This window comes from Eschrichtius robustus, chromosome X (assembly GCF_028021215.1).
Source record: "Eschrichtius robustus isolate mEscRob2 chromosome X, mEscRob2.pri, whole genome shotgun sequence".
Taxonomy (NCBI): domain Eukaryota; kingdom Metazoa; phylum Chordata; class Mammalia; order Artiodactyla; family Eschrichtiidae; genus Eschrichtius; species Eschrichtius robustus.
In genome coordinates, this window is record NC_090845.1 from 120895856 (window position 1) to 121040034 (window position 144179).

At 39.7% G+C, this 144179-nt stretch overlaps 1 protein-coding gene across 1 annotated transcript; it reads right to left on the bottom strand.

Annotated features, from left to right (window-relative positions):
- Positions 1 to 41996: 41996 nt before the first annotated feature.
- FGF13 (fibroblast growth factor 13) lies at positions 41997 to 109292 on the bottom strand. Its single transcript, XM_068533351.1, has 5 exons — positions 109106 to 109292; positions 107081 to 107191; positions 101612 to 101715; positions 44027 to 44225; positions 41997 to 42777 (listed from the first exon to the last, which is right to left on the bottom strand). The coding sequence occupies exons 1-5, from the start codon at positions 109290 to 109292 to the stop codon at positions 42641 to 42643; spliced, it is 738 nt and encodes a 245-aa protein (XP_068389452.1). The 3' UTR covers positions 41997 to 42640.
- Between the last annotated feature and the right edge of the window lie 34887 nt (positions 109293 to 144179).

A 144179-nucleotide genomic window follows, 5' to 3' on the forward strand; every position in this document is an offset into this window, starting at 1 on the left:
GACTTCTCCTGGGGTCTGTAATGGCAGGACTCCCACTTGATTTCTCTGTAATTATTTTGGCTTCCCCCTCATGGTTGCAAGATAGCTGCCACAGCTCAATATATCACATTGCCAGAGGACTCATCAAAAAGTGAGAAGAGGACACTTTCTCCTACTGCATCCTCTGCTCTTCTTCAGGAGGGAAACCTTTCACAGAAGTACAAAATTCTCACCCTGAAAGAGTTCCCCTTACATTTTTTTAGACAAAACTGGATCACATGCTCAACACTAAACCAATCACTGGCAAGAGAGCAATGGGCCTACCATGCTTGGTTTAGATTGGAGAGGTACTCGCTTTCTCTGGGCACTTTGCTACCTATCCTGAACAAAATCAGAGTCTGTTAGCAAGGTGGCAGGGGAGCATGGCTGTTGGATAGGTAATAACCAGCAGTGTCTGCCATGGGGATGCAGAGACTGGTATCTGGCAATAGATTTCTGTCTGATGTAACCTTACACAAAGATCAACCTTCCCTGTGACATAATACTGAAAAGGAAAGCCCATGAGATTTACTAAAAAATGATGCTAATTATGGACCACTGCTTTGTGTTTTTTCTTTCTTTTTTGATATAGAAGTGAAATTTGATATACAAAACCACATAGGCTAAAGCTGAAGTTGGGAAGGAGGGTAATATGGAATATTAACAATTCATAGAACTTTTCAAGATTGGAAGGAACATTAGAAAATGTCTATATTTATATCTCAGAATCCTCTGTCCGGTGTTTGTTTTCAATAGAGCATCCATGTCAAATAATTGTTCCCCTCTTTTAACACTTTCAATGATGGGCATCTCACTACCTCATGATGCAGTCCGGTGTTCCTTTAAACAAGTCTATTAAATATTTCAAGTCTATGCTGACCCCCAAATCTATCATCTTCAACCATTCATCCCAGCACTTGAATCCAGGGCCATACGGAACTAATCTAATCTCTCTTCTAAGTTCTAGACATCCAGAAATTGCTTGGTCCTTCTTCCATGTAACAACGCTGCAAATATTTGAAGAAAGTTATTGTGTACTTTTATGTCTCCTCTTCATGAAGTTATTTGTCCCCAGATCCTGCATGGTTTCATAGCCCTTCACCATCCTGGTCCCTTGCTTGTAGCCTTTGCTCATCTTAAAGGAGGCAGCCAGAGAAGGATAACAAGTGCAGAGGGGGACTTATCTCCTTCATTCGAGATACTAAATATCTATTAAGGCAGTCCAGGTGGGCACTACATTTATATTTAAACTGTGGACTTATACTAAAATAGATACTTAGTATACCTAAGGCTTTTTTTTTTTTATGTGCAAATTTTCAGCCTATCACCTGTATCCTGTAAAGGTACTATATTTATTATTTGTGGGATTTTTAAGGGAGGGGTGTAATTTGAGTAAAGGATGTTAAATTGATTTGCGTAAATTCACCTCATCAGATTAAGATTTCTCTTCTTAAAAATCTTATGACTGTTTTTTCTTTTTTTTTTTTAACATCTTTATTGGAGTATAATTGCCTTACAATGTTGTGTTAGTTTCTGCTGTATAACAAAGTGAATCAGCTATATGCATATGTATATCCCCATATCCCCTCCCTCTTGTGTCTCCCTCCCACCCTCCCTATCCCACCCCTCTAGGTGGTCACAAAGCCCCGAGATGATCGCCCTGTGCTATGCTGCTGCTTCCCACCAGCTATCTATTTTACATTTCGTAGTGTATATATGTCAATGTTACTCTCTCACTTCGTCCCAGCTTACCCTTCCCCCTCCCCGTGTCCTCAAGTCCATTCTCTACGTCTGTGTCTTTATTCCTGTCCTGGCCCTAGGTTCATCAGAACCTTTTTTTTTTTTTTTTAGATTCCATATATATGTGTTAGCATATGGCATTTGTTTTTCTCTTTCTGTCTTACTTCACTCTGTATGACAGACTCTAGGTCCATCCACCTCACTACAAATAACACAATTTCGGTTTTTTTATGGCTGAGTAATATTCCATTGTATATATGTGCCACATCTTCTTTATCCATTCATCTGTTGATGGACACTTAGGTTGCTTCCATGTCCTGGTTATTGTAAATAGAGCTGCAATGAATATTGTGGTACATGACTCTTTTGGAATTATGGTTTTCTCAGGGTATATGCCCAGTAGTGGAATTGCTGGGTCATATGGTAGTTCTATTTTTAGTTTCTTAAAGAACCTCCGTACTGTTCTCCATAGTGGCTGTATCAATGTACATTCCCACCAACAGTGCAAGAGGGTTCCCTTTTCTCCACACACTCTTCAGCATTTATTGTTTATAGATTTTTTGATGATAGTCATTCTGACCCATGTGAGGCGATACCTCATTGTAGTTTTGATTTGCATTTCTCTAATGATTAGTGATGTTGAGCATATTTTCATGTGTTTGTTGGTAATCTGTATATATTCTTTGGAGAAATGTCTATTTAGGTCGTCTGCCCATTTTTGGATTCGGTTGTTTGTTTTTTCAATATTGAGCTGCATGAGCTGCTTGTATACTTTGGAGATTAATCCTTTGTCAGTTACTTCATTTGCAAATATTTTCTCCCATTCTGAGGGTTGTCTTTTCATCTTGTTTATGGTTTCCTTTGCTGTGCAAAAGCTTTGAAGTTTCATTAGGTCCCATTTGTTTATTTTTGTTTTTATTTCCATTTTTCTAGGAGGTGGGTCAAAAAGGATCTTGCTGTGATTTATGTCATAGAGTGTTCTGCGTGTGTTTTCCTCTAAGAGTTTTATGGTGTCTGGCCTTACATTTAGGTCTTTAATCCATTTTTAGTTTATTTTTGTGTATGGTGTTAGGAAGTGTTCTAATTTCATTCTTTTACATGTAGCTGTCCAGTTTTCCCAGCACCACATATTGAAGGGACTGTCTTTTCTCCATTGTACGTCCTTGCCTCCTTTGTCATAGATTAGTTGACCATAGGTGTGTGGGTTTATCTCTGGACTTTCTATCCTGTTCCACTGATCTATATTTCTGTTTTTGTGCCAGTACCACAACTGTCTTGATTACTGCAGCTTTGTAGTATAGTCTGAAATCTGGGAGCCTGATTCCTCCAGCTCCGTTTTTCTTTCTCAGGATTGCTTTGGCTATTCGGGGTCTTTTGGGTTTCCATACAAATTGTGAAAGTTTTTGTTCTAGTTCTGTGAAAAATGCCTTTGGTAGTTTGATAGGGATTGCATTGAATCTGTAGATTGCTTTGGGTAGTAGAGTCATTTTCACAATGTTGATTCTTCCAATCCAAGAACATGGTATATCTCTCCATCTGTTTGTGTCATCTTTTTGATTTCTTTCATCAGTGTCTTACAGTTTTCAGAGTACAGGTCTTTTACCTCCTTAGGTAGGTTTATTCCTAGGTATTTTATTCTTTTTGTTACAATGGTAAATGGGAGTGTTTCCTTAATTTCTCTTTCAGATTTTTCATCATTAGTGTATAGGAATGTAAGAGATTTCTGTGCATTAATTTTGTATCCTGCTACTCTACCAAATTCATTGATTAACTCTAGCAGTTTTCTGGTAGCATCTTTAGGATTCTCTATGTACAGTATCATGTCATCTGCAAACAGTGACAGTTTTACTTCTTTTCCGATTTGGATTCCTTTTATTTCTTTTTCTTCTCTGATTACTGTAGCTAAACCTTCCAAAACTATGTTGAATAATAGTGGTGAGAGTGGGCAACCTTGTCTTGTTCCTGATCTTAGAGGAAATGGTTTCAGTTTTTCACCATTGAGAATGATGTTTGCTGTGGGTTTGTCATATATGGCCTTTATTATGTTGAGGTAGGTTCCCTCTATGCCCACTTTCTGGAGAGTTTTTATCAAAAATGAGTGTTGAATTTTGTCAAAAGCTTTTTCTGCATCTATTGAGATTATCATATAGTTTTTATCCTTCAATTTGTTAATATGGTGTATCACATTGATTGATTTGCATATAATGAAGAATCCTTGCATTCCTGGGATAAACCCCACTTGATCATGGTGTATGATCCTTTTAATGTGCTGTTGGATTCTGTTTGCTAGTATTTTGTTGAGGATTTCTGCATCTATGTTCAGCAGTGATATTGGCCTGTAGTTTTCTTTTTTGTGTGTCACCTTTGTCTGGTTTTGGTGTCAGGGTGATGGTGGCCTCGCAGAATGAGTTTGGGAGTTTTCCTCCCTCTGCTATATTTTGGAAGAGTTTGAGAAGGATAGATGTTAGCTCTTCTCTAAATGTTTGATAGAATTCGCCTGTGAAGCCAGCTGGTCCTGGGCTTTTGTTTGTTGGAAGATTTTTAATCACAGTTTCAATTTCAGTGCTTGTGATTGATCTGTTTATATTTTCTATTTCTTCCTGGTTCAGTCTCGGAAGGTTGTGCTTTTCTAAGGATTTGTCCATTTCTTCCAGATTGTCCATTTTATTGGCATATAGTTGCATGTAGAAATCTCTCATGATCCTTTGTATTTCTGCAGTGTCAGTTGTTACTTCTTTTTCATTTCTAATTTTGTTGATTTGAGTCTTCTCCCCTTTTTTCTTGATGAGTCTGGTTAATGGTTTATCAATTTTTTTGTCTTCTCAAAGACTGCTCTTAGTTTTATTGATCTTTGCTATTGTTTCCTTCATTTCTTTCTGAACTGATCTTTATGGTTTCTTTCCTTCTGCTAACTTTGGGGTTTTTTGGTTCTTCTTTCTCTAGTTGCTTTAGTTGTAAGGTTAGGTTCTTTATTTGAGATTTTTCTTATTTCTTGAGGTAGGATTGTATTGCTATAAACTTCCCTCTTAGAACTGTTTTTGCTGCATCCCATAGGTTTTGGGTCATCGTGTTTTCATTGTCATTTGTTTCTAGGTATTTTTTGATTTCCCCTTTGATTTCTTCAGTGATCTCTTGGTTATTTAGTAGCATATTGGTTAGCCGCCATGTGTCTGTATTTTTTTTACAGTTTTCTTCCTGTAATTGATATCTAGTCTCATAGCGTTGTGGTCAGAAAAGATACTTGATACGATTTCAATTTTCTTAAATTTACCAGGGGTTGATTTGTGACCCAAGATATGGTCTATCCTGGAGAATGTTCCTTGAGCACTTGAGAAGAAAGTGTATTGTGTTGTTTTTGGATGGAATGTCCTATAAATATCAATTAAGTCCATCTTATTTAATGTGTCATTTAAAGCTTGTGTTTCCTTATGTATTTTCATTTTGGATGATCTGTCCATTGGTGAAAGTGGGGTGTTAAAGTCCCCTACTATGATTGTGTTGCTGTCGATTTCCCCTTTTATGGCTGTTAGCATTTGCCTTATATACTGAGGTGCTCCAATGTTGGGTGCATAAATATTTACAATTGCTGTTTCTCCTTCTTGGATTGATCCCTTGATCATTATGTAGTGTCCTTCTTTGTCTCTTGTAATAGTCTTTATTTTGAAGTCTATTTTTTCTGATATGAGAATTGCTACCCCAGCTTTCTTTTGATTTCCATTTGCATGGGATATCTTTTTCCATACCCTCACTTTCAGTCTGTATGTTTCCCTAGGTCTGAAGTGTGTCTCTTGTAGACAGCATATTGCGGGTCTTGTTTTTGTATCCATTCAGTGAGTCTATGTCTTTTGGTTGGAGCATTTAATCCATTTACATTTAAGATAATTAATGATATGTATGTTCCTATTACCATTTTCTTAATTGTTTTGGGTTTGTGTTTTTAGGTCTTTACCTTCTCTCATGTTTCCTGCCTAGAGAAGTTCCTTTAGCATTTGTTGTAAAGCTGGTTTGGCGGTGCTGAATTCTCTTAACTTTTGCTTATCTGTAAAGGTTTTAATTTCTCCATTGAATCTGAATGAGATCCTTGCTGGGTAGAGTAATCTTGATTGCAGGTTTTTCCCTTTCATCACTTTAAATATGTCCTGCCACTCCCTTCTGGCTTGCAGAGTTTCTGCTGAGAAATCAGCTGTTAACATTATGGGGATTCCCTTGTATGATTTGTTGCTTTTCCCTTTCTGCTTTTAATATTTTTTCTTTGTATATAATTTTTGATAGTTTGATTAATATGTGTCTTGGTATGTTTCTCTTTGGGTTTATCCTGTATGGTACTCTCTGTGCTTCCTGGACTTGATTGACTATTTCCCTTCCCATGTTAGGTAAGTTTTTGACTATAATCTCTTCAAATATTTTCTCAGACCCTTTCTTTTTCTCTTCTTCTTCTGGGACCCCTATAATTCAAATGTTGGTGTGTTTAATGTTGTCCCAGAGGTTTCTGACACTGTCCTCAATTCTTTTCATTCTTTTTCCTTTATTCTGCTCCCTGGCAGTTATTTCCACCATTTTATCTTCCAGGTCACTTATTCGTTCTACTGCCTCAAGTTATTCTGCTATTGATTCCTTCTAGAGTATTTTTAATTTCATTTATTATGTTGTTCATCACTGGTTGTTTGCTCTTTAGTTCTTCTAGACCTCGTTAAATGTTTCTTGTTTTTTCTCCATCTGTTGCCGAGATTTTGCATCATCTTTACTATCATTATTCTGAATTCTTTTTCAGGTAGGTTGCCTATTTTGTCTTGATTTATTTGGTCTTGTAGGTTTTTACCTTGCTCCTTCGTCTGTAACAACATATGTTTTTGGTGGTGGTGCTGTATTCTTGTCTTACTGGTTGTTTGGCCTGAGACGTCCAGCACTGGAGTTTGCAGGCAGTTGGATAGAGCTGGGTCTTGGTGCTGAGATGAGGACCTCTGGGAAGCCTCAATCTGATTAATGTTCCCTGGGGTCTGAGGTTCTCTGTTAGTCCAGCGGTTTGGACTTGGAGCTCCCACCACAGGAGCTCAGGCCCGACCTCCGGCCTGGGACCCAAGATCCTGCAAGCTTCGTGGTGCAGTGAGAAAAGAAAGAAAGAAAGAAAAAAGGAGCAGTACAATATCGAAGAATAAAAAACAAATTAAAATTTGAAAGATAAAAAATATATTAGGAAAAATAAAACTGTAATTGAAACAACTGGTTGCTGGGGGCTCCTCCCATCTCCTTAGGTGTCCGTGGTCCCCCAGCAGTGCCTGGTAGGTGCCCTGGTTGTGCGGAGATGCAAATTCCGCATCCTCCTAGTATGCCATCTTGACTTTGCCCCCCCCTCGTGTGTTTCTCAGTTCTTTCGTGTATTCACTTTTTTATCCCTTTATTTATTTTTATTTAGGAGGCTCAATTTTCTTTTCCTATGGTGAAGAAATCATTTCTTATGTTCATTGTGGATGTCAAGGCCAATGAGTGCCAGATCAAACAGGCTGTGAAGATGCCCTACAACCTTGATGTGGCCAAGGTCAGCACCGGATCAGGCTGTGTCCTAATGCTGGGCAGCAAGCCACAGCTCCCAGTTGAGACAGGAAGTAAGGGGCATGGCACAACCATTAAGAGAATAGCACAGCCCAGCCACTGAAGATACAACAAAACTCCTTATGCCTTTTTAAATGCAGCTGAGTTGTGGTAACTGTTGAAGTTCTGTAAGAAAAGGGGCTTTCAGAATTTGTTTAGGTTGGGGCTCTCAGTCCTGGCTACATAATATCATCTGGAAAATGGAAAACAAAACAAATCAAAACAAATATCACAAACAAAACCCTTGATGTTCAGGCCCAACTCTACACCAATTTAATCAGAACCTCTGGAGATGGGCCTGGGCATCACCATTTTTTGGAAAACTTTCCAGATAATTCTTATGAATAGCCAGGATTGAAAATAATTGCTTTATATTGACACAAGGCCAGAAGTTCTGGATACATTAGGAAATGGCTCTCTAATTTTAAAATTATAGCCTAGTGTCTTAGAAACAAGATAGTCTTCTCAGGTTCAGATGTTTTTCCAAATTTTTTATATATTTTGGACAAAAGTTAGAAACCCCTTACCTTTATTCATGTACAGTAGTTCCCCCTTGTCCATGAGGGATATGTTCCAAGACCCCCAGTGGATGCCTGAAACCACGCATAGTACTGAACGCTATATAGACTATGCTTTTTCCTATACTAACAACAGGCGGGTAGCATATACTGGGTGGATAAGCCACGCAAAGGGATGAATTACTGGCCCAGAGTGAGCAGGACCACGGGAGATTTTATCACTCTGTTCAGATGGCACTCAATTTAAAACTTATGAATTGCTTATTTCTGGAATTTTCCATTTAATATTTTTGGACCATAGTTGACCTGGGTAACTGAAACCATGAAAAAGGAAGCCACAGATAAGGAGGGGGGACTCCTTTGTAAATATATAATCCCTTTTCCTTTCTAATATAACTACTCGCATTTTTGTATGTTTTCTTACAGTTTCCCATGAATCTCTTTTTTATAGTTTGAATAATATTGATATTAAGCCAAAATATTTTCAAGTATTATTCTTTATACTTATCTTTTTAATGAATGTATAATATCCTAATGAAAGGATGTATCATACTTTCTTTACCCATTTCCCTGTTGTCAGACATTTAAGATGGCTGTTTAGTACTTTCATCCACATAACGTTTACTATATTTTGAAAATTTTCCCAAGCATAAGTCCCAGAAGTGGAATTAATTAGTCAAAAGGCATAAATATTTTACTGCATATTTTATAATTGCTTTCCAAGAGATCTCTAAAATTTGCAATAAAATTTTCTACGTATGATAATACTGGTTCTGCCACACTGTAGCCAACATTAGGACTAACTTAGTTTTTTACAACTTAATAGGCAAAAATGACTTTATATTGTTTTTTTTCAAATTGCCTTTCCTTGGTCATCCACGTAATTAAATGTGTGCCTACCTGTAAATATTTTCCCACTCTACTATTTTCTTTGTTATATTGGAGTAAAGGAGTAAGATTGAGGGGGAAATAATAATAATAATATTTTTAAAGTGACCATGAATAGCTCAATAATAATGTGATATGATCTGAAGATGTTTACCACTACAGTTTTGTGCCCCTAAAGATTTATATTTGTATACACAAACCAAAATAAATAAATGCTTACCCAGGCCAAGGGAAACCAGACTTGCAGGAAAAAAGCCCTGGCTACCCTGGGGTAGGGGTAAGAAAAAGGAGGGAAGGGGAGCAGAGAATTGCCTTTCATTCTCTTATTTTGAAAATGTCGGCAAAATAAAAAAATATGACATGACAAATTTTGCAATCCGATCATATATACTATACCACACAGAAAAAAAATACCTGGAAATAATATAAATTATAAGAACACACTATTATCTATTTTATGTGGATCTTTTCAATCTGCCTTCCAGACCTTTATGTACATATTATAAATATCCACAGTATTTTCTTTTCACTCAACATCATGTTGTTGAGATTGACCCCAATTTCACTGGTTTTTATTACTGTAGAATATTCCATCCTTTGCATATACCTCACTTTATTTTTGCATTCCTCTACTTGCAAACATTGAATTTGCTTCCATTGCTTAGTTATTTCTTATTACATCACTGCTGCTTTGAGCACACCCCTACATATGTTTGTGGACCTGTGCAGTAATTTCTCTGGGCTCTATACTTAGGGGTGAAATTGCTGGGCCCTGGGAAATTCACATTTCTCTTTTCAGTAACAACTTCCAAATGACTTTTCATAATAGCTGCATCAGTTTACACCTCTATCAAGCATACCTGACGATTCCTGATTATGCATATCCTTTCTAGCACTGGATATTATCCGTGTTTTAAAGTTTGGGCTATCTGTAAGTATAAAGTAATATTATGCAGCTGCTTCATCTTGCATATTTCTAATTACTAATGAAGTTGATCGTCTCCTCATACATTCATTCATGTTGCCCTTCTGTGAACTATCTTTTCATAATTTTTACCCATTTTTCTATTCTGCAGAGTCTATTGTCTGTTTATCTTGCAGATGTGCATGAGTTTCTTCCAATTGTTCTCCATGGAGATAGCATTCCTGCCAAGAGAACATTTTAGAAATTTGTGTGGACATGTTTAGTTGTCCTTATGCCCTGAGGGTATTATTGAGCCTCAGTCAGTGAGGGCCAGGAATGTTAGATATCCTACACACACACACACACACACACACACACACACACACACACACACACACACACACACACATGTTCCCTTATTCCTCCTAACTTTCAGATGTCTTGTCATATATTCATGCAGATGACAAATCTGTTTGTATATAAAACACATTAGGTTCTGAGTTCAGATAATTTTAAGCACAAAGTAGTCCTACATTTTGTTCAGGAATGCAATTCCCTTTTATTCAGAGTATTACCTAAGTTTGTTTCTTATTTTGGAAAAGCAGATCACCAATAACAACAAGGCTCAAGAATCTGTGACTCCAATAAAACATACCTACGTCAGTTTACGTTTGTAGCTGTCCCATTCCTAGTGATTCTATGTATAGGAACAATCGTCTGTCTACTTCCTTATGCCTTGTGGTGTATTGGGCCCTAACATTTACATTTTGAAACACATATATTATTATTATAAACTATTTCCCTTTTATTTCTTTTGATATAACAATTAGGACATTACTAAAATTATTTATAATTATTTGTATAGTAGATAATATAATCTATAAATTTTTATTTGAGAGTAATATAAGGTGGTTACAAAAAATTAAAAGAAGGGAACATTAGATATGATGGGATTGAGATGTGCTGTTCCAGGTGTTAATCTGTGTTTTTGACATTGCAAATGATCTTCCCCTAATATGCCCCTCATTGTTCTCTGTCTCTGGTATCTTCCAGTGAACTGAGCCTTGATGTTTGATGTGGTCAAATGTAACTTTTCCCATCATATTTTGTGGTTGTTGCATCTTTCTTAAGAAATCCTCCTGAAATCCAACAATAAATGGATCTTCTGTTATACTATTTTCTTCTAATAACAACTTTGCTTTTCATCAGGGGCTAATTTTTTGTACGTGGTGACAGGTACAGATTTCATTTTTTCAATATGGTAAATCAGGTTATCAAATACCATTTATTAAATAATCTGTCCTTGATTTGTGATACAACTTTGTAATATGTTTTAAAATTTGGTAGGGTAAGACCACTTCTTTTGTCTTCTTTTTTAGAATTAGCTATTTGTGGACATTTACTTTTTTGTATAAATTTTAGAGTCAGTATTCCCAATTAGTCACAAAATACTGCTGAGTTTTTGTTATCATTGCATTAAACCTATAGGTAGATTATTTGGGGGTAGAAATGCATACAAAAGTGCGTCGTATATTTCTATTTATTCAAGTATTCTTTAAAGTCCTTTGTAAACAAACATCTAAATTTTCTTCATTAAGTTTTGAGCTTTGTGATCAGATTACGTTTTAGATACTTTATAGTGCTGCCTACAATTGTACATTGTATTTTATTTTCCATTATATTTTCTAATTGGTTATTATTGATCTAGAGAAGTGCTACTGATTTTTTTTAATGTTGATTTGTCTTAAGCAACCTAACTCTTCAGTTAGTTTGGGATTCTCTTCTGCTTTCTAAGTAAATTTTCATACCATCTGCAAATAACAATAGTCTTATCCCTTCTCTCATAGTATTGACACCTCCTTTTTTTTCTTTAACGTCTTCATTGGAGTATAATTGCTTTACAATGGTGTGTTAGTTTCTGCTGTATAACAAAGTGAATCAGCTATACATATACATATATCCCCATATCTCCTCCCTCTTGCGTCTCCCTCCCACCCTCCCTATCCCACCCCTCTAGGTGGTCACAAAGCACCGAGCTGATCTCCCTGTGCTATGCGGCTGCTTCCCACTAGCTATCGGTTTTACATTTGGTAGTGTATATATGTCCATGCCACACCTCTTATTTCCTTTACTTTTCTTATTGCACTGAGCAGGATCTCTAGTAGTCTGTTCTGTTATAACAGGATATATGTATTCCTTAAAAGTACCATGCTACAGGGACTTCCCTGGCTGTCCAGTGGTTAGGACTCTGCGCTTCCACTGCAGCGGGCACAGGTTTGATCCCTGGTGGGGGAACTAAGATCCTGTATGCCATGTGGCGCAGCCAAAAAAAAATAAAAGTACCATGCTATGCAAAATCACACAATAAAAACCACAGGGCTTATGAGAAAATGAGGTTAGGGACAAAACACTCAAAATCTTTATCACACACAAAAAATAGGAACCTAATGAAAACGCTATTACAGTTTTGCACACGTTAAATGGTTAAGAAATACATGAACATTTCAAGAAATATGGCACTTTATTGTGAAAAAGATCTGAAGTTTTTTGGTGGACATGGGCAGTGGAAGTGTTGCAGCTTGCGAGTCCTTGTGAAGTGGTAGGAAAGTTGTAATGCCAGATGTGGACAAGTGTGGCTCATAACACACATGTGAACAGAGCGAGCTGCTGGATGTTTGGTGTGTGTGGGGGGGAGAGGGTGTGTGTGTGTGTGTGTGTGTGTGTGTGTGTGTGTGCGCACGCACATGCACACATATTTTGGGGACTCCTGTGTGACTCAGTTCACCTGGATGAGGTTACTTGTGTTCAACTAGTGTTTCTCATGGAAGAAATCGCGCATAAGAAAACGTGAAATTCATGTTATGCTCAAACTGTTCTCATATATCAATCGTGTTGGAATAAAATGGTGTTTTCAAACTTAGCATTGTATCAGAATCAAGGTACTATATGGCAGAACATAATGGTGACAGCATCCTTTTCTAGTTTCCAACTTTACAGGAAGTATGTATGGTTTCTCCATTAAAATATGCTTGCTATAGATTTTTGGAAGATAACTTTTATGAAGTTAAAGAAGTTTCATTCTATTCTTAATTTTGTAAGCACTTTTACCATAATGAGATCTTCCTTTTGATCTACTAAAGTGGAGAATTACATTGAAGATTTTTCTGGCACAAACTATCCTTTTATAGAGTAGACCTATAGTAGACCATATTTGGTCATGATGTATTATTTTCTCTTCACACCTGAGTTCAGCTAGCTAATATTTATTGAGTTTTTATATCAATAGTTTTAAATTTTTTCTTAAGTTTTTTCTTGTAATAGACTCAACTGTTTTGGGTGTCACAGTTATGAGAGCCCTATAACTGAGTTTCTCTGCAAAATTTTTATACGATAGGGGTTACCTAGTCTTTGAAAGTTGGTATGTATAACACACCTATGAAACCATTTGGGGCTGGTGTTCATTTGAAGGGAAGCTTTTTGATTACCATTTTGCTTCTATTTTTTAATTGTGGAAAATCTTAATTTTTAATCAAAGTTGGAGAAAGACACATATATGTTGTTTTCCCATTCTACCTTAATACAGTGATTTCTATGATTTTTGCTCATACACCTCTATCAGTTAGAGAATGATCGTTCACCATTTAAAATATATATGTGACAAATCAAGTAACTATACTACACCCTTTTGTATTCTACAAAAATACACACAAAATGAGACAAAGATGAAGTTAATTAAAATAACTTGACTTGGTTTAATTTGATTTATTAGTAGTGTTATTAAAAGTACTATATGGGACTTCTGGTCCAGAAAAGATGGCACAGACCTGTTTTTCCCTGCCCTTCTGCACTAAGATCAGCCATAAATAAGCCTGGAAATAATGCAAAAGGCAATAATGCAAAGGAGAACTCTGAACAGTGGCTCAGTTCATTGCTTTAATGTGATCAGCTTAATCAAGTTTTCTAATTTTTGTGCCAATTTTGGCATGTTATATTTTTCCAGAAATTAAGTCAACTTGTGTAAGTTTTAAAATGCTATTTATTAGTGAATGTTTCTCCTAGTGCGTATCCAATGGATAGATCCAATTTTCCTCATGCATTGTTTTCACTGGTGGTTTCAAGATTTTACATTTTATTTTTATTGCTGTCAGATGTCTCTAGAGTCACATCATAGATATAAGCCTAGACTGTTTGATAAGAAGTGTTTAAGAGCTGGGTTTCCCAGTGCTGAAGGGATGCAAGATTCCTGGACTCTGTGAACGTTGAGACTATGTAGCATTCTTGCATACAAAGTTAGGAGTTGTCAGGCTTTTTCACAGGGGTACTTGTGTAGTAGGCGCAAGGGACTGATCTCTAGGCATCACAGCTTTCCAAGGGACAGTGGATATCCTGGTGGCCGAATTTCTCTGAGAAGAATTGTAGGCTGTGAGCAGGAGAAATGACAGTATCTGAATGTATCATATAGTTTCATAGGTTTCACTTGATTTTTTTTAAAAATAAAGAAATGCACTGTTACTTTCACGCAAGTGCCATGGAACAAATTCATATGATGTTACTGACGTGTGTGTATATGTGTATGTATGTGTGTGTGTATATATACACACACACACACACACACATATATATATATACATATATATTTATATATATATATACACATATACATATATATATATATATATATATATATACACATATATATTTATATATTTATATTTATATATGTACTAGATAGTTGATAGATAGACCTATTTCTTCCATCTATAGGCTCCCATTGTATTAATAGCCTGTAACAGTTTATTCATTACTTACATTTTTATATTCTCCTCTTACCTGCCCAGCTGGCTTGTAAGTACCCCAGTCACTAACATTTACTCCTTTTTCTGCCACTGATTACAGCCTTAAGCCTTTCCTTCTCTGATTGTGAGTCACCTGTATATTGGGCATTCTCATGGTCATCTGTATAATGAAGAAGGAGTGTAGAAGCTCCATGTAGTGTCTTCCAAATCTAATGTCCTAGAATTACAAAGCTATCTTTGATGAAGAGCAGGTGTTCGAAAAATCACGTTGATTTCATTATCGCTTCGTGGCAGGGAAAGCTGATGTGAAAGATCGTTAGCGCCCCCTTCATGCAAATGTCATGTTTCTCACTGTAAGCTGGGAATCATAGGAATATATAGGCTTCCACACTGATAGCAATCTATGCCACTGAGCTGAGGGACTCAGAGAATGAAACTAATCCTCAGATCTGAAAGTCCATTAGTCACTGAACATTCTGTACAAAGCAGTGTGTTCAGTGCTATGGGTTGTACAATATATTAGTCAGAATAGGCTTGTTATGCTGCAGAAACAAACAACCCCAAAATATGAGAGGGTCAAAAATGACAAAAATATAGTTTTTCATTCATGCTACGTGTCCATCACATGTTGGCTGGGGAAAATCTTCTGCATCTCATCCTCACTCACAGGCTAAGGGAAGCTCTACTTCTGTGCTTCCATAATTTCTGAGCCAAAAAATGAGAATGTGGTGGATCATACCTTAGTTCTAAAGCTTTCACTTGGAAGTGACAAGTGCACTTTCCACTCACATTTAATTGACCAACAAATGATGAGGCTGGACTTAACTTCAAGGGGACAGGGAAGTGTCACCTACCTCCTACCATTTCTGGAAGGAGAATCAGAAATATTTGGTGAATAGCTATAATGACTACCATATTTGATGATTAGTATGAGATAATATATACCTTTGAGGAACTCTAAGTTTATGACTCATACCCACAAAAAACTACAAAACAAGGCAGATTGTAATAAATGCCAAAAGAGAAATGAAATCAAGTATTGTGGGGCTTTAGTGGAGAAAAAGATCTATTTGGCCATGGTGGTCTAAGAGCACACCATTCCTTTCTGTAAAGGTACCTCTTTTACTTCCAGTCTGTGGGACCAAACTCATCTTTATGGGAATCATGTCCACTATCTACATGTGGACTTCAGATACCTCACACTATATATAAGCACAAGATTTCCAGAAGTACTGCAGAGGAAAGGTAAAAATAAATGTGAGATGGAGTCAGAAGATCCATCAGTCATTGGGCTTGATCTATGATTTAGCTTAGGAGAGAGAATAAATTTTTGGTTCATGTATGCAAGTCAGTTCAACTGCTGTTACTGTGATTATCTATTTCAAACTTTCTTCCAAATGTGCAGACTCATATCTGAAATGTTTCCCACCAACACCGGCAAAGTGAAAGTAAATCTCATAGTAAACTTTTCAGGAATGGTAGTTAGACCTTGGGCATTGAAACTGATTACACTTGGAAGCTTTCTATTTGCAGTACAAGTTCACTGAATTACTGCTCAGTTCCTTTTAATCATGCTCTGAGCACTTCTCAGTGGATTTGAATTGAGGCATGTTTCATTTGTTCATTTATCATTGATGGGGCTATTAGAATGCCAGTTCCAAGCCTCATTATATATGTAGCTTCTTAGATGGTTTTGCTTTTGTATCTGTGGATTTCTAATTCTTTCATTATTTTGTAGCCCTTGATGATTCTTAGCTGACCACCCAGCCAATTCCTGTTCTCCGGTTCTGACTGAGGCCAGGTTACTTAGTTCAAATTACCCAGTGTTTGTCTCAACAGTGTGAGCTCTAAATGCCAAAGTTCCTCTATGACACCCTCAAATGCATATTCTTCTCCGTACTATTTGTCTGTGTATATGGTCCTCACAGATAGATCCTGCAAAGGAAACTTCCTGGGAATTTCTGTGGCAATTCTATTTAGCTGTGGTAAAGTTTATATTTATTAGATCTTTATGCAATTTAGGGAGAAGGATGCACAATCTAAAAGCTTAAAGGAGCAGTTTGACAACAGCTGAAAGAAATCAGAGTTACTTTGTACTGGCAACGGTCTTATTGTTCGCAAATGCTATGAACTGTCTTGCTACCATAGGTTAATTGTTGTAAAAGATTGCATATCACTAATTTAGTTTCATTGTCTCTCTTCATTCTTAGGTGGTGACCTTCCTTCTTTTACCGAGAAAAGAGAAGCAATCAGAAGAGAATTTACACATCCTCCCACTGCCAAATCCACTAACCCCACTACATTGTACACAAACACAGGGCCTCATCCTTTTTTCCCCATGTAACAGCAACCCTTCCGCCTTAGTCCAGGATCCCTACACAAGGATTATAATTAGCGTCCCTCTCCGCTGCATCATTGTACGCTGATGAGAATGATCTATGACAAACAGAAAAAAAAAAAGAAACATGTTGTAAAAATCTCTCCATGAAAAAGGAAACCCTTCTGAGACATCCTCCCCACTCCTCCACCCCCGACTTTGTTATCTTTTGCCACGTAACAAAGTGTCCCAAACTTGGTAGCTGAAAACAATATGGATTATCTCACAGTTCATGTGGATCAGGAAGTTGGGAGCAAATGAGTTGGTGGTTTTAGCTCAGGTTCTCTCCTGAGGCTGTCATCAAGCTGTTGGCCAGGGCTGCAGTCCCAACTCTACTGGAGCTGAAGGGTTCACGCCCATGCTCAATTCCCAGGTTGCTGGTGGGCCTCGATTTCTCGTGGGCTATTGGACTGAGGTCCCTAGCTCCTGGCCACACCACCTGGTCTTCTCCATAGAGTAAGAATGGCAGCTTGCTTCCCCCGTGCCAGTGTTCAGAGAGATAGAGAAAGAGAGAAGCTACAGTCTTTATGTAAATTTATCTCCCAGAAGTGACACCCTATAACTTCTGACGCATTCTATTCTTAGGAGTGAGTCACTAAATTCAGCCAGAACTCCAGGGGAGAGGATTACACAGGGGCGTGAATACCAGGAGCCGGGGAATCACGGGAGAGCAGTTTAGAGACCGACTACCATACTCCCCTAGGTATTGCCATAGTCCTCTGCTTCCCTTTCTAGCTCAACTCAAAGGAGTATCCAATACTTACTGTCTTCATTTTCTCACCTCCCACACCTGTATGGTTTTTACCCCCTCCACCCCATTGAAACAACTTTCACCTTGTCAAATCTAATGATCCATTTTCATTCCTTATATTAAGGGTTTATCAACAACATTTGGCCCAATTAATGTGTCTCCTTCTTGAAACAGTCTCTTCACTTCGCTTTTAGAATTCCTTAGTCCCTTGGTTCTCTTGCCACCCCACTGGTTTTTCCATGTCAACCTCCTTTGTTAGTTTTCCCTCCTCTTTTATCTAATCTCTAAATCCTATCTCATCTTATCATCTAGATTATTTCATCCAGATTTACATCTCATAAGCATCTAAATCTTAAAATGTCCCAAACAAGACCCTTGATTTCAACCCACAAAATGAATTTCCCCGGTGTTCCCCATCTCGCTGAAGAGCGCCTCCACAAGCCAGATTGCATAAGTAGAGATTTAAGTGCCTTCATGGCTTATCTCCTCTTCAGACACAGATTCAGTGTTTCAGCAAATTCAGTGTACTCCACCTTCAAATACATCCCAAACTAAACCCCTGCTCTCACCACTAGCATTTTGGTGTGACATACCAAAACCTAAGAGATGGACTTAAACAGTGCTTAAAGGGAAATTTATAGCTGTAAATGCCAAGTGCTTATCTCTTTATTGATATTCTCTATTTGGTGATACATGGGTCTCCTGTGTCCTTCTGTTCTTCGTCCACACTTTGCTTTAGCTCTTGAGCATATTGAAGATAGTTGATTTAAACTATGCTAAAGTGCAACATCTGTGCTTCTTCAGGGCCAGTTTCTCTTGACTACTTCTCTTGCTGTTTGTGGGCCATACTTCTGGTTTCTTTGCATGTCTCACATTTCTTTTGCTGAAAATTGGGCATTTTACATAATATAGTGTGTCAATGCTGGAAATCAAATTCCTCCTCTTCCTTAGGATTTGCTATTTCTGCGTTGTTGTTTGCTGGTTTAGTCACCTTCCTGAACTAATTCTCTAAAGTCTGTGGGGTTTTTTGTTTGTTTGTTTTTGGCCATGCACTTTGTGGCATGCAGGATCATGCAGGATCTTAGTTCCCCGACCAGGGATTGAACCTGTGCCCCCCTGCAGTGGAAGCACGGAGTCCTAACCACTGGACTTCCTAGGGAAGGGAATTCCCAGTCTGTGTTTATTATAAGGAAATCACTTGTTGTGTGTGACCACTGAAGTCTCTGCTCAGTGAGATAGTCTAATGGTTGGACTAATGATTAGACAGAGATTTCTTAAACGCTTGCATTGTGAGCCCAGGGGCTCTGTTCTCATGCTCGGGCACGCTGTCCACACTTAAGCAGATAGTTTCCAATTCTAGTCTTTACGTCCTGCTTGTGAAGAGCCTTAAGTTCAGCTCAAGGTGAGAGCTTAGGACCTTCTCAGGTCTTCCCTGAGCATTCGCACAGCCCTGGGGATGCACACGGCCCTACCCATGTGCTTAGCCTTCTAGATTTCCAGGAATATATTGGAGCTTTCCAAAGCCCTCTATGGACATCTTGTTCCCAAGCTTTCCTTTTAAGCTTTTTGGTTAGCCTCTTGTTTGCCCCAGCTGTTATCCACATCTTCAAATAGCTATGATTTTAAACAACTGCAGTAATTGTTTTCAACAAAGACCTTCAAGAAAAGGTAGTTAGCATTGGGTGAGTTCTGAGTCGGCTCAGATAAAGACAAGCTTTGGGGGATTGTATCTACCAGGGAGCCGCCAGGTAAAATAACGAGAATGGGGCTTTCACAGAGCTCCAGTGCCACTCTGTCCCCTCCAGTGGCTGCCAGAATTTTTTGGCTACTGTGGAGCAGAAGAGGGGCTTAGGAATAGGGCAAACTGAAATGCCACAAAGCTCCCTGTCCTTACCACGATTCAACTATTTTTCTTGAACGGATGCTCCCAGATTGTTCTCAGCCTTTGGTTAATTTTCAGAGTTCTGAAAAAGTTGATTCTGACAATGACAATCTTTTCATCGCGTTTATGGAGGAGAGCGTTTTCAAAGTTTTCTTACTCCATCATTCCCACTGATGTCACCTAATTGCTGTTATTTTGACTAGAACGTTCCTTCTCTCAATTTTTGCATAGTTGGCTACCTCACTTCGGTCAGGTCCTTGATAATATTGTAACTCCTCAGAGAGATCTTTCTCATCCACTCTTCCAGAATTACCCACCATCACCTTACCCTGATATATTGTCCTGATAGTATCTGGTATTGTGCTATATATTTATCGTTCGCCCTGTAGAATGTCACTCTATAAAGATGAGAACTTTGTAAATTTTGGTTACACTTTTAACTCCCTCATGTAGCACCATCTTTGGTACATAGTATAAGCTCCACAATTATTTGTTGAATCAATAAATAAATTGCACTATTTAATTTATTCTTCCCCAAAATAAAATATCGGGCTTAATGAAATCTGTTTTTAATAAAGTAATATTCATGGCTTTGTATGAATATTAATGTAGTATATACTAATTAAAGTATGGAAAATATAGAAACAGAACCATAGATGCTCTTGTGACCATTTTGGTATATATCATATCAATTTGTTTTGTAGAACCGGATTGTTTTTACCTGAACACATTTCTATACGTGGATGAGCCATAATTTATTTAACCTTGTTGGACATTTAAGTTGTCTCTAATTTTTTTTTGTTAAACTGTGGTGAACATCTTTGTAAATTTTTTTTTCATTTTTATGGCTATTTCCTAAGATTAAAAGCCCACAGTTAAATTTTCTGCTCATGGAATATAGAGAATGTTAAGTCATTTTTATACGTATTACTAAATTTCCCTCAAGAAATGATTTTATTAACTTTTACTAACTTATACCCTCATTAACAGCGTCGTAGTTTTCCTATTCCCTCAAAGCATTAACTTTAAATACTTTCCTATTTTCTTTAGCAATTCTTAGGCCAATAAAAAATGATGTCTTAATGTTCATTTCTTTAAGTACTAATGAGGCTGTGCAGTTTTATATGTTTATTGAAAATGTTCGATCTTACAATTATTCACACTTTGACTTTTTTTTTTTTTTTTTAGATTTTTTTTTTTTTTTAATTTCTTTCTTTCTTTATTTTTTTTTTGGGTGTGTTGGGTCTTCGTTTCTGTGCGAGGGCTTTCTCCAGTTGCGGCAAGCGGGGGCCACTGTTCATCGCGGTGCGCGGGCCTCTCACTATCGCGGCCTCTCTCGTTGCGGAGCACAGGCTCCAGACGCGCAGGCTCAGCAATTGTGGCTCACGGGCCCAGTTGCTCCGCGGCATGTGGGATCTTCCCAGACCAGGGCTCGAACCCGTGTCCCCTGCCTTGGCAGGCGGACTCTCAACCACTGCGCCACCAGGGAAGCCCCACACTTTGACTTTTAAAATTTTTTTATTACTCAACTTTTCCTTATTGATAAGGGAGCACGCTATTAAGCAAATAATTCTTTATTGAACATATAAGCTCTTTGTTAGTTTCTCCTTTCTATTCTTATGTAAATTTTAATGCTTTTATTTCTAATGCAGCCGAATGTCACAATTTTATTTATGTAAACACTAAACATTATTTGTTGTGTTTAAAAATTATTTTCTATTTCCTTGCTACTGTGAATAGGACTTTTGTCCTTTATATTTTTAAGTGATTATATTGGTATGTAAAAAAGTTATTGATATTTATTTAATTTTAATAAATCCTCTTTTTTTTTCTAGATAGTGTTATTTGTGACGTCTTTAAGGAAAGCTAAGAAAATATAAAAGTACTTACTCATATGGAAAATAAGCAGCAAAACCTACCCCATTATTTATGGCTCGATTTCCTAGGCAGATTCTCAAGCTATAATACTCAAGGTGAAACCGAGCATGTGGTTAAAACGTAATACAGAGGGTATTTACCCAACTGTCCATGTGTTTTTCTGAAGATTGCAAGTTCCTCTTGCTCCAAAATTTATAGAACCAACTGCAGTAGCTCTGGATTAAAAATACCCCCCCCCCCAAATCTGCAGCTACTCCATCCCTGGCCAAAAAAATAAAGCTCACATTCTTATCTTGCAAAAATACAATCACTATATCCTCTCACTAATGATTTGTCCATTGCAGTTCCTTTCCTTTCTAATATTTTATCCCTATCCCTGTTCTATTTTTTTCTGCCTCATTTCTCTCTATTTTTCATTAACTTTCACTTCTTTCAAGCTCTTCCTCATTTTTCCTCTGTCGCTCTTAAAACAGATCTTCTTTTATTTTTCTTAACAATTTATCAGTTTTTTTCCTCTTTTTTATTTCCATGTTAATTATGGTGTCACTTGAAAATAATGATTTACTCATCCCTTCTTTCAACACATATTTATTCAGTACCTACTCTAGGCCAGACATTGTTCCTCACACTGGGGATATGTCCCCAGCTACAAAACAAGACAGACAACAACTCTACCCTCACAGCAGAAACAAGATAATGATCAAACCAAACCTTCTACAGTATATCAGTTGGTGATAAGTGTTATGAAGAAAAATCAGCAGAGAAAGAGGATATTGAGTGATGATGGCAAAGAGAGGTTGCAATTTTAGGTAAGGTGGTTCAGGAGGGACGCTCTGATAAAGTGACATTTGAGAAGAGACTTGAAAGAAGGTAGAGAGGGGCTTCCCTGGTGGTGCAGTGGTTAAGAATCCACCTGCCATTACAGGGGACACGGGTTCGAGCCGTGGTCTGGGAAGATCCCACATGCCGCAGAGCAACTAAGCCCGCGAGCCACAACTACTGAAGCCTGTGCACCTAGAGCCTGTGCTCCGCAACAAGAGAAGCCACCGCAATGAGAAGCCCGCACACCGCAACGAAGAGTAGCCCCCGCTCGCCGCAATTAGAGAAAGCTTGCGTGCAGCAACAAAGAGCCAACGCAGCCAAAAAAAATGGTTTTAATAAATAAATAAATTTATTTAAAAAAAAAGAAAGAAGGTAGGGAGTCAGCCATGCAAATATCTTGATCTGGGTAAGCAATGTTCCAGATAGAACAGCATGTGAAAAGTGCCGCTCTAAATCAGAAATGAGTCTGAAAAGTAAGGAGGCCAGTGTACCTTGTGCAGAGTGAACAAGGGGGAGAGAATTAAGAGATGAGGTCAGAGAAGTAGTAAGGATGGGAATGTGTATAACCTTGTAGACTTTTACCAAAGTATTTAACAGGTTTCAGAAGTCACATGTTCCATTTTGGGGGCTATTCATTTTGATGTATATCACTTTGGCTGATGAACAGAAAGGATATTTTGGTCATTTTTTTCAGTTATGCCAAGGCCAGTTATGGCAATTATTATATTACATCTATAATAATAACTTACTTGAGTTGATAATATTTGACTTAAAACATTTCTCTCAAAACTACGTCTGACATTTCCCCAAATCCATTCTATGAATGTGGAATACCAATCACTATTACACGAAAAAAGGGAATTCTATGGTCAAATGAATTTGGGGAACTATGGATTTAAAAATTAAATTTGTGTGGTTTCTTTGCCACACAAATTCTCAGAATTTTAAAATATACTGAATGTGCTTTACTGAACCACCAAAACAGACACATACCTGCAACATTTCATAAACTTCTTTGATCAAACAAACAAAAACGCAAAACATTTTTCTGATGGAGAATGTCATGGAACTTGCTGAAGCAGAAGATATTTTGGACAGTGTTCTTCCAAACAAGCTCCATTATCTTCCATAAGCCTCGGTAATCTGAGGTCAATCTGATTTTTCTTCCTCTGCAAATTCACTTTATTTTCCTGCATGCTTGCTTTCTTGACGATAAAAATTAAAAGTTTTGCCTGATTTTTTCCCCATATCTTCAAAGAAAAGTCTTTCAGTTTGCAGATCCAGATCTTTACTTCTTCAGAAATATTTTCCTTCTTGAATCTTGCTCCTTTTGTTTTTTCATCTTGTTCTGGTTCCTTGTACAAGAGCATGAATTGTCTGCATTTGCCTGATCCCTCATACCCACCCTTCCTTCCCTTTTCATAATCATCTTTTTAACTGGCAGAACCTCGATACCGTTGTAGTGGTGTTCTGATTGTTGTCACTTCTTCTAAAGATTCTAATTCTCTTGGTGAATTATGATTTCCCTTATATGTTTTCATTATTTCATCCAATTCCTTTTGATGTTTTCATTCTCTTAGCCAAAGGCTTTCCATAAGTTTCTTTTCTTATACTCTCATATTTAATTTCTTATTTTATACTGTCCATTTTTATTAATACCCATCAAAAATGTTACCTTAAATTTACTTTTCTTTTCTTCCATAAATTTTTTTTTTTTTTCTATTTAAAAAAATTTTTCTTTGGCCACGTCATGCAGCATGTGGGATCTTAGTTCTCTGACCAGGGATCGAACCCATGCCCCAGACCACCAGGGAAGTCCCCGTAAATTATTTTTAAAAGTATGCCCTGGGGCTTCCCTGGTGGCGCAGTCGTTGAGAATCTGCCTGCCAATGCAGGGGACACGGGTTCGAGCCCTGGTCTGGGAAGATCCCACATGCCACGGAGCAACTAGGCCCGTGAGCCACAACTACTGAGCCTGCGCGTCTGGAGCCTGCGCTCCGCAACAAGAGAGGCCGCGATGGTGAGAGGCCCGCGCACCGCGATGAAGAGTGGCCCCCGCTTGCCACAACTAGAGAAAGCCCTCGCACAGAAACGAAGACCCAACACAACCATAAATAAAAATAAATAAATAAATAAATAATTAAAAAAAAAAAAAAAAGTATGCCCTTTCTCTTGAAAGAGGAGAGGTCGCCCATGATCACTATTTCCCCATTTGCAATGTGTGACTGACACAGGGGATGTGACATCCCAAAGATATTCATAATACCCTTTACCTTGTCTTCCTTCCTAGACTTCCTTGCAGCTGAGTGTGGCCACGTGACACAGTTTCCAGACAATGAAATTCAAGCAAACGTGTGTCTAGGGGAGTAGGGCTTGCTGAAAACGTTTTATATGGAGCATATTAAGTTGGCATGTCCCGTTGACACTCTGTGGCTTCCTGCCTGAAATTCAGATGTGAGGCTTGGAGATCAAATAGCCACCTTGCAACCAGAAGGCGAAAAGCCACACACTAAGTCCCACACTAAGAAGATAGAAAAAGCTTAGATTTTTTTATGACATCCCTGAGTATATCACTGAAATAAATAGATTCATCTTTTTAGATACTGCTAGTCTGTTTCCTCATACACACAGACAAATGTGAGTGGATTTTCCTTTTATACATTTACTTTTTACCAGTTTGCTATGCAAGAGGACAGGCTGTTATATATTCAAAAAAACTGTGTGATGGGGGAGAGTATGGAGAAGGAGTTGGTGCTTTGGGAAGTCCCAGAAAGAGATTTCCATCTCACTGTGATATCTTCCTTCTGTTTGGTAAAGACATTGAGCAATGGGACAGCTTTATATATTCAGATGTCTTTTAGCTTAGCCTCCATTCCAGTTCTTTGATGGCTCTGTCTGGCCTTCTTCCCAGGGCTGTTGTCAGAAATGCAGCCATCTGTACAGATGACTCTCTGCTCCTGGTAGCTCTGTGCCTCCTGGAGCTTTCCAGGGTAGTTGTTGATATTATGGCTCTTTATTGGCAAAGGGGTCTCAAGGAGGCTTGTTTCACATCTGCCCTAAGTCTCTTCCTTGCCTGCAGCCCTTGCCCTTCCAAATGAGGTGGTCCCTGTGATACCAAGCAGGACCCTGTGGGGCTCCTGGGCACAAAAGCCTTTCTGTGTCCCACGTTTCTTGATTACAGGAAATAGGCTTCATTCCGCCTCCATGACCTTCCCTGAGTTCCAAAGGGCAGGTTCAAACAGTTGCTAATTAGGGAAGGGAGGGGATGTGGAGACAAGAGAGGAGCAGTTCAGAAACAATAGTGCATTTCTGCAGTGTCAGTTGTCACTTCTCCTTTTTCATTTCTAATTCTGTTGATTTGAGTCTCCTCCCTTTTTTTTGATGAGTCTGGCTAGTGGTTTATCAATTTTGTTTATCTGCTCAAAGAACCAGCTTTTAATTTTATTGATCTTTGCTATTGTTTCCTTCATTTCTTTTTCATTTATTTCTGATCTGATCTTTATGATTTCTTTCCTTCTGCTAACTTTGGGGTTTTCTTGTTCTTCTTTCTCTAATTGCTTTAGGTGTGAGGTTAGGTTGTTTATTTGAGATATTTCTCTTGTTTCTCGAGGTAGGATTGTATTGCTATAAACTTCCCTCTTAGAACTGCTTTTGCTGCATCCCATAGGTTTTGGGTCATCATGTTTTCATTGTCATTTGTTTCTAGGTATTTTTGGACAGCTACATGTAAAAGAATGAAATTAGAACACTTCCTAACACCATAGACAAAGATAAACTCAAAATGGATTAAAGACCTAAATGTAAGGCCAGACACAGTAAAACTCTTAGAGGAAAACATAGGAAGGACACTCTTTGACATAAATCACAGCAAGATCCTTTTTGACCCACCTCCTAGAGAAATGGAAATAAAACCAAAAATAAACAAATGGGACCTAATGAAACTTAAAAGCTTTTGCACAGCAAAGGAAACCATAAACAAGACAAAAAGACACCCCTCAAAATGGGAGAAAATATTTGCAAACGAAGCAACTGACAAAGGATTAATCTCCAAAATATACAAGCAGCTCATGCAGCTCAATATCAAAACAACAAACAACCCAATCCAAAATGGGCAGAAGATGTAAATAGACATTTCTCCAAAGAAGATATACAGATGGCCAACAAACACATGAAAGGATGCTCAACATCACTAATCATTAGAGAAATGCAAATCAAAACTACAATGAGGTATCACCTCACACCGGTCAGAATGGCCATCATCAAAAAATCTACAAACACTAAATGCTGGAGAGGGTGTGGAGAAAAGGGAACCCTCTTGCCCTGTTGGTGGGAATGTATATTGATACAGCCACTATGGAAGACAGTATGGAGGTTCCTTAAAAAACTAAAATAGAACTACCATATGACCCAGCAATCCCACTACTGGGCATATCCCCTGAGAAAACCGTAGTTCAAAAAGAGTCATGTACCACAGTGTTCATTGCAGCACTACTTACAATTGCCAGGACATGGAAGCAACCTAAGTGTCCACTGACAGATGAATGGATAAAGAAGATGTGGCACATATATACAATGGAATATTCCTCAGCCATAAAAAGAAACGAAATGGAGTTATTTGTAGTGAGGTGGATGGACCTAGAGTCTGTCATACAGAGTGAAGTAAGTCAGAAAGAGAAAAACAAATACCGTATGCTAACACATATATATGGAGTCTTAAAAAAAAATGGTTCTGAAGAACCTAGGGGCAGGACAGGAATAAAGACACAGACATAGGAATACACTTGAGGACACGGGGAGGGGGTGGGGTAAGATGTGACAGGGTGAGAGAGTGGGATGGACATATATACACTACCAAATGTAAAATAGATAGCTAGTGGGAAGCAGCCGCATAGCACAGGGAGATCAGCTCGGTGCTCTGTGACCACCTAGAGGGGTGGGATAGGGAGGGTGGGAGGGAGACGCAAGAGGGAGAGGATATGGGGATATATGTATATGTGTAACTGATTCACTTTGTTATAAAGCAGAAACTAACAAACACAACATTGTAAAGAAGCAATTATACTCCAATAAAGATGTTAAAAAAAACACAACAATAGTGCAGCCTTGGGGCAGGGTACTGGATCCCCTCAAGTGATTTACATAACAATATCTTTGAACTGTTTTGCAGATACTGAAATCCCCACCAGGTGGGAGAAATTAACGTTGTGCTGCCCACCAGCACGCAGACCCCAGACCGGTTGGAACCAGAAGGTTGATGATGCTGGTGCCCACTTACCTCCCCACCAGCCAATCAGAAGAATGTCCGTAAGCTGATGACGCCCTCTTTGAACCATTATGTAAATCTCCTCACTACCCCCTCCAGGTCAGGACACACGGTTTTGAGGGCATTAGCCCACTGTGGCCCCCTTTGCCTGACAAAGCAATAAAACTATTCTTTTCTACTTTACCCAAAACTCTGTCTCCAAGATTTAATTCAGTGTCGGGGTACAGAGGCTGGATTCAGCTTCCACTGTTGCCTTTTTCCATGATGGCCTCTCCATATGACCATAATTCTCTGATGCCTTTTCAGAAGAGAGGTAAGACCAGGATTAGCACTTTTCTTCAATATGCTGACATGTTCATAATATTTAAAAGAAATTTCTTAAAATTTCAAGTAGGTGAATAGCACCCTTACCTGGTTTCCAGAGATGAAATAGATCCCCTGCCACCCTTTTAACTCCTTTGCTTATTCCATAGGTGGATATTTGGGAAGAAGTAGACACTTTTATTCAAGTCACATCTTAGGCAGAGTTCCCAAAGTTTACTTTAAACTTACGAACACACATAAACATTCAGAAAGGAAATTAAATTTCTCAGTTCCAAATATAAATGTCCCGCTACATATTTGCCACTTAATCTAATGCACCTCAGTCCAATCAGTGAGGTACAGTCTGAAGTGCACTGGCCTGGGACCGGGAGGGTCACTTAACGAAGTTTGTGACCAAGGTAAAGGGATTTAATTTTCAATTTCTCCTTTTCCTCAACTGTAAAAAAAAAAAAAAAAAATGTTTGGATTAGAGTGAAGTTCTCAACCAAACTATACAGAAGAATAGTAAACTATCCAATATCTGTACTGTGAACCTCAGGAATAAACAAATAGGATACAGGGCAGAAGAGCGGAAGAGGGCATGTTTTCAAGGCATGAAATAGAAGGTACTAAATTAAGGTTCCTTCTAGCTCTGATATTCTGCTACATCATGTGTTTTAGTGTGTGACAAGACATTTCTTGAAATTACCACACTCTCCTCAAAAATGGGTTCCACATTCCCAAGTGGGAAAAGTATATATATATATATATATATTTACACACGCATACCGTAGTGGTTATTTATTTTTATATTTTTAGAAAGTTTATGCCTTTGTACAGTTCTCAAATTTTCTACCGAGCCATATATTACATATTTTATAATTAAAAAAAGAAAATGATCATTCTTTCCCCATAATGACATACTCATTTGGTAGGGGGTTGTCCAACAAAAACCAATAGACTACATAATATGCCCCTGTCAGTTTCCAAAAGGGATCATACAGCAGCAGCAGCAATAATAATGATAGAAAACATTAAACTCTTATTTGAGCCCCACTTTTTGTTTTATACCTCTATTTTTGTGTTATATAATATAGTGAAACTTTCTTATTTACCATGTGCTAGGCCCTGTTCTAAGCTCTTTAATTTAATCTTCATAAGAAACCTATAAGAAAGGCACTATTATGATCCCTATTTAATAGATAAAGAAACCTAGGGATATGGAGTTCTACATTATCAGAATGACACACCAGCACATGAAATAGCAATGGGGGATCACATCAACACAAAGAACTCTGCAAAGGTGAAGTCCCTTTCTCTGTCAGCAGAGCATTTAGGAAGTGCTTTCCCTCTTGGTCCCCTAGAGCTGTGGGTCTCAATTGTGTTGACTTGACACATAAGTTTTGAAAGATGTGAGACATATTTTGTTACTAATACTAGTTCAAAGACCAAAGTTTGCTAATTATGTACTCTTTATTTTATTTTATTTTTACTTTTGCTGTGCCGTTCGGCTTGCGGGATCTTAGTTCCCCAATCAGGGATTGAACCTGGGCCCGGGCAGTGAAAGCGCAGAGCCCTAACCACTGGACCTCCAGGAAATTCCCAATTATGTACTTTTTAAAGTTAAAAAAATTAAGTGTACAATTTAGTGGTTTTTATTATATTCACAAAGTTGTACAGACAACACCACTAATTCCAGAATATTTCATCACCTCAGAAGGAAACCCCATACCCATTAAAGGTCACTCCTCAATCTTCCTTTCCCCCAGCTCATGGTAACTACTAATCTACTTTCTGTCTCTATCAATTTGCCTACTCTGGATATTTCATATAAATGGACTCATACAAATATGTGTCCTTTTTTGTCTGCCTTCTTTCTCTTAGCATAACTTTTCAAGGTTCATTCATGTTGTAGATATGTCTGTACTTTGTTCCTTGCATGGCTAATAATATTCCATTGTATAGATACGCCACATTTTGTTTATCCAGTCATCAGTTGGTGGACATTTGTGTTGTTTCCACTTTTTAGTTATTGTGAATAATGTTGCTGTGAATATTCATGTACAAGTTTTTGTAAGCTACTATATGCAAAATAGATAACCAACAAGGACCTACTGTATAGCACAGGGAACTATATTCAATGTAGTTGAATATAGTTGTAATAACCTATAATGGAAAAGAATCTGAAAAAGTTTTATATATATATAACTGAAAAAGTTATATATATATATATATATAACTGAAAAAGTTTTTTATATATATATATATATATATATAAAGCTAAATCACTCTACTGTACACCTGAAACATTATAAATCAACTATACTTCAAAAAAAAAGTTTTTGTGTATATACCTGGGAATGGAATTGCTGTGTCATATGGTAACTTTATGTTTAGGTTTCTGAGGAATTGCCAGACTTTTTCCCAAAGTGGCTGCACCATTTTACATTCCCACCATTGGCGTATGAAGATTCCAGTTTCATCACATCGTCACTAATATGTGTTCTTGTCTTTTAAAAAAAAATGTAGCCATTTTACTGGGTGTGTTTACTGCAATTTCATTGTAGTTGTGATTTGAATTATCTAAATGACTAGCAATGTTGAGCTTCATTTCCCGTACTTATTGGCCATTTTTATGTAGTCTTCAGAGAAATAACTATTCAAATCACTTAACCATTTTTAAGTGGGTTATTGTCTTTTTACTGTCAAGTTGTAAGAGTTATTTATGTGTTCTGGTTAATTTCCAGAGTTCTCAAAAAGTTGATTTAGAATTTTTGCCAGTGTTCTCATGGCTTTTATGAAGGAAAATATTTTCATAGGCCCTAACTCCACCATTCCCAAAGGCCTTCCCTAATTAGATCCTTTTTAAAAATAAATTTATGTATTTATTATTTTTGGCTGTGTTGGGTCTTTGTTGCTGCATGTGGGTTTTCTCTAGTTGCAGCGAGCAGGGGCTACTCTTCATTGCAGTGCGCGGGCTTCTCATTGCAGTGGCTTCTCTTGTTGCGGAGCACGGGCTCTAGGCGTGCAGGCTTCAGTAGTTGTGGCACACGGGCTTAGTAGTTGTGGCTCATGGGCTTAGTTGCTCCATGGCGTGTGGGATCTTCCCGGACCAGGGCTTGAACCCGTGTCCCCTGCATTGGCAGGCAGATTCTTAACCACTGTGCCACTAGGGAAGTCCCACTAATTATATACTTTTAATAACCAATCGCTGGAAGATAATTTGCAAGCTATATAACTGCCAAAGGATTCATACCTAGAATACATAACAAACTGATAAAAGTGTATGGTAAATTTTTAAAAATCCAATAGAAGATAGATAAAAGTCATGAACAGACATTTCACAAAATAGGATATAATAATGGAAAATAAAAAAAATGTTCAATATCATTAGCCACTAAGGAAAATGCAATTAAAATCATAATGATATATGATATGCACTTATCAGAGTGGCTAAAATAAAATAGAACATTGACAACGGCAAATGCTGGTGAAGATGCAGAGAGTTTGGATCACTATATGTTTATGGTGGAACCTATAATAATACAGCCATGTGGAAAGCAGTGTGTCAGTTTCTTTTAAAACTAGTTATCACATGACCCAGCAATTACACTCGTGCATTTATCCCAAAGAAACAAAAACTAATGTCCACACAAAATCCTGTACGTGAATGTTCATAGTAACTTTATTTGTGATAGCTGAAAACTGGAAGCAACACAAATGTAGTTCAGCAGGTTGAAAATTAAAGCAACTGTGGCACATCCATAGCCAGAAATACTATGCAACAATAACAAGGAATGCACTATTGATACATGTAACAACGTGGATGAATCTCAAGGGAATCTGGCTCAGTGGGAAAAACCAATCTCAAAGTGTTACATTGTGTATGATGGCATTTATGTAACATTCTTGAAATAACAAAAGTATAGAAGTGGGGAACAGATTAGTGGTTGCCAGCTTTCATGGATGGGGAGGATGAGAGGGAAATGGATGCGACTATAAAAGAACAATACGTGGGATCTTAGTGGTGATGAAACAGCTCCATGTTGTGGTCGTGGTGGTAGTTACACGAATCCATACATGTGATAGAATTACATGGACCTTCACACACACGAGTGCATTGTAAAACTGATGAAATCTGAATAAGCTCTGTAGATTGTACCGATGTCAATTTCCTTGTTTTGATACTGTAGGGTAGTTCCCCTTGGGGGAAGTAGGTAAAGAGCACACAAAGTTCTCTGTACTCGCTGCATCTTCCATGAATCTATAATTATTTCAAGACAAAAATGTAAAGAAATCAACCAGAGAAGACTTGTGCTTCGTCCTACAGTTGTAATGTTGCCCTCCCTCTACATTCTGATCGCTTCCCTGAAGTGGCGAGAAGAGGTGAGAAGGAGTCAGAGCTAGTAATCAGGAAATTGAAAGGAACCACAATAGATCCATTTGAGTGAGTATCACGGCAGAGAGAAAGGTTCAGAAACTCCACCTTCTGTGATCAGAAAGTACAAGGATAATGTAATAATGGGGGAGAGTTGTGAGAGTATAAGTTTGCTTATTTATGTGGCTGTTGTTAAAAGCTTACCCTGTAAATGTTTTAATAGTGGATTTCAAAATGACAGTCTCTCAACCTCACTAAGGGTAGTTTTAGATCTAGGGCATTTTCCCACTATATTTCTATTTTATACTGTGGGAACAATTCTGGTTCTGAGAAAATGTAAAATCTTTGATGTGTTCTCACACTAGCAATGCCAGGGAAGAAGAGGCAGATGAGTTTTCCTTAAAAAACCCGAGGGACTGAACTGACTCTAGTTCCATAATTGGTGGCAGAAACTCTATTATTTGCTATGATATTGCTAACATCAGAACGTGGTCCTCGAACACTTTCTAAAGATTATACCTAGCATTCTAGTCAATAGGGTAAATTGTAGACATCCTATCTTCCTCATTAGATTATATTCTCTTCCAGGACAAGGATCATATTTATTTCATCCCCATATTCTGAGTGCCTACGTAAGGCCTGGACCTTAGTAAGAGCCCAATACATTTTTTTGGTAAACATCTTTATTGGAGTATAATTGCTTTACAATGGTGTGTTAGTTTCTGCCTTATAACAAAGTGAATCAGTTATACATATACATATGGTCCCATATCTCTTCCCTCTTGCGTCTCCCTCCCTCCCACCCTCCCTATCCCACCCCTCTAGGTGGTCACAGAGCACCGAGCTGATCTCCCTGTGCTATGCGGTTGCTTCCCACTAGCTATCCAGTTTACGTTTGGTAGTGTATATATATCCATGCCACTCTCTCACTTTGTCACAGCTTACCCTTCCCCCTCCCCACATCCTCAAGTCCGTTCTCTAGTAGGTCTGTGTCTTTATTCCCGTCTTGCCCCTAGGTTCTTCATGACCTTTTTTTTTTTTCTTAGATTCCATATATATGTGTTAGCATATGGTATTTGTTTTTCTCTTTCTGACTTACTTCACTCCATGTACCAGAATGTTCATTGCAGCTCTATTTACAATAGCCAGGACATGGAAGCAACCTAAGTGTCCATCGACGGATGAATGGATAAAGGAGATGTGGCACATGTATACAATGGAATATTACTCAGCCATAAAAAGAAACGAAACGGAGTTATTTGTAGTGAGGTGGATGGACCCAATACATTTTTGATAAATAAATGACTGAGTGTGGCAGATGACGTCATCATTCTTGGAAAATGTTTATTCTGGGGTCCCAAGTCTTGCTAGTAAGGGTAGCATATTTCATTCTCTTTACCATTTCTGTGAGTTTTACTTTCAGTGTTTGAGGTCCAAATATGGTCCAGTGATAGACTAGTTCTAGATCCAGGGCCAAGGTAATGCATGAATAGACTGGAAATTGACTACGTACTATGTTTTGAGGGAAGGACTTCACACCCAGTTACCCAGAAAGCCTTTATCTTAGTCCATTCTGGCTGCTATAACAAAATACCCCAGACTGGTATTTTCCTGGCAAAAAACAGGAATTTATTTCTCACAGTTCTGGAGGCTGCAAGTCTGAGATCAGGGTGCCAGCGCTGTCGGGTGAGGGCCCCTCTTCTAGGGTGCAGATTTCTCGTTGTGTCCTCCTATGGAGGAAGGGGTGATGGATCTCTGTGTGGTGGCTTCTAAAAACCACTAATCTCATTCAATAGGCGTCCACCCTCATGACCTAAGCCCCTCCCAAAGGCCCCACCTCCTAATACCATTACACTGAGAATTAAGAGTTCAACATATGAAATTTAGGAGGGACGTGTTCAGACCATAGCAGCCCTCAATAGAATCCTAGACTGGGTTAACTGGAGTATCCTTAAACATTGACTCCAAAACCCTCGTTTTTCCAAATAAAAAACCTGAGAAAGGAGAAGTGACTCATTGTAGGTCATCAAGCAGGTGAGTGAGATGGCTAGAACTGGAGTGCCTATCTCCAAAATTCTAATAAAATGAAAACCACACTCAGCTTCTTTCCCCAATGTTAGGCATTTCTTTAAGAAACAATGAGCTGGAATGGTCTGGAGCCTGGACTGAGGGATGCAGTGTGGGATTAGTCATGTATAAAACACAAACAGGAAACTTGTCAGTATTTCCTAATGCACATTTTGAAAATAACTTCCTTGTTGTCATTGGAGCAAGAGAACAAAAGAACGAATGCCTAAAGTGTGCTCCCTACAGAAGCGTCTAGGAACACAACCAAGAGAAAATTCCTGTTCAGCATGGTTGGTCAGGTCGCAGAGGACTTGAAGTTCTGATGGACTACACGGTCAATGCTGAGTAGAAAGTGACAGCACAATGAAGGGATCTAAGGTGGCTCTGGGAGCTTTAACCATCAACAGATGCAAGAATACTTTGAAAAGGTGGGACTTCTTGGTTAAATAATCGAAGTTTATGCTGAAATGGTTATTGAAAAGTGAGAACATTTAATGTAGTGTGGTTACTAAAAAATAGGAATGGTTTTTTTCCTTCTGACCTGAGAAAATTTTTTGTAGCTACACCTTGTAATATCTGGAAAGGCTGAATTTTATGGAGTTAGAAAAACATTGTTGAAAGGCTCAAATAACTACCAGATAGCACCTTTATTTACAAAGACTACTAGGAGAGGAGGTGAGAGATTTGGAGGAAGACCACACGTGGAAGAGCCTCCAAGGGCCAAATCCAGAGGTTTAGAATTGATCAGACATTGTCTAATAAGGAAATAATATGGCCTAAAGGATTTTTAGGACGTTTATCTAGCTGGGATATGAAGGGGAGATAGTGGGAGACAATAGCATTAATTCAGGTGGAATGTTCCAGAGAAGGTGGCTGTAGCTAACAAATATTTGGCAACCCTCAATGATTAGCCATGGGAGATGAAGAGGCAATTCAAAGAACTTGTTTTTCTGAGCTTGAAGCTGGTAAGAATGGTCTTACTCCTGATTTGGGCCAGCTTGTGGGAAAGCCTAGTGAGTTCAATTCGTTATTGATGTGGAGAAATAGCTAAGCTTTAGGGGAATGTCTACATGGGCTTTGGGGCATGAATTAGACTTAGCCAGAGATTACGATTTGGAGATTCATTAGTCAGCAATGATCTGTGAAAACATGAGATCAGGTGAGCACTTGGAGGGGATGGAAAAGTAGAAGGGCAGAAGATTGAAGTGCAAGCCTTGTGGGACATCTTCAGCTACCCAGATAAGGACCTAGAATGTTTAAAAGCTACCTGGGAAAGAAGAACAAAGTGGAAGGAATTATTACCAGACTTCAAGACCTACTACAGAGTTACAGTAATTTAGACAGTGTAGTACTGGCATAAGAATCAATAAATATACCAGTAGGACTGACTAGAGAGTCTGGAAATAGACTCACACATATGTGGTTATTTGATTTCTGTCAAAGACGCCACAGCAATCTAATGTGGAAAGAAAAGTCTTTTCAACCAGTGGGGCTGGATATGCATATTTAAAAATTAACCTCAACTAGGACCTTACACCATACACAAAAATTAATTTGAGCTGGATCATAGTTGTAAACTTAGAAGCTAAGGATAAGACACAAAAATCAATAATAATAAAAGAAAATGTATAAATTAGATTTTATCAAAATTAAAATTTCTGCTCACTAAAAGACACCATTAAGACAATCAATACAAAGGCCATAAACTGGAAGAGAATATTCACAAATCATATATCTGACAGAGAACTGGTATCTGGGTTATATAAAGAATTCCTACAGATCAATAATAAAAAGACAATGCGATATACATGGGCAAATCAGGGGAGCACACACGTCACGAAGGAGGATACATGAATGGCCAATAAGCACATGAAAATGTGCTTGACATCACTAATCATCAGGGAAATGCAGATTAAAGCCAAATGTGATATCTCGACACACATACCAGAATGGCTAAAATTAACAAGACTGGATACACCAAATGTTGACAAGGATTTGGAGCAACTGGAACTTTTATACACTGCTGGTAGGAGTGTAAAAAAAAGTACTACTTTGGAAATAGTTCTGACAGGCTCATAAAATGAACCATACACCTACTCTAGGACACAGAAAATCCACTCCTTGGTATTTACCTAAGAGAAATGAGAGTCTATTTCCACAAAAACCTGCATAAAACTGTTTATAGCAGCTCTCTTCCAAGCAGCCCAAATTTGGAAACAGCCCAGGTGTTGTCAACCGGAAATGGGTAAGCAAACTGTGGATATAGTCATATTTTGTAACACTACTTAACAGCAAAAAGGGATGAAAGTCTGATAACACACGACAACATGGATGGATCTCAAAAACATTTTCCTGAGCAAAAGAAGTCTTACACAAAGAGCACATATGTATGATAATATTTGTAATACGTTCTAGAACAAAAACAAGTCATCTAAGGTGAAAAAAAAATCAGACCACTGGTTGCCTGTGGGTGGTGGGTGCATATTGACTGGGAAGGGGCACAAGAAAACTTGCTGTGGTGCTGGAAACACTCTATATTACAGGGGTGTTCCATGGTGTATGCGTTTGTCAAACCAAACTAATTGGTACACTTACGAAGTTTGTACATTACATTATATGAAAATTTTAGCTCTCCTTCCCAAAGAAGCATACAAATAGTGTGTGTGTGTGTGTGTGTGTGTGTGTGTGTGTATGCGGGCATGTGTAGGTGCATGTATGTGGTGGTGTATGGAGAGGGAGGGAGAGAGGTTATTTTAAATAACTTTGGAAATCTGAAAATTCCAAATAAACTTTATTCAAAGGAAAAATCATTAAAATGTACATTTTAGATGGAAGGAATTTGCTTGAAGAAAGTTTTCCTTTCATTATCTTGCCGCTGCTTTTCTTTCTCTATATGACTGTACTGGTCAAACAACCCATATTGCTTGACAAATTCTTTTTAGAGCAGGCAAAGAACAGATTGTTCAACAGAGAAGGGGGAAGGCTATTCTTCTCCGGAGGACCACTTGCATAGCAGGGCCTCTGCCTCCTATCGTCCAGCTACACTAGGCTAACTAATGTTTTCTGGACACTCAATGCTATTTAATGACTCTATGCTTTGCTTATATTGTTTTTTGTCCTAGAGCCACCTACACTACCTTTCTAGCTCATCTTTTAAGACTCAACTCAAAGATGAACTCCTCTTTGAAACTTTTTCAGTTTCCCTAATCGATTTCTTACTTCACTGTGTTCTCCCGACACCTTGATGATACATTTTACAGTGTTTATACTAACTGACCAAATTTGATAGTTGCATGTCTACTATTCTAGACTGAGAGTCTCTGGAAAGTAGAACTTGTGTATTTGGTTTCTAGCACAGTTTAGTCACATGATATTCTACTTGATGCAGGTGACTCCAAGGAGATTTGAAGATCTCCTGACTGAAACCTCCGAGAGCAGGTAGCAGGACTCTTTATTCAGTGCCCTGCCCGCTACACACACGTGCGCACACACACGCACACACACTATAGGGCAGTGTTTTGTGTGGATTTGGCATGCAGTACGTTGGTGAACGTAATGATGATGTACTTTGAAATGTCCCTAAGACCCAGGAAACTCAAATGTTGTGCAAGCTGTTTTGTTCAGCTGTTTTATATTCAAGGGAAAACTATAGTACAGCCAGCCTTTGAGAACTAATTGAACCTAGTTTTGCAACTTTTTAAGAAGAAAAGAACACTTGGGTTGTAACCATCCAGCTTGTACCAGGGTATTAGTGATGGAGAGGTTTACATATATGAAGAATGTAAAGCTGAACAATTATTTCCAATTGGAGTTCCACTTTATTAATTCCAGTAAGGAAGGGAAATTTCCCCGTTGCTAAAACCCCAGAATCTCTCTTTTTCTGCAAGACTGACTCAGTCTCAATCCATCTGTCCTTGCGTGAATGCTTTCTCCAGGGCTCAGCTACGTGCCGCGCTGCACTGACAGCTTATAAGGTGATAAATATCCACTGAGCCAACGACCTGAGCAATTGACTCCAAGGAGCCAAGCTTTTACTCATTCATCGCCCTTGTACATTTCTCTTACTCTAAGCATTAACTTTACAGAATCGAAAACAAATTATTTTAAGAGTGCACACAATTATTTAGAGTACAGAATGTTGCAGGCATGCTCATTTGTTGTGAGGACACACCTGGGCAATCCTCCTTAGTGAACAGAAGTGTCATAGCTTCAGAAGCCATCTTACTTTATTCTTCCTGGTATTTTTTGAAGTATAGCTGACATATAATATTATGTTAGTTTCAGGTGTACAACATAGTGATTGATATTTTTATACATCATAAAATGATCACTATAAGTCTAGTTACTATCTGGCCTCGCACACAACTATTAAAGCATTATTGGCTATATTCTTTGTGCTGTACATTACATCCCCGTGACTTGTTTATTTTATAAGTGGAAGTTTGTACCTCTTAATCCCCTCACGCCCCCTCCCCTCTGGTAACCACCAGTTTGCTCTCGGTACCTATGAGTCTGTTTCTGTTTTGTCTTGCCTTTTTTGTTTTGTTTTTTCCATGTTGTCACAAATGGCAAGATTTCATTCTTTTTCATGGCTAATATTCCACTGTATATTTATATACCACATCTTCTCTATCCATTCATCTATCAGTGGGCACTTAGGTGGCTTCCATATCTTGGCTATTGTCAATAATGCTGCAATAAACTTAGGGGTGCACATACCTTTTTTAGGTTATCTTATGTACATTCTTTTTTTTTTCAGTTGAAGTATAGTTGATTTACAATGTGTTAGTTTCAGGTGTACAGCATAGTGATTCAGTTATACATACATATATATATTCTTTTTCAGATTCTTTAAAATTAGTGTTTTTGTTTTCTTTGAGTAAATATCGAGAGGTGGAATTGCTGAATCATATGGTAGCTCTATTTTTGACTTTTTGAGGCGTCTCTATACTGTTTTCCATAGTGGCTGCACCAATTTACATTCCTACCAACAGTGTAGGAGGACTCCCTTTTCTCCACGGCCTCACAACTCTTATTATTTCTTGTCTTTTTTATAATAGCCATTCTGACAGGTGTGAGGTTAGGTATCTCACTGTGGTTTTGGTTTGCATTTCCCTGCTGACTAGTGACGTTGAGCATCTTTTCATGTACCTGTCGGCCATCTCTATGTCTTGAGTCCTGGCTTTTTAAACTTGGCTGTCCCAGCCTCCCTACTGAATAGACATATGTCACCTTCCCAGAGGAACAGAGCATCTCTGAGAACTTTCGGGGGCACATCTATGTGTGTGTGTATGTGTGAAGCGACTGATGAGAGACAGAGAGGCAGAGTGTGTGAAACAAAAATTAAAGGAAATATTGGGTTGACATTTGGTAAATTAGTTTAGAATCCTAATACTGAAAACCATCCATTGGGTGTTCTAGAAAGACTTCCTGCATGATGACAGAATTGCAGCTGTTACAAACCTCTTCAAGAATGCCCACATAGAAACTGAAACATTGGAACACATGTGGCAGGGCTAATATTTTCAACCATGAGAAATGATACTGAAGTGTGTGTGTGTGTGTGTGTGTGTGTGTAATGAAGATGTGTGAAAGTATCACTGTTTGTAGGGAGGTATTTTGGAGGACGATTTAAGTATTGATTTATTTAAACACCACCTTCTGTTAAAAACAACTTGCGGCAGCTCGTTGAGAATGTTGGGACTATAGGATTATTCCTGGGCATTTTGGCCCCTTCTTATTTATGCCAGGCTTCCCCAAGACACCAAGGTACTGACTTGTTTATGACTAGTAGACCTATGCTATTCCTGAACAATGAAAAAGCAAGAGCCGCAAGCAAACTAATCAATGACCAAACCTTAAAGTCCTTGGAGCAAGAGTGAGACAATGCACTACTTTTCTCTACGGACTGAAAATGAGTGAGACCGAATAGGGGGCAGGGTTGAGCAAGTCTACTTATGGTATATGGTACCCAGGCTCCTGTCCAAGCTGGGCAGGTAGCCTCTTTCATGCAAGCTGGACCTTAGAGCTCTGGCAGGATGAAGGCTTAAGACGGGATCACAAGGTGACTGAGCTGAGCTGGGCTGGGCTAGGAGCTCCTGCTGAATCTGGCCCAGACATCTTAGGAATGGGCAGCCTCCCCTCTGTGCAAAAAGCATGCTGCTTGGGGCCCCGGTAACTTTATCTGATGGATGCCCTGAAAAGTGCCAGTCAATTATGTTTCACCTGTTCCTCCACTCTTACTTACCTACATCGACTACTCCGAAAGCATCATAACCAGGCAATGGCAGCTTTGGGGAGCTAGTGAAAAGTCATCAACATTGAAAATGTTTATGGTTACACAAATGTATGCATTTGTCAACTCAACAAACATACACTAAAGATATGTGCACTTCATTGTAAGTTTTATATTAAGAGGAAAAACTGCAGGCACTTCCCTGCTGGTCCGGTGGTTAAGACTCTGCGCTTCCAAGGCAGGGGGCGCGGGTTCAATCCCTGGTCGGGGAATAAGATTCCACATGCCGCGCGGTGGGGCCAAAAGATTAAAAATAAAAATAAGAAAAAACTGCAAACGAACATTGAACTCTAGTTACAGGTATACATAAGGAATTAGGAGGACGTGTACAGATGTCTGCAATTTATTTTGAAATGTGTCAAACATAAGATGGCTTGATAAATTGATGGATGGATAGATGTATAGTATAGTAATATGTTAATGGTGGAACACAGGTGTAGGTTTACCAACGTTCACTATAAAAATCTTTCAATTTTAATATATGTTTTGAAATTTTAATAAAAAAAGAAAATGTTCATGTTTTCCTTCAGTTCTCAGAGGTGGAAAGGACTTGAGATATTTAGTCCCGTTCTTTCCCTCTACTGAGAGAAATGAGAAACAGAGAGGGGGAAATGACAGTGTGAATGGCAGGGAGGGTACTAGAACATAGGTGTCTTTCGTACAATGCATCACTGAATGGGAATGAGAATTCTTCTGTTCCAATCTGAAGTTCAAGTACAACAACCAGTACAATAACTACACTTTCAAGAGTGTTCGTGTTAATATAAATCTCTAGACTGTAGATTATCTGAGAGCAGGGACCTGATGTACATAATTCAGTGTGTAACTCCAGTTTCTACCACAGTTCACGGCACATGATGGACGCTCAATAAATACACGTTGGAGGATTTTTCTTTGAATGAATATAAAGAGTTTATTCGGTGCGTATCTGGGTATACAACAACAAATATTCAACAAATTTTTTTTAACTTTTTTGTGCACAGGACAGAAAACTGCCTGTACATGCTATGTCCACTTTTGGAACACAGATTTTAACAATTATTAATGCACAAAATCTTACATATCATGCAACTCTATGCCAAGATTCCAACTTTCTTCCATGCAACAGATATGAAGATCTAAATGGAAACCTAGCTAAGTCTTAAACACTTTTCCAGAAGCAGGTATAAGTATATGTTGCTTAGGGGTAACCAGTCTTAACATTTCCTTGTACACAATATTCACACGTGAAATACAATGACAGGAGGACTTATACATACACAGATAAGACATTTCTTATTTTAACAACACAAAAGACAACATCACAGTTCCACAGTTCCTGTCTTTACACAAGAAGCCACAATAATAGTTTAACATGATAACACAAATGGAATTAAGATAAATCTATACTTGAGGATAATCTTTTTTTTTTTAAGTAACCTTTACTGACTGGGGTTGACAACACAACACAATTTCTACGCACAAAGTACAGCACAAGAACTTGATCAGAATACTACGAATCTAAAGGAAAAAAAATTTTTTGGTAAAATCACAAGAACACTGTTACCTTGAGCCTGAGATGCCAATTCAGCTTCAACCCTGAATTTGGTTGAATTGGATTAAGTGACACAGAGTCAATAGAACCATTGAATTCCAGAAATCATAAAGTTGTGCTATACCAAAGTAAAGAATACATACGAATCAAGCATAGATTGAAAACATTAAGCCAAGAAAACAACACGGTTCACAGAATTTTGTTTGCCCCTACAAAACATTGAAGCAGTTAATTTTGTTCTGTTTTGTTTTGTTGTTTGTTTTTGAAGAACAATGGTGGTCTTTTCAATTTTCTTGGTTGGAGAGCAATTTTTTTAATCAGCATTAGTGCTGTGAAATGTTTTTGGTTTGTCTTCCCCAAAGCATAGGTGAGATCATGAGAAAATTGGGCAGTCCTTCTCCCAGATTTAATTCACTGATCATGCTTGGCACTCTTTTTTTTGCACAAGCTCGATCTAAATTATGGGGCATTTGTATGGATGAGAAGAAGGTTTGATGGCAGATTAGAGTAGTGAACTCTGCCTTGTTTGTTTGGTAAACGTCATGGACAAATCTGAACTTTTGGGTGAAGGACTGCTAGACTTAACAGCACCTGGAGGTAAGGTTCTGTTACAGAGCCCTTGTTTTGCCCTCACTGGCTACGTTGATTCATTGTGGCTCATGGATTTGCCTCCATTCAGTACGCCGGAGACACTTCTGCTCTTGGTTGGGGTCCCGCTTCCAGATCGGGAGAACTCCGTGAGGTCGTGCAGAGACGGCTCCTTGTACATGGCCACTGCAAAGCACAGAGACACGGCATCAAAGGCCACCGCACTGGCCCTCAACTTTCCTTCTGCCCACTAGGCTTCCAGGCTGGAGGCCAAACCTGAAAAATGCCGCTTTCAAGGACTCAGTAGAGAGCGGACTGGACCAGATGAAGCAAAATCCAGTCTTGGTACAGAAGCGTGTAGAGAATTCTAATGCCTAATTTCCATCACTGATGGTTTTAGATGTATGAGAGGATTAATGAAAAATGCATTTAATAAAGCTCTTAGAAGTTTAAATATGATCCACAGCATGCTGTGCAAGGCAAATATTAAAAATGAAAACATTTTCAAACACTGATTTCTCGCAGACTTTAAAATGAAACTCTCCAAGACTCTAAGTATTAGCACAGTTCTTAATGCAACAAATGGTAAATATTATTGTTGTGCTGTAAATAACAGCCCTGGCTTACGCTTACGGAGCACTTAGAACGTGCCAGATACTGTTGTAAGTGCTTCACGTGTGTTATCTCATTTAACCCACGTGCGAATCCCATGAGGCAGGTGCTTTTATCCATATTTTACAGAAGGAACTTGAGCTCAATAATCTGCCCAAGACTATCTGGTTAGTAAAGGTGGAAGCTGGGCTTTGGACCCAAGTAATCTGGCTCCAGAAAATGTGCTGTCAAAGGGCGCTGTGTTGATTTGACTGGATGGTCTGCCCCTCCTGTAAACCGCTCTTCTCTGCCTGGATTTTCTACCGCTTTTCCACCACATCTCACTGCTTCTAACATCCCTACTTCCTGCAGCCCATTCCTCTCCCTCACCCTTTCTCATTTGCTACTAAGCTGCTATTAATGACCAAAAAGCAAAACCATGAATGAATGAAAAGTGTTGGGACAATACTGTTGGGCCCTTAGAGAGATGGGCCCAAGGAGCTTTCTGATAAGTGTTAAGTATGCACACATTTTAGCACCTGTGTTCCTGTCCAGGGATCATTTTGGGAAAATTTGGGGTTCTTGGCTGTCCTGAGTTAGCAATTAAGCTCTTTCCACATAAGAAAGGTGTTACCACGTGCAGATATACTATGGAAAAGTTAAAATCAGGAGGTGAGATGCTATTGTCAATGCGTTAGTGTTTTTTTAAGTGTAAAATGTTACTGAATTTTTGTATAAATGCCTTAGTACGGAAGAATTGCATTCCACTTTTGAAAGCGTGATAAAGGATTGATTTCAATACCGATACTCATTTAATCCACAGCTGGTATAATATCAAGTTTACCTTTCAGTGGTTTGGGCAGAAAGTGAGCTGCAGGCTTGTTCTTCTTCACATGGTTTCCTTTCATGATCTCTCCTTCTTTGTTCAGACCCAGATACCACCCTCGGCCTGACTGCTGCTGACGGTATATCATTGATGAATATGTCACATAATAATTTTCAAACACCGATTCTTTGAATTTGCACTCAGGTGTGAAATGTTCCTACGAGAGAAGTAAATAAACAAAAGCTCAATATTTATAGCTATGAATTTCATGGAGAACCATATGGTATTATCCTTCAGGAGTTTAGGGCATACTTTGTTAGAGCTTGTTACGACTGGTGTTCTGTTTTAATAGCAGAAACAATTATCATTGGAAAATAAAACTATATATAACATTTCATGTGATGCTTTAGAAAAAGCCCTAAGTGCAAGTGCTACTGATCAATGATTAGCTCTCTTTGTAATAAGGTAATGGAAAAATTAGAACCAGCCACCTAAGTGTAATGTATTAGAAAAATACAGGAGCCAAAGATTGAAAAGACAAGCATAAAACTGCCACATGGAGCTTTGTTCCCTTCGGGATTAAATATGAGAAAATAAACATCCGATCCTTGTACTTAATTTTCATAGATTATCCAGTTACTATGTACTATAAATTTTCAATTGCTCCAGGCTGAAATCTGTGTTATACTGTTACAATGCTTGCCTAGATTTCTAAAGAGATGCTACAAAGAAAGACTACCTTTTACTTTTAGATAAACCAAACTGATTTTTTTTTCAGATCATTGGACCTTGACTTTAAAAGAAAAAAAAAAATTCCCTCATCACCCCATCCTTGCCTTACAGTAACATTTCACACAAATCAATATAGAAACAAGGAATTTACAGTAATTCTACAAGCAGACATGAGAGAGCAGGCCAGGAGACTTTGAACCCGGCAATGTGATTTCCTGCCATGTACGTGGCCATGTTTTCTTTGGACTTGCCCATACAAAAGAAGGGTTCCTGACCCAATAGACTGTTTTTGAAAACAAACAAAAAAGCCCAGAAAACCTTCGTTCAAGTTTTGCAATATGTGTATGTATGCAATAAACAGCTATTTAAAATATCCATTTATAAGCAAAGTGAAATGAACAGCAGATTTTAATCTCTAAGTAATGCATAGAGCAGCAGTGGGTCCACTTGGAGTAAAAATGACGAGGAAAATGCAAAGTGAGCTACATGTGACAGTGGCACTAAGGAAGCCATTCGATTTGTACTATTTTGCTGAGCTATTATTATCAGGAATAAGTTTTGATAAAACCCTGAAAAAAAAACCCACCTTGCAATAAAAATATTGCAAGCTTTCTGGACACCTGTCTTTTCTGAATGGTGTCTCCATGGTCCTAACTTCCTTCATGTCAGATAGCATTCCAAGCAAAGCACACTATCTGGGCAACAGACAGTGATTCACCATCAGAGGATCACTTCAGCAAAGAGGGACAGATTCCTCAAAGGAGGCAGCCTTTTTCTTAAAGTTAAATAATTGAACACTTTTTTCTGGAAATCCACAAAATCTGCTTCACTCAGTAATCTCACTGGTTCCCCCATCTGGCTTCCAGGGTGCACAGATCAGAGTCATCTTTTGGGATAATTTCAGCCTAGGGGCATACTTGATAGAGCCTCAGAAGAGTCACACAAATTCAACCTACTCAAGAAGCAATGTACTTCGAAGGCAACTATCACGTGGTAGGAACGAAAGTGTTCTATTTATGGGCTGTGAACGCTCCTCTTTGTAGAATTCTCAACATAGGGAAAGCCAAGGTATGTCTACAAAGAAATCTGACTAAAAGAGTCTCCATGTGTCCTCTAGGGATGAGGACAGTTGTATAGAATGTTGGTTTCGCCTTGCCTAGCGTAAAATGACAACCTGATGGGGCATTTAAAATTCTCCACAATCCAGGGACTTCCCTGGCGGTCCAGCGGTTAAGACTCTGCGCTTCCAATGCAGGGGGGCGCGGGTTCGATCCCTGGTCGGGGAACTAAGATCCCACATGCAGCGCGGTGCGGCCATAAATAAATAAATAAATAAATAAATAAATAAATAAATAAATAAATCTTCACAACTCAGTCGTTACCATGCCTTGTCTCCACCACAGAACCATATGTGCCTTTGTGCCTTTACAGACGCCATTCATGTCATTTCTGTACCTCTCTACCTGCTGGCTTTCCTCTCATTCCTCAAGGTCTAGCTCAAATATGACTGCTCCTGGAATCATATATGATCTCTGGCAATCAGAACCGATGACACTCATATTTGTGCTCCCGGAAACTCTATCTACATCTCCAGCATGGCCCCGTGACCCAGGCGTGTGCATTCCTTGCTCCAGAAGGCAAGGAATTTGTCTGATTTCTGAATCCACCTTCCGGTCATAAAGGATTGGTCATACTGTCTAGCACACAGCAGACCACTTGGTCATTGCTTACAGGATCTGCATCGCAGAGATTCAGATTGAATTCGGAAATTCCAGGATTCAGAAGTATCAACCAGTAAAAAGTCTGCAGGGAATTTCCTGAATACCATAGAACGAAATCAGCTGTGTATAGAAGGAGGTTGTCACTGCAGGGACAGATCCTGCATGTGTGACTTCGTAACTGTTCAGAATAATAGATACTACACAGATACCGGCACCTACAACATGAGGAGGAAAAAACTCGGCAATTGTTACAACTATTGGAAAATGGCAAGGAAGGACTCAATGAACTGAATGCTCTGTCACATCCTGGCAATTTCTTAGTCATCACCACTAGATTTGGACTCAAGAACTCAGTAGAGAGGGAGGAAAATGAGGCCAAAAAAAGAATGTTGAAGCAACCAAAGGAGTGTTCTGTTCTCCGTGTGTGACACTGTCATTTTATCCAGTGCTGGAAGGAATAGGCAGAAGAGGCTTGATTTTTATCAAATGTAGAAAGATGTGAACATCCCACCCAATACAGGAAGGGCCACCAAGGGGAAGAGGGGTGCAGCTGCCTCTCTCTGTCTCAGCAGTGGTTCACAGAAATAACAGAAATTGGATCGGACCCTAACCAGAGAAGCCCTATTCAGAGAATACCAGGTAGACATCTGGCAAGGAATCAATCTCCTTTGATTGACCTGAAGCTGATTATTAGTGCTCTCGAAAAAGGTACCGTAGTGGCCTTGATACATAGTAGGCACTAAATAGAGGCAGCAGTCACTGTGCTCTGTATTTAATATGCATTAGATAAATACCTGCTATCATAATAAATGAATTAAAAAGATGTCAAGCATTCCTTGCACAGCCACTAAGAAATTATTTGGCATGAATACAAAAGAAAAGGCACTTTATATCTTCTAACCTTTTATGCATCGATTTCTCTTAAAAGTTGTTTACCTCTCTTGCATATCTATACTAATTTCAGAGGAATAATGTTAGTAATGTTCAGAGGAATAACTCTGAAAAAAATATAGATATTCAATCTCTCTAAAATCTCTTCTCTGTAATCATCATCTCTATTCCCCTTAAAGTTCAAGGTTAGTTTTTTTCTCAGTGAATATTGAACTTTTTATCCAAGGAATCCATACTAGTTAGTTACAGTGATCATGTTTTGGGTGACGAATGAAGAATCTACATTTGCAGAATGAGCAGATCCAGGAGCAAAACCTAATACCTCTCTTTTTTACCAATTTACTCACTATTAAGGGCAAAATAGTTCTTTGGAGGTTGAAATACCGCTGACAAGAAGAAAACATTTGAAACCCTCAACATCGGGTCAATAGAGCATATAGGAGAATACTTACAGCTACAAATGGTGATGGTCAGCTGCCCTTATCAGGACATACCTCCACACAGACTTTGAGAGGCAAGAGAATAAGGCATTAACGCAATCAGTAACACTGGATATATGCAAAGAACCCCCAGATACAATGGTGTGCTACAAAGCATTTTGGCCCAGAACAAAGGCTCTGAACCTGGGTAAATTGCTATCCTCTTTAGGGTCAGAAGAAGCAACAGTGCCTTGAGTTGCCCCTGGCACCAAGGGCAAAGTATGGAGGAGATGCGTAACTCTCCGGCCTCCTGGAGCTGGAGCCAGTTCAGAAGAAGCATGGGCTGTGATGGTGGCTTCCTTGAAGGGAGCCAAGTAAGGGCCTCGTCACTCAGCAGGTAATGTGCAACTGTATCCTCAATAGCCATATCCAAAAAGGTGAGCACTCAAAAACATCTGTATATCATGTACGCCATTCCCGTGCCCTAAACACATTTACGATAGCACAGTACACACACCACGACCAAGTGCCTTCCTGATTAAAAGAAGTCATTCGGCAAGCATAGGCCTTAATAGCAGGTTTTTCATACTTTTGCCCCCTGCTTTTGTATTTTCAGCTATGCTACCAACAGATAGGGTGGCAGTGTTTCACTTGAGTCTGTACCTCAGTAGGCTTTGAGGAGCGCCATGACTATTCTGGCCATGCCATGCAGCATGCGGGATCTTAGTTCCCCAACCAAGGACTGAACCTGTGCCCCCTGCAATGGAAGCGTGGGGTCTCAACCACTGGACAGCCAGGGAAGTCCTGCCATGACTACTGTGAACGTTTCCTTTGAACACATTTCTCTCAAAAGAAATCTTTTTTAAATGCGTTGCGCTGATTTCCTTGGATCTCAAGAGAGCAGCAGAGTCTGCTCAGGTTGTCCATACATAAAATGGCAACACTGAGGTCCTAGACTGTTGAACAAAGCCTGAACATTGAATATAAGCTTTCACATATGTATACGCTATGTCAAGCGCACAAATCCTGGTAGAGGTGAATGTTTCTCAATACATTTTGTTGTATTCACATGTAATATTTTCACTGGCATCACAGAACACAGAAAAACAGTTTAGACATCGATGAGTGAGCGTTTAAAGAAACTTTAAAAAATGAACCTAGTGAAACATGATTTCCTCTTTTCAGCAGGTGCTATAAACACATTATAACTGATCTATCTCTCCCTTTAATCCTCTCACTTCCTTCTCTTTTCCTCCTCTCTTCTGGCCACATTTTCAGTAGCCTGAAGATCCAATTAATTTAACAATCACTGCCAATAGCAGGGGTCACTCTTCTAATTCTCAGCCACGTTCTGATGACAATCAATTTTCTAGATTTAAAGTTAGCAGGTTATTGAAGCAGGTCTGACTTGTGTGAGTCAATTATTCTCCAGCCTAAAGAAAATAATATGCAAATTAAAATTAGATTTTCAACTCTGTTAAAAAAGAAAACAAAATAGAATCTTTAAAATATGGGGGGGTGACACTGTAACTACCTATATTCTCTATATAAGCTTCCCCTCTATCGGTGATTTCAAAATCCAGGATTAATTATTATATTCAGGATTTTGATGTTCTCTCCCAGGGTACATTTGATGTGAATGAACTTCATTATTACTAAGATCAAAGCGCGGGAAAGGAGAGGTTGGGGAAGAGGGAATCAATACTTAGCCAGTGCATTGTAGCTAAACAAAATTATTAATTTAGGATAAACAGAGTTTGGCTTGTTCACTCAGATATCCTCTGGACTGTGGGATACTTGAGGGCAGCACCTAGCATGGGGCCTGGCTTAGAGTCAATGATCAATATAACTCTGGTGAAATAAATAACGGAAAGAATGGAATATCATAGGAAGAGGACTTGGGAGCTAGCTTATACAGATCCAAAAAAGGGTTAAACATGGCGGGGTATGAATAGAGGGCTGTTTTAGAGGAGAGACTGACAAGTCAGAACTTGCCTGCCAGGGCAGAAAGAGTAGGTGATAAAAGGAGGAAAGCAGTCTACAGATAAATTCAATTTAAAAAACTGGAGAGGGAGGGAGAGAGGGAGGAGAGAGGGAGGGGTGGAAGGGAAGGATGGAGGGAGGGAGGTGGAGAGGGAGGAAGAGAAGGGGGACCAATAAAGATAAAACTGATGCTGCAGCTGCAAGAATAAAGAGATTTCCTGGTAACCAAGATATAAGCATTAGACTGATACTCTTGGTCTTTGGGTCCGCAAATAGCAGACATTGCAACTAAATTCTATTAACTTGATTTTTGTAAAATGGCGGGGGGGGGGGGGGGAACACCTGCCCTTACAGGATGGACGAGGAGCCAGTGAGATGATGTATGTGAGAGAAGCTCTGAAAATTGTAAAGCTCCATTCACATGAAACGTGGGATTACTCTGATAATACATGCCCAGAAAACCAAGGCAAAATAAATAAATTCTCTCTTCTTTTCGAAGTTCTTTTCACCCTGGAATCAATTTCTAAAGAAAGGATCTGCCTATATGTGTTTTATTAACATGGAAGGAGATAAATTCTACCAAAAATTAGGACTGCACATGAATGACACTCAGTGTTCAGTGTTCTCCTCCAAGCTTGGTTCCCCGAAAACTGTTTTGCTTCCTTCCATTTGTCATTTTGGTCTGCAGTCGGCTGAAAAGGCTGCAGTGCTTCAAGCCACAGCACTAAAGAAATGAAGCACTGAAAAATGGGCTTCGTGAAATACCATGCCACAAAATGACTTCAAAGTACCCATGCTAACTGACAACCATTTGTAAAGAAACACAGATTATAATTAAGAATATGCACATGGGACTATTTCTCCTCATATGGTTATAGTGAAATTTCTTGGTAGCAGTTTTGTATTCCAAGATATCTAGTAGACATTTTCATTTACCTTATGTTGAGCCCACAAAATAGGGCAGCGGAGTATTGCTTTTTCTCAACTCTTCACAAACAAAAAATGAAAAAAAAAAAAAAAGTTAATGAGTTTGTCAACTGATGCCCTGTTTAAAACAGAATTAGGATGCAGATATGACCACATTTTAGCCCTGGGGTTCACTGAGTCCTTTGTATTGGCTTGTTCTGGATTGTCATATATTTCTGTAGAGCAGTCTCATGCAATGTCAAATTTTACAATTTGTTTTATAAAATACACTGAAATAAGCTACAATAAAGCAGGAGACAAAACAAAAACACCATATCCCTTACAGAGCCTAAGAGGGGTGATTTTTGTTGTGATAAAAAATTACATGATCCTAAGGCCTCACTCAGCTCCAAACCTGGTCAGCAGATACATTTTGAAATGGAAGTAACTTGCTGAGACTTGTGACAAAGAAGAGGGACAGGCCATACGTCTCCAGGGTTGTATAATTGGCCCAAGGCAGTGTCAGTCTGACCCAAGCCTTGCAGAAGAATACAGATTGGTTAAGAATCCAATTAGCAGAAGATGGATTTCATTTTACATATGTTACAGAGACTGTGGCCATCATATTATTTTTTTTTAATCTTACTAGATTAAATCTTGCTGTTGAACAAAAATCTGTGGAAAAGCATTTTTTTTCAACTGAAGAACACTTCTCTAAAGTGAGTAATTCTCTCCAACTTTTTTTGTCTATTATGTGTATTAACTCGTGATGTTGGCTTTTCTTATAAGCAGGGCTGACCTATGTGTTTTGAAAGGGGAATCAAATATCAGATATGATTTCTAAAAATAAACTTTCCTGTCTTTTGGCTGGTTACGGGAATTAATCTGTGACCATTAGCTAACTATTCTCCGTTACTGTGAAGAAGCTTTCTAATTTGTGGCAAGATTCCTCTGTATAATAACTTCACAGGGGTATCTAAGCCCATTGGCAAGAGAATGACTTTGGAACTCTTTGTAGTCAGCGAAAGAATAAGCTTAGTAGGTTGTATCCTTTTAAATAGCTCTTCCAAGCTCCTGTCCAAAAATTCAAAGCCTGGGAAGTCTGAAAACTTTTCCTAGACATCCAACAAACTGTCATGCAAAGGAGAAAGGTTCTTTCTGCGTAGATCAATTGAAAAAACTCTGGCAAGGTAGGTGGCCTATTAAAAATAAAATCATACCCACGTGGGTGCATAGCTTGTTCTAGTACTGCAGGCAATTGTGAAGGTGGTAATTCTGATTTGTACTGGATAGCGGTTGTGTTGGATTTGATAGGGTCTGTCTCTGTAGAAGAGAGTCATTTACAATTGCCAGGAGTCTACTTCTTCAAAGACTTTCAAAGAAGACTTCTTATTTTTTCTCTTGCACAGGAAGGAAAGCAGCGCCACTGCTCAGAAGGAAATCACTAATGCCTGCTTTCCACTGCAAACCAGAAAACCTGGAATCACAGGGCAGGGTGCAAAGGCCTCATCTATAAACCAAGGATGAGAAAGATGTCGTAGAGGGCTATTGGACTGCCACATCACATAACACCTGCAAATGACTTCTGGGGATAGGAAATCTTACAGAGTCCTCTTTCTATGTAGAGAGCACATTTCCACTAACACTTGCCCCTTGGAAGGAGCTAATGAAAGGATGCTTGTGACAGTCACCTACCATGAGTCTGAGTAGTACTCAGGGGTAGTCAGGGGTAGTCAGTAGTACTCAGGGGTAGTCAGTAGTACTCAGGGGTAGTCAGGGGTAGTCAGTAGTACTCAGGGGTAGTCAATTCATTAAGTTAAGACTCAAATGGAAGAATTCATTCTCAACTACTCCTTACCCCAAGAGCCTAGGCCCGTTTGCGTATATAACGATCTGACTTAATCTCGACAGCAGGCCTCTGTACCAGCTTCAGAATGGCCTGAGAGAGGAGTTCTACCACCTCACAAGTGAGAAAGCCACAGGAAAGAAGCCCTTAACAAGCCATTCCCTTATGAACTCAATTGCAAGTGCGCCTTTTCACCCAAACAGTCACTGTGTAGACAAGAGCTGTGATGTCAGTTCTCTTCTCAATGGACAGTTCCAACATTGGCTGAAGGTTCAGCCCTTCCTCCTATTCGTGTGCCCTGGCTCTCTGAACACCAAAGAGCTCTGTTCAAACCTGCCTCTTCCACCTTCCAGATTTCTGACTTTGGGCAATTTACCTGGGCTCTGATCTTGCATCTCTAAGAGGAGAATAGCATCACGTGCCTCCCAGGGAGGACTGCAGAGGGCATGGAAAGCAGCTAGTGTACGTGTAGGTGCTCACAGACTGCGGGATCCCTTGCCTTGACTTAATTTTCTGTTCATGTGACAGCTAGGAGAGTGTAGCCTCCTCCCACCCCACTCCCAACTTGAAACTGGTATGAAAACTAGTGGTTGTCAACGCAAACAAACGGAGTAGAGAAGCACCTTTCCAGTTCACAGAGAGGTTCATGTTACACATTAACTGTATGGGTGAGGATTGCTTTCGTTGTGATTCCTTTGCAAGGGTAACAATACGTGAGCTCTTAATTTGGGGCTTAAAATATCCTAGGATTCTAAAATTTGAATTACTGTAATGTGTATCAGTGAACCCACATGATATTAAAGAGATTTGTGAACTAATCCAGTATTAATGGCCCAAACGACATCTACATGTCTCATTTTAATTATTATGCCACAAAAGTACAACATTATGATCTCATTTCTTTTGTTCTAAACCAGTGTTTTGCTAGTTCTACTTTCATAATGCAGGTTACTAATAACAACAATACTGAAAAATCTAATAGTACCTTATGTTTAAGCAGCGCCTACTTTTAAAGTTTTCTACAACTGCTTAAACGGTTTTGGCAGTCGAATGACAGATAAGGGACAGTTTAATAATGATGATGATACGAAAGGTAATGATTACAACGGATTTGGTAGACCTTTTTTTTTTTAACAGTTGAAGAAATGAAACCAGAGATATTAATACACTGGAATCTGGCTTTCACACTTTCTTTTAGAGAATGAATCCAGAGCAGGGAAGCAGCTCCTTCCAGAGGAAGCTGAAATCTGTTTAAGGTAGCTGGTGCTGACACGTGAGAGACCCTTATTTTAAGGCAACCTGATCTCTAAGGGCTGAAAAACACCGAGGACCCAGCAGTGCTAACTGGCCCTGGGCTGCAGAGGGAAGGAAGAGCTTTAACTCAGAGCACAAGCCAAGCCCGCCAGCCGGTCTGCCACCGGCTTCTCCACCAGGCCAGGCAGCTTCCCATGGATCTTACGTAAATGTGTCCATGGAACATTCTCCTAGCTCATGCCATGAAAACTTCATTCTTCTACTGCAAAATATTCATCTCTGAATCTCAGCACACTTGGGTTTTTTTTCTTTTTTTTCCTTTTCAGGGACCTCTCTACACTCGGAGTTTTTAGGGGATGACCCCAGAGCAATTTTACTGAAACTAGGCACAGAGGTGGGTAACGGTAAAACCAGCCTAATCAGAGTCCTGCGTACGTGCATACGCTCGCAATAGAGACAGACAGACCGACAGACGGGGGTGGCAGACAAAAAGAGAACCAGAAGTGAACACAGAGAAAGTCAATGCGATGATTTCTTCTCTTTCCCAATTCTGTAATCCTGTGGCCTTTGAGAAATGCCACCGTACAAGGGGGAAGGTGGGAAAGTAAGCCATCTCACTTGTTGGAGAAAATCTGTTTCCTGTCCCAATTGCCAGGTGTGCTCAGACCTCAGGGTAAAATCTGAGAAGCCACCTAGGGCGGGTTGTTCTTCTGTTAGTATCTATAGAGGAGCCTGATAAGCGAATAAACCTATTTCTTCCTCGAGATTTTCCTATGTGTAATGTACATCCATCTCCGAAAGAAAAGAAAAAGGGAATCCAGGTCTTTCGAGAAACTCAGGATGAGCGCAAAGTTCATTAAAATAAGATACTTCGAAATATGAACGTTGCTATCATAAAGTGAATTATATTTTCATAAGAGGAATGTAATGCTCAGATGTGTAGCTATGGTGCAGTAAACAAGACAACGGTTCCCTATTTATGACCAAACTGTGGTCACCTGTGATGCCGTTTATTACAATCATCACCTGATATTATGGTTAGGGAGAAACCACTGCAGGGAAGCCTGAATTCTAAGAACGCAATGCTTTACAGGAGTGTTTAGACCGAGTATCCAGCTACAATTCATAAATGAGCTTTTGATAGCTTACTTTAAATTAAATTTGGTCTGTTCTAGATTTCCTGAAATACTGCAACATTTTTAGATTAATTTTTTAAAGGGTTTTGATGACATTCAATTTTGAGATAGGCAAATTACAGTTCTTTATCAAAATATGCAATTTCAATTTTCAAATGTTTGTTACCTTAAGTATTACCGGAGTTTGAAAACACAACGCAAGAATATAATATAAACTCCGAGGATATATCAAAATGATTAATACTTCATAAGCTGTGCACAACCATGACCTGTCTGCAATAATTTTCAGCTTCCATTTTCAACAGTGTAGACTGTTAAAGCGTTTGCACGAGAATGCAAAATATATAAATTATCCCTGCAGGGAACACTTAAAACTTAAGGTAATTATATAGCATAGAAGTGACTTCAAAGAACTCCAACAAAATAACAAATAATTCTACAGTCACCCTTTAAAATGCTTATTATTCTGTGTTACCAGTCATCTTGACCACTAAAATCCCTCTCTTTACAATTATATTCACATTATCAGTTCTTGCTTTGTTCTCTTACCATCAAGCTCTTACAGCTGGCCCTGAAAATCTGCATGCTGTAAAAGCTGAACTAGACAGCTAGTAGAGATGAATTCCCCAGTTATATCCATGCTGTGAACAGAACCATAACACCCCCTTAATATATCTTATCATTGCACTTTTATACTAAACACGCATCCAAATCAAGTCCTATTTTTTACATTCCTCCTGTTCAAAATCTTTTAATGGCTCCCTGCTGCCTACAGGATAAAATCCAAACTCCCTGGCCTGGTGTTCAAGGCCCTCCACAATCGCGCACATGTGTTCCTACAACTTTAGCATAAGATTCCTCCAATCCAGCCAGATTGGAGAAGTAAGGCCAGGACCAAAAGGAGCAGAGATTTTTCTTATGAATGGAAAAATATCTCCTCCAAACCAATTAGTGTGCTTCGGAAGCTGAGAGAATTACTGGGTCACGGGGAATACATAACTAATCTCTCTTGAGTTGCTTTCTTAGGCTCTGCCTCCTTCTTAATTTTTTAATTCAAACAAATGCCTTGCACTTCTGGAACGTCCGAGCAACCTCATGTCATGGTTCCACGCACTGTGACTTAGCAGGGGCTGCCCCCGGGTATGCAATTCTCTGGGGGCCACTTGCTAATAATCGGCAGCTCTTCCTTTCATGGCACACGGAGGAAAAAGAGTCAAACGTCAGCATGCCAGGAACCTCCAGGCTCAGCTTCGGCTGGAATGCAAAAGCACTTTACGACTGATTATTTCTGAAGACTTTTCACAGTATCGAGGAAGAGGGTAATGAAATTGTATCTGAACAGAAGGAAGCTAAATTATTTATCTCATACTAATTTATACCAGATGGCTGGTGATGAAAAATCTATACTGGCAAATCTGCTGTATATATTACTTTAAAGATAATCAAGGGGGCTAAAACTTTAAATGGTCACAATATATTTGGATTTAGTTTTATGGCTCCTATCGATTCCATACATAGGTTCTTCTACGTGCACGTGATTGGGACATGATAAATCGTATCACCAAGTCATTAGAAGCTGCGTCATCTATTCATGAATTACATCAGCAGTTGGATTGCTTCTCTTTTTTTAACCCGCAGAGAGAACACATTTGGGATGTTGCCACACGAGGGTGCCTACTATATCCCTCTGCATCAGGAGGGTGCAAACGACACTCCTTCCCCAAGAGAAAGAGAAGGAGATGGCCCTTCAGCGAGATCACAGCCCTCAGAATGAAACTCCCTCGCTGAGCTTCAGGCAGAACCGGTTAAATGCTGACTTCCGACTACAATAAACAGTTGATGACTGGAAGGGAGATAGGGTGTACCAGATGTACATCCTTTTCCTTTTCTGCCCAAGTTATGTCTCCTGGGAGAGGGCTGTATGGGTTCAACATCCAATTTGGGCCTGTCGTGGATCCATTTCCTCTCTGCTCTGAAGCCCACCACTGGAGAAAGCCCACCCTTGTTCTTTGGTTGACTCTCAAATGCCAATAGTTCAGGAAAGGATGGAAGACATTCAATTACACGTGCTGGTTCATATCAAACAAACCACGTTCACATGAGCCTAGCCACTCGATACTGTTCTCCAGGTAAAGCAGGTAAAACTTCTGGCCCCGGAAAGGAATTGGTTTGTGTACAGAATCCCAAAGTATGATTCGCCTAGTGAATCAGAGCTTCTCTGAACAACATCTTTATATAATGTTTATTATTTTGCAGAATGTGCAGTATCATCTCTGGTTGACTTATGAAGACCGATTATCTTACATAATTATGGGGGTTGTATGCCTTCAAGTCAACAAAGATTTTTTGAGTGCCTATCGCGTGCACCATTTTTCCTAAACTAGATGCCTATACTCACGGTGCTTTAGCACTCTGGGGAGAGCAATTGCTGTCCCCCAACAGCTGTCCAAAGAGCACTTCCCAAGCTGCAGCCAGAACTCATGCAATGCCCCCAAGTGTGTTCTTACGGTGAGAGACAACAGACCAAAATTGAGTTCCATAGTCTATTGTGGCCAAGCAAGATACAGACCTACTGTGGGTGAATATCTTCCCACTACGATAACCTGATTGAGCATTTATCTCATTTGCAAAGGATTCATTTAGTAATTTCATCTGTTACAGTTAAGTGGTCTATTGTCAGCAGCAGCAGCAGCTAAGCATTTACCAATCTCTGAAAAAGCATGACCATCCCAGGTCAAGGTATAGATTAGAACAGTAATAGCTTATGTTGAAACCTAAAAACAAATCCTTCAGAATCACATGAGAATGATCAAAGTTGCCACTGTGATATTACCTAAAGGAACATAGAACCCGTACATTCTATGACTAGCCAAACTCGAGTTAATTTAATCATAGTAACTAACTGCAAGTGATACTGTACACCATCTGCCAATATAAGATAATAAGGCTCCATTGTTAAATTGCTGTCCTGCACGGCGAGGTTACTAGTACTCCAATCGCCAGCAACAATATGCTGTAAACACACTTTGGTGTCGCTGAAGTTATACTTTCTGCAATTCTGATTTACTGAAAGAATGTTTTCAGAAGCCAGATATTTGCAGAAAATCAGGGAAAAGGCATGAACAGGGGGGCTGTGAGCTAAGTGACCAGAATAAAAGACAGTACGAATACTCCTTTCAGTGAACACTAACAGAGTTTCAAATCTCAGAGCTTTGGGGGTGACTCCATAGGCCATGCCCAGTTGTCAGGGACTTTGCTAATTTTCTAGCGTTACAAAGAACCAGGAGGGGACAAATCAAGTGGATGTGACGCCATCAGAACTTCGGTGTTTAACTTTGCGCCAACACATCAAATTACCGGTGCGGTTCCAATGAGAAAGCAGAGACGGGTGTGTACACAGCAACCTGTCACTAAAGGACAGACGTAAACACAAAGTCGGTGTGAGAACTGCTGCAGATTACATTTTGTCTTCTTAGCAACATTAACTCTCTGTTCTTTTAAATAGTCTTAACGTTTATCCAAAGTTGCTTACTGTATTTTGAGAGAGCAATAATAGGTTCGATTTTCCCTGAGCCTGAGTCACAGCCTGGTAGTAAATTAGCTGCTCAGGAAGGTGCGTTACTTCCTTGAGGCCACTGAGCCATCATTTAAGGCATTGAGGCTTGCTTTCGTTTATCAAGATGCTACTGACTCACTTCAGCAGGAGCTGTTTTTCCTGCACTGCTGATGCCTGAGTTAAAGGAATGTACTCGTTTTTTTCCCTCCTTGCATTATGGATGGGATGGATTGCGCTAATGACACATTCTTGTCAACTGCATTGTGACCCATGGAGCACATGCCCATGATGTTTATTCTGCAGCTGCAGAACAAAGCAAAGTCCATGAGGGCTGGGGGAGACCATAGATTCCTCGATAGCACCCTCTAATTGACTGTGTTAGTGGCCACTAGTGCCATAAAAGCCACCCTTGTAGTAAAACAATAATTTACCACATGAGGCAAATCCTGTCGCTCCTCTACTCAACACCCTCCAATGGCTTCCCTTCTCAAGAATCAGAGGCAAACTCCTTACCCTGGACAATAAGGTCATATGTTATCTGATCCCAGTTATTGATACTTCTCTATTCTCATCTCTCACTTGTCCTTTTTTTTTTTTTTCACTTTATGTCAGTTACACTGGCTTCCTAGCTTGTCCCTTGAACATGCCAACCATATTCTCACCTAAGGGCTTTTGAATTTGCTGATATCTCTGTCTGGAATTTTTTTCCTTTAGATGTCCACCTTAACAGAGAGGCTTTCCCTGACCACCCTATATGAAAGCTGCCCCTGTCTCTCAGCATGCCCTGTCCCCCTAACCCTGCTTGTTTCTTCTCCAAAGCAAATTATGTATGAATTTTTTTATATCTACTTCTGTCTACCTGCTCTAGAACATAAGCTCCATGAGGACAGGGGCTATGCTTTGTCCATTGTTGTATTCGAGTACTTGGAACAGTGCCTCAAGCTCTGCATTCACACCATAAAAATTTGCTGAATGAATAGATGGATGAATTCTGGTGGCGTGATAAATTGAAGGGACAAGTTAGTCCAGATTATTAAGGTCTCTGCATAAGTATTAAAGAATTAGATTTGTCATAAAATGATACTTTGGCTCCTTTGAGGTACAGTTATTGGGGCATTCATTTTCACCGTGGTTATGAACTGCATTATAATTCTAAACCAGCAACTCTACCCGGAGAAACAAAATAAACCTTTACTAACATTCTTCTGAACTATACATGAAAGGCTATTCATAAAAAATGGTAGGTCAGGATGAAAGGAAATAGCTAAAGAGAATAATACCTTTGAAAAGTATGCCAACAGGTAATTAATCATTGAAAGCAGCAAATCCTGACGGCTAGTAAATTTCAAGGGCTTATCTTGTAACATATGAAAGTGCAACCTTCTCCTCAACATATTAGAAATGTCAGTTCATTGTACTGAACAAAAGAATAAATGAAGAATACGTCTTTCCCAAGAAGATGCTATTATTTTTGATGATTTCATTAAAATACATTAAATGAAGATTAATACACTAAAATATCAAGAAGAGTTTAGCTAGGGCCCTAGTGCTTCACTCTGATGTGTTTCTCATGGGGGTTTAATGCCCGATATGACTTGTGCTTACATTGCCCCGTGTAGAGCACAGGCATCTCAGGCTGAACAGACGCAGTGTAGAAGGGTTCACATCTCATTTCCTTGCCGTGGACCACATTTTGTCTTCCACTTACCGAAACAAAGATAACGATTTTTAAAGAAAGAGGGATGTTAAAGAAGAAATAAATGCCACAACTTGCTAATTAAGTACAATGGGATAGATAGAAAAAACACTTCAGTACCACACTTTAGATGTTGTTTAGAGAAAGGAATAATTTGGGAGGAAGCACAGTGAAGGAGAAAGAAAAAAGAATGGTTTAATTGTGAATACACTTTGCATAAAGAAACATTTAAATTTGTCAACAGCAATGAATGCAAACCTTACCACTATTCCACTCACTGGATGATTGTAGGAGACAAGCGGGAACATCACCACCCCGCTGCAATGTGCCTTGCTTAATATGGACTCAGAAGGAACTTTATCTAACCAAATGCCTGGGATGGTTTTGCCAGTAGTAGAGGTTCAGGGCCCTGATCCAGGTGTAATGAAGAGGTTTGGCTGTATTCCCTGTGAGATAGTCTCTTTCGGATATAAACTAATGGACTAGATACTGGAACCTTATAAAATAAAGCAACATGCATATTAGGCCTCTAGCTGTTCTTTTCATGGAAACTGGTTTTTAAGATATGCTCACTTCAATCAAACGTCTTGGCCTGTTGATCTTGACACACAGGGAAAAGGAAAAGTGGATAAACAATCCTAACTAAAGGCTAATGGCAAATAGCAGCCCAGAACTGTCGTGCTTTCCACTCTCTTCTTCTTCATTTTATGTTCTATATTAAGGCAACTTTGCGCACTGGTTGGGAAAATAGGTTTTCAAGTCAGACGGTGGCCGAGCACAAATTAGAACCCAGGTCCGTCTAACCGGGTAACTTTGGGCAAGTACTGTAACCTCTGGCCTTAGTTTCCTCACCCTTAAAATGGGAAAAAAAATTTTCTTCACAGGGTTGTTGGGAGGATTAAATAGGTTAAGATTTGTACTAGGCTGCCTAGCCCATAATAAGGAAGGGAATTTTCTAAAGCAAATGTTTTAAATTCAGGAACGAAGGGCACTATTGTAGGACACTGGCATTCATGTAAAGCACAATTACTCTGTGCCTGAATAAAACATCGGGGCAGTGTTGGCTGCTAACAAAGTCGTGTCACTCCCCTGTGCGAACCAGAGCGGGGCTGACAATCAACTCACGCCTGCGGTCACCATCACATCTGCTTCGGGATGGTTTAGGCGTTTGGTTCTGAAAATGGGGTGGTGGCAGGTACTGAAATTCTGTGAACTCCTTTTTTGGGGTAAAGTCGGTGTTTCTTTCTGTCCTTAACCAGTCGTCCTTCGAGCAGAGGTTAGGATCCTCTCCCTTCAAGAATTGAAACAATAGCTGGTAAACATCTGGCTACGAAATCCCTGGGGGATTTCTCTGGATACGCTCTTCCACTCCTCTGCTCTTTCTCAGCTTTTGAGGAGTGAAGCCGCTTCTCCTGTTGCCAGGCAATGAATTCCAAGAGCTTAATTTGGTTAGTGACTACTAAAAACGCATCTCCTTCTAGTGCACCTTCTTGCCTACATCCTAGTTCCTGGGCCTTTTTTGCTGTTTTGTTAATGCTGACGTCTAAAAATACTGTTCAGTGCTGCGCTGCAACGGCGATCTGTTCATGGTAGTCTTCATCTGCTAGTGGTCGGGTATTAGTGAAAAGGGGACCTTGAGTGGGCACTTGATTGTAATTAACAGTTCAAAGTCTGTTTCTTCCATTTGACTCTAAGCTCAGAGAAGGCAGGGGCTGTGTTTGCCAAGTGTCAGGCCATCAGTGGATTATTGCTTGGATGGATGGATGGATGGATGGAAGGATGGATGGATGGAAATATATATATTATAGGAATCTATTATGAAAGGAGTGGAAGGACTAAAGATTAAGAAAAGAGCAAGAAACATATGTATTCAGGATCTTACTAACCGGCTAAAGGAAAACAAGAGGAGCTGAGATTTGGCTGTATAATTTGGTGAGACAATCAATAGCAGGTGGAAAAAGTGAAGAGAGAAAGGGTTAAGATGTGCTAAGGAGGGGCTACCAGGGTTGATCTATGAGTGTGATAGTTACTTGAGAGGGAAACTGCCTTTTAGGGGCTGCTATCCTAAACAGATTTTAGCCAATCAGTATCGATATTACATAATGACGGGGTGAAAGGATAATTATTTAGTATCCAATCAAAGGATGTGTAATTAATATGAAAGTGTAATGATTATGTTGCATCCAACCTGAGGTTACTATTTGGAGCTCAATTGCTAATATTAATGCTTTGCATCTGTTCACAGCACATACGTTGTTATGCTGACCCTATGTTTGGGGGGTGTAACTGGAGAATGTACACCTTCTTTGGGGCCACTCTTGCATGTGGGGGTCATACCTGTGATCCTAGGATACTTTATTCATCCACTCAGCAAACATTTATTGAACACCTACTACATGCATGAAAAGTTGAGACACTAAGTAAGCTAAGCACTAGGGCTACAGAAGTGGACGAGACATAGCTGTTTTCTTCTCTTTCGGAATTTACGGTCTGGTTAAAAAACAAGAGAGATAAATGTGCAAGTACTGTTGGCAAGGTGAGTACTGAAGTAGGAGTAATCACAGTACACTATGGGATCTTGGAGGACACACAGTTAAGTTATCTAGTCAGGGAGAGAGTTGCAGTTTGGTAGACCCGGGTTTAACAGCCATTTTATCCTGAGGGCCACTAGATAGGCTCAGTCACAACACTGGATATTTGATCATAGAAATGGCCGACATTTATTGAACGCTCACAGGATGTCAGTAACATGCACAGGGCTTATCCTATGGAACAGGAGGAAATACCATATGGAAATCCCATAGGTGTTGGGAGGAAAAAGAGCAGAGTTGCCTTGGGAAGTTTTCGAAGAAGGCTTTCTCTAGGCTGCAGTGGCTTCTCACGGCTGATAGCAACAGAGAACAAGAGCCATCCTGTGGCACTCTCTCTTGGTTGGCAAGGAGTTCACCTGAGCTTGTTGGAGGGTGGAGCATAGCACCTTGGGGTTCTCATGACAGCCAGTGATTCCACAGTGCCAGTCACCAGAAAGAAGTATATGGGTCTAATGTGAGTAAAGTTTTCTGGCAGATGCCAGCAGGTCACTAGCTTAATGCTGGAGGGTAAAAATGGTTTTAAAAATGGTGGGAGGAAAGGAAACAGCCTTCTCTTCAATCTTCCATGTAGCTATTACTAAAGTATTAAACAAATGACAGGTGGAGAGAAAACAGATACAATGTCCGGAAAAACAGAGATGGCTGGGAAATCCTCGTTTGGGAACACGGTGAGGCATCTTACCCATGGACATGCCATATACAGAAAGGAAGGAAGTGCCAGCTACAGGCATTGTTAAGGCCTAACTTCCTCAGCCTGGCTGATAGTGTTGTATTTAATGACCCCTATTGAAGCTTTTCAGAAATGATGGCATTTCATAGATCACCCCTGTACACTCTGAGCTCAATTCCCAATTATCGGTAAAATGACTTCTTTATAGCGTCCTCCTTGAAGGAAGCCTTGTCTCTAGGAATTATAGAAAATCAGTCTTAGCAAAAACAAAGCTAATTAATTGGCATAGGTTAATGGATGGCCTATGGGCAGGGTACTATACTAGATTCTTGGAAAGGAATGAAAAGATTTAATTGAACCTCTGGTTTTAATTTTGACCCCCTAGGGTCGCATTTATTATGAATAAACACAACCCATTAAAATCACTAACTGACAGATTAGGTGTCTATGTGACTCCATCTACTATTAAAATAACATTAACCACTCCATATTCTTCAATGATCTTACTAGAACCAAACACAGATTTATCTCTAGCAGGCACTGACTTCACACCAGAGTGAGCATGTAAAGATGGACATTTGCCTTCACCCCTAAAAAGCCAGTAATAGGAGCTTTCACTCAAGTCACATGGGTATGCACAGTCTATCTGAAAATATTTTAAAACTTTGACCCAATGTTATACAATGATATCGCGTGTGATGCTGGAGTAACGTGGCTTACTTTTTATTATCTCAACTTTTCACTTTATGGGTACGGCTATATGCTTAAAGAAATCAAATCTTTTACAGATGACTGGGCTGTATGAAGGCTTACTCTGGGAATTCACAACAGAAATCCAGTTTATTTTCCAGTATTTCACCTGCTGAAAGAAATCACCAGCCCCCACTATGATTACTGCTCTGATGCCACCAATCACAACCTGAAATATCTGATGACTCTAGGTTTTTGATGATTCTGTTTCTTCCTCAATTACTAGAGAAGACAGCAGAAGAGTCTAGTGAAGATCTCACCTTATCGATTTGCTTCAGATTTTTAATGTGAGCTGACAGTAAGATATTTATTATGCTTAACTGGTTGGTTTATTTTCTTGAGGATCAGCATGAAAGTACAGACTGTGAAATAAGTTCCATTTGCACTCAAGTAATTTTCCCAAGTCATTTTCAGAATGAGCAAAAAATGTGAGCCTGTCAAAACAGACAAGTTTCCTTTAAAGAAAGGTGTGACCAAATACAACCAGCAATTATGAGCAGAAATTGCCTTCACTACAACAGCTATCAGCTAAGGTGCACAAGCACATGTGGGAAACTAATCCTTGAAAACCTTGTTTCCTTTTGTACGGCTACTTAAATGAAAGCACCTAGCTAATCCAATTATTCTAACTGTCCCTTTAAAATAAAATTTTTGATTTATTTTGGCTAGGTAGATAATTCAGAAGTTATAATTATGACAAATTTGAATTCAATTGACCAGTATAGAAGAATTATCATTCTTAGAAAGTATTACAGAAAAGAACTTCCCAGTTTGTCTGAAAAATGTGTGTGCATTCAAGTGTCTGGAGTAGCTTATGTAAGTCCAGTTACATTCTTTCAGATCAAGGAGTTCTACTGCGGAGGGATCCTGGGCTCTGTCACCCCATTTCACTAAGACTCTTACTAAAGTCTGGCAAATGCTTTGAACCTTGGGTTTCATAATTTATAGAATGGAAAGAATGATACTGACCTTTCTCATTCATAAGTTAACGGGGGATGAATACTATTTCTACAAGGCCATATAATTACAGCTTGATGTTTTTCACATAACCGTCTTTAAAGAGGAAGTTATGTTTTAAAGTGGAAGCCCTCATCTCCTGCATATTCTGACAAATACCTCAAATTGAAAGAAACTGCCCCACATCACACTTCAATGATATAAGGCAAAATATAGGATCTTAACTCAAACTGATGGTGAAATACCAGCTTGCTTTTTCTATCAATCTTATATAATCCTGAAAGCTGGTCTTCTTATCTCTCTAATCCTTCTGAAATGTGAAGGACATGAGTAATGGCTTGAAAAAAAAAAAAAGAATGACAGATCTTCACCATCACATTAATACCTTCTAAATCAATGACCTAAAAAGGTTCCATAGAGTGATTTTTAAAAAATTAAATGTAAAACAAACAGTGGAAACATAACCATTTTTCTTGTTTCCACTAGCCATGTACTTTTGTTAATTTAATGTATACTTGGAGTATTCATGTCCAAACAAAGGTATCACATAGATTATTAACTCATCATTGGTCAGGGGAAATAAAATTAACTGGACTTCCAATTTAATTTGTCAAAGGAAGTCACTGTTAGAACCCACTCCTTTAAAAATGAAATGGTGGGCTTCCCTGGTGGTGCAGTGGTTGAGAGGCGGCCTGCTAATGCAGGGGACATGGGTTCGAGCTCTGGTCTGGGAAGATCCCACATGCCGCGGAGCAACTGGGCCCGTGCGCCACAACTACTGAGCCTGAGCATCTGGAGCCTGTTCTCCGCAACAAGAGAGGCCACGATAGTGAGAGGCCCGCGCACCGCGATGAAGAGTGGCCCCCGCTTGCTGCAACTGGAGAAAGCCCTAGCACAGAAACGAAGACCCAACATAGCAGTCAATCAATCAATCAATCAATAAATCTTTAAAAAAAAAAAAAAATGAAATGGTATATAGCCTTCCCTGAAAATCCTTTGGGTTGCAAATAAGTGATGGCAGCCTCATAATCTTTTGTTAATCCACCTGTATATTTTGTTTAAATAATTTACACCTTGTCTAGCAAGGCAAGCCAATGATTTGGAGTGCCCTTCCTAGAAGTACTCTATGGAATACATTTTATTTGAATGCCGCTCTATCTATGTAAGATATTTTTCATTTTTAGAATACGTGATTTGCAATTTATTATATTTGCAGGAGTTACATAGGGAATACATGCTCACTTTAGTATTCACCCAACAAAAATATAACTGAGAAGAATAATTTCTGCACCAAAGACCATCTTGTACAGTCCAAGGATCCAACAGAAAGACATTTGAGGAGTTCTGCTCCTTTAGACAATATACACTGTGTTCTTTCCAGAAGTCTATTACCACTACTACTGATTTTCTGGAGGAATTGGAGCTGGTAAATGGATAACAAGTGACCCAAACTGTGTGATTGCTTGGCTAGTATATGTCATTTTCCCTTCTTGCCCCAATCCCTATCAGAGCTGTCTTACTCAGTCTTCTCTTTCTGTTGCACACTGAATAATTAAGAGCTTGGGAAAGTTTATTAGAAGCAGTATAACTCTAAAATCTCACCCTGTCAGATGCTTGGTGTTCCTCTATAATTGGCATTTGTGGACGCAGAATAATGATTTGCTTTGTACCTCTTCCATAAATCTGAACTGTGATTCTCTTCTTTACTGGGAGACCTACAACGAAGTAAGGCTCTAGCTTTCCAAGCTCTGATGCTGAGTCCATCAGCACTCTGGAGCTCCAGTGGGGATGGATGAAAAGATTTCACTGTGAACTCTGGTGATGTTACTGCTGCCGCATTACTTAACTGTATTAGATGCTTTCCATACCCAGGAGTCCAGGAGGCAGCATGATTCTGTCGGGAAGTTTTCCTTGTTCCTCATATAGAACTTCTGTTTCGGCAATAATATTAGATAGTAATTTAATTTATCTGCCTATGATTACTTTGGTTAAAAAAGTGAGAGAGGGAAAGAATTGCTAGATTAGGTGAGATAAAGATATAGGAATAAAGATGGATATTTCTTTATTCATTTTCACGGGTAGTTTGCCATTTTCATGTGTTTCATTCTATAGGAATGGTTTCATTTTATTTGATTCGATAATTGGGATATAATGAGAAATAGAATCAAGCTGTGAAAATGTTCATGACAAAATCTCTCTCACTAAACATTATTTCTTTAAATGTGATGTAAATTTCATCAGGTGGTTCGAACCATCTTTATCACCTTAGTCTTTGGGAAGAAGAAAACACAATCTCCAATAAAAATTCTAACTTGCTTCCCACTAGCAATCTATTTTACCTTTGGTAGTGTATATATGTCCATGCCACTCTCTCACTTTGTCACAGCTTACCCTTCCCCCTCCCCATATCCTCAAGTCCATTCTCTAGTAGGCCTGTGTCTTTATTCCCGTCTTACCCCTAGGTTCTTCATGACCTTTTTTTTTTTTTTTCTTAGATTCCATATATATGTGTTACCATACGGTATTTGTTTTTCTCTTTCTGACTTACTTCACTCTGTATGACAGACTCTAGGTCCATCCACCTCACTACAAATAACTCAGCAGCCGCATAGCACAGGGAGATCAGCTCGGTGGTTTGTGACCACCTAGAGGGGTGGGATAGGGAGGGTGGGAGGGAGGGAGACACAAGAGGGAAGAGATATGGGAACATATGTATATGTATAACTGATTCACTTTGTTATAAAGCAGAAACTAACACACCATTGTAAAGCAATTATACTCCAATAAAGACGTTAAAAAAAAACTCTAACTTGCATATTAACCAAGTTTTGCTTCTCTTTGGAGGAAGTAGGATAAAAATGCAAATAAACAAAGCTTCAATATAAGAAATGAAGGAATTTGCACTTACATAAAGCCTCATCCAAGTCTATGTGAGAAATACAAAAAATTCCACATTAGTGAAGTTGAAATTCATGAGGTCCTAATGATGTTCCCTGATTTCTATAGGCCTGGCACTGAATGATTGACTTCCTGAGCATTGACAAAATCAGATCCATTGTCCTTTTAATTTTATTATTTTTTCCTATAAAACAGTTCCTTTTTACACAAGAGTACAGTGATAGGCAATGACAAGTACAATAAAACTGAAAACGTTCCCAGTTAACAATGAATGATTAAACTGTCTCAGTAGCTGTCAATACGGTTCCATATTCTTGCTGAATGAAAAGACGCCTTTGGAATATGCTTTAACCATGATTTTAATTTATACATTGTTCAGCATGAAAAAATTAGCTTACTAAATAATGCTTTCTAGAAAGCATTAGCCAAAAATAAATTGCAGCAATCAGCAATACACATACTGAATCCATGCCCAGGAAATTCCCATTTTTAGGTAGAATAAAGCATGTCTCCATGACAGAGGAATAAAATGTAATTCAGGTAAAATGGCACGTCTGACTCTGAAAAGAACATTTTGATTCCGTTCAAAAGTTGCTTCTGAACACTAAAAGCAGCAAGGGCCTCTTCAGTTTTCCATTTGCGATTGTTTCTAATCTACTCTGCAATAAAAAAAACACGCTGTACTAGTGGATAATCATTAAGAAGGAGGGAATGGCTTTCAGCGAGCTTCCATCCACAGTCCAGAGGAATGCATGGGCTATGGAGCAGAGACTCTGAGGGCCACTGAGCAGTTGCTGGGTGCTGTCACCAGGCAGCTGACAGACATGATAGTTGGAGGGTCCCTTTGCTCCAGAAGGCTCTCGGCTTTCACATTTCCTTTTTCCTCGTCGGCGCCAAAGCCATATTTAGGGTTTCTAAACTACCTGTGCTTTCTAAGGAGCTTCAGCTTGGACAGGACCAGCTCCTACCCCACTCCCAAAAGCTAGATTCTGGACTAAAGGAAAGAAAAAAAAAATCAGCATAAGTTATTCACGAGAACAGACTGACCTCAAATGTGTTCCTCTTGGAATTCTGTATTGGGCAACATGGTGTTCAGGGCAGAAGTTTGTCTTCCTAATTATATTTTGCTTAGGTGAATATTAAAATGATTGTGTATTTTCTGAGCCTCCTTAGATACGGAGGAAGAACTGGGAAGTTTAAGGCTGAAATAGCATGGAATTTAAAATTTTCTACATGTACAAACCACAATTTTCCATGTCCTAGTTGCTTCTAATCAATTCTGAGCCTAACTGCTCAACAAAATCTGTAAAGTAGTTAACACTACCTTGATTATTTATACACAGATAGTTGAAAGTTGACTAATGAGCCTTAAGGAACAAAATCTACACAGCAGCTGATGCCCTTCATGAACGAGTACACAGTAAATCCACACTAGAAACCAGGAGAGCTGTTTCCAAGCTCAGGCCTTGGGCAGAGACATCCATTAAAATCTTGAGAATGGCAATATTTGAGTTACATTCGCATTCTGTATCTAGTCCCAAATGAGTCATCCGTAACTACTCTCCCTCACTCTCCAATATGTAAGCATATAGTAAATGAATGGACATATGGTTGCGGATAACCTTAGCCACAGACATGCAAATAAACCAGCACATGTTTCACTTATTAAAAAGCAAACTGGCAAACTATCTAAAATCCAAATTTATATGAGAAATAAGAGCTGGAGTGGGGGGGGGGAGGCGTGCACACACTCTGTTCTATATTTTCAGTGCTTTGTACTTCACCAAATCGTTGCAGCTGAAACTTTAGTTATTTCAGAGTCACGGTGGGGAAGCCCTACAGAAAGTCCCACAGCATCTTCTGTGAGTCACCTGTCTCTTCGGTGTTCTTTGTTATTTGACAGTCTACTAGTCCCATTTAGGTGTCTTAAATTTAGCACCCCTCCCCCTCCCCTGCCCCCCCCCCACCCCCGCCACAAACAGGCAGCTGCTGCTGCGAGAGTGTCTTTTTAAATGGCTCCATAAATGAATAAGTAAAGACTATGGCTGTTCCAGTGGCCTGTTTTGGCTCAATGGTACAAACTCCCAGCTGGTGAATTCCCCAGGAAGTACCGCTACAAGAACAATCTGTTTGATTGATGCAGTGAAGTCTGAAAATTGTTATGACATGAAGCTCCCTATCCAGATTGGAAGGAAACTTTGGCTAATACAATCTTCTGAAGACAATAATGTGAAAGTCCACCTTACATACTTTAATTTTTGGCCAGGGCCGTCATGAAGCTCAGTTATTCCAAATTACTAGTCGGTTTTGAAATATTATATTTGATACTTGAACAGGCTCTGAAAAGGCACATCATTCCTTTGTTTCAGTGAAATGACCTCATTTATAAGATATTTTAGGAGAAAATATTCAGAAAAGCAAGCAATAAAGTTCAGCTGAAAAAAGGAAGTTGTTCCAAGAGAGATTAGTTGCTCACTAATCCTCAACACTAGTCTGAGGTTGTGTGTATGTGTGTGTGTGTGTGTGTGTGTGTGTAAGAGCGAGAGAAAAAAGGAAAATTAATTAATTAAAAAATTAACTTAAGAAAAAAATTTTCCACAGATGGCTGGTTCTGGAACACTAGGCAGTTTAGAAAATGCCAGAGGGTTTCCCACATAGGGCCAAGAACAACTATTTTACCTCTTTTTAAAAGAAGCAGGGGCAGGAGGACCAAGAAACAGAGAAAGAGAGAAAGAGATGAAAAACCTGAACCTCTCTCTACAAATACCCAACAATGGTCTGGCTGCAAGAAGTCAGACAACATATAGTAACTAGTTTGGCACTGAGAAGTCCAAAGAAAAGAAAGTGTATGAGAGAAGTTCCCTTCTCACCCTTTTCTACCTTCCTCACCACTGCCCCACTCATTTTGCTTCCTCTGTTGTTTTTAAATTCAGCTGTTCATCGACCTCAGCACTCAAGGACATGCTGGGTCCACTGAGCTCCCTGGAAATGAGGGGGCACAGCCAGGATCTCTGTCTGTACAAAAGGGGTTCTCAGTGCCCTAGAGTGTGCTCTTTTAGTCCCTTCCCTCCTTTAGCCTGCTAGCCCTGGAAAATATTCTCTAGGTCAGAGTGGGCAGAGGTCACCCCAAGTCAAGATCCAGGCCTTACTTAAGCCTAAAATTCCTTCATTCATAACTGATTCCTTCTTTCAAAGCCAGGCTGTCTGCTTCTCCCTGGTCTTGTGAGGCCTGGGAACCCGTGTCAATTCTCCTTCAAGCATCATGTTGATTCAGGGGTTCAGTTCAAGCCAAGGCTCCTGTGGTTTCAAGTTATTTTTGATCTGACTATGCAATTAAGATAGTCTCATCCCTGTGTGCTGAACAGCTATTATACTTACTGCAATTGTTCCTGCTTGGTTTGAGGGAATAGTGAGTGAGCAATACCCGTGCATTTTAAGAAGACACAGGGAACTTAATTTTGGAAGATTTCATAAACTCTTAGAATCTATGTATCTACAATGTGCCCTTCTAGCTGGGCCTTTGGGAAATGTATCTTAAGCACCTAGCATACTATAGTTAACCAGACATTAATTCTGAGCAAACGGACACTATGAAAAGCATTTCATTCCTGTTTATGAAGAATATGCAGAGTATTTTGCAGTAGATTGTTTCAGTATTCTGTTAAGTGCTCATTACATGCAGGCAGTTTGGCTGAGATGTAATGGCACTTAATTCTTGAAAGAAAAGCAAAGTCTTTACCTTCATATAAAACAGATGGCAAAAGTGTGTGCCTGACCACTTTCTTAATAGGCACCAGGATAAAACAGAGCATCAAAAGGTGCTATTTTAAAAGAAAAAAAGCAATCTGCTGAGAAGAAAAAAAAAAGCAAGGAGCAACAATGTCATCAACTTAATTAAGGCTGATACGGGACTGGAGGCACTTCGTCATCAGTTTCCCAGGTAATCAGGTGAGGAGGGACCCCATCCTGGGTATAAGCACATGAAGCCTCTCTCTCATTCTCTCTGTATCTCTGTCTCCGAGACACACACACACAGACACACACACACACACACACACACACACACACACACGGGTGCATTTCTCCCTCCTGCTCCACTACCTCCTGGAAGCCTAACTGAGAAGAGGACTAGACGACACACATCAAATTCAAGGCTGGCTACTGGGTAGGCTATTCTCACTCGTTAGCCAGTGTCGTTTTTTCTTTAACACGTATTCTATCTCTAAGAAGTTGTAATAGGGACTTTCTGTCTTATGCTTTAATTCCCTGGCGTTTACACTGTATTTCTTAACCTGACCATCCACACTTTGAAATCAAGATGTTCCAACTGTGAATGACTGCAGTCCAGCCTCCCTAAACTGTTAGGGCAAAAGAATGGATTTTCCTCTTTCTGAGAAGAGCCCAAGTTGCTATATAAGGTACCTCATAAACATCATCAATACAAATCCAACATCTAAGAGTTTTTTCCCAAGTATAATACACAGCATATTTGCATTTCTGAAAGGAAACAATGTTTTTATTGTTAGAATCTAGCCGTATTCTCTTTCTGCTAATGAGAAAATTGGTATGAAAGCTACATTCTCCTAAGTCATGATCAAAAATGTGTAAGAAGAGAATATATGAATAAGAAATGATAGTAAGAAGCACTTAACTAAAGTGGCGAAGTTGGGACATGGCAAAATGGCCTGGAAAGAGGACAGGTTTGGAGTCAGAAGACTTGAGCTCAACTTCCAATTCTGCCACTTATTTACGAACTGCGTGTCCTTTGGCAAATCACTTCATCTCTCTGAACATGTGTCCTCGTCTATGAAGACATAATAATAACCTGTGCCCTGTCTATCTCACAAGGTGGTTGCAGGGATCAAACAAAGAAATGAACACAAAAACACTATACACTTTAAAGTGTTAGACTAGGTCAATTACCATTATTATACATGAGCAGGATACAAAACAATACATAATTTGTAAGTCAAAGACCATTATTAACTATTCTGTTTCCTCCCACTTTTTCAAGGATTCAAGTGCCCTGATCTAGACATAGAGGTTGCACACATTTAGGCATTTGGGTGTTTCACAAAAACAAAACTGAAGAAACAGAAAACAATGTCAATAGACTATTATTCTTCAGCCATCCAAATAACGATGTGGAAGAATATATGAGGGAATATTCATGACAAAAAGAAAAGGCTTCAAACATGATATGTATAACACTACTATATATAAAATAGATAACTAATAAGGACCTACTGTATAGCACAGGGAACTCTACTCAGTACTCTGTAATGGCCTATATGGGAAAAGAATCTAAAAAAGAGTGGATATATGTATATGTATAACTGCTTCACTTTGCTGTACACCTGAAACTAACACAACATTGTAAATCAACTATACTCCAGTAAAAATTAAAAAAAAAAACGTATGTATAGAGAATTCTAAATATATATATTTATATAGAGAGAAAGAGAGAGGTAGAGAGGGAGAGGTAGAGAGAGAGAGAGAGAGAAACAGACAGCCACTATAAGGAACTATAATAGAATATTAACATTGGTTGTCTCTGCTTAGGAGGATTTTTTAAATGGATACTTTTTCGTATTTTCCAATTTTTCTACAAACACACATTACACTGATACACAGAAAATTAAAATGCACAAAATCAGGTATTCTTTTAGAGATAGGGACGGGACAGAGGGAGAAAAGGAGAGAGAGGGATGGACAAAGAGAGAGGGAGGGGCTCAAAATTCTTGTCCCACCTACGATGATAAGAAAGTTACAAGGATATTTCAATAATTACTGAAGAGACTTATGAGGGTAGAGCTTCTTACGAGCAGACCAGCTGAATTCTCATGAAGCACTGGACTGGTAGGGTAGATTCTGGTGAAATGGCTTTGAAATCGAGTTCCGATACACCTTGGCCATGCAGTGGTTGCCTGTGCCCTCTGTATGGGAAACCCTGCCCTGCGCTCCCTTCAGTAAGCATACAGATAGAGTGCAGACCAGGGTCTCCCAACAGCAGCTGAGTCAACGTTCCACTTCAGATTTTCTCTTCAGTTGTGATTTTAGGTGGAAATGGATGGCTCGTTGAGTTCCCTTTTCCTTTGGAATTGTCCTGCTGCAGTGACGAGTACTGGCTGATGAGGGGAGACCGAGACCTTGTAGATCAGTTTGTCCCCTGTGAATAACTGTACTTTTGGACTTTCTATAAATCTTTTTAATTCAGTCTTAGAAAAAAGGCAAAATCTGACAATGTAATACATGATAAGATCCTCAGCGTCTTCCAAGAATTATAGGCTGAAGTCAGCGTGTCCCTATACGGACTGTACCAGCAAATAATCAGATTGAACATTTATTACCTCTCTGTGCTTTTAACACTGTCAAATGCTGTGCCTGTGTAAGGACTCCATGAGGTCTATACTACTATACTACTATTACCCCCATTTTAGAAATAGGGAAACTAAAGGACAGAAAGATTAATTTCTTTATCCAAAATCAGAAACCTTATAAGCAGCTGAGCTGGGTCTCCAATCCATGTTGCCTGACAGAGCCCTCCCTCTTAACCTCTGCAAGCATCTTGAAGGCAAATATTAAGTGTCATTTATTAATGATGTTGGAGCCTGCTTAAACCTAGGACATCAAAAAGCTGTTGCCACAGGGTGAGAAGTAGGGTTATTCTGTTCTATTTTGGAGATAGAGACCACGACGCCATTGTTGGCTATCTTGAGTCTGAAAAGCCATTAGCAATAGACAACTGTAGAGATGCAGTAGCCAGTTGGATATACAGGTCTGGTTCTCAAGAGGGAAGCTGTTTGCATATGGATGGTAACTGGAGCCTGCGAATAGATTTAATAATCTGAGAATATGTGCAGAAAAGAAGACAGCCATTGAGGCTGAAACCTGGGGGTTAGTGATGGCACCAACATTTAAGAAGAGATGAAGGAAAGGGAGGAATCAAAAGAAAAATAGAGAGAAAGGAGTGTTGGGAAAGCCAAAGAGAAGAGGTCGTTTCCATGAGGAGGAGGTGATGAATCTAGTCCAATGCTGCATGAAGAAGAAATAAGGTGAGAACTGAAGGGAACAGTGGATATTGTTTGGTGGTCACTGGTGACCTTAGCAAGAGGAGTTTAAGGATAGTAATAAGGGCAGAAGATAAAGTAAAAAGCATTGAGGAATTAAGAAGTAGATAAGAAAACAGACCAAGCAAAGATAAAGTTGGCCCTTGGCTATCAAGGGAAAGAGACAGTCTGAGAGGGAAACAGAGTCCCAGGAGAGACTTTTTAGGGTTGGACTCCTGAAATGATCTGTATGCCAATGGGAAAAAGCTAGTGGTCAAGGAGATAGTTAAAGTATGGGAAAAAGAATAATTGATGGATCTAGGTCTACATGGCTTTGGGAAATGACACAATCAAGGGAAAGATAGAGGGCTTGGCCCTGAAAAGGAAGAAAAGGATTTCTTTTGGGAGAGGGAGGTTGAACTGAATGACCTGTAAATCTGTCACAATATTAATACTCTTTGATGAAGGACGAAAAAAATCTTATCGCTATTGCAGTGAGTTTTGGATGGCGAGGAAGGAAAAGTACTCCTATGGACTTAGGCTTGTTCTATATGGCACAGAATAAAGTAATGTTAAAAGGATCCAGTCTACTTCAGACAACTACCAGTAACCCCCTCACCTGACGCTAAACCTAGACTTTTTTCAGCAAAGAGGTCTCTCTCTCTTTTTCTGTCTTACTGGATTTCTTCTAAAAGCTGAGAACGAAATGTGATACCTTTGCATGAAAGTGACATGCAACATACAATCTACATGTACACTGACAAGAATATATTGGAAATATGTCACTTTAATAATGTGGATTGGGGCTCCCTCCCCCACCCCTGACCCCATGCTGTCCTTACTATCTCTAGATTCCCTTTCCTGCTTCTCCCTAAAATACCTTTAGGATTTCTCCTGTGTGCATAACAAATAACAGCATGATGTACATTTCAGCACTCCTTCAAAGAGGTTCCCAGGTGCGGAGACAAGCAGTAGAAGATCTTGTGTTTTTTCCTTTAGATCTAAATAGTCTGAATCTCAGTATTGCTCATGGGAACTGTTTCAAAGGCTGAAGTGTCAGAATCAGAAAGGAAAGAAATGTGTGGGTGGCAAGTTGCTACATGCAAACCTGTCATATTCTTCTTTCATTTTCAGACCTGAATATTCATGGATGCAGAAATTATAGCTTATTCCAGAGTTTTTATTGTCAGCATCAAATATAGCAAAAATTGTCAAGAAGATAAGATTGGTATATTTAAGTGAAAATGTTCAACAAATTTGATCTTTAACTCAAATAGCTCTATCTGTTAATGAGCCCTTTCATTCCCTTTGAATACACTTTAAGAGAGGGTTCTGGGGTAAAGTACAGAGTAAAATCTCATTTATTCAAATTTCACTACTTTGAAATTTACAGTAACTTAAAAACAGAATGGGGAGAAACTTATCCTTGTTTCGTGATCAATTTAGACATGAGTACAAAATAATGACACTGAAGAAGAAACTTTAAAAATATTTGTTAATCAAATTTTTTAAATGTATGCATAAAGATTGTTTTATGACAACAATAAAAAAGAAAACATTCTAAACATTCATCAATAGAGGACTGGATAAGCAAATTATGGTGCATACATACAACAGAATATTACCCGCTTTTAAAAATGATGATATGGATGTACATTTACTGACAAAATATGTGCACAAGATGTAAGTGAAAAAAGCAAGTTACAGAACAGCACATACAGAATTATCACATTTATGTACAACAAAGTACATATATGTGTGTATATATATATACATAAAGAGGCACATGTGTGACAGACACTGAAATCTCTGGGTGGTGAGTTTGTGGTGATGTTTAACTTCTTTTCATTTTTATATAAAATAAAAAATAGAAGTAAAAAAGTACCTCTGAACAAACTTTTCTGGAATTCACATGTAAACAACTGAGACATTAATTATATGTCATTTCATTAAATCAGGTCATCTCAGGACCCTTACCAAAAAAGGAATAAGCATAGTTTGAGTTAATCTAGGGAACAGGTGTTATTGCATCTCTTTAAAAAAATACTTTATAAGACTGACCCACTTCGTAATTCTTTTTTAGTAGTGAGTGGGTTTTGTGTGTGTGTGTGTGTCTGTGTGTGTGAATTGAACAGCAAGTCTCAAAGTTGTTCTTTAGCTGTGGCACACACACACACACACACACACACATCACCACCATCACCACCACCAACCACCACCATCATTTCCATCATTAATCTACATCATCATAAAGGATATTAAAAGATATTAAACTTGATTATATAACTCTTAGTGGAAATAAATGTATACTTAAAATACTCATAGTGTTTCCTAGCAACAACTCTAAACAAATGAGAAAGGAATCAATGGTTGGACTATAGGAGTTCAACATAAATTAGGCTGAATGACATCTCCACTTCATACAGTGGGATACTCTTAGCCAGAAAAACCTCTGGTTTTCATATTTATACTTACCAGTTTTTTAAATAAATCACCATTTCCATATAATGGAGTAGGATAAAATTACGAATCTCACAAACATAGTCAACATTTATCAATATGTCTTCCTCATACAGAACTTGGATATTTATCCATCATACTGATTTGAGTTTAAGCATTACCCTTGGAAGTTGTTTCAAGCCTGACCTAATTAATCAATTAATTAAATATTTCAGTAGATATTTATTGAGCACCCATTGTATGTCAGGCACTGTTCCAGGCACTGAAAATAGGTCACTGAACAAAATAAAGACCCTGCCCTCAAGGAGCTGACATTCTAGTAGAGAGAGACAATAAATAAACATGTACATATTCATTCAACAGAAACAGTGAACAAAACAAAATTCTTGCCTGCGTATAATTTATGTTCTAGTATATGGATACAAAAAACATACAAATAAACATTTTATTCAACAAATATACATGGAACATATTTATCATGATTTGACCTATTTATACGTACTACATAAATTATGGACAGTGGGAGATGGAGAATAAGGGGGACAATGTGCTATTTTAAATTAGGGAAGCTTTACAGATGAACTTATTTGCAAAGCAGAAATAGAGACACAGATGTAGAGAACAAACGTATGGATACCAAAGAGGGAAGGGAGGGTGGGATGAACTGGGAGATTGGGATTGACATATATATATATATACTAACTAATATGTATAAAGTAGATAACTAACGAGAACCTACTGTAGAGCACAGGGGACTCTACTCAATGCTCTGTGGTGACCTAAATGGGAAGGAAATCTAAAAAAAGAGGGGATATATGTGTACGTATAGCTGATTCACTTTGCTGTGCAGCAGAAACTAACACAACACTGTAAAGCAACTATACTCCAATAAGAATTAATTTAAAATAAATAAATAAATAAATTAGAGACGTTTCTTTGATAAGGTGATATTTGAATAGGGACCTGAGGGTAGTGAGAGAGGGAGCAGTGGGTCTATCTAGGGAAGAGGAGTCCAGTGAGAAGGAACAGCCAGTGTGAAGGTTCTAGAGCAGGGGAGGCTTGTCATGATGTGAGGAAGGAACAGCATGAAAGCCTCCGTGACTTGAGCATAGTGAGTGATGAGTGAGAAGCTAGTGAGTATGGGGAGGGTGCAGTCAGACAGAGAGCTGGGGGACCATGTCACAGAGGGTCTTACAGTCCATACTAAGGACTTTGAAGTTTGCCCTGAAGAAGCCATTAGAGGAATCTGAACAGAGGAGTTATTACACGATCTGACTTACATTTAAAAAGGATGAGTGGAGAATAGAGTGGGGAAGCATGGGACGTAAGAAGGAAGACTAATTAGGAGGCTGTTGCCATAATCCGGGTATGAGAGGGGGAACCTAAAAGGTAGAAATGGAGGCGATGAGAACTGGCTTGGTTCTCAAGTTGCATATATCCTGAAGCAAAAGCCAAGATTTGCTGATGCACTCGGTGTGTAATGTTAGAGAAAGGAAAGACAAAGACAACTCCAAGGACGTTAACCTAAGCAACTGGAAGGATGGGGTTGCCACTTTATTGAGATGGAGAAGCTTGTGGGGTAGAGCAAATCTGGGGAAGGGATATGAATATTTCTACTTGGACAAGCTAACTGAAGGATGCTAATTACGCACCGAAATGGAGATGTTAAAGAAACAATTGGAAATAAGATTCTAGATTCTAGATAAGAGGTCCAGGCTGGAGGATTTGGGGAGTCACCCATATATGGATAGTATTTACAAGTCATGAGAGCAGTACATCAAGAGAGTAAATGTAGATAAAGAACAGATCCAAGAACTGAGTCCTGGGGCCCACCAAAGTCTAAAGGTGAAGAAGATAAGAAAGAACCAACAAAGGAAACTTGGAAGGATTGGCCAGTGAGGGAGGAGAAAAACCAAGAGAGTGTGGTATCCTGGAGGCCAAGTGAAGAAAGTGTTTTTAGGAGGAAGGGGTGGTGAATTGCAGCCACCACCAGGGTTAGGTCAAATAAGAGGAACAGTGAGGACTGGACACTAGATTTGGAAATGTGGAGGTAACTGGTGATTTCGAGAAGAGTAATTGGGTGGAATAATGGAGGGGGGGCTGGCAAAAGCCAGACTGGAATAGGTTTAAGGGAGAATGAGAGAAGATGAGGGGAGATGCACATACAATTCTTTGAGGGGTTGTGCTGTAACAGGAAACTAATAAATGGATTGGTAGCTGGTGAGGGATGTATAATCAAGGGAGATTTTCCTTATTTAAATGGGAAAAATGAGAGCATGTTTGTATGCTGATGGGGATTATACGTTAGGAAAATATGATGACATAGGAGGGAGGGGTGATCATTTCTGGAGCGATCATCTTGAGTAAGAGATGTGGGATTGAATCCAGTGGAAAATTGTAAGGGCTGGCTTTATATAGGAGCAAGGAAAAAGTGACATAATAACAGGGGGGGACAGGCAGAGTATGTAGGCACAGATATACGTGGGTAAGAGATAAGCTGGTGGAAGTACAAGGGAAATTTTATTTTCTATTCTCTCTGTGAAACAAGAATCTTAGCCTGAAGAGCGGGAGGAGACATTCAGGATTTCAGGAGAAAGAAGTATGAAACAATTAAGTAGCTTGGTATACAAGTAATTCAACTAGGGAAATTCTAAAATACTAATACTAATATGGAAAAGGAGGTAGAAGAAGAAGGCTTTATATATGCTAACATATTTAAATCCCTCAACCTTATGACTTAGTTTTCTATTACTAGCCCCATATTACAGATGAGAAAACAAAGTCAAGTCAGCAATTCATCTGTGTAGTAGGCTTACTGGGCAGCATGGATGGTCCACCAATGATCAAGAATTTAAAGTGCAAGAGGGAAGAGATATGGGAACATATGTATATGTATAACTGATTCACTTTGTTATAAAGCAGAAACTAACACACCATTGTAAAGCAATTATACTCCAATAAAGATGTTAAAAAAAAAAAGAATTTAAAGTGAAATCAGATAGTGGCATTGTGTTCACCTCCAGCGGCACTTGTACAGATGTCGAATTGGCAAAGATGTGAATTTAACGAGGGCGGGGGTGTTGCCAGTGATTAACAATGGGGGGAGAGAGGGGAAGCTGAATTAAATTGATAGTGTATGAAAGAGTGATTATCATGACGAATTGTGTCACCTAAGCAGGGGAAGGAGATAAGTGAGGAAATGGAATTGTTAGAGTCTGGGGACTAGAAAGAATGAACTATATAGGCAGAAGGTGGTAGTCAAAGAATGGGATGCTTGAAATTGCGTTGGGGGTAAAGGCTACTTTGAATGATAGTCTAACGTTTTCCTTAAGAGTGGATGGCTGAGGTAGGATGGACAAGATCATTGGAGAAGAAAAGTTCAAGGAACTGAGAGGTCAGAGCACTTGAGAGTCATCTACACGGACACTGAAATCATCAAGATTTACAGCAAGAGTAATGTGGGAGGGTGTTTGTCAAGGGGCAATGGATAGTAGTGTTGGAGAGAATGATAATCAAACACAAGAAACACTCCCCTTACCTCCTCTTCAAAGAAGGTACAATCAAAGGAGGACTAAAAAGCGGTGTATGGCCCAAAGGTAAACTAAGAATGGAGAAAAAAACACTTGGGAGTTCTCACGGTTATGGTTCCGAAGACGACCCCAAACCCTTGCCATTTTCCCAAATAATCGGTTCACCGTTCCTATCAATTTGCTACTTGCTAACTTCTGCTGCTATGAGCCCGTTAATTCTATGGCTACTCTCTCATGCCCTTTTTTTCCCAATGAAGCAAACTAGACTTTGTATGATGCAAAAGCAGAGCTCAAGCATTGTGATAGCTCCAAACAGAAAGTTTGTTAGATATACATATTTTTTTAAAAGTCCTAGTTGCCTAGTCCAAGAAATAGGATTTACCCTACACAAAGGCAAAAGATAAATGAAATCTAAATCTCTCTTAAATTTGAACTACTCATGATTTTGTCACGAAAACCTTGAGAAATCCTAATAGTCATCTGCTACATTTGAAACTACACGCTATACCACACGCAACAATAATTCTGTGAAAGGAAAATTCTTGTGATTTTTCTATCTTATTATTTAATTAATATATTTTCACATCGAGGCAATTCTGATTGTCTAATGTGCACCTTAGTGACAATGTCACATATTAATTAAATCAACACACAAACAAAAGGGAGTGAAAAGCTGACGTAGCTTAGACACTGTCTAAAGGACACCCTCTTTTGCTTTTTTATCTTTTATAAAGGTAATATAAAAAAATTAATTTTAGAAATTTTGATAAAGGTGTAAAAATAAGAATCACATATGATTCTACCATGCAGTAATAACCATTTTTTAATCTTTTGGGGTATGTGTCTCTTTTCTAGGAAATGAGAGCCAAGAGATGGGGCCTGAATCCTCTAAGAGGTTTTGTTTTTGTTCTTGTACCTTCTCAATCTTTGCATTTTGTAATAATTCAGGCTCCGGTTAAATTATGGAGAAAATACATGCTAGTTGTTAAGGCATCATGACTATTAATGAGAGGTTTTGCTCTAGATGAGAAATATCTGTTTTGAATGAATAAAAGCATCTTCAATCTGCAGCAGAATGGCTTAGTATAGAGGTACTGGGGGTGACCAAAGATTAGAGACAGCAGAAAAAAACATAGAGAGGAAAAAGCTAAAAAGCCCATACTTCAGTGAACCTGCAGCTATTTGGTCCTTACAAGATCTGATAGCCCGGCAGCCTAAGAAAACAGGGTGAGCTGACACTGGCACAGGCGAGGTTTATGGGGCCATTCGAGGTTCGAAAGCATGTCAAAAAGTGGATGGGATTAATGCACTTGGAAAACCCAGTTAAATGTCTAGCAATGATTTATTTCCATGAATACATGTTTTCTTCCCCAGTATGCGTCACTGAATTCAGAAACCCTTAACTGGTCCCTCAGTCTCCCTATCTATAAAAAAGGTAGGCTGTAAAGGGAAAATGGTATACTATCTGAATTTGAGTAGATCACTTTTGTGGAGACGGTAGTGATTTCCTTATAAGGAATTCACAAAATTATGAATTCCTACCCATAAATCAGCCAATCAGAAACTTAAAATGTTGGGGGGAATATGATTAACATTGCAAATGGCTCTTTCAAATTTAGTTGATTCTTTCCCAGAGAGCTTTTCATACTTCACTACATCATGCACGGCCTGTTAGAGCCATGCACTCATAGAACATCTCTGCAAAACAGAAGAGTGGAGCTGGTGATGAACTATGGGATGATATCTTAGGAAATAAAGCTGCGTTCCAAATAAATTATCCTGTGAAATGGATAACTAAGCAGTTAGATTCAGTCATGTCAGTTTTTCTTTTAGTATCTTTCATGTGTTCTGTGCTCCTTTTGATAAATGGCTATACCGCTCACACCTATATTGGGTCGAAATCAAAGCTAGAAAGAGGAAAGCGCTGACTGTGAGACTATCACGATGCCCTATTTGTGCACATTTATGACTGGACCATATGGTTTTCATGATAGATAGGTGAGCCATGGAAATTCTGAGCTCTGAAATGGTCCCAGACTTATATAACATGAACTTGCATGAGTGTAGTGTTTTCTTGTTTTTTTCCACTGATATTCTTCAGTTCATTTAACTTAGAAGAGCTTTCAGCTCATAATGAGCAAAGAAGTACACTCAACCAAGTAAAACAGGATAACAAAGCACCCACAAGAGACGGTTTTCTTTATAAAAAAGTTTCATAAAACACTCAAAAAAAAACCTGATTGCCTTTTCATAAGTTGCACTTATATGCTAAAATTAAATTATAGATTCTACAATTGCATGAGCCTCATGAAAAGTTTCCGAAACTTTTGTTACACAGAAGGATGCCTTAAGTCCAATGTTCGTTCAACCACAGTGATGGGGATGCAGACATTTGTTGAGCACCTATCTATGTCAGACAATTCACAGAAGTAACCTTCATGAACCCCAGAAATAGGTACTGGGTTGGCCAAAAAGTTCGTTCGGGTTTTTCATATTACAAAAGCCCGAACGAACTTTTTGGCCAACCCAATAATACCCCATGTTTTAGATGAGGAATCTGAAGGTCAGAAATGAAAGGTAACTTGCCCAAGGTCACACAGCGGGCAAGTGATAGTGAAGGATGGACATGCTTAAGATGTTTGTATTGTGTCTCAGGTGTGGGTTCTCCTAGTCCTTTATTTTCCGTGAGCCTATGAACATGGAAAATGAGGATGTTATAATTCTTTCCCCTACGTTCTTATAAATGTATTATGAGATAGAAAACTTGAAGCATTGCCATGTCTAAAGAATATTTACACTGCCCCTAAAGATTGTACCACTGAGGTGCGCTGTCTCCCTAAGACAGAAAAAAAACTATTGAGAGTAGAAAGCTACATCATGAACTCTTCAGCGTAGTCCTACAAGTTAAATGTGCCCAGAATCCTCACAGTTTCTAACAGAATTATATACACCTCCATCTTCAAATATATTTTCAAAGAAGGGACCTGGGAATATTGATCTTCCTGTGTTTCTCTACAATGAAATAATTTGTGCAGAAATAGGAATTTTATGACAGATTCTATGTCCTCTGAAAGTTATCTTTAATTTTACTGCCATGTAGAGATCGATGAAAGAAAGGAGACTACAAACTATGAAACAGCTTTTCCTGGCTCATTTATGAGGGAATAGGACAGAACTCCTTGGGTTTAATTTTCAGAAATCCCAAAGGCCAGCATTTTTGATTCTCGAGGAAATTCAATATAAAGGAAGAGATAAGCAAAACTAAGTCAAATCTGGTACATTAGACCTTCCTCTCCCTTCAGACCACCAATGTTTGGATGTTTTATCTGCTAACAATTCCTCCAAAGAAATCTCAAGCATGTTTTCTTGCCAGAAAAAGTGATATAAATTCTAGGGAATCATGACTTGATAAATTTGTAGAAGAGAGAAAATTCCCATGAATATATCAGAAGCTTGCTGATATTTTGTAGTAACACTAACAAAACCTGTTAACATAGTATATAACTAGGGTAACTTTGAGGGTAGATTTGTTTTAATTTGACCTCTGATTATATATTTGTTAAATTGTGCATATTCATCAGTTATGCTCAGAGATCCCTTTTGATAAATATCAAGTTTTCAAATACTGTTTTACTGGGTTTGGAATGAAAGTATAGAATGGATAATTACTATCTGAGAGAGGAAAGCCTCTAACTACCACAATTACCCACATTAATTCAAATTGCATGAAAAGAGAAAGAACAAATGTTTAGAAGACTGCACTATGGGGGAAACTAAACAAGCCAGCACAAACAAAAACCTGATATTAACAGAGGGAGGAAATCATGTATTTTCTCCTGTTGTATGGGGTAATGAGATTCAAGCTTTGAGTCCACTTGACTTGTTTCCTGGGTCATTACCAGTGGGCAAGAACACAGGCTAGGCAAGTGAGCCCTTCATTAGGTGATGTAATAACTGAGTGCACCACAAAAGCCTATTTCTAAGCCCAAATGAGAAATTTTCTCAGTTGAGAAATACCTAGTTATGTACCTTACCATTCTGAAAAGCTGTCTACCTCCCTTTATATAAAGCAAATTGCCATATTTTGACACCATTCACACATTCATCTATTATATGAGTCACAGACCATGGAAATGTGACATTTTCCACAGTTCAGCGGGATGAAGAGCAGGACCATTAAGCGGAGGCAATTAGAAGACACAAACAGTCATCCTTTATTGGTCAAGCCCAATTATGTCCCCAGTGGAATCCTAATGGTACTTTTATATAAATAAACCAGATAATGAAAGGCAGAGAGAAAGAAAATAATGTCATCATGAAAGATTCATTAGAAACCAATGACAATTGTTTTGGTCACAAGTAGAAAACTGTTCCTTTCCCCAGGTACAACCCATCTATTTCAAAGGTGATCCCCTGCCAAACAGTACTGAGGAGCGCTCATTAGATCTGCACTCTACTCAACACCATTGCTGAGGATTTTATGAAAAAACTTAATGATGGATGCAAACTTGAGGCATTTATGGCTTGCAAAATAGATTCCAGGAGTCATAGGGATCAAATGTAATTTTCTCATTTAATATAAAGAAGGGAGCTGCCTGAGTCCATACATTCATTTGAACAGGGCTTAGAAGATGCAGCCTTAGAAGGCTGACTTTCCTCAGCCTTCTAGCTCAGTGCGCTCACCTTGTAACTCCCCGTGCAATTGTGACATGACTACTTGTTCAACCAGCGCTTCTCACGTATAATAAAAAGGACATGATTAACCAAGTGGCATTTTATTCATCACTATTTTGGAATGGTGACAGAGACTTGGTAAACACGCAAGCCTCCATGAGGAAGGGGGAAACCCACATGTGGTCTGGCTCTCCAAATGGTTCCTTACTAAACTGTGTCACTCTTGATTCAGTCATCTCTTATTATGTAAATGAAAGAAATCACTTCTTTTCTCTCAATCTTTGGCCTCTAACATAGCGAAATGTTCTTCTACCATCTTCTATCATTTACTAAATATTAGTAAAGTGTCTATCAGGTATTAGTAATGAATGTGGTATGGGGGGAAATATAAAAGGAGAGGGCACCATTCTTATCCACAAATAGCTTAAAATATGGTTTGGGGGTGCCCGATTTACACAAAAGAAACATCTGGGGAATAAAAGAGGTACATGAAAATATGACACACATTCTGCTCTGAGAACACAAAGTGAGGCCCTGTGATGCTTCTACAGGCTTTTATAAGGTTGTAACATTACAAGGAAATTGTCTGATATTATCAGGTACTTCTTTAATCTCTGTATTTAAAATTGGCTTAATGAAGCCAAACAGAGTAGGGCCTTAAGGATGTGTAATCCAGCTTCTGTCAAGGGACTTTTGCTAAATAAAAATTTGAAGACTGTAAGTTCTCCCGTGAGCAATTCAGGAGAGAAGGGAACGACTGAAGACAAAACAAACAATGAAGCAAAAACAAACAAGATAGTCTATCTCATTTGAATTCAGAATGTCACACTTGAAGGGAAAATGAACTACTAGGTATTCTTATAAAAGAAAATCTCAATTAAAAGCAGGAATGAAAATTGAGTTGGTAAGGAAGCTTCTTTGAGCAACCACAAAGAGATAAAATAAAACTGTCTGGAGGAACAATTTTCCCTTGAATTGAGTGGGATGGCCACATAATTGCTCTGGGGACTACAGTCGGTATCATAACGGCAAGAAAAACTTTCTAAGACCTCTGGAAAATATATGAATCTGCCACAAGATTGTATCAGAGGTGGTGATGCTGAAATTCCACAGAAGACTGAGATGTGTAGAACAACTAAAGAAAAGTTCACGTATGTTGCAAGAAAGACACGTAATATTTCTTGGCCACACTGCCTCACATATAAACATTACGTACATACCTACGACTTCTGGAACCGTGAATTCTTTCAGCGTGACTCTAGGCCACAATAATCAAAACACTTTTAACGGACAAAAGGACGAATTTCACATTACTCTTTTTTGGTTTATTTGTTGTCACAGAATATACCTATTTTGACTTTGCATTTAATTCAGCAGTATAACATCGTAACCCAAATATAGTAGTTCTTCCTGATCGTTTGTTACATACACATACCAGTGATGTAAGCAATAGGGCTCGGAAAGAAGAAATCACCATATTTTATATTATGCATTTTGATATTATTATTACACTGGGTTGTCTCTATAATTCTACCCATAGGGTCCTAGAGACAGGAAAAACTTAGAATAAAACTCCTTTTAGAACGAAGTTTCTTTCTCATGACACAAACTGAATTCTCTCAAATGGGATGCTCCTTTACAGAAACAGTACATTTATATCAAGCTTCCCCCATGAACTTTTGACTCATCATGGATTCTGGTAAAGCAGCTCTGTATATGGCTTCCTGAAAGATTAATTTCCTCAGTATATCGAATGAAACACTGGTTCATGATGAAATGGTAATGGGTTTGGTGGCAACAATAACAACAAATAAAGGTTTAATAAAATCTCATAAAAAAAGACAAATTTTCTCTATTACTGCTGTACTTAGATAAACTCTCCATGAAAAATGTTATTGTTTTTTAATGTCTTGCTGCTAACTTTTAAGAACAAAGTTTTATCTTAAATTCTAAGAGAAAATACATTATTTACGCAAAAGTGATCCTGGTTGGCTTCAATTTTCCCGTAATGCTCTAACAAATGTTTGAAAATGCAGTGTAGCCACTCAATTGGGTGAAGCCATATGCTAATTTATAACCTATGAAATAGTCATTGATTCATTAAGAAATTAAATGTTGGTAACATTCAGAAAAAGAAAGTGTTATTGGGCTTATAAAAGTGAAATGGGAACACGATGAACAATTTGTGAAGTAATTAACTAATGTGCCAGAAATGAGCAACTTGCTGATGAGACTTTCCAGGTTTTTTCACAGTGGGTCCTACTTTCGTTTCCCCTAACTTGAAAACACCAGATGAAGTTTGAGATCCCTCAGGCTGAGGACTGCTGAGCCATATAAAAATCAGGATTTAACTACTAATAGATGCTATTTACTCAGTAAATCAGTGGGTTGCTCTCTCAAACTATTATGACACATTTCATATAGAGAGATCTCTATACAAATGATAGTGAGGTCTTGGTAGAATTTCTTGGATTACTGAAATCTGGGTTTGATGAAATCTATATACTGCTAGCTAGAAAAATTATATCATGTTAAAGGAATGACTCAGAAATTGTACGAATGACACCTATACTTCAGGATTAAGCAGTTACACATAGAAAAATGCTAGAATGTATGTTTGTAAAGCCTCTCAAAGGATGACTTAAGTCACCATTCAACGATGCATAACAACACTCCAGGAAATGACAATAATAATAAACACTCAATTAGGCATGGATGATTAAAGCAAAGTAAAAATCCAAACCCACTAATTGTCCATCTTCTTTCAGCATGCTTTTTTTTTCTTCATAATAAGGAATAAATTTGACAATTTATTATTTTAATATCGTTCAAATTTAAGTATTTTTTATGTTTTAAAGTGCAACAACATGTCTACAATTACCTTCTACTATGGAGAGTAAAGTTGGGTTTTGGTGAATGGCAATTTTTTTTTTAATCTTTATTTTATATTGGAGTACAGTTGATTAACAATGTTGCGTTAGTTTCAGGTGTACAGCAAAATGATTCGCTTATACTTATATATGTATCTATTCTTTTTCAAATTCTTTTCCCATTTGGGTTATTACAGGGTATTGAGCAGAGTTCCCTGTGCTATACAGTAGGTTGTTGGTTATCTATTTTATTTATTTATTTATTGTTTTAACATCTTTATTGGAGTATAATTGCTTTACAATGGTGTGTTAGTTTCTGCTGTCTAACAAAGTGAATCAGCTATATGTATACCTGTATCCCCATATCCCCTCCCTCTTGCGTCTCCCTCCCACCCTCCCTATCCTACCCCTCTAGGTGGTCACAAAGCACCGAGCTGATCTCCCTGTGCTATGCAGTTGCTTCCCACTAGCTATCGGTTTTACATTTGGTAGTGTATATATGTCCATGCCACTCTCTCACTTCGTCCCAGCTTACCCTTCCCCTCCCCGTGTCCTCAAGTTCATTCTCTACGTCTGCGTCTTTATTCCTGTCCTGCCCCTAGGTTCATCAGAGCAATTTTTTTTTTTTAGACTCCATATATATGTGTTAGCATATGGTATTTGTTTTTCTCTTTCTGACTTACTTCATTCTGTATGACAGACTCTAGGTCCATCCACCTCACTACAAATAGCTCAATTTCGTTCCTTTTTATGGCTGAGTAATATTCCATTGTATATATGTGCCACATCTTCTTTATCCATTCATCTGTTGATGGACACTTAGGTCAGCATGCTTTTTTATATCAGCATTTAGTCAGTACAGTAATCACCCTATCACAGCACCAATCAAATCTCATTATGGTTCCAATTTTTAAACTCAGGCAGCTCACAATTATCCTGACAAAAATGCCAAGTACTTCCCTCTCCCAAAAGGAAGATCGATCATATAAAAAGACTATTGTATAAATGCTTCTATATTTGCCACAAAAACAAAAACACTTTGTCAAATATTCTGACAGAAAATTCTAAGTAAAATAACAGGAGAGCCTGAGCTTTAGGTATGTGATCGAACAATCTAAAACCTGTTTGCAGAGCTACCTGTATGAATATTAGCACAAATGGGCAAAAAAAAAAAAGCAGTGATGGTAAACTTATTTGAAAAGATCTGCCATCATATAATCTCCTCTACGGACTCATTGAATTTCTGCCATATTATGGCAGATCTTTACCACTACGGTGGGAACAGGGATTACGGTGCCTGGGCCAGGTGCTCCCACACTGTTGACCCCTGAGGGTGGAGCGTCGCCCTTACAGCCTACTCAGAATTTCAGAGAGTACTAATAACCTTGTGGAAGAAAGAGTGCTTCCTTTTTCATTTTGGTTCCCTGAAACTAACAAGACTGAGGTGTCCCGGCCGTCAGAAGGAAAGTTCTGAAACAAACCTAGACCAGAATTGTTTCAAAAACATCTGGAATTCTTCTATTTCTTTACTGTTATTACTCCTCACCAGTTTGCTTGCATCCTTTGGATGTTTGGGCGGTACACAATTACAAGAACAACACTACCATCCAGCCAGCTGGTTGCCAAACTGCCTCTCTGTGTCCACACAAAGGAGCAAGCTAGGAGACCAGAGCCCTTACCTCTCCGATAGCAGGAACCATGGAAATAGAATGGACTTGAGGACACGGAGAGGGGGAAGGGAGTGTGTTATAGATGTTGAAAGACAAACAAACAAAACAAAACACCCCCCACCCTCACCTTGATGCTGAAATCCAGCAGTCTTGCCAAGGCTTGAGAGGTTCAAGGCAGCTGCTGTCGAGGATTGGCAAATAAAAGGATGAATTATGGAGTGGAAAAAGACCCCCGTCAGAATCTGGAGAGAAGGCACACAGAAGGAGCTTCCAAATCATGTAAAATAAAACGCTGCTCTGCGTGCCCTCAGTGTGGACAGAAATCAGGCCAAGGTCCAGAGCAAAGAAAAGTACTGAGCAAAACCACCCATCACGGTTCTGTTGATCTCTTTTCTCCAGGTTAATTACTGGTTTGAATAAAGTCTCATGCCTAGATCAGAGACAATGGCACTTAATGTGTTTCCTGAGCCTATTATCTTACATGAAGTTTAAGAATTGTGAGATTCAAATACCCTTGTGACACAAATAATGCTTTGATTTATGGGCAGCCCTACTGGAAGCAGAACTTTTTTTGTCTGAGCAAATAATTCTCTTTGGGAATAGAGGGGTACAAAGAAACAAAGTCAGTTGGCTAGGTGGCTTCCCTTGCTGGTAAGGATATTAAGAATGAAAATATAATAAACAGCTTTAATAAATGTGCTTTTTATCCACTTGCTGTCTCTAGTGTTAAATGCCTCTCTAACCAGCCATCTAATCAGAGAGAAATGGTCCCTGGGTAACAGGGATCTCAGAGCAAGAGGAGATGGTTGCTTCAAAACCTCGCTCCATTTCCTCATCAGTGATGAAAATCACTGGTAGGAAATGAATTCCATTCTGGATAAATGAGCATTTGGTATTCCCCAAAAGATCAGATGTTAATATCTCTTGCATATTGTAACTCCAAGAAGGTGCATCTCTATCTATGGGTCAGTATTGTTTCTCTTTGCTATGCCTACCTACTACTGCAGCATGACATTACAGAAAAATGGAGGGAAAGATGTCCCCATGTCATTGTCCAAACATGTGAGTTTGATATACCTTGAAGCTTTGGTTGGTTGAATCCACTGTAATCCATCTGTTACCCAGGTGGGAGATTTTTTAAAAAGAGTTGCACATTTATAAAACTTCTAAAGCACTTCAACTTATACCTTTTCTTCATATAATTGAAAACCATTTTCCCACTGTATTCAAGTTTACCTTGCTAGGACATATAAACATGGCCTTAATGTGATCTGCTGAAAACTATGGTGTCAAACACCCAATATATATTCAATACAACTGGTAAATTTCCATAATGATGCACCTTCACTCACCCCCATCCCCAAGGACGTTCGAATTGTTTCCCTATATGGATTTTCTTACAGTGAGTTCTAGACTAAAAATAGCATTGCCAGGCTGTGGAAGTTGGGGAGAAGCAGTTTATGCTGATCCTTCCAATAGATCAACTGTTAACAGTTAGGGCTCTGAACTTAGGACGAATCTCACGTGCGCTGTAAACTCCAGCCATTGTCAGTAGAGATCAATGTGATCATTGGGCTGCCTAGTACCTTGTGGATGTTCCACAGCTTATCTGGTCACTGATTGGTTGGTGAAGCTCCTGGACCATTTCAGGCCCAGATGTGTGACTGGGCTTTCTGAGACTGGAAGAATGGAGGGAGTTTTCAGGAAACCTTTACTTTAAAGGTTATGATAACACAACATTGTAAATCAACTATACTCTAATATAAAATAAAATTTAAAAATAAAAATAAATAAATAAAGGTTATGATACAGGGCTTCCCTGGTGGCGCAGTGGTTGAGAGTCCGCCTGCCGGTGCAGGGGACACGGGTTCGAGCCCTGGTCTGGGAGGATCCCACGTGCCGCGGAGCAACTGGGCCCGTGAGCCACAACTGCTGAGCCTGCGCGTCTGGAGCCTGTGCCCCGCAACAAGAGAGGCCGCGATAAGGAGAGGCCCGCGCACCGCGAGGAAGGGTGACCCCCGCTTGCCGCAAATAGAGAAGGCCCTCGCACAGAGGCGAAGACCCAACACAGCCATAAATAAATAAATAAATAAACCCAAAGTTTAAAAAAAAAAAAAAAAAAAGGTTATGATACAGTACAGAAACACTCAGCTTCAGATGTCCCCGAGGCTCTGCCTCTAACTTCTTCAGTGCAAAGAGTCTGCAAAGTGTTAACACTTGTATTACAGGAAATCATTGTTATGATGCGGGCAGGAACCAGGGAATACCGTATACAATATTTTGGAGAATTCTTTCATCAGACCAACAACCAATCAGCAAGTAGCCCTGCTGATTTTGTGACCGGATTATAGCAATGGATTTGTTATGCACAGGATTTTTTGTTATACTATTTGCTATATACAGTGGAGTTTTACCTGTTGGCATCTCATTTCTGAAAGCTATCACTGTCATTTTCTAGTGTCTCTTTGTCAATTATGAGACTATTATGGGATGATTCACACCCTCCCTCTGTTAAGCACTTTTCATTCTCTGTGTTATTACAGTCTACATTCTAACACCTTGGGGCAGTTATTTACATTTGACTTTTCCAAATCTCTATAATAATTTTTTTTCTCAGGTAAAAATGGACATCATCTCTCATTTTGGCTACTCCTGTTTTATGCTGAGCCAGAATTCCTATACACATCTGAGGCTCTTATGGAAGGGGATGTTATATATCATGGCTACTGGCTATATGTAAAATCTTGCCAAGAAATCAATTGAGGCTTTTCCAGTACTTTCACTTCCAGGAATGTCAAAAGCAGTTAGCATCAGAGTATCTGAAGAAGAACTTAATCAGATTTTTAGCACAGACGTGTTATCTATTCACACATTCAGCCTGGGCAAAACATATTAAATATATTAGTCGGGGGCTTGCCAGTTATTAACCTCGGTTACAGCTATTATAATGATCAGAGAAACGCTTTCATTTAAAGTTTCCCTGTTCAGAAGTCACAATTCCCTTTAAGCGGTGTAACCATTGAAACCAGTGCTATTGCCTTCAATTTTTTTCTCGTGTCTCAGTAATTCACTTTCTTATGTAATCTTGAAACGTTAACACTTGAGAGAATGCATGAAAAGCTATAATTGGGCCCTTTCACATATTTTAAATATTCAAAAGCCTTGACAGAAATAATGTGATTTGTCTTTACTTTTTGTTATACACATCTTTATTAATTATTTTAATGAATATTTATTTAAAAGATAAATTTTGCTGGGTATTGCTCTATGTCTAAGAAGGGGGTGGAGAAAAATAAAACCAGCTATTACTTAGTGAGCATAGGATTTGGTAGGTAAACTATTTTAAAATATTTAACTTTCACGGAAAAAAAAGGATAGCAAGAAAAAGGGTCTTGATGGGCTCTGTGTTTTTCTATCACATGGTAGATTAAAATTATACAAACAAGAAGGCAGGGACTAAAAACAATGTCTGCACCAAGACATGAGATTCACTGAACGATTAAGTGAAATATAGCTAACAAGTCTTATTTGCTCTGTTTTATAAAGCTATCAAGCATTACAGAATATGTTGCCAGAGCAATCTCTAAAGGTATTACACGTTCAGTGCAGGGTATGTATTTAAAACAGAATTATTTTAGGAATTCCAAAATAACTCATCCCGTAATAGCAACAGAGCAATGAGCATAAGATTGGTTTCTTCCATTTGTCTTTCGTGTATGTGTGTTGTATGCGTGTGCATATATGTGTACGTGTGTGCATCACCTCCTTGTATCTGGTTTTATTAGCTAAAATTCTTCTTTGTTGTTCTTGCCAATTATTTTATTCTTTAGCTCCAACAGACTGGCTTTTTTCCTACAAATATGAATTTAGCTTCTGAGTTAAAGCCATGAGACACTCTTTTAAATATGTACCCCATGACCTTTCATTCGGATTATTTTTTTCAACTTGGCCTCAAAAACGCAATACAGAGCCAATCTTACTCTATTTAGCCATGACTACTACTGTCTCCTTGATTTCTGAGGAAGTATCATCCTCGGTCATTTTTTCCATCTAAGAAACTAAGACCTTCGCCCGGAATAATTTCTCAGTTTGGTTATTATTATTATTATTTTTTTTTACAGAGACCATAAAGAGAAGGCCCTTGACTTTGAAGGCACAACCAACCAGAGTCATCTAATTTCACATTCAAATAATGTCAAGCTAGATTTTCTTTCACATTTGAATGAAACTTCCATTAACTGCAAAGAGAACTAAACATGTGAAATAATCTGTGACTTGGGAAGTCTATTTTGGGTTTGAAAAGTATGCTGATTCACTGGTATTCTGAAGGAATATCTAAGATGAATACAGATATTTTGGTATATTTTTCAATACAATAATTTTAATGACCTCTAATTCAATAGCACCAACACAATAACTACGAGCCTCTTTAAAACATAAAGTTTGTCTGCTTGAGCTTAGCAGAGCCATTCATTAGCAAATAAAATCTGCTTGTTTTCTCTGCTTTTCTTCCTGTAAAATAATTCCGTGTCTACATTTTCCATTTTTAGTGATACCACTCGGAAATAGGGGTGTATGTGTACAATTACCCTTACAATCCATTAGTCTGAACTGAAAATGCCCATCAAAATTGTTTAACCCCATAGCCACTGAAAACGAAAAAGTTTTCTAGATGTAGGCACCAAAATTGGGAATCTAAGTCTTCAGAGTCAACATTCTTTAAATTTTATATTAAACACATCAAATTCAACAATTTGTGAATTAACTGAAATATACAAACAAGCTAATGTTGTAGTTAGAAGTTAGAATTTATTTGTGTCTACTCGTTTTGCAGGGCGTGATATATATGATGGCTACTGGCTATATGCAAAACCCATAATGATCATTTTCTTCTATATTGGATGTGATAGTGTTCATGTTCATTTAAAATATATTTCCTTTTATAATTGAGTCAATCCCACCTCCTTAAAGAGCTGTAATGTTTAAACCAGTGCCCTTGCATTTAATTCTATTAAATTTATAAGTCTCTGTGATAATAACCCCAGAAGTTAAATTATACGAACTTGCTGATATACAGATTTGACATAACTCAAACATTTTACGTGCTACAAATGTTTGCTGGGAGAACATTCATCACTCTGAAATGATCGATGAATTCATCTAAATTTTAACATCCCTTCTGTACTAGAATATGGTCTTGAGCTGTGAAGCCGTATCACTGAAAATTAGATCTTAAACTGTCATACACTAAAATCAGAGGAACTAAAGAAATCTGCAAATGAGTAAGGTCGCAGTTGACAGCTAAATGCCCTGAACATCTGAGGCATGTTAACATAAACCAAGACCCCACACACAGTATGAAATCAAAACATGTATCGGAACCGATTTTAATTCACCTGGACGATTTAAACTAACTTTCCATTAAATAATGGTATGGAGGCCCAGTGACTAGAATGGTGAACCCAGGAAATCCTTGCTGTTGGATCCTATTTTTTATGACACTTGTTCATTTTGGGAAAAATGTGTTAAATTTTCTCTACCTCAATTTAGCTATCAGTAAACTTATATGGCCTATCTAAAAAAACAAAAAAAAAAACCCAAAAACAATGGTCATTTCTCAATTTATTGACTAATTATCTTATTTTTCTAAAGAGATTTGGGATACCTGAAAATATAATGTTAAAAACTGGGTTCCACAGAGCAGGTATTTACTCAAAGTGTCTCCCAATGGATTGTTTACTAGTTGCAATAAAATAAAATAAATTTTAAAAAGCAAGAACTACACAGTGGAAAATCAGTCAACGTCTTGAATGGATCGTCAAAATTAACATCTGTGAGGGGAGAAGAAACTTGCTAAGTTTAAGCTAAGTAAAAATAATTCAATAGAGAAGGAAAATATGCCCCCTTAGTTCAGATTCAAAGTCTGCCTGGGGCCCTGGGATCAGTAACACACACTGCCTCATTCCCATGGCATCAAGCGGACTCTCAGAGAGACCTGCTTCCTGGTCGTGCATCTAGTTTGCTGTGATAGTCCCAGGACCATAAAACACAGCAGTGAAATCACTCCTAAAAGCCCTCCCTAGAAATATCTGAATGGAAGAGGTTTACTTGTCAAAGGATTTCTACCTGTCTACACATGTTAGCTATCCCAACAACAACCCAAGCAGCACAGTGTACTCTGGAAATGGAAAACTAGTGTTGAAGAACGGGAAATAATTAGGCAGGGGAAAATGCTGCTACCAAGTTCTGGAATATTCCAAAAAGCAGGAGAAAATGCTTCGGGCTCAGCTTTGAGTCTTTATTATCTTGTTTCTAATATCTGTTATTACTCCTCTATTAAGATAGTTACTAGGACATTAATAACATTTTTACATTTAAGATTTTTGTTTTCCTATAGCGAATGTTTCTTTATTTCAAGCAGTTTTGAAATACTTATTACAAATGGCTTTATACTATTAAGTTTTGAGGAATTCTCAAAAGCTTGTGTCCAACTCATTATTCTTAGTAAAGGAAAACCAAAGGTATGAACAAAGTTCTCTATACACAATGAGTAATAATTTCCTTACAGTTCTAGAAAGACTTAGTTATATCATGGACAAAAGTAAATATGTTATGAAATAATGGCTAATTATGAGTCTCTGTGCCACAGATGGTTTCTCACTGCCACCTGAGCCTACATCAAGTCTGTCCCCCATGGCAACAAGGAAGAAAGGGAGGGGGAAGGGCGCAAGAATCCTGAGATTAATCATGGAAAGCAAATTGCTATCTCTGTAGCAATAACAATGTGGAGGTATTGTTTCTTTATTTAATGGCCAAAGGGGGTAAGAAATGGTAAAAGGGTTAAACTGAATTTAAAAGAAATCGAGGAGAAAAAAAATAAAAGAAATCGAGGGATGTAGAAGCAGAAATGCAAAAGAAGATAGAAAAAAGAAAAGGAAATAGAATAAGGAATCTCTTCGAAGGATCAGCATTTTCTTTCATCTCAAGAAACAAGCCTTTAGAAATGTAAAGGCAATTTGTTTACAAGAACAGAATAAGAAGGTCAGCTTCAGAAATTTCAGATATAAGACAAAGTGCCTATAAATTCATGGTTTCTGACTTCATTGCGGGGGGCAGTTCTCAGTGCTATTCAGCAATCATTTTTCTTAGTCGTCTATCAGTGGTTTTCAACCCAGGCTACACATTAGAATCAGCTGGGGAGCTTTGGAAAATACTACTGCCCAGACTCCACCCTCAGATATTTTGGTATTATTGGTTCGTGTTTAGCACAGAGAATGGAATTTTCTTAAAGGTCCTCAGGTGATTCTAATAGGTAACTAAGGTTTGTGAACTATCATCTGACTAGCGGGTCAAGAAACTTTTTTTGGTAAAGGACAAGATAGTAAATAATTTAGGCTTTGTGGGCCACAAGGGCTCTCGTTGCAGCTATTCAACTCTGCTGTTGTATCGCAATGGCAGCCATAGACTTTTGAATGGGTGTTACTGTGCCCCAGTAAAACTGTATTTACAAAAAGAGGTGGTAGGCTGGATTTGGCCCATGGGTCACAGTTTACCCACCTCTGGTCATTAGACTGTTTCCTCTCCCCTTTCCTAAAACAGCTGTTCCAAACCTTCACCTATATCCTCCCTATGCCTGAGTTTTGGCAGATGACTCTCTTTCCTGTTTCAGTGGGAAAACACAGGTCATCCAGCTGGAAATTCTTCAACTTCCTCGTCCATCACCTGCAGACTTAGTACACCTACGTCTGCATCTGTCCTCATCTCTTTGCCTCCTGTTGTAGAAACAGCAACTCTTCAAGGTGAATCTAATCCTCTCACTTCTACTCAGTTCCATCACTCTCTCTGACTCCTTTGGAACCCTACTCCACAAAGGGTCCCATCTCCTATGTCTTTAACACCTCCCTCGGTACTAGCTCTTGCCCTTCAGCTAACAAATATATTCAAGAGTTTTAACCAAAGAACCCTCAAAGCCTTCTTCAATCCCATGTCCTCCTCTAAATACTCACCCACGTCTCCCTTTCCCTTAGAAAGTCTACACCTACTGCCTCTACCTCCTCTCTTCCCATTCATTCCTCAAAAGCCACTGCAGTCTGGCTTCTGTCCCCACTGCTCCACGGACAGTGCTCTTGCCAAGACTGCTGAAGACCTTCATACGGTGTATCCCTAGTTCTTGTTTTACTTGTTTCCTCTGAAGCTTCTGACATTGTTGACTCTTCTGAAAACTCTCTCCCCACTTGGTTTTTGCAATGCTATGATATCTGCCACAATTCGTTCTGCTGCTGCTGGCCGCTTCCATGCTAGTATTGCCTAATATTATTTGACAAACTCTCTTTTCTCCTTACGCCATGTATTCCTCAACTCTTCTCGTGGCATCAACCACCACCTACATGTGGTAATTCCCGCATTTTATCTCTAGCTCATATCTCTTCCTCAAGCTCTAGGGTCATATTTTCAAACATCTATGTCAAGCTGTACTCAGGTATCTTTTTTTTTTTCCCCAAATCTGTAGTTTTTCCTTTATTCTCCATCTTGGTTAATAGCTCACCATCAACTCAATTGCCAAAGGTAAAATTCTCACTCTCCCTCAGGGACCCTGATAATCACTGCTGTGCAAATTTTTTAAAATGTCTACCTGAGGATACTTCACTTCCATCTGTGCAGTAAATGGCAACTATACATGTTCAACCATACATGGTGTTCCTGCTCTCCCTCCAAATCCAATCAGCCACCAAACCCTCACGATTCTACCTCTGAAATACCTCGCAAATCCATCTCCGTTTAGCCACTGCCACCACAAACGTTGTAAGGCAGACCTTAGTCAGCCCTCACCAAGATAATTTTCAATAACCTCCTAACAGATTTTTTTTACTTGCCCATATCAGTAGCCTCTACTTCCTTTTCTTATTTTTGCTTCCTCCCTAAGGTCTTTGTCCAATCTTATTTTCTCTTTGTTAACAAAACTGCATACAGTATTTCAGTAGCAGAAGTGCCACGGTTTTGTGTAAGGGAAGAACGATCCTTTCCCTTTGGTGACCCTCTCTTCTTGATGAAGCAAGATACTTCATTTAGCTTTTTGGTCTTGTGTTGCTGAAGTCACTAAGACAGACGATATCCCGAGAGAGTCTGAGCACTATATGTTTAAAAAGATGATAATAAATGGAGCTCCCACTGAGGATGGTGATCAACGTGGTGATGGGACCCCAAACCACAATCAGTAAGAAGTAATGAGAAGAACTGGGTAATTTATCCTGGAGGAGATTCTGATTCTTTCCTGGAGCAGACTGATTTGGGTATTTTTTCCTCTATGAACTCTAGGATTATCGATCAGACACCTCTCCTCCTTAACGAAAACCTAGTTTCTTTTCCTTAATAGGAAACACTTACTTAAGGTTTCCCTTCCTTAATAGGAAATGCATACAAAGTAATCCACATTTTGCTGTATATTGGCCTGCCCACCAAAGAAAGGAAGCCCATCCATCTACAATGCTGATTCCCCCAGAAAGCCTTCCTTAGAAATGAGCTCACGTTGACATTTACCATCTGCTAGAATAACGGTCAACTTGAATGGTAGGCTATGAGTTTTTGACATCAATTCCCTACATGTAATACTGCATGCCCTCATTTTCTTGAGTGGGAGCACGTGACATACTGCCTAACTTACATGACATTTTCTCATTTTAACTTAAATATTATTTGCAAACTGTTTTAAAAAATTTACTGTTGCCAGATTTTTAAAAAATCAACCTTTCTCATCAGGGCACCGCAATGGTGACCACAGCTCAGTGAAATTCTGGATGCTTTACCAGTAATGATTTCCTATGCCATCTGGTATTTACCTTCTCAAAAGTATGCCCTGTATATTCCATTTCCTTCCCATACCTGCATAGTAGTTGCAGAAAGCAGTCATTTATTTTATGAAAAACCTACCTTTGCATCTGGTCCTGATGAGGTAGTCTGTTGATCTAAATGAGGTTAACTAAAATCCTTTGTTATTAAATTATCTTAATGCACAAATCTGAAAGCCAAATCCCCTTTCCTATCGTTTATAATAATGGCCATGTATTAATAAAGTGACAGATGTCATGAAGTTTGCAATAAACTCAAATCTTGCATTTGTAAAAAGAATAAAACCCCTGCACTTATTAAACAACAAGACAGATGAAATGGCCTGATAGGAATGCTGATCGTGAACAGGATGTGAAGATTACGCTGCTAATCTTTTATTGTGGAATCTGAAATGCACTACCCAGGTTTACCAAATGAAAAGGCCCTTTGGTCTCACTCTTCTCCCGCCCCTCTTTCCCATCTTGGTCTCTGAAAAACAGAGTTATGACATGGTTTCACCAGGTCTGAGAGTCTTTCTACATACCTGGCTTTGAAATAAATTTAAGGAACAGGCCAGGGCAAGAGTGTTTAAAGGTAACCACTTTTGCAGTTTGAGGAATAGATTTCTCTAGTCATGGTAATAGCCTACTTCAAGGCTATCTAGAAGGAAGTTTGACAAGCAATTTTCTCCATTTTTAACATCTTATCCTTTTCTTAGAATATATGAAGTTCAAAACAAAGATTACAAAATATTCATATGTTAAGTGGTGTCCTGCACTCTGTATCTAGATCTACTGCTAAGAATAAAATCCTAACCCTGGTACTGTACCATTTCTGCCTATGTTTAAATGTAAAAATTTTAAAAGTTTAATGTGGCCCCAGGTTCCTAGCTGAACTGTTGTCTACATTGTTTATAAATTTCTTGGAAAAAGTTTCATTTTGTACTCTGTACATTATAAACTTTTAAGAAAAGGCAAGCAGGAATTTGTAAGGAGAGATTGAACTGTGCTTGACGGAAAAACAGAATTTAAAGTAGAGACAGCAAATGTGACCTAACTGAACTGAAGATAAGATACAGAAACACTTCTAAAACTGTTCTTTATGTCCTAGAGTTGATTGGAGGAAGAGGTTTCATTAATTTCTTTAGGAGTAAACATGGATAAATATATGTTGAACTGAGTTATAGAAATGGCTTTGCTTCCCACAGCTGCAAAGCACTACAGCAAGATAGACCATTATATCATATGCTACACAAAATAACAACCCATATGCCAATGTATGCAAAAATCTTTAGTGAATCTTTGCATTTTATACCCAAAATGCTAGCTTCAAATGATTAATTAGTAATAGATATAATTTTCACTGGAAATTAATTTGTCTTTTCAAAGAAGCTATTTCCATCCAGACCACTCTTCCTCAAATCACACAAATCCGCAATGATAACACATATGCAGCCTATTTCCCTTCATATCAGGTGAAAACTAGAATAATCAAAACATGAACACAGTGAAAGGCTTACCGAGGTGTACAGGTATCCCTCGCTGTTCATTGCCAAATACAGCTTGGTTTGAACTCCTTGAATAGCCACCACTCGAAGACCCACAGGGATGAGGTTAAACAGAGCTGCAACCAAAAAGAATGTGAAAACAAGGTTATGATTTCGAATTCCATAGCTTTTCAATGTTTCCAGCAGGACTGTCTGGTCTTCCAAAAGTAATGTGTGCTTGGTAGGAATATTCGTATATATATATATATATAAACTACAGTCATATAACGGGGACGATAGCTACATATTTTCAAACACCCTGGAGAAAATGGAAGACAATCCCATGGTTTGTATAGTGTTGGACGTGGGAAATCTTGATGCTTCTGTAAAGATCCAGTTCCAGGAATTGGTCTACATATTAAATAGCTTTATTTTCAACCAGCCAAGGTTTTAAACTGCTCCCTTAGACAACTGCTGAAATTCACAGACACAGATATGATCTATCAGCTGGGGAGAGATTCCTAGAATCTTAGAAAAGACACTAGTCCAACTCCTTCACCTAAATTACCTGTATTATTTCCGACGCAACCGCAAAAAAAGAGTTCCAGGCCTTGAAAAAAAGGAGTCTTACGTTCCCACAGTAGTATTTCTTAAAGAACATTTTCTAAGATTGGGTTGAGATAGGTTGTCTTTTAGTCTCTGGGAGCAAAGGTTATAGGAATAAAAACAATGAACTTGAGAGGTTTATTTATTTCATTGTTTTTTTTCCTAAATAGTTGTAAGTGGGCAGCTGGCTGGTGCCAAGGAGGCCTTCATTTCTCCATTTGAAGGTTTGATTGCGTGAAACTTACACCCCGGCTCTCCTCACAATCACACACCACTCACTGGATGAAACCAGTGGGCGTCTTCCCCCTACCAGCTGTCTACTCCCTCCTACACCAGGAATAAAAATAAAACAGTACATTTTTAAAACGTAGTGCTTGCCACACACATCTTTTGAAAATAGCCTGTGCACCTTTCTCTCAAGAGTCCTAGACCAATGTTGACGATTTTTGCCTTGGTGTGTAAGTTTATGGAGGATGGTAAATTGGTCTGCTATCATTCCTGTGAACAAGAACGTAAAGCAGTCACCCCGTGGGTAAGAATAGTTTTTCTCAGATCTCTTATCTTGGTGTATGTATATTCTACTGCAGTAGGTGGGGTTACAGAGATGAGAAATATTAATGAAGAGCTCAATATTCCTTGGTGAGCCTACAATGTACCTTTCCCTTAAAGTCAGGGTGTCACCAGAGAGGAGCTAGGACGGTTCAAAATACAAGTGTTCCTACCACATGCCACTGATGGCATTTCATTCAATACTCATCATATTTGAAGCTGTGCCCTTCTGTTTTGTGAGGTGAAGGAAAGTAATTGCACAGATTGCGAGCCAGGATCTAATGCTATATTTGACCATGCAGTGCCCGGGAATGAAGTCTGATCTCATTGAGCATGTCACGTATCCGTTCTGTCTCTTTCTGTTGATGGTACCTTGCTCACGGCAGGGGCTCCACACACATTTGTGGACTGCTAGCAACCTGTACGGTGAAACCATGATAATATTACATTTTTGGAATGTAATAGATCACAATCCCATTATATAAAAGCTCATAGTTTTAAATTCTGATATCTAAAAAACCAAATGAAACCAAACAAAAACCTCCATATGGGTTCGGCTTAAAAGCCATACCACTAGACAACTAGAACACCAGTGTATGTCTGAATCCTACTTTAGTCAAACTAATAGATGATAATAGATGATAGATGACAGGTAATAAAGGGCACTCAGAATTGTTTCTAGAACTTCATTTTTTACAATATTCTGAACCTTCTTAGTTCTCTGAATGCAGGTGGTAACAAGCAAAAAACAGAGAAAGAGAGAGAGAGAAATATTTGATTTTCACTGTGTGCCCCAACTCCTCTCTGATGTGGGTTTTAATGGGCAATAAAATGCTTAAGTCCCAAACATCAGATAGCAGTAGGAGGAAGAGAAGCAAAGAACATCAGTAACCCATGCCCGGCATTATGTATTCCTGAATAATGGTATGAACTCTATAGTGGCCATGGATTTTTCACTATGTACCATAAATTTCTGTGAAGCCTGATTCAAAAACAAAAAATACCACTCTAAAATAAAGAATTGAAGAGAGCAGCAAAAGTGGAGAGTGACGGGTGACACCAGTCCAATCTTTTTTCTTTAGACATTCAAGATAGATCATAAAACAGGTTTGTTTAAAGTCTGTCTAAAGGGACAGTATTTCCAGATAAAAATGCAAAGAAATTACATCAAGGGTGAGCTTGCACAGGTTCAATATTCTCCAGTATGCCTTTGCTTCTCTAAATCTGGAGTACTTCATGGACTTAAGATATTATTTTGATTTGGATGAAAATATGCTAAACATGAAAAGAAAACAATTGATTTTATTTGTGTATCTAAAACACATTCATTAAACACCTAATATCTCTTTTTCCATTTCTGTCAAAATTTTGAAGAAGATTTTAATAAATAAAAGGGCCTTCGTTTCTTGTTTTCTGTTGTGTCTACGTAAAAACAATTAAACTCCTTCTACCTCGAAGGGACCATTTTTCTCAGAGATGTGCACACAGTTGGCACTCAGTGTTTGCCGAATACGAAAGTGAAGCCATCCTTTTTTATCAGTTGGGTTAAGATCAATTTCTCAAAGGGAGTAATTTAAAAAGTATATATTAATGTAGATTGGAAAGACTTGACCCGTTGAACTGGTAACACTACTGGAGTTTTGAAAGGAAAGCTGCCTATTCTAACATCGCCCTCATTGAACCCATGGCAGATATAATGAAACCACTCCCTTGAAATGTCTATCATCTTTTCCTTTTCAGGGGGCAATAGATAATTTACAATGGTTGACTTGCTCATGATGAGAGTTTATTGGACTAACATTTATCATTGTAATAAAGCTACCTAAGGTCAGCTTGAATGCATAATATCAAACATATGTTTTTAGAAATAGATGTATCTGGGTAAACGTGAACTGATTTGTTTTACCATGATCTGGCTTACCATGTCAGAATTAAAATATCATAAAATCAACCACATCGAATTAAGTGAGAAAAAAATGAAAAATCCTAAAAATTAATAAAAATAAGAAAAATATAAACATAATACCAGGAATGCATATTAAGGAAATAGTATAAAAATGAAAAAGTGATAGTTGGGAAAAAAAAAAACTTGTATTTTTGTTCCACTCATTTAAAATAATTAATTAAATAATGAATGCCAAGAAAATTGCTTGGCTTAGGGGAAAAAGAAAAGAAGCCATCTGCATGGCTAAATTTCCATTTTAATGATGATCATTTTAATGATCACTTTAACCATTAAACATTCTTGTTTCATGATGACTTACACCCTACAATGTACTTAAGTGGGAAGAAAAGCTAGCTCTCCGGCCCCTGGTTATACTTGGCAGCATAGGTAGAGTGAAGCCCCACAGACCTGCTACTTATTTTGAGATACTTTTCATTTGTATGCTTCATGTGATGGTAATACCGTCAGCTGACTCACCTCTCATTATTTCATTGTGCCTCAACACAGATTCCGGCTCTTTAAAGGCCTGACAATATCATTAGTATACAGAAACGCCATGCATATCAGTCAGTTATAAGACAACCAAAAGGCACAAGCTATGCGTATGCAGGAATTGAAAAGTAAAACCTACTACCTGATTCCACAGTTAAGAAAGGGAGCCTTGATTTACATACATATATATGTGTGTGTGTACGTGTGTGTCTGTGTGTATATATCTATGTGTGTGTAATATCCTAAAATGACTACATATACAGTGTGATCTTGATGCGTGTGCCATATTGCTGTTTATAAACAAATGAATTGTCTGGGTTTTTTTTTTTTTTTCCTTTTCAGGAAACGCATGCGAACACTGGACCCAAAATAACTTTTTCACTGATTTCCATCTGCAAAAAACGTTAAAAGTAGATGGGGGAAAACCTGACCGGGTGGGGCTCATTCGCAGCTGATCGTGAACTTCCTTCCAATAATGCCCAATGAATCCGTTTTGCTGAGGCACTTTGGAAAACGGAGCAGCTTACATCCCCTAATTTCTTTCCCAAACAGCGATTTAAACATACAATTCATGGGAATGTTTTATTACTGGTCATAATGGACTCATGTCTGTTATAGGAGTGCAGTAAAACCCTCTAGTTACCCTTGACTCATTTTTTTCAAATAGAAGAAAGAGTATGCATGAAAGAACATCTAGCATACTCATTGTAGAACTTCAGTATCACAACAGCAACACTGCATTTTGCAAAACAGTGCAAAAAACTAGTAAACCATTTAAGTATGGAACTTTTTCATCCTAGGTACCAACAGAGCTTTCTTTAAGGGTAATTAAAGGTGACTTCCTCTTGAGGTCTTGCCTTGGCCATCAATCAGCCCAGGAAGCTTTCTTAAAAGATGTGAAATACTTTTAACACTCAACGTTGGAACCCTTGTCTATGGCTTTGTTGTCTCTAGCCCCACATCTCTGAAAATGCTGCAGAGGACTTGTTAGCATTCAGATGGGCTTTCCTCCGCAATGGGACTATTTCTGGGAAATTAACAAAGTCTGAGGGAAATGCAATATAAATTAGGGAAAATCGGGAAGGAGTGGTGAGAACGAGGTGGTTTAGCCTGATGGAACATTGAATAGGTAGGTCTGCAGCAACCTGCTAATTGCAAAACCCCACCAATTATTACCATTGAAGAGGGCGTTACTATTTGTGAGTTTATGTTTTGATGACTCCAAATAAAGCGTATGTAACAAAAGGTTATATAATATCTTGGAATCACTGTCCTTCAGTAATTGGAAATAAAATTGACTTTCTTTTTGATGTGTTTCTCTTTTAGGTTCACCATGATGGTCTCCAATTCGGTCCTAAGACCACGGTTAAAAATAAAGCGCTCAAAGAAATGTCTTTACCCACCTGTGGAGGTATCTCAGTGTTAAAATCCCAATTAGTCTGAGAGTTATCAGTGTCTGTGGAGGCGGGGGAAGCAGTAGTGAAAGCTTGTAATGATGAATTCTCCTGACATGAAACCTCTCCTCTCTCTTGGGATGAGACCGGTTCTTAAGAGTAGAGATAACCGTGCTATTTCAGGATCAGTGTGTGGGTGAGTAAATTTTCTGTGGGAAAAAAGTAATAAAATCCAAAGGACAGCCATAAATCTATCCAGATTACCATGGAGATGACATTTGGATTGTTCTTTAGATGGTGTCAACATTATTTGCTACAGTTCACTATTCTAGATATTTTCATGTTCCCCTTCCTTTAGGTTAACCTGCTGAAACAGGATTATATAGTGTTGACCCTATTTTGGATTTGCTTTGGGATTTAGCAAGGGTTGTTTATTTAAAAAAAAAAAAGAAAGAAAGAAAACACAATGTCAGCAACATGCTGGGATATGCTATTATTTATTTTGCAGTCACTTACTGTAAGTGCTGTCCTCATCTTTCGTGCCATCAATGGTTCCATCTGCCTGCAGCTGCAAGTGGTAACCTTGTCGGCTGTATAGTTTGGTAACTATACCCTTAAGCTGAGGCTCTGCAAGGAGAAGGATGGTTTGGATCAATTGATAAGTTGTACATATATAGTTGAAAAGACTCAGATTTCAGAACTCTAATTTTATTTACAAATTTTAGTGGAAAAGGTCAAATGACACTTTTAAAGAGTCCCCTGAAAGAAAGAAAACAAACAAATAAACAAACTCCAAGCTTCAGAACCAATCTCCGAACTGAAGAAACATTTGATTTCTACCTGGTAACACTGGTAAAGCCCTAAAGCTACTGACAGCAGAGACAGTTTCTGATAGCGTGTCCTTTGGCTTAGAGAGTGGCACTCTATCTCATTGAGCATTCGAAATGGGTTGGCAAATGGCATATTCTGCCTTTTAACAACGTGCTACTTCTCATGTGGAAGGAAAAGGAGAAATACTAAGATGATTTAGAGTGGTTTACCAAGCAGGGACCAAAAACACACTAGCAAAGATTTCCCTCAGAAATACCACAATTTGAATAAAGAATTCCCTCCATTCTAAGAAGGTTGAAAACGCATAAATAACCTGGAACCCCATCAAAGGACTTCTACTTAGAAAACTGAGCCGCGATACAAAAAAAGGGGGAGGGGAGAATAAAACAACCATTATCATACCCTATCGTATTCATTCTCCTTAGGGAAAATGGGTGCAAAGCGCAGGGGTTTTGTTGGTGGGGAGGAAAGAAGATTAGTTCATATTTATTTTCAAACTTCGTATCAAATATAATTATCCAAAAATGTGTTCTCAAAATGATTTTCAATTATGAATCACCATAGATTAATGAAGTGCCTCATTTATCAATAACAGCCATGTTATCCAAAATTTGCTTTCATTGAATACAGACACCTGCACTGAAATGATATTTACGTGACTATTCAGGCCACATAATCATGCTTTGCCACCGCTTAAACCTGTTTAAAAACAAGCCTAATTTACAGCTAATGCCTTAAAAACTTCGAGCAAGCAGAAAATGTGTGTCTGCATTTCTATTCCAGGATGTGTAGAACACACAAATAGCGAAATAACAGATTGATGAATAAGTCTGAAATTCTGTGATATTTATCTAGTAAAAGGAAGAAAATAGCGTAAAGGATTCATTTGGTTAAGAAGAGCCAAATAAGCTGCCTCTACGCCTGAAGGTCTACCTTGACGCAACCCGACTCCTCTAGCTGTGTGAATTTCCCCTGGCACCGGAATACCGCGTTACTCTTCTCACTGAATAGGCTCAAAAGGACCCACGATCTGGCTCTGAGTTTAAACTCTCTTCAGTCCTGCATTTTAGTAGCAAGTAACCACAGTTTGACTAGTCTCAACCAGATCACTAAGCTCTTTGCCACAGGTTCTAGGAATCCACCCCCTTCTCTCCAGCAAATATTTCAAAGCTGCACCACAAGTCTGACCCGATAAGCTTAAAAGTGATCAAAGAAACAGAATGCCTAGATAGCGGAAGCCCACGGCCCTTGGGGGTGGAAGCTGGAGGGGAAGGGTCAGAGCTTCGGGGGTGAAGGCAAGGGAGGGATTCCCCGGGTTTCCTGGGGTAGGGGGTGGGCAGGGGTCTGCCCAGCTACGCGCCTGCAATTAACACGCCACTCACGCGATAGCCACGTCTGGGTCACGCCTGCCCAGAGCCCACGGGCTTGCACACATGTGGCCTGTCTGAAGCTGACTGCGCGCCCGCTGGGCAGGGTATGCCCCCAGGCTCTGCGCCTGTCCCACGGCAGTTGCAATGCAGCAAGCCTGTTACTGTTACGAAGGAGGCGAGAAAGCGATCGCTTCCCACGCACGCACACCGGCTAGGTGGCCACATCCGCACTAGATGGGCCGCCGACAAACTCACCTCCGCTTCCATCCACGCCCCCCAGCCCCCTCCACACCCGTAAAGTACGGGGGGCCGAAAAAGCCAGCCAAGCGCCCCTTCCAACCTGGTCTCCTTCTGCGCCTCTTCTTGGAGCCGAAGAGTTTGACCCGGGAAAAGACGTTTAACTTGTTTTTGTCGCAGCTGGTCTTGCCTTTGCTGGGGCTGCTGACACACTTGCAGGCGTTCGATTTCTCGCGCTCCCGGGCTTGTCGCTTCTGCCGGATGAGCGAGCTGGCGATAGCCGCCGCCATGGCCACGACGCCCACCACCACCACTTCTTTCCCGGCCCCTCTCCGGGCTCGCCTCCTCCTCCCGCTCCTCCGCCGCTCGTCCGCTCGGTCTCGCGCCTCCGCCGCCTGCGTCTCCGGAGCCGGCGCTCGCCCGGGCTTCTCCGCGCTCGGGCTTCAGCCGAGGAGGGGGCTCAGCATGCCGGCCGAGCTCCTCCGGCGGTGGTCCGGATCCCGCGCGGGCTGCCGGCTGCCTGGGTCCGAGCCGACGCCACAGCCCCGGGCCGGGATCGCGGGCGAGACTGCCAGGCGGAGGCAGAGCTGCGCGAGTGCGTGCGCTCGGCCCCTGCGCCCCGAGGACACTGTGCGAGTCCAAGTGGCTCGGGTCGGAGTTTGGCGGCACCCACCGCCCGGTGCCGCGCGGCGGGGGCCGGAGGAGGGAGGCAGGCGGAGGGAGGGAGCGCGGGCGGGAGAGAGGCCGGGAGCGCGGGCGGCAGCAGGGAGGGGGGGATGGAGGAAGCGCGCGGGGGAGCGCGCCCTCGCCCTGGCCCCTCCGAGCCTCCGACTAGTCCTTGCAACTTCTTGGCCTGCCGATCGGGAAAAGTTGGCCTGTGCCAGCTTTCCGCCGGGGCTCAAACAGGTAATGGCCTTGCATCTTCGCTGCCGCCGCTGCCGCCGCTGCTGCTCTGGGCGCGGCACAGACTCAGTATAGGAATTCTGTCGCCGCAGGCACCCTCCGGAAGAGCGCGACGGCCTCCCGCGGCCCCCTCCCCCGGCGGCCCCTCCCTCCCGGAGCCCAGCCCGCTGGCTCCCGGCCGCGGGCCGCCCCCACCCGCCCCACCCCCCAAGTCCCCGGCTGGCCGCTCGGGCTAACACCTGTAGGGGCTCAATCTCCCCAACCCTTCTCTCCTCCTCTTCCCCGAAGGAGCTCCGGGAGGAAACAGTGATGGAGGAGGCAGCGGGATGAGGCAGTTAGGCTGGAGGAGCCGGGGCTTGCTCGGAGATGGGGGCGGCGGAGTGGGATGTTCCGTTAGTGTGTGACTCTTAGCCGGCCAGGTTACGCCCGGGCTGGAGCCCCCGCCCCAGGCTCGGACTCACAACACCCACTCCCCTCCAAACACAGCCTCGCTGAGGGTTTTCGCATGGCGACACTCGGAGCCGTTTAGGAAGGAGGCCGGGGCTCGCAGCCTGCTTTAGCCCCCGCGGCCGCGGCAGCAGCAGCAGCAGAAGCCACTGCAGAGCTGCGCCCGCACGCCACGCTGCCACCCGCTGGTTTCTGCTGACTTTTCATTTCAGGCCAATTTGTGCGGCCCGAACCCCGGTTTTCCTCTCCACAAAACAGAAGGCGCCCCCTCATCATTCTGTTCGGCTTTGGGATCCAAACAAAGAGCTTGGGTCGTGTACCATAAGCAGCACCTGGGAAATGCAGAGCTGAGCCTCTTTATTTAAGCTCTGGCGCGTCTCCAATATCCAAATCCCCCCCCCCCCCCCCCCCCCCCCGCTCTGCTCCTCAAGCTCAGGCAGCCTGCCTCCCTCCAATTCAGGAATCGAGTCTGGCTTGTTGCTCACTTCACTCAATTCACAAGTTCTGTCCCTTCCCTGTTCTATATTTTAACCTGGAGAAGAAAGAAGGAATTTTGAGGTCAAATATAACAAAAAGAATAGTCCGTCCACATCCCTCCCTTCAAACAGACATGATTGTTTTACTATGTTACTTGATTTCTGATGCCAGAAAGGAAGCCCCCCAATAGTAAGTCTGCTCCAACGTGGAGCTACCACTATGCTCTGTTTACTGCACCTCCACCCCTTTTCAGATCTTTTCAGAATTGATACAGATGCAAAAGCAAATGCCTAGACTCTGGTCCTTTCCTGAGCTCTTTTGCCTGAACCTCAACTAAGAAACTGAAATCTTTCAGGCTTCTTAGCCCATCAGAGTTGAATCACTCGAACCTTCTGTAAATTTCATTGCTCCACCGGGGAAGCTGCCGCCACCTCCCTTCCGCCTTTCCCTAATCTTGAAGTGTCTCTTGCCCTGTCAGAAGCACGATTATGTGTCTGCCAAGGTGGGCGGGGGTGAAGGCGCAGGCACTGAAATGGATAGATACAGGAGAATGATGCCGAACGGTCTGAAATTCCCTGCAGGTTAGTCTACCGCTCCTCTGTGCTTTGCACTTTCCCAAAAGAAAAGGGAGGACAAGGTAGGAGAGTTTTAGCACCTCAAGCCCATCGAAGTATCTTCAGACTTGAATTCACCTGGGAAAAACCCTGGTCTGCTCCCACGGAACTCTGAACACCTTGAAAATTGGGACTGGGGCTTGGTCACCACTATATTCCCACCTCCTGGCACAGCTCCTGTCACATGAGCTATGCTCAGTACAAGTTTATTGAAAATAATTGACAAATGACTGATCGATACTGATTCTGAAGGGTAGGAAGATGTTCCCTGGCTCAGAATGTATGTGATTTGAATTCCAAGTACCACGAAGGGAAATAATCTCACCAAAAGAGGGGTCAAAAGGAGCTGTGACCAGGACCAAATATTTGGGGTGTGGGACGGACAGTTAAGAGATTCCTACTCACTGGTCATGTTTTTACCTTCTGCTGAGTACCAACTCCAAGGGCCTTTTTTTTGTTGTTTTTTCTTTCTTTCCTCTTGCCTCTCTCTAGGGACCTTGAACCAAAGCAGGCATGACAAAGCTAAAGAAAGCCAGAGTTCTGATTCAGGCAAGGGACAGAACTTGGGAAGAATGAGGGAATGGTACTGAGAAAATGAGGAGGGCTTTCCCACGCTCTTTCCTCCGCTTCTCCACCGGGAGAGCACTCATTGTTTGCTTGTCCAAATGCCATTCACAAGGTATTTTCAGGTGGGTATTTGAGGTAGACAGGCACGAAGAAGACTTCAGGAATATATAATGAAGAGGAGGGGGCACGTCATTACGAAGTCACAAACACAAACATGTAAATACACCAGCTCTGTCACTAACCCCTACCCACCACCCCAGGCTTTTTTTTTTTTTTTTTTAATACATTAGAGAATTAAACTCTATGCCATGAGCATGGAACCACTGGGTCAAAGCTGATAACCAAATGATTCTATGGGTGTTTATAGATATCTTTCTGGCTCTAACGTCTCTTGAGACATGAGAGGTATGGGGGAACCAGACTCTCTCTCTGTCCCACGTCCCTGTCAGCCCATAAAATGTACTTCTGCCTATTTATATCCCCCCTTTATTCTTTCAACTCCATGGGCAGGAAAACGAATGACGTGTGATGGGTGAGACTAGAGATAGGGGCACTAACTCTCTGTGGTGTGTCTGCCTACAGACCACACGTGTTCTCCTAACTCTCATGTGTATTTCTCAGGTGCTCTCAGAGAAGAGTGTGAATATAACTCTGAAACCCTCAAAGCAGATCTGTGCTAAAACCCCATTCATCTTTTTATTTTTAAAAGACTTTTTTGATGTGGACAATTTTTTTTGAAGTCTTTATTGAATTTGTTACAATATTGCTTCTGTTTTATGGCCGCGAGGCATGTGGGATCCTAGCTCCCCCGACCAGGGATTGAACCTGCACCCCCTGCATTGGAAGGCAAAGTCTTAACCACTGGACCGCCAGGGAAGTCCCCAAACCCCATTCATCTTGGGAAGGCAATAGTGAAAGAAAGACTCACAGGCCACCCTAGAGGAGCATATTTTGCCTTTCCTTTCTGTCTTACTGCCACCCCAGGCCAGCAGCATGACATGTCAGTGGGAGGATGAATAAAGAACATTCCTCTGACACTTCCAAAGAGCCTTTTTCTCCCGTCTTGCTCTGTTCCTACCAGTTGACCCTGCACCCTTGTTAGGGAACGTCCTGGATCTCCTGCAGATCCAGAGTTTCAATTCTTCCTGCTTAACTCCAAGGCTCCCAACTCCTCTATGCTAGGTGGGCCTACTCGCTGCAGCTCCTCCCAGACCTTTGCTCCCCACTGCCCTATCCACCAAGCTCTCTCCTCCATCAGATTCAGGAAGAAAGCATCCTTGGCTCCTTTCTCCAAGTCAACTCACCAAGAGTTCTAGCCTGGGAGACAGGAGGCATACCTTTGAATCCTGTCTCTACCACTAACTGGCTGTGTGACCTTGGGCATGTCATATCTCCTGTTGGGGCTTCATTTTTCCCACCTTTATTTATTTTTTAAAAATACTTATTTATTGATTTGGCTGGGCCAGATCTTAGTTGTGGCATGCGGGACCTCTTAGTAGCAGCATGCAGGCTCTCAGTTGTGGCATGTGGGATCTAGTTCCCCGACCAGGGGTCGAACCCAGGCCCCCTGCATTGGGAGCATGGAGTCTTAACCACTGGACCACCAGGGAAGTCCAAGTTTTCCCATCTTTAAAAATCATCCTTGAGACTTGATGAATGGCTTTCAAATCGTATCCTGCAGAGCCCTAAGAGTACACAGATGTAAGTTCCCTCACCCGTGTTTCAACCATAGCACTTCTTTCCTCTCTTTTATATACTGGGGCTCATTGTGTGATTTCTTATGAAAAAGATAAAAATCAAAAGATTCCACTACTAAAAACAAAACATTTGAAGACCTCTGGATGAGATGTTCTGGAAAGTCTTTTGGGCCCTGGGAGCCTACGATTTTTCTGCCTGTGCCCCTGCCTCTTCATCTTGCCCTCAAGATGGCATCTTGCCATCTTCCTCCTACCTCTTCATCTTGCCCTCCTCATACTTGCCCTCTGCCCTTTCTCTTCCCATCCCATCGGAATATAAAGTCCACATGGGATCCCCAAGAAAAATATGAGTCTCTTCGGCTCCATTCCCCATGGGTTCACTTGAGAAGCAGGCTTTGGCATTCTTTTCAGGGAGAGTTATGTGAGTTATCAGAGCAGAGAATGCTGATTGTTGTCTGCCAATCTCTCTTGGCAGGCCTTGGTGGAGCTGGAAAGAAGCTGGGGGGACCTGCTCTTAAGAGGCATCTCCAGGAGAGAGGCAGAAACCCAAACAGATGTGACTGTGATGAGTAAAAACGAGAGAATTCACACAGCCTAATCGGGAGCAGCCTCAGTACTTTCTGAGCAGCAAGGAACGGGCTGTGTTTCTAAAACTCTGAAAAGATTTCAAACACCCTTCCTCCATGAAGATAAACATACTCGGAGCCACTTGCCAGTTGGCTCTCCAACTTCACTGACAGTCCATCAGAACATCTCAGTGACCCGTTAGTTACCAGGTCAAGGGCTGATGATGAGCTCAAAGGGAGGGAAGGGGGGCAGGTTCAAGTGCACCACGGTCAAGCAACACGGGGATCCGGCTGGTAACTGAGTAGGGCAGCAGAGGGGGTATTGAGGAGACTGGGCAGCAAGCACCACCTTTTGTCGTCTATTTAATTATGTCCAAAAGCCGAGAGAAACGACTGGATAGAAATACAAATGAGGAGATTAGAGGAACGCCATTAGCAAAGGCTCCGGCCACTTAACTCCAACCAGGAAGAAAAATGAAATTTAAGGAAATCTCATCAATGTCACACTGGAATTCCAGAGACAGAAAGAATGACTACTGTATTCTGTAACATAACCTGACAAATTTATTAGCTGGCAAAGAGTCTCTCCTAGTCAGATCATTTAGGGGAATTATGCTTCAGAAACAAAGATCTCCAGAATCAGTTTTTTAGCAATTGATTAGCTCTCCTGATTTGCATTCGGAATGAAAAGCCAGGGAACCCCAGGCTTGCGCTGCTCTAGAATAGTGGGGTTGGTCTTCATTATGTCCCCTTTCTGAGATCATTCTCTCAATACTTAAGCTATAGCATGTACTGAAGCCACCTCCGGTTTATATTTAAATCAAATAAATAAATAAATAGATAGATAAATAAATAAATAAATAAAATCAATTGGGAACACACTAATTAATTCTGATCCTTAAGAGGAAAAATCCTATAACCCATATAAAAATTTCATTGTGCAGTCATAATTTATGAACATTAAAACCATAAAGCACCCTGATGGTATTAATCATATCTATGAATTCAGCTCTTTGCCATTTTAATTAGCCATAGCAGCTGCAACATCAAGAGTTCAAGGCCCCTGATTACCTGCTTGGTCATTTTAATCAAGAAAACCTGGAGAGGACATGGAAGCAACCTAAGTGCCCATCGACAGATGAATGGATAAAGAAGTGGCACATATATACAATGGAATATTACTCAGCCATAAAAACAAACAAAATTAAGTTATTTGTAGTGAGGTGGATGGACCCAGAGTCTGTCATACACAGTGAAGTAAGTCAGAAAGAGAAAAACAAATATCGTACGCTAACATACATATATGGAATCTAAAAAAAAAAATGTTCTGAAGAACCTAGGGGCAGGACAGGAATAAAGACACAGATGTAGAGAATGGACTTGAGGACACGTGGAGGGGAAAGGGTAAGCTGGGACGAAGTGAGAGAGTGGCATGGACTTATATATACTACCAAATGTAAAATAGATAGCTAGTGGGAAGCAGCCGCATAGCACAGGGAATCAGCTCTGTGCTTTGTGACCACCTAGAGGGGTGGGATAGGGAGGCTGGGAGGGAGACACAAGAGGGAGAGGATATGGGGATATATGTATACGTATAGCTGATTCACTTTGTTATAAAGCACAAACTAACACACCATTGTAAAGCAATTATACTGCAATAAAGATGTTAAAAAAAAAAAAGAAAAAGAAAACCTGGAAAAAAATATCGGATTGCTGGGGTGGAAGTTTCTACCTTGATCATTCGGAGAGAGGAAGGATCACAAGAAAATGAGCTTAAGCTTCAAGATGTGGGGATTGAAGTTTTGTACAAGGAAAACATTCTTTTCAGGAAGGGTTGTCAAATACCATAGCTGATTGCTGATTTTCCTATAGAAGCTTTTGTGACTACAACAGAAACCTTATCTACCTTGGTGGATATGTGGGCTCAAGGCTCTCATTCTGTCATTAAAACTACACTACTATTCACATACCCATGACCTGCAACCAAGAAGGGGTCACGAGGAAAAGGGTAGCAACACCATTACCGAGAAAGCGTAAGGTCCTGTCTGATGGGGCATGGAGATAACTAGTGCCTTTGCCTTTGGAAGATCATACTGGGTGAACTTGGAACATGTGGGTCAAGGCAGTCGCACCCATTCTCTAAAGTTTCTCTCGTTTAACGTGTGGGTAATACTTTGTACATACAATACATTTATCCTTCACTACATGGTTTGCCCCAGTGGTGACAGAGCATCCAGAGCCAGCAAAAGCACCAGCTTCTCTGAGATCAATTTAGTTTTATTCAATAATATTTGAAGACCTTGAAGGAACAGTTGCTATTTTACGAGCTGACTGGTGGCTATAACAAACATAAATGAGGTGTTGCTGTGATGAAACATGTGTGGCAGACGAGAAACGTGCAAAATATCTGTAACCCTGGGTTCATTTCTTGCCCAGTGAACTAAGTAATCTAAATGAAAAGCTAGGGGAAAAAAATAATGGAGGATTTGAGGCAGAAGCAGACAATCAGTCATTTTTCTGGATCTAAGCTGTTTCAGGAAATAGGATTTCTGGAGGAAGGTGACCTAAACTCAAGATGTGTGGGGGGAAAAAAAAAAAAGAAAAAAAAAGAAAGATGTGTGGAAGGGAATGCAGTGTTTACAAATGATCTAATGTTCACTGTTACTTAGCACAGGGGGGCAGGATTCACAACCAGCATAAGGAACGCTGGATTGATTTCCTATTTGCCAATGGCACTGTTTCCATCAATTTCCTGTCAAGAGTTGCCATCTTTGAAAGGAGCAGAGAGGTATGGGAAACTACTTCAGTGCTCTCTCAGGATTAAGTCTTAACACATCTCTTTTCAGACAGCAGCCAGAATTTGGGCAGCAGAACCTGCCGAATTTGGAGAAGATGGTATCCTCCAGATTCTAAAGAGGGGTCAAAGGCCAGGTCGATGATCCCCCTGAGAACCGTGCAGATACCCTAGAGGATTTTTAAACTCTCCACTCTGCTTTAGTTGTTGTTCGTTTGTTTTTTCGGTTTGGGTTTTGTGTTGGTTTTTTTTTTTTTTTTTGCCCAAACTGGTGTTTCAAATGGTGATAACATTCAATAAATACTGTGGTTATAATTGGATAAGCAACTTAATCCTTACAACAACCTATAAGGCAGGTGTTGTCATTCTTGCCATTTTACAGAAGAGGAGAGGGCAGTCTAGAGAGACTAAGTGATATATCTATGGTTTCCTGGCCTGTACGTAGGTGGCAGTGCCCATATTTAAACTAAAGATCCTCAGCCAATACGATGTTATGTGTACAAGGCCAGCCCTTTTTCTTCTTGGCACCGGGTTTGGAATTTGGGTCGCTAAACAGTGGTGCTCGGATATGGCTATCTCTTGGCTTGGTTAACAGAAAAAGATGGAATATGGCATGCTTTTCAACTCAGTTATGTTTTTTTTCTTTTTTTAAAAAAAACAAAAGTGAATTATGAAACAAACAAGAATAGATATGACCTATGCATATTTATTAGCATAGTTCATAACTTCTTAGAGTGATATTTAAAGAAAACTTCACTACCTTTCTCACTAAAATTCAATGATTATAAATCACTGCTGAATGCTATTCTGGGTTTCTCAGCCCAGGGAGTACTTTGACACCAGGGCCTGGTCTGACTCAGGTAATCTGGGGTTTTGGAATGCTATGAGACCCAAAAGACGTTTCCCGGACTTTTTCTTCACCCCTACTTAGTGGAGACAAGAAGTTAAAGCTACTCCCAATTCTCTCAGTTCTTTTCATACAGGGAAAACTGGCTTTCCACACTGTAAGCATTTTTGTGCCATCTGCTTCCAGCTACAGGAAGCTTGAGTTCAGCCAAAAGAGAGAAAAATATTACACACAATGTATTCACTTCCATGCTCTGACGCCCATGACTATTCTTTTGCAATCAGGGGTTTCTCCAGTATCCATTCGAACTAATTTGCTCTAACTTTTCCCTTCTGGCAAACAGCTAAAATTATAATCAACAGATTGAAATTATTTACTAACTTCTCCTGTAACCACTGAAGACCTCAAGCAATTTGAGAAGCTGATTTCATAACAGGGGCCTTGATGCTCAATTAGCAACCTCATTTTAGAGAAGAGATCTGAGGCAAGAGAAGTTAAATGAATTTGTCCTGGGCCAAATTGTTCATTCATTCATTTAAAATCGACTGAGAACCATTTGCCATGTACCGAGCTACACCCTGAAGGGGTGCAAAGGTATGAATAGCTACAATGGGTTTATCGAGCACTAACTATATCCCTGGCACTATTCTAAGTACCTTACCCTTATTGACTCACTTAATACTTAACAACCACCTTATGGGCTTATCCCCATTCTACAGATGAAGAAGCTGAGGCAAAAAGAGGTTAATGAGTTCATTCAGGTAAGAAGTGGAGGATTCAAATCCATGCATTCTGACTTACATCCCATGTTCTTAAAACTGCTCTACTGCCTCTCCAGTGACTGTCCCTGGCCTCAAGCGGAGGAGAAAGAGAAGTAAATAAAATGACTAAAACCAAATGCGATGAAGCACAGTAAGAGTGGTACCAGCGTCCAAAGTGTTGGGAGCATGCAAAAGAAGGCACAGCTAACTGTGGGCAGAAGTCGCCAGCTTCAGAAAACACACACACACACACACACAAAACCATCCCACTAAAGATGGATTTTGGAGGATGAGAAAGGGCTAGGAAGTCGGGGAATGAAACCGGGTAAAGCCAGACTTCAAACCTGGGTTAAACTGACTCCTGGTGCTGAGTTCTTACCAGGCTATATTACTTCCCCTCAGGTGAGAGGATTTACCACAGTCTTGGATTATGATGCCCCTACACTTGGAATCACTTGGCAACAAGTTGATCCCCTATTGTAACCGTTCTCCAGGAGTGTACTCTTCTGTGAAATATTGATTACAGGTATGGTCGTGAAGCATTCTGGGGATCGGGAGAAATAAAATGTGCTAGGTGGAGGTTCTGATGGACGTTTGTGAGTTGTTTATTTCTTGCTTGTAAACCAACTGTCTTCCCTTCCCCACTGATCGTGTTCCGCACAATATTGTCAATGGTGATGTTCAAGTGTACAGTCGTTTATCGATTTACAACTGCCATCAGCAGAGGGTTTAGTAGAAGTAATCCTTTTGGAAAGATGCCAATCAAAATGAAAATTAAATTGGCACGTATGCCACAGTGAGTCATGCATTCTCCTCCTGCAATAACTGGGGTGAGCTTAGCAACCAGAGATTTGCGTGTGGGCAGTTATTAAATAATTTTATGATGATGATGATAAAACTTTAAGCTAACAAATGAATTAAAGATTATGGGGAAATGACCGTCCAAGCCAGATAATCCTAGTAATTCCTCTATGTAGATTTCAGTATTCCTATTGGAGAGGGACAAGTAGGATTTGGTTAGTGTTTGAATATATTGAAAACAAATGAAAAAAATCTTCCTACTTACTCGTTCCTCTTCCTGCCGCTAAAATGCCAGTGCCTACTTTCTCTATCAGAATATTGGTATCCTTTGGTCTGAAAAAAATATACTTAAACAGAATTGTTAAGGGAAACAACAGTGCACTATTTCATTATAAGAAGAACCAAGACAACATGCTGTATGTACGTGTGTGTGTGTGTGTGTGTGTGTGTGTGTGTGTACACTCCGTGTAGGCTTCCGGCAATGCTGTAAAGCCCGCACCTCAGCCCAGATGCCCACCGCCCTTATGAGGCCCCAGCTCTTGCAGATAAGACTTCAGCATCCAGGTTGTCCTAATTCTTCTCCTTCATTAAAATCGTCCTTCCCCATATCCCATCCCTGGGTCAGTGCTTTCCAATAAGACAGCTACTCTCAGCTCCTCTCATCGGTGCTGGGTTAATGATTACTAATAATGTCCTCATGACCCCCTGCCCCCCAGTGGCTCATTCTAACAGATTTTATGGAGGCAATATTATATTGTACTACAAAAGAGCGCCTCTAGTGGTGACATTAAAATGACAGAACAGCCTGCCAAAGTAGCTTCAAGGGAACTAACAGCTTTGGAGAATCCCTCAGTTTAAAAGTCCCCTGCAGGGCTTCCCTGGTGGCGCAGTGGTTAAGAATCTGCCTGCCAGTGCAGGGGACACGGGTTCGAGCGCTCATCCACGAAGATTCCACATGCCGCGGAGCAACTAAGCCCGTGCGCCACAACCACTGAGCCTGCCTGCACTCTGGAGCCCGCATGCTGCAACTACTGATGCCTGCGCGACTAGAGCCTGTGCTCCGCAGCAAGGGAAGCCCGCGCACCGCAATGAAGAGTAGGCCCCGCTCGCCGCAACTACAGAGAGCCTGCGTGCAGCAACAAATACCCCACATCTTTACCAACAATACCCACTTCCCTTCTTCATATTCACCATTCACTCTAATGTTATCATATATTATGTGTGTGTCTGTGTGTATAGATTCCTGGCGATTCCTCCCTATAGATTTCAATATCCCTTTTAGAGAGGGACAACTAGTATTTGGTTGATCTTTGAGTATATTTAAAACGTCAAAAATATTCCTACTCACTGCGTTCCTCTTCTTATGCTCCTTCAACTGTTCAATTGTTTTGCTTCAATTCTGGAAATTTAGCCATCAACTCTTCATCTACTGCTTCCCCTTAAATCTCTATTCTTCTTCTGAAGCTTCTATTAGGTGTATGTGAGACGTCATTCTCTCCTCCATTCTTTCTTCTCTTTCCTAGTCCCATCTCTCTCTTTTTTTTAAATTAATTAATTAATTTATTTATTTTTGGCTGTGTTGGGTCTTCGTTTCTGTGCGAGGGCTTTCTCTAGTTGCGGCAACCGGGGGCCACTCTTCATCGCGGTGCACGGGCCTCTCACTATCGCGGCCCCTCCCATTGCGGGGCACAGGCTCCAGACGCGCAGGCTCAGTAGTTGTGGCTCACGGGCCTGGTTGCTCCGTGGCATGTGGGATCTTCCCAGACCAGGGCTCGAACCCGTGTCCCCTGCATCAGCAGGCAGATTCTCAACCACTGCACCACCAGGGAAGCCCCCTAGTCCCATCTCTTTAACTTTGTAGAATCGGGGTGCTTCACCGATTCCCTCTCTAGTTGGATTTAGTCTATTGCTTGATTTTGTTTTTATTCCACTGATGCACACACAAATACTGTATTATACATTACATAATATAAATTACATATAGCATATTAAAAATTACATATGTATATACATACATGCATGTGTATACATATATACATACACATATATACTTTTTATAATGTCTGTTTCATCTTTTCTAATATGTCTGCTATTTTTTTTCACAGCGTGCTGTTTATACCTTATGGATTCTATTCCTTCCTTTATCCTATGGAACATTTTGAAGATGCTTATGTTAAAGTCTCTTTCATATTGCCTTATTACACAACTTTTCTGGAATATAGATCACCCTGTTTATTGTCACTTCTGACTACCCCTGCAGTGTCTTATTTCCCTTCTTGCTCTGTAAATTTGACTGTGGGCTCACCTTCAGCCGGAGAGTTCTTTTCTGTAGAAGTCCTACGTGAACCCTGGATAGCAGTTATCCATCTTTACAATTTCGTGTTCTTTCTCTGCCAGTACTCTCTGGGTTTCACTGGATCGAAGTCAGTTTTTTAATTTTAATTTCCCAGCTTTTTAGTATCAATTAAGACGTGGGGCTTTGACTTCTTACACTCTAGGCCCAGAATGTACACTCCACCTATATTTCTGCATCCCCAGGCCTTGACTCCTGATTTATCATGAGCTGGACAGGACTTCTGGCTCCTAGCTTTATGCAGGAAGCTCAAGGCTCTGCGTCAGGGCTGTGGCTTCACCTTAAGCCCCAAGATATATATCCAGGTCTAATACTCTTGATGGCCATGTAGCTTTAACTGTTGCACTTTGCTTTGGCTTTGAATTGCTGCCTTGTTTCTATCACCTGGAAATTTTTCTTTTTTGATTTTGAATTTTCTTTCATATTGTCAAAGACATGCTTATATTTTATCCACTTTTTCTATGTTTTTATGGAAGGATAGGGGCTTCTGCAAGACCTTAGTTCAACATATTGACTAGAAGTCCCGATTCAAACTTTATTTCCACCATAATACTAAAAATGCTTTTACTAAGATCATCAATAACCTTCTTATTGTTACCTGCAATGACTGCTTCTCAGTCATTACTTTACACAACCCTTCAGCAGCACTGGATGCCACTGACCATTCTCTTCTTGACATTCTTCCATAGGCTTCTCCGAGACTCTGTTCTCCTGGTTTTCCTCCTACCTATATTTGACTGCTCCTTCGCAGTCTCCTTTTCCTGTTACTGACCATTTGAGTTCCTTGGGATTCTGCCTTAAGCTGTGTAATTTCTCCCTCATTCTCCTCTTCATCGGTATTTACTCTTCATTCATCCACTCAACGAGTGTTCTTGGAGTACTTACTGTGTGCCGGGCTGAGTTGTAGGTATACAGCAGTGAACAAGGCAGATGTGATCGGGCTCACATGGACACGAGAGTCCCATGAAGAGCCAAAGAGTGAACTCTTAAACATAAATAAGTAGTTATAAATTGTGATTGCTGCTAGAAAACAAAAGAACAGAATGCTAGTCGAGAGTAATACCAAAGAAACTAATTGAGATTGGAAGGTCAGGGAAGGCCTCTAAAAGGAGATGACACCTAGCTGACTCTTGATATATGATAGGGACCCAGCCTCATGAATAGTGTAGGAAATAACCTTTTCTACTGTAACAACTCCAGAAATTTCCATCGCTTTTGATGGAGTTCAGGACATGATGCCCCTAAATATGGCACATTGAAAATGTTAAGCTGAAGGAGTTTGAGAAAACAGCAAAAGCAGGAAAGTCACTCTGACCTTCCATCCTCCCTTCTTCCCAGACACACGTCATAAAACCTTCATGTGAGAAGTGCCCTTCTCGTACCCAGGGGAAAGGAGCGTCATTATCTCCAAAGGCCTTGCTGAGTTTCCCCCAGTTTACTACACTTACCTCATACTCCTTGGCCTATTATATTTCTACATGACTGCCCATTCTTCATCAAAACTAGCATAAAAATACTCAGGTCTAATTGTTCCTTCTGGTCTGCATTTCCTTATGAAGACTCTTAGGTCACGTAAACCTGACGCTAAGTAACTTTGTATGCTTTTCTCTTGTTAACTTGTCTTTGTGTGCTGTTCAGACCCAGCCAGGGTTGAGGCTGGGTCTGAAACCCAAAAGGGTTGAGGAAAACTTTGTCCTCCCCTACACTTTCATCAGCTCGGAGAGCTCCTCTGAGCTCTCTACATGGATAGTTCTACCCAAATGCCATTCAGGACCTCGAACTAAACAAATCTGAAATTGAACTCATCTCCCCAAACTGCTTCCTCTTCTCTTACTCCATGTGGCTATTACATGTGCTTCTCGTAGCCTACTCCCTTCTGGATTCATCCACCATCTCAATCAAGCCAGGAACTTAGGTATGATCCTGTGTCCTTCGCTTTCCCACCTCACTTCCAAGGAGTAACCAAGTACTGCAGGTTCTGTATTCTTACTGTCTTCTGTAGATTCCTACTGTTAAGACTTTCACCTACTCCAGTTTTATTTCTCGCCTGAATTTCACCATAGCCTCCTCTCTGCTCACTGCTCCAATGTTAACAGACAAATCTGATCATGCACGCCCTGTTAACAACTCCCGGCGGCTCTCCACTGACAAGCCTTCCATTATGAGGTCCCAGACTTCCTTGTCATCCTTCCTTCCTTCCTCAGTCACATTGTATTTCAGCCATACCAGAGGACTTCCCTTCCCCAAGACAGCCCTTCCAGCCCTTTAGCCACTCCAACTGCTATAGCTTTGAAAATTCTCTTCCCTCTCACTAGCAAACGCTTTAAGGTTTATTTCAGGCGTGATCTCCCCTGGGAAGACTTCCTTAACAAGCCCCCTGTAAAGACAGTTTCTTCTTCTCTGCTCCATGGCACCCACACAGATAGCTATTATGGCATTTACAGTGTTCATTTTCCGTCTGCTTGTCTGTCATGCCCACCAAACACGGCAGGGACTGGGACTTCGTCTCTGGATGCCCGCAGCTACACAGAGTAGGGACTCAATAAAATCACTGTTTCCTGGCTAAATGAATTAGCTAACTGTCCCTTTCTCTGTTTATAAAGTAGGCATCTGGAAAACTGAAAGGCAGGACGGGTCTACTTTGATAAGAGTAGGTTCACCTACAAATGCATGTTAGAAGGTAGCCATGTTTTCACATAGACAGAAGAACTATATAGTTCAGGCATCGAACTATAAGTCGGGAACGACTGGATCCTTGTGAAAGGGAAAGAAGTTAAATCACGTTGGTAATTAGGTTGGCCCATATTCTGCCATATTTCATATTAAAATAATTCTTCAGAAGTATACAACACGTTAAGGTCTGACAGAGCCCTTTTACAACCATCGTCTGATTTCATATGCTTAAGAACTGGTGACGAAGCCAGAGGAGATTTCAATCGGCTCCATTTTACAGACCAGAAAACTGTTTCTCACCAAGAGGTCATGGTTTGCCTACCATCACACACCTAATTTATTAATTGATCAGTTTAGGCCCTGCCTCATTCCAAAGAGGCAGTGTAGCTGCTTACAAAAAGGTATCCAGGAAAACAAAGGGCAGCGGAGTGAAGGAAGAAGTCAAAGGGTAGCAGAAGCCAGCAGGGTTTCCAACCTCAGGTTTCTGACTCCTAGACTCCTTCCCTTTCAGCTCCATTAGGCTGACTCCAAAAGGTTTTTTTTTTTTTTAACATCTTTATTGGAGTATAATTGCTTTACAATGGTGTGTTAGTTTCTGCTTTATAACAAAGTGAATCAGTTATACATATACATATGTCCCCATATCTCTTCCCTCTTGCATCTCCCTCCCTCCCACCCTCCCTATCCCACCCCTCTAGGTGGTCACAAAGCACCGAGCTGATCTTTGAACCACTGGGTAGTGATCGGGCAGGAGTTCTGTTTGCATTAAAAAAAAAAAAAAAAGAAAAGAAAAAAGGAGCAACGATTTTGACCTCACAAAGCAAGTAGCCCAGTATCTGTTAGAATAATCTCCCCTCAAATGTAAGCACTGACAGTTAAATCCAAACTTGAATTACTGTAATTATCCTGCTTGGACTAGAAACCTAATCAACCAACAGACAGAGGCATGGCGAAATGAGCTGAGACCACAAAGAAAATTGGCCCATGAGGGTACAGGGGCCTGGGTTTGTTTTTCAGAGACAGAGACGAGAGAGAGAGAGAGATATTTATATATAATTAATAAATATATTTAATACATATATATATATTAAATATATATATTAAAAATTAATTCGATCAAGAGGTGACTCGGTTTCTGAGGTAAATGCATTCAGTTCTGATCACATCCCATTTTACAGTCATCCGCCTGCCCCTAGATTTTGATGAGAGTTTAAACAATGATGCAGCTTTACTTGGATCCCATGCCTCAGCCAGAATCACAGTTACCATTTTCCCAAGTGTTTTATTGAAATTGAAAATGATAATACCTATAAAACCTCTCCAAGGCTGACATTTCCAAGTCTTTTTCAGCACAAACAAAATTAGAAAATGGAAAATATAACCTTTCTCGCCCTGTATTTTCTTCACAGTGTATAAAATTGAAACGTAGTCTCTATTCCAGAATCACGACCAACCAGCAGGAATAATAATAAAGATGAGGAGTGATAATAGAAGCTAGCATTTTTTGGAGCTTTTACTCTGGACCAGGCTCTGTTCTAAACACTTGACGCGTGTTGACTTACTCAACGATCACAGCAACCCTATGAGATAGGAACGATTATTATCCCCAGGTTACAAAAGAGGACAATGAGGTACAATGAGGTCAAAGTTCTGGCTAAGCTAATGACTGCCGGAACTGGGCTCCTAACCCAGACAATCCTGCTACACTCAGATGTGCAAATTATCTTTTTTTCTTTAATTTTTCTTTTCTTTTCTTTTGATTCTCTTCTCTTTTTAAAAAATTATTTATTTATTTATTTTTGGCTGCGTTGGGTCTTCGTTGCGGTGAGCGGGCTTCTCATTGCGGTGGCTTCTCTTGTTGCAGAGCACGGGCTCTAGGCGCACGGGCTTCAGTAGTTGTGGCTCGCGGGCTCAGTAGTTGTGGCTCGCCAGCTAGTTGCTCTGAGGCATGTGGGCTCTTCCTGGACCAGGGCTCGAACCCGTGTCCCCTGCATTGGCAGGCGGATTCTTAACCACTGCGCCACCAGGGAAGCCCCAAATAATCTTAATTTATAGTTGTTTGGTCAAACAGATGGATTACAGATTTCATGGATCACTTCTGACTTTTTCTACTCCTTGTTGTTGTTGTTTTCTGTTTATATCATTGTCAATTAACATTCCAGTAGTAGAGGCTCAGGGAAGTAAAAACCTATAGGAAGTTGTATGAATTTCTTCAAGAAGTGGAAATATGTTTCAGGGTTTTTTGGGGGGTTTTTTTCCGCCTTGATGCCCACTGCGGTGATTTCTATCATACTTTGCAGCTTTGAAATCACTTCTTCCCCTGTACACAGCTAACCCTGGTGTTGCCATGGAGACTGAGATCAATGCCACAAGAGGGGGCCTCATTTGCGTATTTTGTTGATTAGCAGGGGTATTTGCTAATCCCTTCCAAATTCTCCCATCCACTACCACGACTAATCTCACACGTTGGCAATATATGGGATTCATGAATGTTCGGAACTGATCCTCTCAGGTTATTTAACACTTGAGGTCTGTTCAGTAACAGCTTAATTAAACCTCGAGGAAAAAAAAGTCAACAGAAAAATAAAAGCAAGTCTTTAAGGATGTTTGTTAATAAGAAGGGAAAGTTAGAATTCACCGCTGTGAGGAAGAGCAAAGAATACAATAATATAATACAACATAAATGGTACTTTTCATTCTGGGTATTCAGGAGTTGATCATCCTGACCAACTCTCATGTATTAAGAGTCTTCTCTGTGCCTGACAATGTGCCAGGTGCTGTCATATCCGTTACTTCATTTCATTTTCACAATAATCCAATAAGGCCCAGAGCAGCTGAGTCACATGCCCCAATTCAGACACCTACCAAGTGATACTATCTTAACAAAGCTGGACCACCCAAGTGTCTGACTCCCTCCACGCCCCTGGAGTGAGTGGGACTGGAGATGGAGCTTACTTGCCATCCAATAACTTGATTCTCTAGAAGACAGCAATAGGGTCAATGAAGAGAAACTGCAAGGAAACAGATCAGGGCTCACTTTGACAATGCCATTTCTAACAATAGGGGCTGTCCAAAAATGGATAGAATGGATTCTCTCGGGAGGTAATCAGTGCCCTGTCATTGGAAGTGTTCATATAGGGGCTGCGGGGTTCACACAGGCCTGGTAAACACTTATCAGATGTTGTAGAAAGGATTCTAGCATTTAGTGAACGATTGAATCAAATCGTTATGGATCCCACTGTCAAAGCCCAACACAAAAAGACCACCAGAGAAGCCCGCTGGTCACAAAAACATGCTGGGCATGAGAAAGGCACCCCCTGAGTAGTGGCTCAAAAGGGAGAGTTAGTGGAGAATACTTTGAGCATTCTAGAGGCTGGGATTGGTCATAAGGTGGTTTTTTTTTTTTTTAAACATACTAATCATTTTTTAAAAAATTTTTATTTATTTATTTATTTATTTATTTATGGCTGTGTTGGGTCTTCGTTTCTGTGCGAGGGCTTTCTCTAGTTGTGGCAAGCGGGGGCCACTCTTCATCGCGGTGCGCGGGCCTCTCACTATCGCGGCCTCTCTTGTGGCGGAGCACAGGCTCCAGTCGTGCAGGCTCAGTAGTTGTGGCTCACGGGCCTAGTTGTTCCGCGGCATGTGGGATCTTCCCAGACCAGGGCTCGAACCCGTGTCCCCTGCATTGGCAGGCAGATTCTCAACCACTGCGCCACCAGGGAAGCCCATAAGGTGGTTTTAAAGCAGAATTTTGTTAAGCTCAGTCCTTACAAATCCAGATCAGAATTTGTAAATTAGGTGAGCTGCTGGAATAGTCAGTGGTCTTATCTTTGAATCACAGGAGTAAATGTGGATTTACTGTTAGAACAGTCCAAGCTAAAAAACAGTAAGACACAAAGAAGCTGTCACAGACCAGAAGAGATGAAGATGTGACGATTAAATGAGATATGGTACCCAGGATGGGACTCTGGAAGGGAACAAGGGTATTAGTGGAGAAACTGGGGAAATCTGAATAAAATCTGGGGTTTATCTGATAGTAATGTACCAGTGTTGGTTTCTTAGTTTTCATAGATGTACCATAGTAATTTAAGATGTCAACATTAGGGAAAATTGGATGAAGGGTAAGTGGGAACTCTCTGCATCATCTTTGCAACCTTTCTGTAAATCTAAAATTATTCAACAAATTTTCAGTTTATGAAGAAACAGGTTGAGTTTCATTTGTCTTGTTCATCATGGTTTGCTTCAATTGATCTGTTTTTGAGTCACAGATCAATGTGTTTTACAAGTTGTGGTTTGTTTTGTTTCTCACCTTGATTTGGAAAACATTTCACGGGCCTTCTAGTCTGAATAGAGTTTCTATGTAACCTGAACTATGGGGGAATAAGTAATCGGATTTGATGGGGATGGAAAAGATGTGTCTACAATGAGACCTCTTTTTTCACTTTTTTTCCCAATTTTACAATTTCCTGAGTTAAGGGGACCATCTTGAGTACACAAATGATGCTGCACCGACAGGGCAGCGAGAAGAAAGCCGCTGAGTCTGTAGGGAAAGGCACGCACGCCCTCTGTCACTGCTAATAGAAAAGCACCAAGTAAAGACTAGTGAAGCCCATGATATGGTTATTTACCAGGGGATACAGCTCGCCGAATCTAACACCCAGAGCACGAGAAGTTGACACAGGTCAAGGACAGCTCCTTTCTGTCTCATTGAATCAGAAACTGCACTCTTGTTCTTCCTAAGCTGTACTGGGAGATTTCTCAGCTAGCAAGCACCAGGCATTACGCATTTCAAGTCTTTCCCTCTTCAGAGGAGCCGGCTGCAGATGGTGTTTGTGACTGCAGCGGAGGAAATGCCATTGAAGGCAAAGAGTATGGATAATATAATAGCTTCTTTCCTAACTGAGGATATTTGTTTTGGCATGCATTTCCACTAATATTTCCTTTTACGTGCCCGGGAAGCTTGAAGTTCCTTTGCTCCTCCCTGCAAAAATATTGACATTATTGGTAATGGACAAAGCATGACCCAGCATTTGCAAAAGTAAGGACTAGGCGTTGCAATGAGGCAACTTTTGTTATGGGTTTGCACGTGATAATTAGAAATAGTATTTAGTTGTGTCCAAGGTCAACTGTCATTTCCACTTTTCGAACTACAGGCTTGATGGAATGATGGAAAGAAGAATCCTGGGTCTGAGTCTCAGTTCTCTCCATAACTTGTCTTGAGACTTTTGGAAAACTGTCTATACTCTTGTCTAGATGTTTCCTCATCTAGAAAATAAGAGACCTATGTACACAAAACCTCCTTGAATTTAATTAACCCACCACTAATCAGAAAAACAATGGTCATGGGAGTTTATCACATAGCCATAGAATTATTTGTCCATCATATTCAGTTGCTTCATCAAAGTGAAAAAGACAGGAAGCACAGGAAGCCTGAAGCCCCAGGGCAGGTTCTCCACTTAATACAGAAGATAGTGGGCCATATGGCAGAGTGGTTAAGAGCACAAACTCTGCCACTAGAAAACTTAGGTGTGATTTTTGAGTCCATACCATGGGAGCTGTGTGACCTTAGAACACCAATTAATCTCTCTGTTCCTCAGTTTCTTCAGCTGTAAGATGAAAATAACTACAGTACCTATCTCCTAGGGTAATGGTGAGAGCTAAATGGATTAATATTGGTAAAGAGCTTAGCATGGATTTGGCATATAGTATATACACAATAAATTGTAGTTGCTGTTTCTGTTATTCTTCTTGTTGACATGTCTTATTAAAGTCAATTTTATCTGCACAGATATCTTGACAAAAACAGCCAGAACCTTCCATCTAGTACAGACCAACAGAAGTGACTAGTATTCAGTTGAGACCTCCAATGGGATCCCATCTCCTGAGTCCGCCCTGGTCTGAACTGTCTGGAATGGAAGAGAATAATAGCAAATACTTACATTGTACCTACTGTATGGGCCAGACACTGGTCCTTTGCATGTATTAATTAATTTTATCCTACTGAAGAGCTGCGTACTATTATTCTCCCTAATTTGGGGGGTGATAAAACTGAGGTATGAGGAGGCAAAGCAACTTGCCTAAGTGGCAGCTAGTATATATCAGAGGCAGGATTTGGACCCTAACAGTCTGGTTCCAGAGTCCCTGCTTTTAACCCTATGCTTTGCTGCCATAATAATAGCTCATATCTATTAAGTGCCTACTGAGTGCTACACTCATTACAAACCTTATCTCTAATCCTTATGGTAACCCTGCAAGGAAGGTATTACGCTTACCTCTGTTTTTAACAGACATGGAAAGTGATGCTCAGAAAGACCAAGTAACTTGCCCAACATCACAGAGCGACGGAGGGCTAGAGGCTGTCTCTTTAACCCGTGTTCTGCCCAATCTACTGCATTATCTCTTAGCAAGAATGAGATTCCTGTTTTTTAGCTTAGTTTTTTTTCTTTTCTTAAACTCAGAGTCTTTCTAGTGGGAGATGAAGGCAAATTTTGCTCAGTGACAAATTTCTGGAGGGGTTGGATAACTGCAACACCGACGTTCTCTCTGGGAAATCTGCATAGCGGGCCCATTATTGAGGCTCAGGAAGCAGTAGCCTTGGGTGAAGGCCCCCTGCTGCTGGCCCAGGTCCCACAGGCACTGAGGAGATCTGTAGATCTCTCCAACAAGAAGATTTTCTCTTCTATAAAGGGAAAGAGTTGCTGAAGCACATAAAGAAAGCTTTCATATGAAATTCAAATTTGCTCAACCTTCCTGAGAATGAATCTTAAGTGAACAAAATAACATTCTGACTAAAGCCCATAATCACATCACTTTTTACATGATGAAATACAATGAGATGCCTGGAAGAAATCACCGTGGAACAAATTCACCTGATTTAATTCTATGGGAGAACTGTTCTTCTAGATGTACTCTGGAAGTACACAGGCTATCAAAGAAGCCAACACATTTTTGTGATCTACTATGAAAACATATCTAGTAAAATGTGAGACAGAACCAATGATTAATATTCCTTGTCCTTAGATGCTTGGAACCGTGGCCTACAAAGAATGCTCCAAAAGGCATTACAGTGAACAACAAAGGGCTGGAAAAATGTATTAGTTCTGCAGTGTTTATGCTTTTCCCACTGGACATTACTTTTATATAACTCCTTATTTCAATTTTGTGTAAAAAAAGTCTCCCAAGTTCAAGAAGGTCATAACACTCAATATGAAAAAGAAGACAGACAGGAAAACTTATATTTTAAATAGAACAGCGAGTGACTTTCACTCACCCAGTATTTTAATATTATATTATCTTTTCCAAAGCTGCAGTTAGCAAAAACTGAAGAAAAATGTGTGAATTCATACTGTTGAGGAACCTTATAAGCAGTAAAATATGAACACATTTATATTAAATAAAAGCCTTTTATGAATCATAATTCATCATGCAATAGCTTATTTGCTTATACTCTAAGCTGATACAATTTTTGTAGCTTTCCTGTTTTGGCTCTGTGGATTATAACTCCAGGATATGCAAAGTTTCAGAGGGAAGTCACTCTCTTATCTAGCATTTAAATATGGGTAGACAAGAGATAACATTTTTCCCTTCTCTCGTTGCCAATGAGCCATAGCCCCTTGACTCTACAAAGACCACTCGTCGAAAATTTACCATGAACAAACTCTGACCTCCAACTTGGAGAATGGGTTTAACCAGGCCATATGCATAATTATTGCATAGTCAAGCAGGCACAGAATTTTGGAATATTATGTGGTTGGTGGATATTTTACGAACATTATGTTGGGTGCTATTACTTCTGCAATAATGGTACTCAAGCACAGATCTAAGATATCATGGTAAACAAAACTCAGAAAGTAGGAATTAGAACTCTTCTCATACTCTAGGCTTTACAATGAGTAGGAGACAGTGGTCATCTGCCACTGGAGGAGGGGAAGGAACGCCGAGGGAAGCATTGCCCGCTCCTCAATCCTAGGTGCATAGCGTGGGGAGGGCAGGAATAGTAACCCAGAGAAACCCCACAGGCACTAAGGACATGGCGTACACTGAGTACCAGCCAGTGGCCCTCTACTGCTGTGATGGGCAAGAGAATAAAGAGAGAACACCCCCATCTGTCAGGGTTCCAGTTTAGAGCCTGCTAAAGCCCGGGGTTAAGGAAGGAGAACAGAAACAAAGGATCCAGGTACACAGATTGAAAGCCCTGCTAAAGAGAAAGCTGTAATCCTGCTCTTAAGTACGGTGAAGCCTATTGTGAACTGAATAGAACTAAAGCAACAACAAAATTCAGCTCCAGATCAATCTCACAGTGGACTGACCCCAAACCAAATACTAATGGCCTAACAGAAGAAAAGGTATTCCCAGTTTTGGACATTGATATAATTTACCTCAGTTTCTGTTCTTTCACATATAGTAACTTGTATTCAAACGGAAGTTACATAAACAAACAAAACAAAAGACTTACAAAAAAGGAAGAAAATAGGCAACTTTCTCAAGAAATAAAGACTATAGAACCAATCCCAGAGATGGCCTAGATGAAGGAATTATCAAACAGGGACAGTAAAGTAACTAAGATAAATATTTTAAAAGATCTAGTGGAAAAGGTGAGTAACATGCATGAATGGAGATAGAATTTCAGCATTGAGATGGAAACTGTGAATAGAGAAAGATGGAAAAGCTGGAAATAAAATGTAGACTCTCAGAGATGATGAATTTGTTTTAAGGCGTTATCAGTTGACTGGCTGTAGCAGAGAATGAAATTTGTGACTTGGATGCATGTGAATATGAAGTATCTAAAAAGAAACAGAAAGAAATAAAACAGTTAAAAAAAAAAATGGAACAGAGCATCTGATATCTGTGGCACAATAGCAAACCATCTGACATACGAGTAATGAGAGTCCCTGGAGGAGAAGAAAGAGAGAAATGAGCAGAAGAAATATATGAGGGGATAACGGCCAACAATTTTTCAAAATTTATGGAAAGACAACATCTTGACTATCCAAGAAGCTCAGAGAATACTAATCAGGATTAATACAACGAACAAAAACCAGCTAGGCATATCAGAGTCAAACTACTAAAGACACTAAGATAAAGAGACAATCTTGAAAGCATCCAGAAAAAACAGAAATACTACATACAGGGCAACAATGATAAGAATAACATATAACGTCTCATCAGAAATGAGGAGACAGAATACAGTGGAATACCATCTCAGCCCCTCGTTGAAACAAAAATAAAGCCTGTTAAACCTGAATTACATATCCGGCAAAAAATATTTCTCAAAGATGAAGGTGAAATAAAGAAATTTTCAGGAAAAAAAGAAGCTGAAAGAATTTTTATGCAGCAGAAATACACTATAAGGAACACTCAAAATAAGCTCTTTATACTGAAGTAAAATTATACCACCTAGAAATCTAATTCTGTAGGAAGAAATGAAAAATGCCAGAAGGAGTAAATATATTGGTAAATATAAAGAATCATTATTTTAAAAAATAGTATGTACATGTTTACGTGTGTGTGTGTGTGTGTGTAGAAATCACATCAAAGACTATTGACTGTTTGTAGTAAAATAATAATAACATAACAAGGAGGGGTTATAGCACATATAGAATAAAACATATGAGAAAATGATCATAAAGGCAGTGAGTGGGATAATTGGAAGAATAATTCTGCAAATTTCTTACATTCTATGTGACGTAATAGAATATACATTGAAAGTAGCAGAGATAAAGATGCATACTATAATCTTGTGAAACTGCTAAAAATAATACAAAGAAGGTAATATAAAAATATCTGATTCACTTCAAAAAGGCTGGAAAAAAGGAACAGGGGGATACAGAGAGATTGGACAAACAGAAATCAAGCACCCAAATGGAAGATTTAAATCCAAACATATTAATAATTATGATATAAATGGTCTAAAAACCCTAAATAAAAGGCAGAATGTGGGGACTGGAAGAAAAGAAATGACTCAATTACATGCTACTTACAAAACACACTTTAAACATAAAGACACAAAGAGGATGAACGTCAAAGGATGGAAAATACGTATTTTGCAAACACTGAGCCTAACGTTGATGGTGTGGTAGGTAGGCTTCGTGGAAATGAATACCACCAGAGATAAAGAAGGAAATTTAATAATTATACAATGGTCAATTTATCAAGAATATAAATTCCTATATGTGCTTGCACCTAACAAAGGTATTACATATATGAAGCAAAAATTGATAGCAATAAAAGAAAATACAGATAAATTCACGATCATGGTTTGAGGTTTCAATACTCATCTCCAAGGCATTGATTGATAGAATATGTAGACCAAAAATTCAGAGTATAGAATTGAACAACACTATCAGTCAATTTGACCTGATATAAATTTGTAGAACACTGCACTAACCAATAGCAGGAAGCACGTTCTTCTCAAGGCCACCAAGTAGACTATGAGCTCGGCCCTCTAAATACTTTAAATAAATGTCTAAAGATTAAAATCGAACAGAATATGTTGTCTGATTGCAACAATATTAAGTTTAAAATCAACATCAAGAAAGTATACTAGTCCCTCCCTCCAAATTTGGAAATCAAATATCACATATTTAAATAAGCCATGGGGACCAGAGCCTCCCATCAAGCCTCTCAGATAGCCTCAACCACCAGAGGGCAGACAACAGAAGCAAGAACAACTACAATCCTGCAGCCTGTGGACCAAAAACCACAGTTACAGAAAGATAGACAAGATGAAAAGGCAGAGGGCTATGTACCAGATGAAGGAACAAGAAAAAACCCCAGAAAAACAACTAAACGAAGTGGAGATAGGCAACCTTCCAGAAAAAGAATTCAGAATAATGATAGTGAAGATGATCCAGGACCTCGGAATAAGAATGGAGGCAAAGATTGAGAAGATGCAAGAAATGATCAACAAAGACCTAGAAGAATTAAAGAACAAACAAACAGAGATGACCAATACAATAACTGAAATGAAAACTACACTAGAAGGAATCAATAGCAGAATAACTGAGGCAGAAGAACGGATAAGTGACCTGGAAGACAGAATGGTGGAATTCACTGCTGCGGAACAGACTAAAGAAAAAAGAATGAAAAGAAATGAAGACAGCCTAAGAGACCTCTGGGACAACATTAAACGCAACAACATTCGCATTATAGGGGTCCCAGAAGGAGAAGAGAGAGAGAAAGGACCAGAGAAAATATTTGAAGAGATTATAGTCGAAAACTTCCCTAACATGGGAAAGGAAATAGCCACCCAAGTCCAGGAAGCGCAGAGAGTCCCATACAGAATAAACCCAAGGAGAAACACGCCGAGACACATAGTAATAATCAAAGTGGCAAAAATGAAAGACAAAGAAAAATTATTGAAAGCAGCAAGGGAAAAACGACAAATAACATACAAGGGAACTCCCATAAGGTTAACAGCTGATTTCTCAGCAGAAACTCTGCAAGCCAGAAGGGAGTGGCATGATATACTTAAAGTGATGAAAGGGAAGAACCTACAACCAAGATTACTCTACCCGGCAAGGATCTCATTTAGATTTGATGGAGAAATCAAAAGCTTTACAGACAAATAAGCCATGGGTAAAAGAAAAATCTAAAAAGGAAGTTAGAAAATACTTTGAACTGAATGATAATTAAATACAATATATCAAAAAATGAAATGAGTCTAAAGCAGTCCTTGTAGGGAAACGTATAGCTGCTTTAAATGCCTTTACTCAAAAAGAAGAAAGTTGTAAAATAAATGAGTTATATTTCCACCTTAAGAAGCCAGAAAGAGAAGAACTAAATCCCAAATGAATAAGGAGGAAGGACATAATAAAAATGAGGCTATCAGTGACACAGAAAACAGATAATCACCAAAGCCAAAAGCTGATTCTTTGAAAACATTAATACAAATTTAAACCGCTAGCAATACAGATCAAGAAAAAGAAAAAAAATACAAACTATGAATATAATAAATGGAAATGAGGACATCGCTAGAGATGCTACAGACATTAAAAGGATAATGAGAGGCTGTTGTGGACAACTCAATAATATGACAGAAAACCCACTGAAAAATAGGCAAAACCCTTGAACAGATACTTCAGTGAAGAAGATATACAAAGAGCCACCAAGCACATGAAAGAGTATTCAACATCCTTCGTCATCAGGCAGATGCAAATTAAAACCAAATGTAATACCACAATATGCACACAACAATAGGAAGAATGGAAGTAATTGTCAACCCCAAATGTTGGTGATTATGTGGAACAATCAGAATTTTCATTCTTGGGAGTATAAAATGATGGGAAACTGTTAAGCAGTAGCTTAAAAGTTAGGGAATTCCCTGGCGGTCTAGTGGTTAGGACTCTGCGCTTTCACTGATGAGGGCTCGGGTTCAATCCCTGGTCGGGGAACTATGATCCTGCACGCCGGCTGGCGCGGGCAAAAAAAAAAAAAAAAAAAAGTTAAGCTTACATCAACCTTAATACCCAACAGGGCTTCCCTGGTGGCGCAGTGGTTGACAGTCTGCCTGGCAATGCAGGGGACACAGGTTCGAGCCCTGGTCTGGGAAGATCCCACATGCCGCGGAGCAACTACGCCTGTGAGCCACAATTGCTGAGCCTGCGCGTCTGGAGCCTGTGCTCCGCAACGGGAGAGGCCGCGATAGTGAGAGGTCCGCGCACCACGATGAAGGGTGGCCCCCGCTTGCCGCAACTAGAGAAAGCCCTCGCACAGAAACGAAGACCCAACACAGCCATAAATAAAATAAAAATAAAAAATTAAAAAATTAAAAAAAAATACCCAACAGTTTCACTGCTAGGTGTTTGTCCAAAAGAAATTAAAACATATGTCCACAAAAAGATTTGTAAAAATTGTTTATAGAAGCTTTACTCATCGTAGCCAAAGTCTGGCAGCAGTCTAGATGTCCCTCAGTGACAGAGTAGGTAAACAAACTGGCATATTCATTCAATGGAATACTTCTGAGCAAGAAAGTGTCATGACTTACTGATACACACAGACACCTGGGTGAATTTCAAAAACGTTATTCTGGGTGAAAGGAGCCAGACACAAAAAAACCCCACCTACTACCATGTTTCCATTTATATGAAGTTCTAAAGCAGCAAAAACAACCTATGATGATAGAAATAAGTTCAGGGATTGCTTCTGGCAGCAGAGGGGTGTTGACTAGGAAGGGGCATAAGGGAACTTTCTGGGGTGATGGAAATGTTCTCTACCTTGAATATAGATTACATGAGTGAATGTATTTTTCAAAACTGATCAAACTGTCTACTTAAGATCTGAGCACTTTACTGGATGTAAATTATATCTAAATAGCAAAAAACAAAACAAAAAACTTTAAAAAGTCATATACACTCAACTTCTTATGTGTGGATGTGGGAGGCTGGTGAGGGAAGGAGAGTGAAGACTGGGAAAAGAGTAATGACTGGAGAAGAATAGTTCCAGGAAGATTTCTGTAAGCGAGATATGATATGGAGTCCTTGTTAGAATGTATCAATAGATTCTTGGGTTCCAACCAAATCAGCCGGGAATCGCCAATTTTAACCAGTTTCACAGAGGATACTGATGGCACCCACTGAAGCTGGGGAACAGCTGGGTTACAAAATTTTCAGCCCAGAATACAGAATTTTACCATAGGGAAATAGTGTAGTTAGACAACACTGAAGCTAAGGCTTGAAATGTGATTTTGGATATTTTCACGAGTGACGACAGCTCAGTTATGAGTCAGCTTTCATATGTCTATAAAATCAGATTATTTTATTTTATTGAGAAGAGTTGACACTGTAATTTTTAGTTGGATGCTTGAAACTTTGAACATCTGACAGAAACTATAACATTAACCGAGAATCTGAATTTTCCTGTTATTGAGATAAATTGTCAATATGTATTCATGTAAAAAATGTTTCAGGAAATGGAGTTATATTGTATCAAAACAATAATTTTGCTTCTATTATGCATAAAGCAGTCACAGAATTGCTATTGGAACAAAAAGACGCGGGCTTGGGATTGACAGCAACCCGACTATCAACTTCTGACATTGGCATTTTAAATATATAAAGATCTTGCAATCAGAACGGTAACAATCAGCCAATCAACAAACCAGTATTTGTTCAAAATCGATTATACCTGGGATAGTATGGCATTACATGGACCTATTTTAGAGACTGGCTCCAGGGGGGATTAACCAAGATGGCGGAGTAGAAGGACGTGCTCTCACTCCCTCTTGCGAGAGCACCAGAATCACAACTGGCTGCTGGACAATCATTGACAGGAAGACCCCGACTTCACCAAGGAGGATACCCCACGTCCAAGGACAGAGGAGAAGCCACAGCGAGACGGTAGGAGGGGCGCAATCAGAGTAAAATCAAATCCCATAACTGCTGGGTGAGTGGCTCACAGACTGGCGAACACTTATACCACAGAAGTCCACCCACTGGAGTGAAGGTTCTGAGCCCCACGTCAGGCTTCCCAACCTGGGGGTCCGGCTACGGGAGGAGGAATTCCTAGAGAATCAGACTTTGAAGCCTAGTGGGAATTGATTGCAGGACTTTGACAGGACTGGGGGAAACAGAGACCCCACTCTTGGAGGGCACACACAAAGCAATGTGTGCATCGGGACCCAGGGGAAGGAGCAGTGACCCTGGGGGAGACTGAACCAGACCTACCTGCTGGTGTTGGGGGGTCTCCTGCAGAGGCGAGTGGTGGCTCTGTTTCACCGTGGGGATAAGGACACTAGCAGCAGAGGTTCTGGGAAGTTCTCCTTGGCGTGAGCCCTCCCAGAGTCTGCCATTAACCCCACCAAAGAGCACGGGTAGGCTCCAGTGTTGGGTTGCCTCAGGCAAAACAACCAACAGGGAGGGAACCCAGCCCCACCCATCAACAGTCAAGTGGATTCAGGTTTTACTGAGCTCTGACCGCCACAGCAACAGGGAGGGAACCCAGCCCCACCCATCAACAGCCAAGTGGATTCAGGTTTTACTGAGCTCTGACCGCCACAGCAACAGTCAGCTCTACCCACCACCAGAGCCTCCCATCAAGCCTCTTAGATAGCCTCAACCACCAGAGGGCAGACAGCAGAAGCAAGAAAAACTACAATCCTGCAGCCTGTGGACCAAAAACCACAGTTACAGAAAGATAGACAAGATGAAAAGGCAGAGGGCTATGTACCAGATGAAGGAACAAGAAAAAACCCCAGAAAAACAACTAAACGAAGTGGAGATAGGCAACCTTCCAGAAAAAGAATTCAGAATAATGATAGTGAAGATGATCCAGGACCTCGGAATAAGAATGGAGGCAAAGATTGAGAAGATGCAAGAAATGATCAACAAAGACCTAGAAGAATTAAAGAACAAACAAACAGAGATGACCAATACAATAACTGAAATGAAAACTACACTAGAAGGAATCAATAGCAGAATAACTGAGGCAGAAGAACGGATAAGTGACCTGGAAGACAGAATGGTGGAATTCACTGCTGCGGAACAGACTAAAGAAAAAAGAATGAAAAGAAATGAAGACAGCCTAAGAGACCTCTGGGACAACATTAAACGCAACAACATTCGCATTATAGGGGTCCCAGAAGGAGAAGAGAGAGAGAAAGGACCAGAGAAAATATTTGAAGAGATTATAGTCGAAAACTTCCCTAACATGGGAAAGGAAATAGCCACCCAAGTCCAGGAAGCGCAGAGAGTCCCATACAGAATAAACCCAAGGAGAAACACGCCGAGACACATAGTAATAATCAAAGTGGCAAAAATGAAAGACAAAGAAAAATTATTGAAAGCAGCAAGGGAAAAACGACAAATAACATACAAGGGAACTCCCATAAGGTTAACAGCTGATTTCTCAGCAGAAACTCTGCAAGCCAGAAGGGAGTGGCATGAGATACTTAAAGTGATGAAAGGGAAGAACCTACAACCAAGATTACTCTACCCGGCAAGGATCTCATTTAGATTTGATGGAGAAATCAAAAGCTTTACAGACAAGCAAAAGCTAAGAGAATTCAGCACCACCAAACCAGCTCTACAACAAATGCTAAAGGAACTTCTCTAAGTGGGAAACACAAGAGAAGAAAAGGACCTACAAAAACAAACCCAAAACAATTAAGAAAATGGTCATAGGAACATACATATCGATAATTACCTTAAACGTGAATGGATTAAATGCCCCAACCAAAAGACATAGACTGGCTGAATGGATACAAAAACAAGACCCATATATATGCTGTCTACAAGAGACCCACTTTAGACCTAGGGACACATACAGACTGAAAGTGAGGGGATGGAAAAAGATATTCCATGCAAATGGAAATCAAAAGAAAGCTGGAGTAGCTATACTCATATCAGATAAAATAGACTTTAAAATAAACAATGTTACAAGAGACAAGGAAGGCCACTACATAATGATCCAGGGATCAATCCAAGAAGAAGATATAACAATTATAAATATATATGCACCCAACATAGGAGCACCTCAATACATAAGGCAACTGCTAACAGCTCTAAAAGAGGAAATCGACAGTAACACAATAATAGTGGGGGACTTTAACACTTCACTTACACCAATGGACAGATCATCCAAAATGAAAATAAATAAGGAAACAGAAGCTTTAAATGACACAATAGACCAGATAGATTTAATTGATATATATAGGACATTCCATCCAAAAACAGCAGATTACACGTTCTTCTCAAGTGCGCACGGAACATTCTCCAGGATAGATCACATCTTGGGTCACAAATCAAGCCTCGGTAAATTTAAGAAAATTGAAATCATATCAAGCATCTTTTCTGACCACAACGCTATGAGATTAGAAATGAATTACAGGGAAAAAAACGTAAAAAAGACAAACACATGGAGGCTAAACAATACGTTACTAAATAACCAAGAGATCACTGAAGAAGTCAAAGAGGAAATAAAAAAATACCTAGAGACAAATGACAATGAAAACACGACGACCCAAAACCTATGGGATGCAGCAAAAGCGGTTCTAAGAGGGAAGTTTATAGCTATACAAGCCTACCTAAAGAAACAAGAAAAATCTCAAGTAAACAATCTAACCTTACACCTAAAGAAACTAGAGAAAGAAGAACAAACAAAACCCAAAGTTAGCAGAAGGAAAGAAATCATAAAGATCAGAGCAGAAATAAATGAAATAGAAACAAAGAAAACAATAGCAAAGATCAATAAAACTAAAAGTTGGTTCTTTGAGAAGATAAACAAAATTGATAAGCCATTAGCCAGACTCATCAAGAAAAAGAGGGAGAGGACTCAAATCAATAAAATCAGAAATGAAAAAGGAGAAGTTACAACAGACACCGCAGAAATACAAAGCATCCTAAGAGACTACTACAAGCAACTCTATGCCAATAAAATGGACAACCTGGAAGAAATGGACAAATTCTTAGAAAGGTATAACCTTCCAAGACTGAATCAGGAAGAAACAGAAAATAGGAACAGACCAATCACAAGTAATGAAATTGAAACTGTGATTAAAAATCTTCCAACAAACAAAAGTCCAGGACCAGATGGCTTCACAGGTGAATTCTATCAAACATTTAGAGAAGAGCTAACACCCATCCTTCTCAAACTCTTCCAAAAAATTGCAGAGGAAGGAACACTCCCAAACTCATTCTATGAGGCCACCATCACCCTGATGCCAGAACCAGACAAAGACACTACAAAAAAAGAAAATTACAGACCAATATCACTGATGAATATAGATGCAAAAATCCTCAACAAAATACTAGCAAACAGAATCCAACAACACATTAAAAGGATCATACACCACGATCAAGTGGGATTTATCCCAGGGATGCAAGGATTCTTCAATATACGCAAATCAATCAATGTGATACACCATATTAACAAATTGAAGAATTAAAAACCATATGATCATCTCAGTAGATGCAGAAAAAGCTTTTGACAAAATTCAACACCCATTTCTGATAAAAACTCTCCAGAAAGTGGGCATAGAGGGAACCTACCTCAACATAATAAAGGCCATATATGACAAACCCACAGCAAACATCATTCTCAAAGGTGAAAAACTGAAAGCATTTCCTCTAAGATCAGGAACGAGACAAGGATGTCCACTCTCACCACTATTATTCAACATAGTTCTGGAAGTCCTAGCCACGGCAATCAGAGAAGAAAAAGAAATAAAAGGAATACAAATTGGAAAAGAAGAAGTAAAACTGTCACTGTTTGCGGATGACATGATACTATACATAGAGAATCCTAAAACTGCCACCAGAAAACTGCTAGAGCTAATTAATGACTATGGTAAAGTTGCAGGATACAAAATTAATGCACAGAAATCTCTTGCATTCCTATACACTAATGATGAAAAATCTGAAAGAGAAATTATGGAAACACTCCCATTTACCATTGCAACAAAAAGAATAAAATACCTAGGAATAAACCTACCTAGGGAGACAAAAGACCTGTATGCAGAAAACTATAAGACACTGATGAAAGAAATTAAAGATGATACCAACAGATGGAGAGATATACCACGTTCTTGGATTGGAAGAATCAACATTGTGAAAATGAGTATACTACCCAAAGCAATGTACAGATTCAATGCAATCCCTATCAAATTACCAATGGCATTTTTTACGGAGCTAGAACAAATCATCTTAAAATTTGTATGGAGACACAAAAGACCCCGAATAGCCAAAGCAGTCTTGAGGGAAAAAAAACGGAGCTGGAGGAATCAGACTCCCTGACTTCAGACTCTACTACAAAGCTACAGTAATCAAGACAATATGGTACTGGCACAAAAACAGAAACATAGATCAATGGAACAGGATAGAAAGCCCAGAGATAAACCCACGCACCTATGGTCAACTAATCTATGACAAAGGAGGCAAGGATATAAAGTGGAGAGAAGACAGTCTCTTCAATAAGTGGTGCTGGGGAAACTGGAGAGCTACATGTAAAAGAATGAAATAAGAACACTCCCTAACACCATACACAAAAATAAACTCAAAATGGATTAGAGACCTAAATGTAAGACCGAGCACTATAAAACTCTTAGAGGAAAACATAGGAAGAACACTCTTTGACATAAATCACACCAAGATATTTTCTGATCCATCTCCTAGAGTAATGGAAATAAAAACAAAAATAAACAAATGGGACCCAATGAAACTTCAAAGCTTTTGCACAGCAAAGGAAACCATAAACAAGACGAAAAGACAACCCTCAGAATGGGAGAAAATATTTGCAAATGAAGCAACTGACAAAGGATTAATCTTCAAAACATACAAGCAACTCATGCAGCTCAATATCAAAAAAAAAAAACCCAATCCAAAAATGGGCAGAAGACCTAAATAGACATTTCTCCAAAGAAGACATACAGACGGCCACGAAGCACGTGAAAAGATGCTCAACATCACTAATTATTAGAGAAATGGAAATCAAAACTACAATGAGGTATCACCTCACTCCTGTTAGAATGGGCATCATCAGAAAATCTACCAACAACAAATGCTGGAGAGGGTGTGGAGAAAAGGGAACCCTCTTGCACTGTTGGTGGGAATGTAAATTGATACAGCCACTATGGAGAACAATATGGAGGTTCCTTAAAAAACTAAAAATAGAATTACCATATGACCCAGCAATCCCACTACTGGGCATATACCCAGAGAAAACCGTAATTCAGAAAGACACATG

What these genes read in the sequence shown, in the direction of transcription:
- FGF13 (XM_068533351.1), bottom strand. Translation starts at nt 109,292, where the DNA reads ATGGCGGCGGCTATCGCCAGCTCGCTCATCCGGCAGAAGCGACAAGCC. An exon ending in GAGGCGCAGAAGGAGACCAG is followed by an intron (nt 107,192 to 109,105) that starts GTTGGAAGGGGC and finishes TTCTCCTTGCAG; the next exon opens with AGCCTCAGCTTAAGGGTATA. An exon ending in TCTGCCCAAACCACTGAAAG is followed by an intron (nt 42,778 to 44,026) that starts GTAAACTTGATA and finishes TGTGCTTTGCAG; the next exon opens with TGGCCATGTACAAGGAGCCG.